The 107204-nt window shown below is 40.5% G+C and overlaps 8 protein-coding genes and 5 pseudogenes across 11 annotated transcripts in view; all 13 read left to right on the top strand.

The window, feature by feature from the left end:
* The window catches only part of peak1 (pseudopodium-enriched atypical kinase 1), a 127998-nt gene extending 117008 nt beyond the window's left edge, over positions 1-10990 (top strand). For all 4 annotated transcript variants that reach the window (XM_028584500.1, XM_028584499.1, XM_028584498.1 and 1 more), the window contains 2 exons: positions 1178-1998; positions 6506-10990. In XM_028584500.1, the coding sequence (XP_028440301.1) occupies positions 1178-1998; positions 6506-7912 (2228 nt within the window). In that variant the 3' untranslated portion in view covers positions 7913-10990. The remainder of the gene's footprint in view (positions 1-1177; positions 1999-6505) is intronic.
* An 18138-nt stretch (positions 10991-29128) lies between these two features.
* syt12 (synaptotagmin XII) lies at positions 29129-38613 on the top strand. The gene is made up of 5 exons (XM_028584857.1): positions 29129-29537; positions 34069-34284; positions 35094-35214; positions 35691-35824; positions 37294-38613. The coding sequence occupies exons 1-5, from the start codon at positions 29244-29246 to the stop codon at positions 37465-37467; spliced, it is 939 nt and encodes a 312-aa protein (XP_028440658.1). The 5' UTR covers positions 29129-29243; the 3' UTR covers positions 37468-38613.
* A 2380-nt stretch (positions 38614-40993) lies between these two features.
* cat (catalase) lies at positions 40994-57303 on the top strand. The gene is made up of 13 exons (XM_028584855.1): positions 40994-41193; positions 42467-42638; positions 44031-44141; positions 45285-45415; positions 45710-45814; positions 46030-46155; positions 46274-46465; positions 46985-47137; positions 49053-49191; positions 50110-50240; positions 54384-54491; positions 55820-55903; positions 56902-57303. The coding sequence occupies exons 1-13, from the start codon at positions 41128-41130 to the stop codon at positions 57076-57078; spliced, it is 1695 nt and encodes a 564-aa protein (XP_028440656.1). The 5' UTR covers positions 40994-41127; the 3' UTR covers positions 57079-57303.
* Positions 57304-59037: 1734 nt separating this feature from the next.
* LOC114559870 (dispanin subfamily A member 2b-like) lies at positions 59038-60298 on the top strand. Its single transcript, XM_028584854.1, has 2 exons — positions 59038-59282; positions 59860-60298. Exons 1-2 carry the CDS (start codon positions 59079-59081, stop codon positions 60043-60045), a joined length of 390 nt encoding a protein of 129 aa, XP_028440655.1. The 5' UTR covers positions 59038-59078; the 3' UTR covers positions 60046-60298.
* Positions 60299-64743: 4445 nt separating this feature from the next.
* Positions 64744-70624, top strand: LOC114560093 (catalase-like; annotated as a pseudogene).
* Positions 70625-72341: 1717 nt separating this feature from the next.
* Positions 72342-73698, top strand: LOC114559866 (dispanin subfamily A member 2b-like). The gene is made up of 2 exons (XM_028584852.1): positions 72342-72604; positions 73186-73698. The coding sequence occupies exons 1-2, from the start codon at positions 72401-72403 to the stop codon at positions 73369-73371; spliced, it is 390 nt and encodes a 129-aa protein (XP_028440653.1). The 5' UTR covers positions 72342-72400; the 3' UTR covers positions 73372-73698.
* Positions 73699-74845: 1147 nt separating this feature from the next.
* Positions 74846-84614, top strand: LOC114559863 (dispanin subfamily A member 2b-like; annotated as a pseudogene).
* Positions 77966-80475, top strand: LOC114560092 (dispanin subfamily A member 2b-like). Its single transcript, XM_028585245.1, is given in 4 exon segments — positions 77966-77995; positions 78093-78115; positions 78117-78174; positions 80230-80475. Coding segments are annotated over 4 exon segments (261 nt in total). The 3' UTR covers positions 80380-80475.
* LOC114559869 (dispanin subfamily A member 2b-like) lies at positions 81337-83238 on the top strand. The gene is made up of 2 exons (XM_028584853.1): positions 81337-81837; positions 82533-83238. Exons 1-2 carry the CDS (start codon positions 81658-81660, stop codon positions 82644-82646), a joined length of 294 nt encoding a protein of 97 aa, XP_028440654.1. The 5' UTR covers positions 81337-81657; the 3' UTR covers positions 82647-83238.
* A 6389-nt stretch (positions 84615-91003) lies between the features above and the next one.
* On the top strand, positions 91004-92277 carry LOC114559868 (dispanin subfamily A member 2b-like; annotated as a pseudogene).
* Positions 92278-92696: 419 nt separating this feature from the next.
* LOC114559864 (dispanin subfamily A member 2b-like) lies at positions 92697-94080 on the top strand. The gene is made up of 2 exons (XM_028584850.1): positions 92697-92986; positions 93549-94080. Exons 1-2 carry the CDS (start codon positions 92774-92776, stop codon positions 93753-93755), a joined length of 420 nt encoding a protein of 139 aa, XP_028440651.1. The 5' UTR covers positions 92697-92773; the 3' UTR covers positions 93756-94080.
* A 9045-nt stretch (positions 94081-103125) lies between these two features.
* On the top strand, positions 103126-104855 carry LOC114559867 (dispanin subfamily A member 2b-like; annotated as a pseudogene).
* Positions 104856-104941: 86 nt separating this feature from the next.
* LOC114559865 (dispanin subfamily A member 2b-like) lies at positions 104942-106513 on the top strand (annotated as a pseudogene).
* Positions 106514-107204: the final 691 nt, after the last annotated feature.

Below are 107204 nucleotides of genomic sequence, written 5' to 3'. Positions count from 1 at the left end.
ACTATCAGGCTGTTTCATTCCCATCATGCAAGCGGTGCGGCTCCTTTGTTCTTTTCATCTTATGAGACACTTGTCTCTGACCCATCTGCCTCTGTGGTCCTTGACTCTAGAGAGCATCGAGGGAGTCCAATCAACCCCTTAACTCTCCAATTTCCTCCCACCACCATGCCAGAAAAATAAGGTCATTTGAAGCCAGTTATAAATGTGCTCTCCATGCGGCCTCTTTAAGCCTCGTTGCAGAACAGAACTGTAGATAGAGTCGGGAAGCTGGATGGTTGGAGGGACGACTTGTGCCCAGCTGTCCTGCTCTCTGGCTTGAATTTTCCTCAGGGCCCCCTGTTCCCTCACATGCCATAGCACAGAACCTCGTGTCGAGCCTCTCGTCTCCATGAGAGGCTCCAAACCAGTGGGCGGCTAAAAACGCCATGTGGGAGGAACGGGAAGCTCTGGGAAAGCTGGTGGCGAAAGACTGTGGAATTGTGTTTTGGGTGTCACTTTTATCCTTTTCAGCTGTGAGGGATTCCGATTTGACTTTTATGAAAGTCACATCGAGTGACACATGGTGATACATTTATCAGACCATTACAACCAGTCTCGACAGGTAAAATCACAAAAAGGACCAATTCTTTTTATACGTTATTTTCAATTTTTCTCACAACAGTCACACAGCAAACTAGACAAGACAAAAAAGCAAGAAACAAAAACCCCCAAAAAAACACACACACCCACACATAGGTGGACGGCTGTCAGAGTGCAAGATCAAAGCATGCTCAGATTAAAGGCGTAGCATAGCAGCAAACACACAAATCAGACATATCGGTCTCATCAAGCAATATCAAAAATGGTTTCCACACCTTCAAAACTTATTTTTGTGAATTATTTTTAATATGAATCTGTTCCATCTTAGCCATAGAAAGCATTTCATTGAGCCACCTCCGGAAGCATGGGGACGGTGGAGACTTCCAATTGAGTAATATTAATTTTCTAGCTGACAAAAAGGACCTTTTAAGACCTGAAACATTTGCCTTTTTTCACCAACATTTTCAAAATCAGTGATTTGAGGAAAATAAATCAATGAATCAAAATTTGAAAGTAAAATCCCAGTAATTCAAGCACTCAGTTTAAATTGTATTCATCGTTGTTCATGCAACACATTGTTATCTTTTTTGTTCTCCAGGTCAATCCAGAGCCAACATGATCCCACTGAAACAGCCACGAAACATCAAAGCATCCAACGATACCTTGGCCTCCATCGACCTGGACGGCGTCGCTGACCAGCCGGCCCCCAAGGCCACACCCCCACCACTACCTAAGAAGGCTGTACCGCGCTCCAGTACCGAACCAAACCTGGGATGCAAAGAGGCAGTCCAGGGAGGCCTGAGACCGCGGGCTGAGGCTAGGCCTGGGGGCACCAACCTGAGTGTGGCCAACCCTATCTACGACTTGGACTCTACCTGGGAAACAGCTAGTCAGAGCTCCTCTCTCAGCTCTGAGCCTCATCGGGTCCACGACCACGAGAGCGGTGACTCCCTGGAGAGGCCATCAGCTGCCACGGCTACCAACAAGGGCCGCCCGACTAACAGCATGTCCTCCCTGGTTCCTCAACCTGCATCTGCTGCACCCAGTGCCACCGCTGGCAGAGAGAGGCGGGTCTACCCGAGTACAGAGTCTCTGGCTGGAAGGGGTCGGACAACCGGTCGAGGTGCTGCTGCTGCTGCCGGAGGCTCCAACCCCCAGAGACCTGCTCTTTACAGGGGGTTAGACAGCTGGGATGAGGTGGTGGGGAAGATCCGGGGGCTCCACACGGACACGCTGCGGAAGCTGGCAGCAAAGTGCGAGGACCGTTTCATGGCTGGTCAGAAGGATCACTTGAGATTCGGCACTGACAGCTGGTCCCACTTCAGGCTGACCACTGGGAAACCCTGCTGTGAGGCGGGGGACGCTGTATACTACACTGCCTCCTACGCCAAGGACCCACAGGTCAACTACGCCATCAAGGTAAGATGTCCGGTTTGGTTTATAGATCAGGTTGTTCTTCCGAATGGCAACCTTCGGATTAACCCATTCCATTTTCATGCACAGTACAACCCAAGTATAATATAAAGGATTAAACATGCTGCCTCTAGCCTCGGGGCCCAGAGAGATGTAATTAAAGTCCACAAGGTTTACTGAAATTGAACTATTCCGTCTCATGCTTGCTTCTCCTGCCAAGTTTTATCTAGTAAACACAACATGATGCACCTTTTGAATTTTTGTGTCTAGAAAATGTGAAACAAGAGGTTTAACATTTTTAATTCAGGTAAAATACATTTGAGGCAAACTTGCTAGACATTATCTTGCTCCAGCTTCTCTAATGTGTGGATTAGATTTTTTTTCTGTTTTATAACAGTGTAAACTGAATGTCTTCAGATTTTTTTTACTATTTCTTTTTACATTTCATTGACAAACCATTATCCATTAATCAAAAAAATATTTAGCAGATTAATCAAAAACAAAAATAATTGTTAGTTGCTGATTCCATGTGAAACCACTACATGTAACTCTAAGAGTCACAGACTGTTCTATGATTGTATTCCTTGAATTGGTATGGAGAGAACCTAATTTGGTTCATTCCGTGCAGTTTGTTAAGTAATACTATTTGAAATCCTTTCTATGACCCTGAAACATACAATAAGTTGAGTTGTCCCACTTTCTAATCAAAGTATTTAACGTGTTCACCCACACACATACGCTTTAGTCTCGCATAAAGCGAGTAGTTTATACTGTATGCTTTTAACAAATATTGCTACGAACAGCTTATTTTCAGCATCTTAAAAGTTAGAATTCATTTGTGTGTGTTTAATTTATTTTTTGAGTCCTTGCTTTGCTTTCTCCCGGCATCGGGATGGATTTGAAGATTCATTTGGAGTCTGGTGGTCGCTGTCCTTGCAGTAGATTTATGAAATCTTGTATTTTGTTTTTGTGTTGAAGAATCTCCTCCCACTGGCTTAGACAAGGCGGAGGAAGGTGTTTGTGCTGGCACTTCATCTTTGAGCCTTTAGGGCCCTACCTGGTGCAATAAAACCAGTGTTCATGTGTTTGTTTTTTCATATAATTGTGTGAGGGTAGCAGTTTTGTCTGCTTTTGGTTGTGTGTGTGTGTGTGTGTGTGTGTGTGTGTGTGTGTGTGTGTGTGTGTGTGTGTGTGTGTGTGTGTGTGTGTGTGTGTGTGTGTGTGTGTGTGTGTGTGTGTGTGTGTGTGTGTGTGTGTGTGTGTGTGTGTCAGAGAGAGGAAAGAGGTAGGCGTCGGAAGCTTACGGAAGAGTACGGAAGCTAAATACAAAGCAGATATAAATGAAGGTTGTATTATTCACGGGGCATGAACTCTCTGCGCTCCACAGCACTTCAAAGCTTTGCCATCATATTAGCAGCAGGCTTTCAAGAGAAAGTCTTGGTTTTTTTTATGCTCATCCATAAATAAGGCAACCAGGAGCAGCAGAACACAAACAGGCCCCAGCTTCCCAATTAAACTTTCCCCAACTCTCCATTTTAATGTGGCCCAGTTGTGTTCCTGCCGTCCTTAACCCCGTAAGTGTAGTTGATCCTCCTGCAAATGAGTTGTTACACGCTGTGATATTTTTAATGTGGTGCTAATTATTCATAATCCACCTTTAGCATGTCTGTGTGAATTTGTGACTCTCAGAGGAATTCAGCGAGTGAGTCGGTGCACTTTGAAGCCTTGAAGTATCTCTGAAATGTCAGCATTAAAAAAACAAGAGGAAACACTAAATAAAACTGATTGCCTGTTAACTCAGAACTTTGTGTTACAACCAGAAATACGGCCTGCAAAATTTGGCATCAAAATACTACCTAAAAATGACCTCAAAGAATGATCCGTAGGCATCTGCAGTCCCAGCCAACATGTTTAAACAAATATCCAGTGAACATTCCTAAAGAGTTACACAGTGTGGTTGAAAGGAAGAGTTCTTCATCCCTCATTACAATCTAATAAACTGTACATAAATTATGCCAAAGAGACCACCAAGGTGCAAGTGACCCTAAATAGAAGTAATAAAGTTAAGTGATTGAGGTGGAAGCAATAAAAGTACACACACAGTTTTATTGCAGCCTTATTACTTAAAGACAGATTTTACTTCTGTTTTACACATGTGAAGAGTTTTGTCTGATATAATACAGAACAGTTGAATGTGGTTCACTACATAAACGTAATCATTTGGTGTCATTTAATTTTATGTAATTTTTCATACATGTTCCATGTCTAGATTGTTATCAAGAGTGGCTGTAGCTCTATTGAAAGAGAGGGTCAGTCAGTAATCATAGGGTTAGTGGTTTGATCCCCCTCTTCTGTCCACATGTCGAAGTGTGCTTGAGCAAATATTATTATCTATAAACTATTGGACATTGTAAAAAAGAAAAATATTCTTTTCATTTTCAACTTCCTGAAAAAGTGCTGTTTAGTATGAAAGAACATTTAGTGATTTATTTAGATTTTTTATTACCAACGAATAAACAATTATTCTACATAAAACTTAACCTCAGGCGCCTGACGAAGGACTAGGACCAAGGACCTTGTTGCATTTTTTAATTTTTTTGCATTTAGTGCTGGCGGGGTGCGGGAATTCTCCACTTTCTTTTGCGTGATTAGTCAAATTAGACAAAGTATGCTATCCTTAACAATACATGAGATCAGAAATCATAACAAGATTTACTTGTTAATATAACACCCACTGTCATGATATTAATTTTGGTTTGTCTCATCACAGATTCTTTCTCTTAATCTTAACAACTAATATTTTAGTTATTGAAATGTTTTGTTGGTGATGATGGCAAATCTGTACATACTGTAGGTTAATGTGTATAATAATAATAATTATGAATAAAACCATTGTTAGTTTGAAGAAAAAGGGAAACCGTTGTTCAACCAAACATGTCTCAGTGATATGTCGTGACTTCGTCCCTTTGCTGGTATTTCAGTGAATGTTGTGATGTCTGTAGAGATCCTATCCTTGACTTAGCTTTTCTTCTCTGCGCTCTGATCAAAGTGTAGAAAGCTGCAGAGGCTGTCACTGTGGTTTAGGAGACAGAGACGAGCTCTAGCTGCAGTCGGTGACAGCCTGAAGTCTGCTTGCTGCTTCTCTTTGCTCTAAATATCATTAACGCAAATGCTCTAGAGAAACAGAGTGGGACGGAGAGTTTTGAAACCGAAAACATCTTTGATCTTGGAGTTCTCCTGATGTTGCAGAAGACTGCTTTGTTAAAAAAAAAGTCTCCCATGGCGGTCAAGAGGCAAATTCTGTTTATTTTATTTAATCAAAATGAATAACAGGCTCTTAATATCAGTGTTTACAATTGCTCAGGTAACATTTAAATGGACAAATGTAGAAACATCCGCTTTCATCATTTAAAAGTTAAGGATAAGGCTGGCGTTATTGCATATTTATCTTTTGGTCCATGAGAAAAACAAAAACAACAATGTCTTAAGGGGGCAGCTAGCTCTCTTTTTTTATCATTCTTTACACAACTATTTCTGTCAGTTTTCATGGAAACAACTGAGTGCAACACTATGAATGTCTTCCAGGAGAGGCATTCAAAATGTGCGTCGATATGGCTAGGGCTGCAACTAAATCATTATTTCCATTGTCAATTAATGTGCCTTTTTTTTTTTCTCGATTAGTTGATCAGTTGTTTGGTCTATAAAATGTCAAAAATTGGTGAATGTCTTGTATTATCCACAACTCAAAGATATTCTGTTTAGTGAAAAAAAATATTCACATTTAGGAATCTGGAATCAGAGAATTTGTATTTAATATCAACATAGTTGGCGATTAATTTAATAGTTGACTTGACAATTAATTGATTCATCTTTGAAGCTCTGGATATTGTGTGTGTGTGTGTGTGTGTGTGTGTGTGTGTGTGTGTGTGTGTGTGTGTGTGTGTGTGTGTGTGTGTGTGTGTGTGTGTGTGTGTGTGTCCTCCCTCCTTCATCTTAAGAACAAATATGTAGTTTAAGAAAAAAAGTTTTTAGTTTGAATAACTTTCTGAAGCAGCTGGGAAATTTTGTTTTTAGCAAACATTGCTCAGAGAGGGGACTATTTTTTTGCTGCAGATTAATGCACATTTGGTGACGATTTTCCGACAGCAGGACGTATATGTATATGGGACTGACTCAAATTAAAGCACCGTTCCCATGGAAAATGACACCCAGTGCAACAGAGTGGCTCATTAGTGCATTTTTTGTAATAGTTATTGGACAACAATGGAGCTCTATGGCACAGAGGAATAAGATACTGTATATAATTTGAATACACCGTCAATATTTGTTAGTAGGGTCTATTCGTGGTCTTTTTATGGGATTTGTGTATAACAAAAAACATACAGAATGTCCTTTTATAGCAAAATCGATAATTGGCAAATTGTTAATTCGCAAATAGCTTTATCTTGAGAGGTTTGAGAGCTCAAATCTTACAGTGATGAAAACATTCTCTTTCTTATCTTTACTTCTCCAGATCTGTCGGAGCAAAGTGAAGGAGACCCAGCAGCAGTTTTTCCACAGCCTTGCAGTGAGACAGAGCCTGGCTGTGCACTTCAACATCCAGCAAGACTGTGGACACTTCCTGGCTGATGTCCCCGCCCGCCTGCTGCCCTGGGAAGAGGAAGAAGCTGAGGAGGAGGAAGATGATGATGATGATGATGAGGAGGAAAATGCAAAGAGGCTGAAGGAGAAAGAAAAAGCGATTAAGACTGAAGCCAAGGCGACGGACTCCAAAGCTCCAAACGGTAAATTAGATGAAACCCCGACAGCAGGTCACATGAACACCGTTGGCCGCCTGAGGAGCCGAGTGGTGGTCATCACACGCGAGGTGCCCTTCCAGACGGTGGCTGACTTTGTCCGAGAAGGCGTGGCACGGCATACTCACAACCCGGAGCTGTACGAGCGTCAGGTCTGTCTCCTGCTGCTGCAGCTGTGCTCCGGCCTGCAGCACATGAAACCTTATCACGTGACCCACTGTGACCTGCGACTGGAAAACCTGCTGCTGGTCCACTGCCAACCTGGCAACCCCTGGAACCCGGACGTTCTTGAGCCCAACAACAACAGCAACAGCAGCAGTAGCGGCGGCTGTTCTGGTGCAACCTCTGCCGGTGCTGCCACTGCTGCCGCCGCCGCCAATGCCACCTGCCCCGCCCGCCTCATCATCAGTAACTTCTCTCAAGCCAAACAGAAAAGCGCTCTCATTGCCTCCGACGCCGGTACGTTACGCGACCAGTCGCGCCTCGCGCCCGAGATTGTCACAGCGACTCAGTACCGCAAGTGTGACGAGTTCCAGACTGGGATCCTCATCTATGAGATGCTGCACCGGCCCAACCCCTTCGAGGAGGCGCCGGAGCTGAAGGAGCGGGAGTACACCTGGGCCGACCTGCCGCCGCTGCCGGTCAGATCGCTCTATTCGCAGGGTCTGCAGCAGCTGGCCAGGTTACTGCTCACCGTCAACCCCTCTGAAAGGATCCGCATGTCCGAGGCCCGCGCCTGCCTGCAGTGCCTGCTCTGGGGCCCCCGGGAGGACTTGTTTCAGGCACTGGGCTGCAGCAGCACGGGTCCCATGTCAGGGGCCACTTCCAGCCAGCGCGAGGCCACCCTCCAGAACTGGCTGGACCTGAAGCGGACTCTGATGATGATCAAGTTTGCAGAGCGCTCGCTGGACGCGGCTTGCGGCGTGAGCCTGGAGGACTGGCTGTGCTGCCAATACCTGGCGTTTGCCACCACGGACACCCTGAGCCGGGTGGTGCACATCCTGCAGCAGCCGCAGCCACACCTCCAGGCCCAGAGCCAGGGCCAGCCAGCGCACGCAGCGCCGGGCCAAGCTCAAACGCATCAAACACACACCCTCCACCTGACTCAGTCCCAGCCACTGTGAGTTCTTCCAGCCAGCTGCTACTATGGCAACAGATCCGAATTCCCCCGTGTGGTCCCTCTGCTGACGCTAATGAGTGACGCAAGCTAATAGTCAGCTTTTGTTGTTGCAGCAGCCACAGGGCTCACCTAAAACTGAACAGCTGGTTGTGCAATGTCTGTGTTTTCTTCACGGACAAGTCACTCCATAGAGTGAGAGGCTGTGTTCCCATCAAACAGGCTAGGCTTCATGATCAGCGTTATTCTTAGCACTCATTAACCACAGCGGGATGGTTAAGAGTCCAGCAAATGAAGTGGCTATCCGCCATTCTTCTCTGAACCAGTCCAAGGCAGACTGAAACATTGCAGTGGCGTTCCAGACATCTCCTCATTATTCACTTTAGCTGGTCACATCTCATGTGTATTAAAACACTCCACCAGTTCCAGATTGAAGATATTTACCAATTGTGTGTGAGGGATTTCTCGATTTCTATGTTGTTGTTTTTTTAAATTGTTCTTTTAGCCAAATTCTGCAAGACTACAGACTTGTCATGGCTACTTGTAAGATATAGTTTGCATGGCAGCTGTCTCCAGGATTTATTTGAGGCACTGTCAAATGGAAAACATTTGAGATTTTACAGTATTCTATAGAAAAGATTCATCAGACATTTAAAGATGCACCAGAGTTAGTTTCCTTCAAAGTACTCCGTTTCTGTAGAGAAAACTTCATCAACAAGCATCAGAAATGGAGATTTAACTCACAGTGTTGTTTTTCAGTTGTTGTTTTAACAGTTCATTATAGAAAAGACGCAGATTTGAAATCTGTAAATATGAAGGGAGGCCATTTGGAATGAAGGGAATATAAAAAAAAAATGTAAGTAAAAATTCTAAACTACTTTTCCTAACCATGAACAGGACAAAGCCTGATGGCTGTCTTCAAAATCAAATCTAATCGGAGTGCAATCTTTTGTTTGAATCTAAACTGATGCAAAAGTGAAATATGTTTGACCACTGAAGCCAAAGATCTGCAACAAATTGTCCACTTAGACAGTTTGGAGATGTTTTTACGGGAGATGTTTATTTCACTTTATTACAGAATGCAGTCAGACATGATTACAGTATCTCGATTTGTTGTCAGTCCCAAAGTTCGCACAGCTCAGAGACTCAGTGAATTGTCACTCTTTATGGTTTAAACATTCAAAATTTACCCCCTTAAATGCTGTTGTTTCATACCATGCTCTACACTTTTGAACGAGGTAGGTGATGAACACTGAGCTAATTTGGGCTTGGCAGTTTTCAGAGAATATGTGCAATTAATATCTTTGTTTATTTCCTTTGGAGGTAACAGCGTATGAACATTTGTATGCAGTCTTTTACTAATCGTCTCTTCCATTAGTTTTGTGGCACATAAACTGATTGTTTTCAGTTAAAATCCTGCAAATAAAAAAAAAAAAAAAAAAAACAGTTCAGTGTAAAGAACTTCTTACAGTGGATGGGAGACAGGGATGTTTCCGGGACTGCAAAAAGCTCTTCTTTGTCCATTTTATTGTTTCTGTCAAGTTGTTTTCGAACGGTTCCGCGTTATGGGTGACATTTGCACATTTGGTCTGAACGTTGGCGCTCCTCGATGGAGACTGAGGACATGATGATGCAGGAGAGACTGAGAAAAGTTCCCCCGTGAATTTTAGGAACTGGATTTGATTTGTTTTGCAGTGTGCGGAATGTAAAGGTTTGCCTGGATTGAAACTGACATTTTTGGACCTGGTCTCATCCACTTCAGAGACACTCAGCCAGCTTCCAACTGAACCACTTAGTTTCACACATAAACTCTTTGGGTAACAAGCAACCACAGCTTTGAAGAGGAACTCAGCCAATGAGTTGAGACTTGCTCCCCCCCCCACCCCACCTTGCCTTGTTACCCTTCCGCTTTGTCGTTATCCGGCCAATAGGACGGCAGGTCCTGCTCACTGCTTGTCACACAACGGAGTCATTCTGCTTTAATGAAATTAGGTCTGTGTTATTGATCAGCACCTTTCAGCATGAAGTCGCTGTAAGTAATACATCCTCCGCTTCCCCATAAAAACGCTAAGAAACTGTTAACATTTTGAGTTGTGTACACATGGGTTTATTTGTGGTTATGTTGATCCAACACCCTGAAGCATCTTTATAGAAACTCCAAATTGAACAGTACTTCTGTGCAGAATGTTCCCTTGATATGCATCTGGGTGGACGATGCTTTCAAACTGACACACTGCAAAAAGGCTCTGCATCCACCGGTTTACTTTTATTTCCTCTGGTTAACTGCAGCAGTTCAGCTTGTCACTGGTGGGAAAATATACTTTTGGGATCGGGATCCTGTGATCCTTTTTACTGCAGTATGTACGTGATGTAATGGTCCAGGGAGCGAAAATGAGACAAAGCAGGTTAGTAAGTGAGTTTGTTGCTGCATTAAAGAGTTTTGTGTACTAAGGAATGTGTGTGGACAGCACTGGTGGCTGTCCTTGTATCTAGAGATTTAAGCCTTTATATATAGTATAAATATATATATATATATATAACCTTTATCTATTTTAATCCACACACTATTTTGTCAAGTACGGAGCACCTCTATTTCTGTCTTTAGAGAGTCTAAATATCATTCATTCATTTTTAAAGCTTTGCTTGACTTTCTTCAGCCTTGCTCGTTTTTTTTTGGGGGGGGGCAGAGAATAAGGTGAGTAGTTATCACTGTCCTAAACAAAGGATACATGAAAAAGAAACTTGTTCTTCAAGCCACATGGTAAGGAGCATTAATATGCAGAACAATGTACAGTATTTTTACCCCTCTTGGAAAGGTATCTGCTTAGGAGATTAACCACTTTGAAAAGAGGCTGAAGGATGTCTTTTGAACGCACCATTAAAAACATTCATCAACTGTACGGCCTGTAGCGAAAGTTGTTTTTCTCTCTTTGCATTGTTAATTGCCACTGAACAGAAAAATACAGAATAGCTCTCTAAGGCTTTCTATTAATATGTGTACAGTTTATCTCCTGGCCTGCCACCATTTATTGTTGATCAAGTTAACCAACAGTAACAGAACAATAAATATATGTTTTTATATACACTTTGTGCCATTGTGTTATTGCTGTTGTGGTACGCTTGGTTTTACCCTCCAGTAGAGAATAATGACTTTATCGGAACTGGACAGGTTGTAAAAGGAAGGAGTTTCAACTAGTGGTTAGGTACTTGAGTAGATAGAAACTGAATTTATGGTGATGGTTTTTATTTTAGTCCTTTTTAAAAGTCTTTTTCACTCCCACTCAAGTATTTTATTAAATTTTTTAAAAGGTTTGTGTAGTGAAACCCTTTTGTTTTAAGTCAATTTGGACCTGGACTGATGCTACAGATTTCATCAGTAAAATAAGAACCATCCTGAACCCCTGGGCTGATAACGAGCCTTTAAATTACAGTGGGGGAAATAAGTATTTGACCCCTTGCTGATTTTGCAGGTTTGCCCACTTACAAAGAATGCAAAAATCTACAATTTTAATCATATGTACATTCTAACAGTGAAAGACAGAATCCCAAAGAAAAATCCAGAAAATCACATCATATGAATTTATTAAAATTGATAACCATCTGATGAGGAAAAACAAGTATTTGACCCCCTGGACAAACAACATGTTAATATTTTGTAGAAAAGCCATTATTGGCCAGCACAGATGTCAAACGGTTTTTATAGTTGGTGACAAAGTTTGTGCACATTTCGGCAGGGATGTTGGCCCCTCCTCCCTGCAGACAGCCTCCAAATCATTCAGGTTCCGAGGTTGTCGCCTGGCAACTCGAATTTTAAGCTCCCTCCAAAGATTTTCAATCAGATTCAGGTCTGGAGACTGGCTAGGCCACTCCAGAACCTTGATGTGCTTCTTCTTCAGCCACTCTTTTGTTGCTTTGGTGGTGTGCTTAGGGTCGTTGTCGTGCTGAAACACCCATCCTCGACCCATCTTCAGCTCTCTCACTGAGGGAAGGAGATGTCAGTCCAGAATTCCACGATACATGGCCCCGTCCATCCTCCCCTCAATACGATGGAGTTGTCCCGTCCCCTTGGCTGAAAAACATCCCCAAAGCATGATGTTGCCACCACCATGCTTGACGGTGGGGATGGTGTTCTTTGGGTTGTACTCGGTGTTCTTTGCCCTCCAAACACGACGAGTTGAGTTGAGGCCAAAAAAGTTCTATTTTGGTCTCATCTGACCACATCACCTTCTTCCAGGCCTCTTCTGAGTCGTCCAGGTGGTGAATGGCGAACTTCATGCGCCTGTACATGTTTCTTCTTGAGCAGGGGGACCTTGCGTGCGCTGCAGGATTTCAATCCATGACGGCGTAGTGTGTTACCAACCGTTTCTTTTGTAACTGTGGTCCCAGCTGCCTTCAGTTGATTCATCAGTTCCCCCCTTGTGGTTTTGGGATGATTCCTCACCGTTCGCATGATCAGGGACACCCCACGAGGCAAGATCTTGTGTGGAGGCCCAGACCGAGGGAGGTTGGCGGTGGTGTGGTGCTTCTTCCATTTCCTGATAACTGCACCGACAGTTGATCTTTTCTCTCCAAGTTGCTTTCCGATTCTCTTGTAGCCCATCCCAGCCTTGTGCAGATCAACAATCTTGTCCCTGATGTCCGTAGAAAGCTCTTTGGTCTTGCCCATGGTAGTGATGTTGGATGCTGGTTGTTTGGGTGTTCACAGGTGTCTTTTATACAGGTAACGAGGTGAGGCAGGTATATTTGATGTAGATAATTGGTTCGGATTGGGACTGTGTCTTAAAGAAAGACTAACTGGCTTGTAGGAGCCAGAATACTTGCTGTTTGTCCAGGGGGTCAAATACTTGTTTTTCCTCATCAGATGGTTATCAATTTTAATAAATTCATATGATGTGATTTTCTGGAATTTTCTTTGGGATTCTGTCTTTCACTGTTAGAATGTACATATGATTAAAATTGTAGATTTTTGCATTCTTTGTAAGTTGGCAAACCTGCAAAATCCGCAAGGGGTCAAATACTTATTTCCCCCACTGTATTTATAGTGTCCATACTAAAACTGGAAACATTTGTCTTCTCAAAGGTTTGGAACATCAACCAATGCCCTGTGAATTTTTTTTTTAATTCAAGAGAAACCTGCAATGAATTGGATTTTTTTTCTTTGAATTTTCAGAAGTTGCATGTCTTATGTTCCTTTGCTGGCATATCTCAAAGTAGCCCATGTATTTTAAAGATTAAGAGCCCAGAGAGTTATTTAGTTTTTCAGAATATTAGATTTAGGATTTAAAGATACTTTCTAATTTAGTTATATTGCCCAACAGCTACCCTTAAGCACCACATTTCTTACCAGCTCACTATTTGCCAGTGAAATTAGGGGACTGTTATTGAGCATCTACAAGATATAAGATACAAGAAATGTCAATAACATTTCTTGTATATTTTTTTAATACAAACTCGAGTGGCTAGAAGTTACTGTTTAAGCCACTTGACGACACTATGAATTTTGCAACCCATGTATGAGTCACTCAGACTCAGTAAAGGGTGTTTTGTACATTGCTTGTATTGGAACATAAGATATTTCTGTGCTAACACCACTACAGTAGCTCCACCACCAGATGGAGACATTCAAAAGGGAAAGAAAAAAGCAGAATGCACGGAGCCTCTTATAAACTATTCCACTGTTTACTTTCACTTTAATTTATGCCACATTTGGCTCAGTATGGATGACACCTGTGAAAACATGCTGTATGAATTTGGCAGGACAAAAAAGCAATAATGTTGACAAGCTTTTACAGCGCCTCAGAAGGACAAAGCTGAACCAAAAAGATGGGAAGATGCTGTCTAGACTGAGATTATACTCTTTATTTTATAAAGTGTGTCTTACTAATTTTCGTCATTGGAAAAAGGGGAAACGAAGAGGATCACAGACGTGTGCTTTACAGAAAATGTGGATTATTAGGATGCTCTATTTCTGTCTTTTCAGATTTAGTGTATTTCACGTAGGCACGTCTGGCAAATTACCGCAAGTAGAGTTCCGGTTCACAGGTGAGAGAGGTTTGTTTGATCAGACAGAACTGCTGTTGGCAAACAAAGTTGATTTTAAATCTCATTATTCCTGTTCGGCATGCTCAGTTAGTTTTTCTGTCTTCATCCGCCATCCAATATCACAACTGCAGTTGAGAGCATGGCCAGAGCACAGTATATCTGCTATAACTGCATCCTGTGCTACATTTGAGATAAGTGTTTACATCATTTACCTGACCCTTGCAGACCCTGACCATGCAGAAGTAGGAAAAAGAATAAGGAATAAAAGGTGTTGTTCACTGCTCCTCACGATGTTTACTAAAACCATGTACGGTGTTGGTGTTGTGCATCTCTACCTGGACCCCCTGGAAATGCCTTAATTTGAAATCAACTTCCTTAAGCTGTGGTGAGTATTTCCTGTTGTTGTTGTTGTTGTTGTCCTCCTATTCATCAGTCTGGTTCCAGAGTGATGCTCCACTAGGTTTATTTCCTGTATCGTGATGCCATTTACTTATAACAATAATCTAGTTGAATGAGGTCAAAGTAGGCCAAACTGGAGGCCAGGGTCCCTGCACGAGGCTGTAGGAGCTTCTCAGCAGGTAACAGTGAAGTAACTATTACCATCTGTTACGTATAAGTAACTTAGTGATATTGTCCCTGGGTAGGAAAGTAAAATATACATCAAAATGTAATTGTTTCAATTTTGATTTCAATGTCTGTGTTTTTAAATGTGTGTTAAAGATGCAATAAATGCTTGTCACACTGGAGATGGAATAGTAACAACAGGTCGAGGATGATAGTAAAGTGGAGTGGAGTAATTCCCTGTGACTTGTACAACTGCTTACCAGTCACAAAAACGTCATCATATCATATTTGATCAACTAATCAAACATTTAACATGCCAAACTGTATTTTTCCAAGCAGCGTAATAAGATGGCAGACAAATAAAAATAGAAATATGTCCTTAAAGTGTAAAACGAAAACGAGTCTCATAAATTACTCAAGTAAGATGAAGAGATTTCCTAATTGGATTATAAAGCCAAATGTAACTACTGGCTTTATCAAAAGCTAATAAATAATGTATAGTGCTTCAAATATCTGTAATAATTAATACACTTTTGTTGGGTGTTTATCCTCCTATAACTAACTTGCTTTGACTACTGAGCTATAAAGCAATACTACATTATTCATTAACATATATAAATGTAACAAACCCTTATTAGAAAGCAGCACCTCCAAATTTGAAAACTAAAACTTGAATTTACTAGCTTTGCACTGCATGGCAGCAGGGCGAGGAGTAGTAGTTTGATTTACTGGGAACTGATGATGAGGTGATGAATAAAGATGAGTGTTTTGCTATCGGGGGTGTCATCACTGCACCCTGCCCACCTCCACACTGAATCATCCCTGACAGCTGAAATGATGAAGAAGAAGAAGAGAGAAGGAGGTTTGTTCTTGGGACCCCAGGAAGGTATTGTGGGAGTCAGTTTGAGGAGGCATGATGAGAAAGAGTATTTGTGGGGGGGGGGGGGCTGAATTACACTTACACACCTCCCATCCCAGCCTCTCCCTAGTGCAACCGTTGCATAACACTTCTGTGTGTGTGTGTGTGTGTGTGTGTGTGTGTGTGTGTGTGTGTGTGTGTGTGTGTGTGTGTGTGTGTGTGTGTGTGTGAGAGAGAGAGAGAGAGAGAGAGTGATGTGAGGAGGAGGAGGCGGTGGTCTTGTTATTGAGCGGCCCGGCGGTGGAAGTTGCGCTGCAGGGGTGGGACTTTCTCTCTGCAGTCGGTCGGTCAGGGGTTAGATGATGTTCATACAGAAAATGCCTCTGGCAGCAGCTTTTTATACTCTAGCGGACAGCAGCACAAACAGACGGACACCTCCGAGTGGAAGATAGAGCCTCCTCCTCTTCTTCATCACCCTTTGGCTCATCTTCCTCCTCCGGTTGGCCGCGTCTGAAAGCTTCTGGATGCGCTGAGACGGGAGGAGTGTGAACGCCGTTTCCCTCCCCTACACCACCACCGGGATACATAGACCGGACCGGCACCGGTGTCATTGGATGGAGAGAGGCGCCTGAAGAAGGGAGAGCGGTGGAGTTGCTCTACCCCCCCCCCTCCTCCTTCTCCTCCTCCTCCTCCTCCTCCTCCTTCTTCCCTACTGCACCAAAAGAAAACTCCGGGTAAGAAATGCGTGCTAACTCAGGCCATTTGGCCCCATCAATCACCTGCCATTTGCCGCTGCGCTCCTGCACTCCTCATGGCAAAAATGTGGGACTTGCAAGCGTCTTTTTTTCCCCCTCTTCACTGCTTCTTTGTTGACAGTAAATGGATTAACGTTCATTTAAAAAGCGTGTGAGGCATTAGCTGCGCGTGTGAATGCATCTCAGCAGACGGGATGGCAGGCATTACTGGCTCGGCGTTTCCGCGACTCCAAATCATTTCTCTCAGTCGAAGCCAATTTTGATTTGCATCGCAAGTCCACCTGAACTAGGAGCAGGTTGTTGGCTGTGGGAATGAACAGCGGCCACAGGGGTTAAAGGGATGATAACAAATGGCAGCCCCGAGCAGCAGGAGCTGTCCATTCAGCACCACGCTGCTGAACTGTAACTGTAGCCTTTTAAAACTTCGTGCAGGTTTGATGAGCAGTTTTAGATCCGTGAAAAGTCAGGTTCCGCCAGTCTTTTGTTTGCAGAATATACTTTAGTCCGCTTTCAGAGCTGCTGTTAATATTAATGCGTTTGGAAACCCATTGTAAGACTGGGTATGCTTTGAGGTTCTATACGGATAGAGAGCGTAGTATGCTGCACAGTGTGATTTTGAGCTCAATAAATAAAATTGACTTGACTGTATGCTTCAATTTCAATTCCTGAGTTACCTAATTTTGCGGAATATGAATACATTTAGCCAAAAACAAGCAGCTGTGTGAGAACTTTGCCCCAATGAACTGCAGTACAAAGTTAAGTCTATGTGTTCAGAGAATAACGAAGATTGAGAATCTACTGTAAGCATTCAGTCAATAGACATCTTTCGTTAAGTGCTTAGAGAGTCCTGAGTCCTGATTGTAAGTACTCTCAAATCAAACAGTGTTTGCTTGTGTGTCACTTGATGTTGTATTCAGGGGTTGACAACGTAGGGGATCACGGCAACCAAAACTATATAATATATACAAATATATTTCAAAGTTTTTTTGCATTATTATTATTATTATTAGGAAGTATGACAGGAAATGAGGGTAGAGAAAGATGCAACTAAGATCCCTGTCCTTGTCAAACTGTTTGGGGTTTGTTGTTGGTGCTTTGACCCTCTAGACCAGCAGGACGTCCCGTATTATGAAATATTGGATAGTTTTATCATTTCAGGCCTCTAAAAACTATTCAAATGAAACTTGCTTGTGACATCATGCAACCTGTGGAACAAGGGTTTGTGAGTGGACTTTTTGTTATAAAGGTTCCCAAACCATAACAGGTTTGGAATCTGTGTCTCAATGAGAGAATAAAGATGCTACACGGGTTTTGAATGTCGCTTTTGACCCATGTTAATCCTATAAAATGGTGCTGATAATGGCACCTGAAAATAACAATGTATACCGGTTGGTGTCATGTCTTTCAGGCTTTCAGAGGTTTTAGATTGTGTGGATTATCTGTGACTTTTGGAGCTAGTCTTATTAGTAAGTCCTATTTACTGGAAATAAAGTTGACTGGTTGTTCCTCCAACAATTTCTTGGCTTTGTAGACGGCCAGTTTCCTCTAAAGCCGCCCGTACTGATTATTTTTTACCTCTTAGCTTCCTTTCTGTGTTCCATCTCAAAAATGAAATGTTTACTGATTACAAGGAAAGCTTTTTTCATCTCCAGCTCTTACAGTGTGTATGCTTTCTAATGATGCTGGAGGTCTGTGTGAAGTGACTTGGCAGTAGAGCTACAATACTGTGTGTGTGTGTGTGTGTGTGTGTGTGTGTGCGCGTGTGCGTGTGTGTGTGTGTGTGCGCGTGCGTGCGTGTGTGTGTGCGCGTGCGTGCATGTCACTGGGACTCTCGCTGGGCTGAAATACGACTTACTCAGAATTCAATTCCTCCACCAGCACTCGCAATCATCTCAGCCATTCGTTTAACACCAACTCTCTTTCTTGCTCTCTGTCATGGGCTTTCCCTGCTTCTATACACACACACACACACACACACACACACACACACACACACCCCTAACACCACCTTCCCCTTCCTGTGTCCCTGTTAAACCCCTCAGAAGAAAAGTGTTATTACATTAAGAAAACTGAGAGCACTTAGATGAACCCTGGAGTAATGTGGCTCTGTGAGTCTACTCTGCCATTATCAAAAGACTGAGTGGTGCTTACACCTAATATATCACCTCTAATATTTCCAGAATAGATCATGTAATAGATTGCCTCACTTTTTGGTGAATGCATGTGGTCAAATGGAGCTACAGCTCACTTCTCCTGGAGATACCTGGAAACGCAGCAGAGAGAGTCTTAAAATGAAGTATCGCAAGTTTGATTCCATTTATGAGATTGAGACTGCTAGAAGTTCAGAATCAGGCAATAAACAGTGCTGTCTATACCAATCTCACATCTGTATTGTAAATATGAAGCTAGATCTGGTTAGCTTAGCTTAAGTAAATGTTTAGGACTTAGTCAGTACAGTAATAATAAATAATTAAATGTTCTCTGGTTTAGATATGAGGATGATTTACTGTAGATATGGGTCGTATTTCCTGCCACCGCTAGGGGCGTTAATTTATGAAATGCTCTTATGGGTCATTTTTAGAGGCTAGGAATAAACAACCTATATCTTCATAAGGTTTAACTTATTCTAATTTTCCAAAACCTGTTTTAGGTTTTTACCTGCTCATCTCATATTGATAAAAATACACTAAAATGAAAGTTGAACTGAAATGAAAATGCATTTGTTTTTTAAGAAATCAGTTTATTTATTCTTGGTGTTAGTTTTGACTTCTAATTAGACAAAATTCATCCAAAAAAAGAAGACATTTAAAATGAGTTTGCAGTGATAGCACACATTCAGTGATACATTAGTGTTGGATTTTTACCAAGTGACATTGTCTGTTCCAGTAATTTGATTGGTGCAATATCTGTGTGGACAGGCATAAAAAAAGTGTTTGTAATAATCACTTCAGTTCCGACGGCCACGTCACAGCAGTTTACAAGCTGGGGCGCTAACATTGTAGCTGATATAAATCCCTTCTGTCCCATCTGTGATTTAAGCATTTCAAAGTAACGTCTAACGTAGGATGCAAAGTGGAAGCATAAAAACTGTCTTACTGTCCAAATACCTTTGGATCTGACTGCAGTTACTTAATAGCGGATCAATAAAACTGTGGCTTGGCTTCAAATCACTGTTCTTCCCTACTTTGGAGAATTTAAGCTTCCACCCACCCTCACATTACCGAGAGTGAATGAACCTTTTTCCAAAACATTAAGTCAGGTCTGACAGATGTTTTAATGGCACTAAGTGCTTTCCCTGTCCTGTGTTAGCCTGATTGTCAGGTTCTTAATCTAATAAGTAGTAGGTATAATGAGTTTGTAGGATGGTCTTGACACCAGGGCTCCAGACTTCAAGATTGCAAAAGTGATGACAAATCAGTGGCATGGGAAATGTCCATCCAGGTGTGGAAATAAATGGGAAACACTCAGCAACTTCTTTAATTACCCTGCTGACTGTGGTTGTATTGGGATGCATCCACATGTGTGAAACCATGATCAAGCTAATTCTGAAAAATAGCATGTGCTCTGTCATTATTTGTCAGGCTAAAATATGTTTAAAAAAAAAAACAACATTATTTTTACATAATTATTCAGCAGTTAATTTAACCAAGCAAGCATTCTCTCTCCATTTGTCTGGTTTGATTGTGTTTGCCCAGTTGTATCCCCTCTGTACATTAGCCTTTTCAACATTCTGATGTTTAATGTGGTTCAGAGTGAAGTCAGCAGGCTTTTTTTCTCATAAGCTCATCACAAACGGCACAGAGAGCTTTTCTCTGTCTCTGGCAAAGAAAAAGAAAAAGAGAAAATATTTCAACGACAGATTTTTGGAGACAAATCAAATTCCAGTGAACAGCTACAGTGTTTAAGTAGCTCTTGACTGAACAATCACAGTAGATAGAGCGCAAACAATTCTCCGCTTCCATTTTTTTTTGAGTTAAACTGATTTGCAAACATCTGTTACAAAGTAGAGTCAGGTATCGCTGTTAAGTTTTATAATGGCTAAAAGATTGATTGAAACTAATCATAAAACTAAAATGAAGACTAATCGAGAACGAATCATTGGTTTTGGAGACATCCTGCATATCAGGTACGGGTTAAAACATAACCTCCTTAGCTCAAGTAAACACTTTATTGTTAGCTACGTTAGTGCTGTGGTTTGAGTGATGGCAGTGTCAAAACCTTTCTACAGACATTCATGATCCCCAGTGGATGAACCCTACTGACTTTGGTTATCCCCATGACTTTTCCTCTAGGCCACCATAAGGTTGACATTTTTTTTTTTGTGTGAAATGTCTTGACCACTGTTGGATGGGTTGCTGTCACACAGGATCGCATGCACAAAAATCCATCTTTTCAGGCTTGAGGTAACGCATTTGTGTCTTAATTACAAGCTAAGCGAACCAATCAGCATCCAGCGAGGAGCTACTAGCAGCTACGGGCGTGGTTTAGGTGTGTGTGACAACCGCAACTGTTCGCTCAAATCAACAACGGCGGACGTAATAGATCGACGGTTAACCCAATCACCTGCCAGGTATTTTTTAAAAGCGTCTGCCCTTTTCCATTCAGTTTCCAATGACGGCTACTTAGATGGTTCTGTGTAACTATCTGGCATGTCAGGTCAACACTTAGCAGCCTTTAGAAGTGAAGTAGCCTTGCCAAAACAAAGGTTTGTTGTTTTAACTCCGAGTGATTGAGCTGACTGGTTCTTCCTGTCTCAGCTGGCACCGCCGCTGACATTTGAAAGCCGGCGTCAGCCGGTGCAGTGCTCCTTTTTTTTAAACCATGAACCAATTGAGCAGTCCAAACCAGAAAGTCAGAGTGTAGGTGGCATGGAAACAGATAAGTGAGGAGGTAGGACGTTTCAGTGCGGCAGTGAGGGAGTTAATTTGATTGTGTGAGATTAAAAGCAAAGTTGATTGATCAGTTGTTGGGAGAGCGAGCTGACAGGCCTGTGGTCCCTTTTGCCTCCTTCTTCTTCTCCTCCCAGCTGCTCTCTGTTTCTCATTTCTTTTTCAACACAGACATTTACCTTGTCTTTATTTTCCCATACCACTCATTTCTATTATTTCATCCTTGTCTCAGGTCTCCCCTTATCTAACCACTCCTTTCTTCTTTATATGTTCTCCTTTTTTATTTATGTGTGTGTGTGTGTGTGTGTGTGTGTGTGTGTGTGTGTGTGTGTGTGTGTGTGTGTGTGTGTGGGTGTGTGTTTAGACATAAATCAGTGTGTCTTTTCTTATTGATTAGACCTATTTTAACATGCAGCTCCAATAGAGGGGATTGCTTGTTTTCTTTCTTCCTGGCTGTTTGCAGCAGACAGTGGCAGCTGTGGCATATTTACACCCAGTGTGCAGAATCTGCTGCTGTCTGAGCAGGCGTGTTGGGTTTGCTGTTTGTGTCTGAGCTGCTGTCGGTTCAGTTGGAGACACAGAGGAGGCTGACTGGTAGTGCCTGTTTGCTCCCTAGTCACAGTGATTTGTGTTGGCGACCCTTGCACCAGAACACAAAGAAACGTTATACACTGAGAACCATGAGTCTAAATTACACACTCAGTCTTAGAACTATGACTATGATTATGATATGATTACTGGACAAAAGGAAAACAAGTGAATGATATGCAAGCATGAGGAAGTACTGCTACTGAAGTTAAAGAACCACTAAGAAATCACCAAATCCAACACTGCATCACCGGTAGACTTCACAAAAAGATGGTCTTGCATCAAGCAAGCTTAGTATTATTCCAGCTGAAAGAGATCTGGACCTGGTGTGTCCTGTCTTCTAAATGGAGCATCTCCCACTCAGCTGCAAAGTACAACAAAAAATAAGTAAATGCAGAGAGGGTTCACATGTTCATATTCTATGTGTATAAATGGTTAAAACACCTTTTGAAACTATATTATTTATGAAAGGTATTCCCATTGAGGTGTTTAAATCAGTTTTGCTATTCCGATTAATGATAAGAATCGCAAAAACAATGTGCTTGATAATTAAGAGGGAGGGATTATTGCTGCAACTGTATCATGCACAGTAATGAAGGAAATTCAGCCATTTGACAAAGAAATATGAAATCAAGGTCCACTTACTACTTTTTCTTGAGTTTTTGGAGCTTTCATTCTGAGTCTTCCTGAACAGATGGAGTTTGCTCAGTTGTCGTAGATGACAAACAAATAAAGTTTCAGTTTAAATGGCAAATGGCTGCATTTTTAAAGCAATTTTATCATTCACCCAATCACACAATCACACACTGATGGCAGTGAGTTACAGCACATGACACTGCATGGCCTTAATCATCGGGAGCAATTTGAGGTTCAGTGTCCTCCCCAAGGACACTTCGACATGTGGACAGTCTTCTTCACTGCCGTTTATTGGTGCATTGCTGCACATCTTGGCACATTACCTCCACCTTAGTCTCGCTTTGCCAGAACTTCCTCCACAGCGCTGGCAAGTCATATTATATAGTCATTGTCACATAGCATTGATGGGATGGGATGGGAGAAAAATGTGCTCTGGTTTATTTGCATTTCTTTAAACCAATCACAATTGTTATGCGCGGCGCTTAAAATAGCCTTGTGAAGGAACTTATTTTGGTGAAACGTGTACATTCAAAAGTTGTTTTAGTCATGCAACAAAAAACTCAGATTGGACATATAGTCTAGCTAGCTGTCTGGGAGCAGTTAAGCATAGTCCTCATAAATCCACCAGAGTTTAAAATTCCAACACAAAGAAAGCGGGAGCAAACGGACATTGGCGAAAATACAAGCATCCGGCGGAATTTCCTGCGTCACCGGAGCAATCACAGAAGTGGAACGTCGTGGATATAGATTACCTCTACCTGTAGATCAGAATGTGTATATCCGACTGTTTCTAAATAGATTATAATGTTCAAATTATTGTTGTGATTATGCTGTATTTTGGACCCCAGGAAGAGCACTTGATGTCAATGCAATAAATAATGGGGATCCAAATAAACAAAAAATTAGAAGTCCAAAGGCAATAAAGTCAGTTCGGAGGAGCAGTATAACTTACTTGTAGCGTGTGTGTTAGTGCCATCCTGCGGTGTTAAGAGGACGAGGCACTGAAGCACAAAACAGTGTTGGAAATGACATTCACATTTCCTTTTTGTTTTAATGTAGCGCATTCATTTAGAACAGTAAACAGTCAGATTCACTGGAACTCCTTTAGTAGGTGGCCAATCAGAATTGAGTATTCACCCAGACCATGGTATAACAAGCAGCAAAGGTCACATACTACATTACGTTCTTCTCTGTTTGAAGGCATCGTGCCGGGGATCTACCTTAAGGCTGGAAACAAGCAATATCTGCTTTTGATGGCCAAATTGTGAGCTACTGTTTTAGCCAATAATTGCACCTGTTTGACTAGTCAAATGACATCCAATTCCTCAAATCCACTGGCACAAATTAACAGACTTTACAAAACTGTGTGCCTCCTTGTTTTCAAATGTATTTCTATTTGAGGAAGTTGTTAGTATTCTGCCACCTTAAAGCCACTGAGGAACCAGGGCACCCACGCTACGTCACAGATTATTCACTTAATCTGTCTGAAACATTATATTGCTTTGCTCTCTCCCTCTCTTGTTCTTTCCCTCCCAATCCTTGATCCTCCCTCCTCTTCTTCCTTCTCTTAAGCTTCCTCTGGACCTCCTCTACACTTATATGTTACCTTTACCTTGTACAAAGCTGATTTTAATGTTATTTTTTGGGGGGGGGGGGGGGGGTCGCACTTCCCTCTCTGCAAGTGATTCTCAATGCTTCGCAAATGGGATATCAGCAGCTGTCAGTGGGCCCTGCACTGCGTCAGCCACTTTAATTGGCCTGCATGGCTGTGGTCTGCAAAGAGCTCATCAGAATTGAGTAGAAAACCCCCACCCCCCCTCCCCAGGCCTTTTCTATATCATTAGTGTAATGCTCCCATTTCTCCCGAGCAACTGACATATGGGGAGATTCCAACAAGCGGGGGAGCAGGAGGGGAGGTTGGGTGGAGGAATGAGTCATACGGCAGCGCCCATCGCTTCTTTTATTTTTGTTTTGCGGAGGAAGAGAGAGGGGGAGCAGGAAAATACTGTTCTCTTTTCTCTCTTGAAAAACAGAACCTGCTGCTATTTTTTTTTAAGAAAGAACCATGAAACCTGGGCCCCAAAATCAGCAGTTTCATCTTTCACAGTCCTTGCAGTTTCAGTCAAATTAATGTATATGCTCACGCAGGAACAATGCTAATGTCTGAAAAACAACGTGTGTCTGGAGCTCAACATACTGTATAATTATTTAAGATATTTACAGATGGGCGCCCGGATAGCTCAGTTGGTCGAGTGGACGCCCATATATGCAGGTTTACTTCTCAATGGCAGCGGGCCTGGGTTCGACTCCGACCTGCGGCCCTCTGCTGCATGTCATTCCCCCTCTCTCTCCCCTTTCATGTCTTCTGCTGTCCTATCAAAATAAAGGCTGAAAATGCCCCCCCCCAAAAAAAAAAGATATTTACAAATGTATTGTATTGCTGTGTAAAATATGCCCTCAATCTTTCCCAAGTCTTGCAACATAAACTAGAGTAAACACGGCCAGACGTGAGTGTGTTCTCATTGGAAAAAACGGCAGCATTAGTAATTTGTCAAAAGTAAGATGATGTCGCCGTACACCCACAAAACCTCGAAGGGAGGAAGTCGAGGTGGGTGATTGAGTGTACAAAGCGTCTGACTTTACATCTCGTCTCTAACCAACAGTCAAGTTGAGACAAAAAGAAACTGGGGGTGTGGAGTTAGAAAAAAAGTGAGCTTTCCAGAACCCTGTAGCCCACTCCTCATTTCTGCTTGAGGCTAGCAGCTCAAGGCTGCTACTAGCCTAACACAACTGAATCTCTGACCAAACTGTCAGCAGTCGAGTTGCATTGTGGTTAGTCTTGCATTGCCAGACCTTCCTCCACAGTGCTGCGGAGGTGGAATGTGAAAGGTCGTGGATATAGGCTACATTGTGGATAATTTAGGCGCCAGGTTTTAACAAGCTAAGTATCCGTGGAATTAAAATGACAATATATCTGCTTCTGCTTTTAAACTGTGAATTGAACTACAGTATGAGTTTTAAACCATGGCCACAATCTTTCCTTAACCTTAACCGAGTAGTTGTAATTGACTAAACCTAACCAAACCTTAACCAGAAAACACTTATTTGTGTAATTATGTTGTATCAACCTGTTCGAGCCCAAAGTTTGCAGTTTTTCATTTGAACTGATCGCCTCGGCAGGTGAGTTCACTGATGGGTTTTCCCTTTTACTTGAAGGAGTGTTTATCAGCTTGTGGAGTCTTTAGTTGGTATGGAAACTAGGGGTGGGAATCACCAGAGGTACCACGATACGATATTATCACGATACTTAGGTCACGATACGATATTATTGCGATTTTAAACATATTGCGATATTCTGCAATATATTGCAATTTATTACCTTTTTTCCAACTTCATTATTATGTCCCCAAAGGAAAACTTTGTCAACATCTGTTTGTTCATCTCACATGAATTTTATTGCTGTAAAATGTGAATGTCAAGCTGACTAACTAACCAGCACTTTAATGAATATGTTATAAATGTTGTATACACCTGGCAAACTGAACTGTTTGCATTTTTAATTAAGGTGGACTAGACTGTAATACCAACAGGTATGCACTGCTGTGCTACTACAGGTATTTTTTACAATTAAAATGAGTACAAAAACGGCGCGACGGAGTCACGTACCTTGGTTCCGGTGTTTTTAGCAAGTGACAAAATCCTTCATTTTCCACAACGTTGTATGGACGCAGGTCTTTGCACATGAAGTAGGCGATGGCTTGAGTTATTTTCTTAGCTCGCTCTGAATTGGGAGGTAGCTTTGTCAAGCTAAGTGTGTCCAGTGTTGGTTGGTTTTTCGGCGGAGCTGGTTTAGCATTAGCTTTACCGTCCTCGGCTAACGCTAACTCTGGATGGTGGCGTGTGAGATGAGCCCTCATGTTTGTGGTATTCCCTGAGTATTTTATTTGCATACGACACTCCTTGCAAATCCCATGTCCATCTCAGTTGTCCCCTCCTTGTTAAAAAATCCGAAAAAAGTCCAAACACTTGATTTAAACGCAGATGGTGCATTTCTGATTTCTTTCTCTGACGCTGCCATGTTTATTTTATCTACATCCTCCTGCACGCTGACAGTCACCCCGCTGACCTCACCAGAAAACAAACAGCGCCATCTGGTGGACTGAATAAGCAATTGATTTTATTATTATACTACCAAAAAGTTAAATTCTGATGTGCAATTTAAATAATAAAAGATCGATACTTGGCGCCTGTGTATCGATACAGTATTGCCACGAGAAATATCGCGATACTATGCTGTATCGATTTTTTCCCCCACCCCTAATGGAAACCAAGTCCTGTGAAGAGGACCCAGAGCAAAAATGTACCAAGATCCCTGACATATCTTGTTATACATGTTATTGTGCAGGTACCCCTACCTGTTCATGTATCTGAAGCAGCAGTAGATGTCAGGAGTCGTTAGGTCCCCACAGTACATTTTTCCCTGTGGCCCAAAAGCAGCTTAATTTAGCCATGTTCACTCTGATTCATGTTGAAGGTAAAATACTGAGATTGAGAGGTTATAAGGATGACTATATTTTCAAAATGTTGTTACTTGCAAAGGTTGAAAACTTAATTTCATTTGGCAAAACGGTATCTATATATTTCAGAGGAAAAATAACCCAATTTTTATTCTGGATCATGAACCAAAATGCCATTTTGAATTAATTCTGTGATTTCTCTTTGTGTAGTTTGTTCTAAGATGAAATCTGGCAACAGTTGTCAGACTTAACTCTGTTATGGCCTCTAACATCAAAAGTCACTTGAACAGATTTTATGTTTGGATGTTGTTGTTTTTTCAGGCTGGCTGCAGCACCATGTCCTCCGCTCAAAGTGGGGATATATCAGGCTACCATCTGAGTGGTGAGTGGACAGTTCCTGCATATTCCTTTACTATTTTTGCATGATAATGCAGAATGCTTTAGTGGATTAATGCTTGTGATTTTATCCAGACTGTTGTTAATGTATGTGAGTGTGTGTATCAGACTATGAGAGACGAGGCTGTTTGTATTTTTATTCTGTGGTCTATTATATGACAGCTTTTGTCACCTTTTTACACAAGATTTAAACTCCTCCGGCCTCGTCTCCAGCTGAAGGCCTTCAATGTTACAGCACATTTTGACCTGACCTATAATTGGCTTATCTCTTGTGTTAAAAAGAGCTGTCAAAATCCTCCCACGGAAGCAATTCATCTTGAGAAAGCCAGCTTGGCACGCTCTCATAATCCCTCTCTGAATGCAACCTGAGATGCTCTGACGTTTAATTTAGCGTGGCAATTTAATTTGTCTGTCATTTTGTCCCAAACTATTATCTGATTTACATAAAACTTTATGCATCCCAAATGCTCCCAAAGTCATCTCAATTTCCAGTGCTACTGTAAATAACAAGGCCCAAAACAGTGGCTGACTGTGCTGAATGATTGTGAGCTTGTCAGACTCATACTGGTCTTAAAATAAAAAGCCTTTCTCTCTGTTTCTCCTAAACTGTGCACTTCCACCAGTGATCAAACTCCCCCATTAAATATAAAATACGGACAGTTATGAGGCCAACTATTATGCTACCATTGCTGAAATGGAAGTAAAGATCGCTTGAAGCACTTGATTTGTGTGTCTGTTTCAGTGGTGCGTAACCCGCCCGGCTGGGAGGTGGGGATCTACCTGGCGGGCTTCTTCGTGCTGCTGGCCGTGGCCGGGCTTAACATCTGGAAGTTGTGGAAATCTGGAACCTTCCCCGCACCGTCTCCGTTCCCCAACTTTGACTATCGATATCTGCAAGAAAAATATGGAACCTCCTTCTCAGAAGTCAGACAAAAGGTACATTTTCAGTGTTGTGCACAAAATCGCATCTTTAAAAGACAGGGAGGTGAGAAGTTTTGTGAGGTTGCAGTAAGGCCTCTTTCACACTGCCTGCGTGGCGTGAGCGTGGCGTGAGCGTGGCGTGAGCGTGGCGTGAGCGTGGCGTGAGCGTGGCGTGAGCTTGGCGTTTCTGTTGCGTGTCAGTTGCACCACTGTGTTTTTCAGCTCTCATCTGTTGCTTTGGTGTGTACAATTTTATTGACAGCAATAATGGTAAAAACTAGAAAAAGTTGATATGAGTTAAGTAAAAGCAACTAATGTAAAAATGATGTGAAAGGTGTTGCTCGTAGTGATGAACCTACAGGGAGTTATCACCTGAATCTGCAGCTCCGCTCACAGAGCTTTATAGTGAGGTTCATTTAATTTTTTTAGATGTCCATATCCGACTCGCAAAGTTACTGTTCTAGTATAAATATTCTGTATGAATACTACATGCTAGAGTAAATAAAAAAAAAAACAACCTTAAAGACTACAAGACACTAGTGAATACATCCATGTGAACTATTTTTGGTTGTATGTTCTAACAACAACAAGTTCTTCCTGTAGTTCCAAACAGTTCACTAGGGCTGAGAATCGAATTCAATACTTGATCAATACTGATGGAATTGCCTGCTTAGTTTCGAGTATAGAAGTCATTCAATACCCAAAATTTCAATACCTAAGAAGTAAATCTCAGCAGCGTCAGTGAGCCAATAAGCATGCAGCATGCTTCTACCAAGATAAATATGCTGGTGATTGGCTGCCTAACATTACACATCTTAAAGGCATGCAGGAAGCTGAAAAAAAAAAAAGAAAAGAAGATTTTGTAGTAATGTTTTAATTTCTTTTGTTAAAATGGATTTCATAAAATTGGTATCGTCCAGGAAACTGTATCAAAGTCACGGTATGACTCAGTATCGATACAGCTATCGAAACTTTTTGAACGATACCCAGCTCACTGTGAGTTTTCTATCTAAGTACCTTTTAAAATGTTCTTCATCCCTTACTTAATTACTCCCTGAAGCGTGTCGCTGCCAACAACCACCGGCGGACCTCCGCCACTTCCAGCCGCAAACCCAGCCTGGCCCTATGCGACACCCCGGACGCTTTCAGGGACCTGGGCCACCTGGAGCTGATGAGCCGGGAGCTGGACCCGACAGGCATGGCCCAGCTCCACCGGTCCATCTCCACCGACTCGCTCAGCTCCATCTCCTCCATCGCCAACAACTTCGGCCACGACTTCACTGTCGGCCAGCTGGAGGTGACGCTCGAGTTTGAGCAGTCCAGGCATCCGGGTCAGGGGACGGGCGTGCTCCACATCGCTCTGCACCAGGGCAAAGACCTGCTGGAGAGGGAGGAGGGAGACTTCCCCAGCTGCTTCATCAGAGTCTCCCTGGGGCCAGAGGAGCTCAATGTGGGAGTCACAAGGGTAAGGAAGCCATTGTCTTTTTGTGCTTATATGAATATATATATTTTTCCATATGAGTATGTGGAGCTATGTGGACTTAAGTGTGAAAGCTTGACATTGAAAATAGTAGTTGTGTCTCTCTGAATATATAAGGAGTTGGAGGTTAGTTATGTTGAGCAGGGAATGAATTAACAGGGTACCCTGTGGAGTTTTTGAATACTAGTAGCGCTATTGAGCAGTGTGTTCAAGAGTGGGTTCCCGAGGACATGTGTATGTGCATGCAGCTGACGCAGTACACATTCCTGCCAATGGTGTTACACTATTCCACTATCCACAGGTGGTGGTTACGCACCAAGAAACACAGCAATGCGCCAGGAAAAAGGCAGTGAAGAGGAATACTGCTAGCAAGTTAACATTGCAGTAAAAAAAGAAAATCAGGTTTCAAATATTCAGCTTTGCAAATGATTAGTTACTGACTGAGTGATTCAAGCACTAATGATTAGTTACTGGTAAACAGAATGGTAGCTAATGATGAATGAATGAGTAATGTAAGTTAGCTAATGATTAGTTACTCATTCATTTATCAGTAGCTACCATTCTGTTTACCAGTAACTAATCATTAGTGCTTGAATCAGTCTATCAGTAACTAATCATTAGCTAACCATTCCTTACTCATTCATTTAACACTTAGCATGGCTAAAAATGGCCATTGCAAGGCCACATTGATTGTTTTGTCCCATCAACAGTCCAAAACTCTAAGGTTGATGATGAAAACAAAATTATACAGCAAATCCTTACTTCAGCACTACAGAGTGTGTTTGTAAGTGTGAATATATGTGCAAACATGGCTATTATGTCAATGTTAAACAAAGACAGTGCTAGTTTTTCTGTGTTTCAAACATTCTTTAACAATTAAAGACTTATTTAATTTCATCGTTAGAGACTTTCAACATAACTGCCACCAGACTACTAATGGGGCTGAGATTCAGGACTGAGGGTGGGTGGGTGGGGGGTGGGGAAGCTTCTCAGATGGTTAATTAGCTGTTAAGCCGTTACGATAAAGGCAGGCAAAGGACTGAGGATAAAAGTGGCTCCTGACGTTGAGGGAAAGCAGTGAGGCTGTCGCGTCTGAAGCTGTCGCGCTCAGGGGGCAGCTTTGGCTCGCTTGAACTGTGTTGAAGATTCTAGCCTTGGCTGAATTTTACTGAGACAGTGATACATCCCACAGGATGAGAGGCGCTTGACAAGCCAATTCCTTTCTGTCTGACGGAAGAGCCCATTTCATTTACTTGAGTGGCGAGCCCCCTGGGAGCTGGACGTAGTCAGGAAAGCCGATTTCACATCCTTTGCCTTCATCAGGAGTAGATGTGATTGACTTTTAGATCCCTCACTGTGAAATGTAACCTGTAACTTTTGTTTACCTGCAATTGAGGTTATAATGATGATGGTATGTATTTTACAATGACATTTATAACAATCCTTACAATGAGGCGTGATTCATTTTCAGTTCACTCAGTTTAAAATGTTAATGATGATGCTGCAAGTGACAATATCATGTAGGTGAGTGGCGATTAGATAAAAAGGTTGTTTGATATGACAATATATAGGCCTACCATGAGTATAAACCATATTATCCTGTTACTGGGTGTAAAAGGCCTTCGGGGACAGCAAATCAATGAGCAAGACAATGTGATGAAGTACAGGTATTTCATTTTCTGGATTAGTCAAAAACAGATATTTCTGTGAGTTTATTTTTTCCATAAACCTTCTCAACTTTTCTCAGTTAATATCCCAGAAATATCATGATTTATAACACAATATAAAATGTTATATTGTGTTAAAGGATGTATGTACTGTATGTATGAACGCCCATTTTTACCAGAAAAAGAGAAAATGATCCAAATAAAAATACTCATGGTAACTCTATTAGTTTTTAGTTTTAGTTTTTTTATTCTGTGCTTTCACTGCATTTGTTCTTTTAATTACAGCCATTGATTTTCTCTCTTTACAATCATAAGTATTTGTTTTTCATTGTATTATAAATCTGCTCGTTTTGTGTCTTTTGTGACGCATTTTGTAACTTAAAATCTTATGAATAAAGTTATTAGTATTACTTACTTACCATAACGTACTACCACCATATTTTGAGTTACTGAGTCAACATTTTTAAGTTAGTATACGTAACTACCTAATAATTGTAACTATTTGTAATTATCTTTTAGTTTAGTCTTAATGTCTCATCATTTTGATTTGCTCGTATTCTTGTTATGCATATTTCTTTATTTTATTTTCCTGGCCGAAATGTGTTTTTCTTTTTCTTTTCTTTTTTGGAATTCTCAACTAAAACAATGAAAGCAAAGCTTGAATCTAACATGAAGTGACCTTTCGGCAGGAAGAGAACAAGGCGACATTCCTCCATCTGCTACACCTGCTACTCGCCTTCTGCTCTTAGCGAAACGTTGCCAGTGAGTCGACGTCATCTTGCCTCGTGTCAATGTGGTCGTGTACAGTTTGTGCCGGCTGACAGAGACGGCACACAGACTCACCAGGGCTCCTCTTAGCTACTTGAGCATGTTGTTTTGTTGTATTAATGTGTTCAGGCTGGGTGTAATAATAATGCAAGCAGCGCCTTTAGTGGTTCCCTCTTTAATGTCGAGGGGTGGTGAAGACCATAGAAATGCTGACAACAGCTTCTCTCGCCCTAATGGTCAAGCCAGCCTCTCTCTCTCTCTCTCTCTCTCTCTCTCTCTCTCTTTCTCTTTCTCTCTCTCTCTCTGCTTTTTCTTCCTCTTTTTGTTCTTGTTGTCACTGATTTTCTGTCACTCCCTCTTTCATACCATTTTCCCCCAATCTCCTTCTTTCCCCATTAATTTGCCGTCTCTGCTCTTTGCTTTTGTTTTGCCTGTAATAATGTGCATGCCACTCTTCTTCCTTTTTTCTGTCTAGTGTAGCTCACACACACATGCCTCCCTCTGAGCTTTTATTGCCTCATTTTCACCGCACACATCGCCATTGTTATCCCCCTAAGCCATAAGCCTAACAGTGCAGACAGACATATTGTGTGGCTGGAGTGCAGGTCTGTGTGCAGGGCTGGCAGAGAGATACTCCCTGCTTTGGATGCTTTCTTTCTTTATGTACAAATTTGCACAGCAGCAGTTGCAGCCACAGCATGGGCCTTTTCTGTATTCTGTAGGTGTTGGATGTATGATTATAATGCTGTTCATCTGTTTGAAATTAGGTAGAATCTAAGGTCGGTCTCACAGGCTGATCTGCAGACCTAGTGCTTTGAATTCCCAATTCTTTTGTACAGTGAGTTGTTGTTTTATCAGAAACAAATCCTGACCACAAATTTCTTTTACTTGTATTAGTTTTTGTATTGTGTTTAGCAGTAATATTCCTCATTGTATTTCACACTTAAACAACAGCCACTGGTGTGAAAAGGAGCTATTATTAAATCCCCTCTCCTCTGCACATGTATTAGTTGCCTGGTAACTTCCGTCCGCTTTGTAAACCTTTGTTTCAGCACGTACTTTAGCATCTGATGGCCTGAAATCAGCATTAGCCACATAGCCAATGCTGGTCACTGTGGCTGTGGCAGCTGAGTCTCTCACTTCAATCTGAAGCAGTTATGGTGTGCTCTACTGGCCAGGCTAAGCTGCCTTAAGTCTTTTTTTAAAGCTGTTTTGGCTGCCAAAAAAATAAATTGAATAGTGACAAGCAATAATATCACTTGGTTATGAGTCTGGATGACAAAAACCCGCAAAAAATGTTGTTTTCAACCCGTGCAAATGGGTTTGCAAGTGTAAAGGAAAGTACCGGCTATGACTTTATGCTCTTAATGTACTGCATGTTCTCAACAATGCAGACACCAAATGTTTATCAGGGAACTTGGAAAAGCAATAAGTTACTTTTTCTCTGCAGTGTCTTCTCCATTATGTCAGACATTCTTCTGATGAACTTACACTGTTGTTCCTGGTTTTGAGCTCAGTTCAGTTTTATGGCTTCTATTTTGACTGTCGCTGCCTCATTTACTCATATAACTTTATTGTATTTGCACACAGTAAGCACGGGTACAACAAAATGCAGTTTGGCATCTAACCAGAAACTGCAAACAGTAGCAAAGTGCATATTGAAACATAGAAAAATAAATAAGGCCTGTACGCAGAACAAGCTAATGTGGAGTATGGCCGTAACTTAAACGTAAAGTGAATAGATTGTGATGCTGATAATATTGAAAAATTGCATTTAAAAAACAGCAGTGTCTTTTCAGAAACAATGTCCCCGTTACTATGGATAGTCCACAGCACAGCCTGCCAGGAGTTTAAGGGTACTATTTCTTTCTTTTTACCACCCAAAAGGTTTACCTCCTTTGTATGCTGTGGGAGTAGAAATCTCAGTCTGTTGTATTTTTTTTTATTTTTGGTGAATTGACCCTTAAACAAAAGTTTAATTCAGTTGATTATCCTCTTGTCCGGTGATGCCTCTCAAATTCACACAAAGAAAAAACAATTATATAAATTCCTACATTTCAACCATCTTCTGCCTCTCGCAGGTCCAGACGAATGCATTTACTGTGATTTTTGATGAGCACTTCTCCATCCCCATGGACTCGTCCTTGTTGGAGGAGTACAGCCTGCGTTGTGCCGCTTTTGGTATTGATGCTGACGAGAGAAACATCAGCGCGGGAGTGGCAGATCTCAAGCTGTCAGACCTGGACCTGACCATCAGACCATTCAACGCCTGGCTCTACCTTCAAGATGTCAATAAGGTGAGTTACAATACACTAATGTGGCATAGGGTACAATTTGACATGATGCAATGCAACACAGAAAAATAATGCTATAATAAAATGTACAGTTTTAGGCAGATTTGGGGCACATTTCCAGTATGACAGGTACTACCTTCTACAGTAAACTAATGTATCCAAATACTGTATTCACTGTAATGTTTAAGAAAGTATGGTGGTGTCTGAGAACCCCTGCTGGACTTTCAGCAAAACTACAAGCTGAGTTTAGTTGAGTGGATTCCTTCCTAAATGTAATGCATAACAGATTATTATAATCCGATAAAAAGACACTAAATGGGTTTTCAACTGTCACAACCATTCTGATGGTTTGTTCTACTTTCCCAGTTAACTCTCACTGGTGAAAATATTCCAACCATGAGAAAAAGTGACCACAAACTACAGTAGCATGAATGATCATTCTATAAAGATTCCATTCTCATCAACCTCATTAACAAAATGACTCCCGTAGTCTTACTCACATTATTTATATCAGCAAGAGTATCCATGACTGTGAAGCCTAGAATGTGCCAATGAAATATTAACCATGTTTAATTATGATCAGTTAATACATGTAGCTATTTGTAAAAGCTGTTACAACTTGATGCATTCAATTCGCGGTTAGATTATGCACAATAAAATAAGCAATACATAATATATAAAGATCATTAAATTAGGCAATTTTAATTAAATTTACATTTCCGTTACATTCACTTATACGTGTGCTTTCTGTCACATCATCACCCAGACTGGCACATGTAATGTTATATTTAATGTCTGCCATGACTCCACAGGCTGTGGATGCAGTTGGGGAGATCCTGTTGTCTCTCAGCTATTTGCCGACAGCAGAGCGCCTCACAGTGGTTGTGGCCAAGTGCAAGAACCTTTTGTGGACCAACAGCAAGAACACTGCAGGTCAGGGATATTTGTTTGTTTTCTGACTCTTTGTATAATTACCTATACATCTGTGTGTCTCTGTCTGCCTTTGAATGTATCCAAACTTTTCAAAATCACTCCTATCCCTTGACTGAACACAATACTTACTGAGTCAGTAATAACAGACTCTTAATGTCAGCTCCCAGAGGATACATTTATTCATATACATATACAGACAGATGGGACTTAAATGACTTGTTCATTACATGAAATGACCAGATAAGTACCACGCTAACATTGTACCAATAAAGGTCACCCACTGAAACACTGTCATTATCATCCACAGAGCTAATAGTGTGTACAGGACTGCGCTTCTAATTGATTGCTCTTTAATGAGGAGTTTATTACATGCTCTACAAGCTGTATGAGTGGGTGTTTATGTTTGTACATGTGTAGCTTGGGTTCTAGAAGCTTTAAATGGGGTCGAAATCTCATTCGGTCATTGTCGTTATCAGATCCGTTTGTCAAAGTTTATCTCCTGCAAGATGGCAGGAAGATCAGCAAGAAGAAGACTTCCACCAAAAGGGACGACACAAACCCCATCTTCAATGAAGCTATGATCTTCTCTGTGCCGTCCATCGTCCTGCAGGTGAGACTTTAGACTGTGGCACCACACTAGGCCTGAATGAAGAAATGATAAGATAAAACTTATTAATCCACATGTGGAATTTAGGTCAAGGGAAAAGATGAGAAAGATACAAACACTAATAGAATAATAAACCAGCATTTCCAATAGTAGCAACACAACAGTATTTAAATAATTACAGCAACAATATGAACGTTGTGTAGTTCAACATGCACATACAGCTGACAGCTAATTTACATGTTCAGTGGACTGTATGGAATTCACAATAATGTTTTCATAATGATTACTGACAATGTGTTTGCAATGAACAGGGTCTTTAAATAGTTAAGTGTTTTTCCTTCATGACTCTCTCTTCATGATTCTTCTGCTTATGTGTTACCTCATAAAAAGAAGAGAGATAATTAGAGAGATCCTGGTTAAATAATGGTTTAAATAAGTTAATATTAATATAGTATAATAATACAATAACACAAAATGAGTATGGATACAGAAGGATCAACAATACTGAGAGTCTATATCCACATTAATGGCTCTGTCAGGCTGTACTGAGGCAAAGTGGTGCCTTGAGCAAAATGCTAATGTCAGCATGCTAACATGCTCACAATGAAAATGCTAACATTCTGTTATTGAGCAGGCAGACTACTTGTTTTTGATGTTCACCATCTAGGTTTAGCGTGTTACTATGCTAATATTTGCTAATTAGCACTAAATACAAAGTAGTCTATAGCTGAGGTCATTAGCTTTGCAGGTATTGGGTCATAAACCAAAGTATTGGACATGTTTGACTTATCCTTAGGCTGGGGGACATGAGTGTACCAAATGTCATTGCAATTTATCCAATAGTTATTAAAACATTTCACTCAAAACCACAAATGTAGACCTCATGGTGACTCTAAAGCAATAGTCAGGGAATCACTAATGACTTTAGGATTCCTCCTCTGACAAGCCAGACCCACCCCCTGGCTGCCAAATAAATTTGCTGCCTCTAGGGGGAGTCTAGATTTCTAGGCTACTGGGGTCCATGAATAACTACAAAATGTCATGGCAATCCATCCAGTAGTTGTTAAATATTTCAGCCTTCAGGACTAAAGTGGTGGACCGACTGACAAACCATTCCCAATAGCCACATGTTTAACCATAAATACTAATAACTATGACAACATCATTAAAATCTTCCTGCAGTATAAATGTGCCTTTTAAATGGATCTGCCTATACATTTTTTAAAGCACAAAGACGCAACTGTTACACTTCTGGTTATTTACAAAATGAGCCAAACAGTAATACAATTAAATGCGAGTAAAAAGTGATGAGGTTAAAATGCCAAAAACAATAAAACACATAGCAAATATTGTTATTACACGTCAGTTTAACTGATTTTTAAATAATTAATATATGGATTAACCACGCTGTAAAGAAGATGCCGAGTCATGCTTGCTCAGCAGGTTGTGTAGTCATGTTATGCCGTCTGCAGGAACTCTCCCTGAGGGTGACAGTGGCAGAAGCCACTGATGACGGCCGGGGCGAGAACCTGGGCCACGTGATCATCGGCCCAGAGGCCAGCGGGATGGGGATCACCCACTGGAACCAGATGCTGGCCACTCTGAGGAAGCCTGTGTCCATGTGGCACCCTCTGCGCAGGATCTAACCCTCTTTGCTCTCACACACACCCGACCTGTTTCAAGTAAAACACTCGATTCTTCAGGTTCCTTTCACCTCTCCCAGTATTTGGTGCCATGTTCAAATCTGTTTGGAGTAAGATAAGAGTTTTTGGCCCACAGATGGATATTGCATGGGGTATGTGTCACTCTGCTGGTGAATAACAAATTGAAGTAAACACCTTATCTTCATGTAAGGGGGAGGAATCTGAAATGCCAGTGTTTGACTCTGAACTGGGTGTTTTTATTGATCCCTGGATCAAATATATGCTTAAATCCTTTCTCTAGTATTTGGCTTCATTCTGGCTCGGGTGCATTATGGGTGAGGGTGGCATTTAGAAAGGAGCAGTGCATATTCCAAACTTCACACTAAAAGTAATTGATGAGTTTTCAAATGGTGTGCATTCTATATCTTTACCTTGTGCTCTTGGCTTGAGAATCTGGCTGAATCACAATTCTCCACCACAATAACAGCAGAGGAGACATGAATATGTGGATACTTTTTCCCTTCTCAAAAGTCTTTTGATGTGAATTTTAATTAACAAAAGGAACCCAGCCTAGGTAGGCGGAACCCCCTCTCTGCATGGTGCCTACTCTGGTTGTAGCCTGTTATAGCTGTCTCGAGAATGACCGACTGGACGGCTGGGTAAAATTGCCTCTTTTTCAGGAAAATACTAATTTGTCTTTTCAAACCAGTCATTGATTGCGCCTTCTTCATTGATTTTTTAGCGGTTTTAGAGCCGAATTGAGTTAACTCTAATGGATTTGCTTGTGTAATTTGTTAACAGTGAGATTGACAAATAATAGAGGTTTTAGTACGTTCAGTATTTATTATGCTTTTGAAGAAAATCCAGGTACTCTTATCCAGGTGAAATAATTGTAATTTGTAGCAGTTGTTACAGGGTGGCCAGATCAGATGTAATCAGCATATTAATGTCAAGTTTTATTGTTCTATTTTTACCATGATTAATGCAATACAAGTTGCATAAGCATATTTAACAGAGTAAATGTTGTTTTCCTCTAACGTCACACCCATGTTTTTCATAGTATTACAACTTAAATAGACATCAGACTCCAAATTAATTTATAGAACACTATATTTAACACCAATACAGTTGCTTATCAATTAATTATAATTAAAACACCTCTGGGAACTTGTGATGTAAAGTATACTAACCCTTTTAAATGGGTTTAAAGGAACACGCCGACTTATTGGGAATTTAGCTTATTCACCGTAACCCCCAGAGTAAGACAAGTCGATACATACCCTTCTCATCTCCGTGCGTGCTGTAACGCTGTCTGACGGCTCCAGCATTAGCTTAGCCTAGCACAGATCCTGCAGGTAACTGGTTCCAACTAGCCTACTGCTCCGAATTGTGACAAAAGTGACAAAAGTGACAAAATAACGCCAACATGTTCCTATTTACATGTTGTGATTTGTATAGTCACAGCGTGTACAAAAAACAATGTAACATGAGACACAGCCATCTTCTAACAGTAAACAAACCGGGAACTATATTCTCAGACAGGCTTGCTGCGAGCATATCACTCCGCCCAAGTACTATATTCTTCCGCTTGAGAATATAGTTCCCGGTTTGTTTACAGTTAGAAGACGGCTGTGTCTCATGTTACTTTGTTTTTTGTACACGCTGTGACTCTATAAATCACAACATGTAAATAGGAACATGTTGGCGTTATTTTGTCACTTATTCGGAGCAGTAGGATTGCTGGAACCATTCACCTGATGTTCTGTGCTGGCCTGATGCCGCTGGAGACCTCAGACAGCATTACAGCATGCACGGAGATGAGAAGGGTATGTATGGACTTGTCTAACTCTGGGGGTCACGGTGAATAAGCAAAATTCCCCATAAGTCGGTGTGTTCTTTTAAAGTTCCTTTTGCTTAGAGGAATCACCTTGATATTCTGAATTAATCTGTAGTTGTTTTTCACCAGGCACTTGTCGCACTCATTTTAGCTTTTCTCATTAATGTAGGATACCTGCAAACTTCTTGTTAGCAGTGAGGGAGTTCCTGGTTGAAACCAATAGGAGCCACTTTTACAGCTTGAATGGTTATATTGCTAAAAAGTTTTACAGTTAAAATAAAGATTATGTGTCATGGGTCTTGTAAAAGTCAGAATGTCAAGGTGGCTTTTTATCTGTCTGAGATATTCTCTACAACATTGTGCAATAGTCCTGTTTTGTTGTAACTTTTGAATGTGAATTATCATGTGAAATAACTGCTATCTCTAAAAGCATCATCAGCCTTATGCATTGTTGTGATTTTTATTTATTCAAGCAGAACCTAGTCTACGTTTTTGGTCAAGTTCTGATTGCATTCCTCGCCTCACTTTGAAAATCAATCCAAAAAGAACACACCTGTGGTCATATAATAGACAATATTTCCTACTGTGCCAAATAATAAAGCAATATTTTCATTTACAATCAGCATTTGCATTCAATTTAACAAAGCTGTAGCCTACATTCAACAATGCATGAAGTTATTTAGCACTTGATGTGAATGTGCCTCAAGAATACAGTGTAATGTGTGAATGCTGTTTGAAATAAAAGCAATTCAACAGTAACAGTCTGACCATGTGTTTATCTTGTTGGAATAACCTTGAATAGGGAAAAATGTCTCACTCTGCCCTTATTTCTGGATACCATGGCAGCACGGATGGAAACTTTGTAGGCCACTGTATGTCTTATGAAAACAGACATTACAGTGAGCTATGGTGTACTCCAGAAGTAAAATATACAATAGAGTGTGGGAATGGCAGATATGTGTTGTTCAGGGGGCCAGGAATTCCAGAGACCCCAAATGGTTTACTAACTAATTTGTTTGGGGACATGTAGCCCTAAAGTACACTGGTGGAAGGAGTATTCAGATCTTTTACTTAAACATAGTACTTCAGTGAAACAATACTTTGTTACAAGTAAAAGTCCTGCGTTTAAGCTTAAAGTAGGCTATCAAAATATACTTGAAAGTACCAAATGTAAAAGTACTCATTATGCAGAATTGCCCGCATCACTTTAATGTTGCAGCTGGTAAAGGTGGACCTAATTTTAATTACTGCTGGGTAGCCCAACCTATAATACCATCATTTATTAGTTGATTTTTATTTTGTGTTAATAATCTAAATCTGCAAAGTAACTATGCGCTATCATTTCCTTTCGAAATGTAGTGGAATAAAAGAAGCATAAAATAATGATACTCAATTAAAGTACACTTACCTTAAAATTGTACACAGGCACAGTACTTGAGTAAATGTAGCCTACTTAGTTACATTCCACCATTGCTAAAGCACAATATCAAGTGATAAGACAAAGGCCTTAAGGTGGGTCCTGATTTATTAACTGATCTTGAAGGGAGTCCCTTTCAAGACTTTTGCACATCGAAACTCTGTTGTGAAAACTGCACCAAAGGATAACATACTGTATTATTAAAAGACAATAGACACCCTCTGGTTTGGTGCTTTCTCCTCTTGTTTCAAAAGTGGGTCAGTTTCCTGCTTTCAGCCAATCAGAAAGGCGCAAGATGGGGAGGAGCCACATCGAGCAAAGTCCAGGAAGAATCTTTCAGACGTCGGGATAAATAGATCACGTTTTGTTCCACAACATCTACCGAACAGTGTGTGGTCTAAACGTCGAGATGGCTGACGATAGAGATAAAGCTACCGATCAAATGAAGACGTGGAAGCAGAACAGAGGTTTTCAGGTCTGTATATAACGTAAACGTTACCCAGCACTTGATCGAGTGTTTTTGCTGCAGCCTGACTTGGGATAAAATGGGTGAGAGGTCGTTTAGGGTTAACCAGCTAACGTTAACAAAACCTAAAGCTAGCTAGCTTTTCGGAGGAGCTCCGAAGCCTGACTTTGCAAACATTTCCAAGGTGTTTAGTATGTTAACCGTTTGTTTTTGGGTCATTTTATAATCGTTGTTATTGTAAATCGTTCATTAGCAAACCTGCCAACAGTCGTTTGCCAACGTTAGCCCCATGTCTAAAAGAAATCGAATAACGTTAACCGTTTCTCAGACCTTTTCAGTCACAGAATAAACACGCAAACAGCTGTCATGTCCTTAGCTAGATATGAAGTAACTGGGTCATTGTGCAGAGGCATGTTTGCGGTTGAACTTCACCCCTGTGGGTTATATAACCAGAGCATATCCGAGTAGCTAAATAAATAACGTTACTTTAACCTTAAATAACCCTTATTGTAGTCCACCTTCCTCCAGCCCATTCACGTTAAGCTAGTTTGTATTTTGCATTTGTCTCAGTATTTTTATAATTTATGCTGGTGAGCAGGTGTGCAGCTGTGGAAGTTTCCTGGGCAGACTGAATGTTGTGATAATACTCAGGCTAATCAGAGTGCTCCTTTTTTAAAAATCAAATAAATTACAGCTGTGTAAATATAACCAGATCCATTTCTGGTGCATCACTGCAAGCATCCGTGGCATGCCAGTTGCAGAAATGTGCATCATTGCTTGCTTCCAAGTTAACAAGTTTTCTGCCAGCCGACTCCTCTGTTATGGAAACTAATTGTCCCAACACGATAGGAAGTAATTCTAAACATTATAGATGGAAACAAATATTTTTAAATGAAGCTGAAATTGTGCATATTAGCTAGTTCTAGCTTCCTAAATTGCTTCTTTTGTATTTTGAATTTAATATCTTTTGGGTTTTGTTTACAACAAAACAATATATTTGAAGATGTCTTCTAATGATGGCTGCCTGACCTTCTGTCAACAATCAATAAAAAATCAAATTATTTATTTACAATAAAATAATTGTCAGTAGCAGTCTTTCTAAACATATAGTATAATTTGTTTGCAACAGGATTTCAAATTTACATTGTAATACACGCTCTTTGTAATTGGCCTTGTTTATGAGTAAATTTCCCCAGTGTGGGATCAATAAAGTCTGTCTTATCTTAAGGTAATGTGGTTTTTTTTATTTATTTTTTATATGAATGCATTCTGTGTGCAACAGCGGCCAGACACACTGACCACAGGGGCTGGCCATCCAGTTGGAGACAAGCTGAACCTGCAGACAGCAGGACCGAGGGGCCCCCTGCTTGTCCAAGATGTGGTCTTCACAGATGAGATGGCCCACTTTGACCGGGAACGAATCCCAGAGAGAGTGGTGCATGCCAAAGGGGCAGGTGAGTCTTGGATCAGTCTCGTTTGTGCCCCCTGTGTGTGGGCTATATCAGGCTGGCTTTACACATTTAGGGCGAAGTTTGTGTCCTAATTGTTTCTTATTTCAAAAAGAATGTTGTAGCTTGTTTTACCTCCTCCTTTATGAACTTCACCAGGATATGCTACTGTATATAATAATGTGGCTGGTCAAACAGGGTCAAAGTTGTGTAATGCTATCAAAAAAGTATCCAGGTTTGATGCCCAGTTCTAGTTGCTTGCTTGTGATGTTAAACTGTTTCTGGGACGTAATGCAACCTTTGTACTGTATACTGATGAGGAGATGTCCTGTAAATTCTTTTCCTGCTATTGCTATCCAGACTCACCCGGGTCGGGTTAATTAAGTCTACTGCTAACTTAGAACACTAATAACATTACCATCGCCAAAATACCCCCTGAAATCAAATCTATACTTCACCATTAATCGTCAACCCACTAAACCTGTATGGAAATTAACACCCCTGCTGAAGTGTTAAATTAGTTAACGATCATACGACACAAGACACCATGTCTCTCTCTCTCTCTCTATCTCTCTCTCTCTCTATCTATCTCTCTATCTATCTATCTATCTATCTATCTATCTATCTATCTATCTATCTATCTATCTATCTATCTATCCATCCATCCATTCATCCTGCTTCTGGTGGTTGATGAACGCGTCCATGAGGCTAATGTCTGATTACTCCACATTGTCATTGTGATATTTTGTGATTACATTCTGAATCCGCCTCGTTCTCTGTCAGGTAAATACAGTAGTACAATGTCTTCTTCTGATGTAGATGTAGCCTACACTGTAATTCAGTTGTAGGCTTACAGTAGAGTTGCATGTTAAGTGGTTTGGGGTCCTTATGTAAGTAATTTTGGGTTACAATTTGGTTTTGAAAAATTCTACAAGCAGCAATACCACAGGCCAAGCAATCGACCATTCCAAACAGGCGCATTTTCAACGGGCTCTGTATTAGTTATCCATAAATTCAATGACACAAATTAAAGACCAGGACTTGTCAGACTGAACAGTTTTTGAGAAACCCCACTTTTGCAAATCTAGCTACATTATCCTGCCAAAGTCAACAGAACTAACTGATAAAAGTAGGCAAAAGGTAAATGAGGGGCATTTTTGTTTGTTTATTAGCTCCAGACAAATGCTAATCTTTGCAAGCTTTTCAGATCAAGGCCAAAGACTTTGGGCAGATATTGAGCAAATCATGTTTGTTGGCATTCTCCAGAGTGAGCTGCTTTTCTTTCCAGTGCATGGTGACCTAACACACAGCTAGTCTCTGAGCAGTCAACTACAAATATGTTTCAGCTGATATTAATATGTGAACCAACAATGACATTATTTTCCCTCCATGATGCAGGAGCGTTTGGCTACTTTGAGGTGACTCATGACATTACTCGCTTCTGCAAGGCTAAGGTGTTTGAGCATGTCGGCAAGACTACACCTATCGCTGTGCGCTTCTCTACTGTGGGTAAGAATAACTAAGAAAAACTGTTTTATGTTTGAGTCAAGCCTTATGATTGTTTACAGATTTTCCCCTGCTATTTCTGTTTACAGATTTTCCCCTGCTATTTCTTTTTTTTAAGGACCGGTACAAAAACATCCATTTTGTATGTCCTCATACATTGTCATGCTGCAACAACAAAAGAATAAGCTCATAGAAACACAAATTAACAGATGATTAACACAAGTCCCTAAATGTATAATGAGACAATAAATTGTGTTATTTTATAGTGTTTTTTGTTTATAACATTTTTATTATTAATTTGACTATTTGTTTCAAACCTATATCATATTTTTCCCTTTTAAAATAAGAGGGTTGGAAAATGCTTTCTGTTATGCTTTGTATCAGTTCTAAATTTTATATACACTATCAGTCAAAAGTTTGTGGTCACTTAGAACCCCAAACTTTTGAAAAAATGTTCAAATGAGTAAGAATAGTCATTAACTGTTTATATATCATAAGCACACTTGTAGTTTAAGTATAGACTACCACTTTAGTGGTTGTTTGTTTAAAACTGGCACCACACTGGTTATCTCTCTTCAACAGGTGGGTTGTGCCCTGAGTATTTTAGTTTGGCACACTCATTGGCTCCAATGTTTAATAAGATTACAGTATAATGAGTGGCATCAGAAGGTGCATGGTGCCTCTCACACTTACAGCTACACGTGCGAGGGTGTTTTGGAAAATTGCACTCATTTTATTCCCCCCCCTCTCCTCTAAGTCAGACTTGGAACGGTTTGCTTTAGATGATCTGACGAATGAGCCCTCAAAATTTACTTCAGAGTTGTGACTAACAATTATTTTCATTATTGATTGCTCTGATTATTGTCTGGAATAATTGTCTGATCTATAAAACATCAGAAAACAGTGGGACATGTCCTTTTGAATGTCCTAGAGTCCAAGTTGATGTCTTCAAATGTCTTGTTTTATCTCAGCAACAGTCAGTTATAGTTACATATTCATTTTGTTTTCATGTACAGTAGCACAAGGAAAAGCAGCAGATCCTTACATTTGAGAAGCTCTTTCCACAAAATGCACTTCTTCTTAAAATAATAATTATTTTACTAATTTATGAACAAATGTTATCTCATATTTGCTTTTTTATTTCAGCTGGCGAATCAGGATCAGCAGACACAGTGCGAGACCCCAGAGGCTTTGCGGTCAAGTTTTACTCTGAGGAGGGCAACTGGGACCTGACGGGCAACAACACCCCTATTTTCTTCATCAGGGACGCCCTGCTGGTGAGTGGGTGTAGGGTAGTGTATTAGCCAGAATTAGCTTTGCATTCGTTTTTATGAGTGGAGGGCCACAACAGTCTGAAGTTTTCTCACAAACCAATAAATATAGGAAGATATTTTAAAAGGAGATCCTTTTTTTTTTTTTTTTTTTTTTTTTTTTTTTGAACATATTTAATGTATTCCAAAAACAAACACACCTGTAAATCATACTGCAACACAAAGATGATCAGATACCAATTTCTTAGTTGCACAACATTTATCAAGTGTAAAACATCGATTTGCCTTTACCCTATGCAGTTCCCGTCCTTCATCCACTCCCAGAAGCGCAATCCCCAAACCCACATGAAAGACCCCGACATGGTGTGGGACTTCTGGAGCCTGAGGCCTGAGAGTCTGCATCAGGTAGCTGCCGTTGTTAAAGGCAGATTCTAGTCGAGTGTACAGAGGAAGATTTCAAACAGGAATATTACTTGGTTGATAGCTTATTGTAGCCATTGTTTGCCTCATTGTATTTATACCTGTAGTAACTGGTTGATAGTTTGCAAAAGTAGTTGGCACAGAAAACTTTGCAGGACGCATCATTCTCTTGTGTCTTCTGTCCCGTATGTCCTGTGCAGGTGTCTTTCTTGTTCAGCGATCGAGGTTTGCCCGATGGTTTCCGTCACATGAATGGCTACGGCTCGCACACCTTCAAACTGGTCAATGCTGATGGTGAACGTTTCTACTGCAAGTTCCACTACAAGGTCTGTTTAAGACCAGATTTATCTCCATTTATCTTTTATAGAGCCACCTCCTAGGATTTTGGCATTGCTTAGTTACAGTATGTCATACATCGTGTTTTTTTTTTTGTTTTTTTTATAGACTGATCAAGGAATAAAGAATCTGTCCGTAGAGGAGGCAGAGCGCCTGGCCGCCACCAACCCAGATTATGCCATCGGAGAGCTGTTCAACGCCATTGCCAATGGCAACTACCCATCCTGGACCTTCTATATCCAGGTCATGACCTATGAGAATGCTGAGAAGTCCCAGTTCAATCCCTTCGACCTTACCAAGGTACCACAGCAGAACAAACTGGGTCATAAGGTTGACTAAGTTTGAGAAGCCCTACAAATTAATTCCAATTTGGAGAAATGTTTAATTCCTATTGCAGCAACCTAGTAAAGAAAACTATTAATTAAAAATAAAAAAAATTAAAGCAGCAACCACATACAGGCATTCAGTGTAGTATGGTTTAGCTCCGTAGTTTATGAATTCATAGAATAGCTGTTAATTGATTAATTGCACATCCTGTAGCAGATGTAAAATGTGCATTAGGAGTATGTGATCCTGGCAAGCTCGTTTTTGTATGATTATGATTTTAACTGTTCAATTAATGAAAGCAGTAAGTATTTACACACATATTTTAGTGGCCAAAATCAGATGTGTAGTTTTGAATAGAAAAATAGAAATATGAAATGAGATGATGTTACGAAAAGCCTTGTGTACATGTCAAATACTACCCTGGGTGTGTTGTTGTGCCCATCCAGTAGTAGTGTACAGTATTTTTCAGCTAATGGAGTTTTTTCCTTTCAGGTTTGGTCACATAAAGAATACCCTTTGATCCCTGTGGGCAAAATGGTACTCAACAGGAACCCAGTCAACTACTTTGCAGAGGTGGAGCAGCTGGCCTTTGACCCCAGCAACATGCCACCAGGCATCGAGCCAAGTCCCGACAAGATGCTGCAGGTAACACAAAAACACGTTTTCTTTTTACGTGTTTTTCAATCCAACTGAATTGGAGAAAAAAAAGTAAATACATTATTAAAATGTGAATGAAAAGGAACATCGCCAGTGAATGCAGGAAATTTAAGTTTTTGACGCTCAAAATTTCCCAGGGGAGCATCACCAGATGTTTCCTCGATTACTTTGTTTGTACTTTTATTTATTTATTTGGTGATACCCACATTTTTATGTTTTTACTCCCTCATAGCAGAACTGAAGCTGGACTAAATGCTGAATAAACTAGTGCTTAACGGCGTAAATCTTTTTCACGCAACATTAACGTTCTTTTTGGCCTAGCAAACTTTGTAGTTTTCACATGCTGTTGCAACAACTAGTAACGTTAGAAAACTACAACACCACACCGGATCTAGCTAGACCGGAAACAACAGGCATGCTTATTTGGGCTTGCAAGCCAGCCAAAGAGTAGTAGGCTAACGTTACGTTTTGAGTGGATGGCGAGCGTGAGACGCCGAAATGGATGCCAATAAGATTCTGAATGGTAAGTTTACTTTTAAAAAGTTGCCAAATGGTTCCATTGACAAGACCAAAGTGATCTGTGTGTTTTGTCGTTGTGAACTGAACTATCATCACAGCACGTCCAGTCTGAAATACCACTTGATGGCCAAGCACACGGCTGATGCGAATTCTCCGCCCCCTTGTCAAAGCTAGGCGACAAAAGCATAAAGCAAGCCGATCCACTTTTCCATGTTGATAAGAGCATTAAAATGAGAAAAAATAATGGGACAAAAAGAAATCAAGGGACATTTTAGAATAGATAAAAATGTGCGATTAATTTTGAGTTAAAGCGTAACTCTCGCCAAAATGCATCCTAGAGTATTTTTGTGAATGTACGTGAGTCAAACTTTAGTTTAAAAGCATATTTAGGACCGAATCGCCACTTTTAAGATTCACCGTATTCTCGTTTTTGGGTCAAATGGCCTTATGAATGGGAGAGCTAGGGGGACTCTCATGCTAGTCTCAAAATAGCTATTTTTGAAATACTAAGAAGGCTCGACACAACATGAAACTATGCTCGAAGTATCACCAGGGGCTCTACACATAAACGAAAGCATTGACAACATTCTTTGTGTACACAGATTTACTAAAAAAGTTTTTGAGCAACTCACCGCAGCTGTTGTTGTTTCCCGCCACTACCACCTCGGCAGTCAAAACAAGTCGATATCCGAATGCGAATGAGTGGACTCCATACGAGGCTCCTTTTTCAACTACAAGGTCAATATTGTTTTTCAGTAACGACAAAACAACGACTTATCCGTGCATTTATATGGAACTAAGTTTTAGGAGATTTCCGTCTTTACTCTCCTCCCTGTTACGTTGCATTCGCAAATCGATTGTTTTTGACTGACAAAATGGCTGCAGCCAGAAACAACAACCGCTGCGGTGAGTTCTTTTTGTAAATCTGTGTAAACAAAGAATGTTGTCAATGCTTTCGTTCATGTGTAGAGCCCCTGGTGATACTTCGAGCATAGTTTCATGTTTTATCGAGCCTTCTTAGTATTTCGAAAATAGCTATTTTGAGACTAGCATAAAAGTGCCACTAGCACTCCCATTCAAAAGGCCATTTGACCCAAAAATGAGAATAAAGTGAATCTTAAAAGTGGCGATTCGGTCCTAAATATGCTTTTAAACTAAAGTTCGACTCACCTACATTCACAAAAATACCCTAGGATGCATTTTAGCGAGAGTTATTCTTTAACTAGGACATTAATGTGGTTAATCACAATTAAATATTTTAATTGTTTGACAGCACTAGAATAAACTGCTCAAAACTTGCTTAGTGTCAACTCTTTCTTTGGCAGTAGAGAGGCCTACAGTGTAACAATGCTCTGTCTCGTGTATCTGCCATGTCTCTGTCTAGGGTCGTCTCTTCTCCTACCCAGACACACACAGACACCGGCTTGGAGCCAACTACCTGCAGATCCCCGTCAACTGCCCCTATAGAGCCCGTGTGAGCAACTACCAGCGTGATGGTCCGATGTGCATGTATGACAATCAAGGTTAGTCATAGTCCAGTCTGTGTCTGTTTTTGTGCCTGTGTTTGTTTGTGCATACAATATCAAGGACAGAGACTCTTAACTGTGCAGAGTTGGGTCACCACGGTGCATACAAAGCACACCTCCACCACCAAATGCAATACCAGGGGTTGCCCAACAGATGTCTCCATTTGGACTGTATCAAATGCCTTGACACAATTTGGATGTATGTGTACGTCCTCATTTTTAAACGAGCTACCCAGGGATGTACAAAGAATTTCAGCCTTTGGCTGACAATAAAGTTGTATTGTATCTTAATACCATATTCAGCACAATTGCTTCATAGTGGTTCAGTAATTCAGAAAGCCTCCCCTATTACTGACACGCAGGTGTGAAAATTATTTATTTCTCTCTAAGCTATAAACTAAACAAAATTAAAACAGACACAGTTTGTAAAAATTCAATCGCATGTTTTAACCATCATTTATACAGTCATATTTTATTTATTTGCTGCTCTGTTCTGGTGTCACCATTTTCAGTCTTGTATCCTGTCCATTTTTACCATTTTTCTTGCAGTTATGCTTCTTGTAGTCTCTAGATATGTGCATTTTTCTGTTAAGAAAAATTCTTCAATGGCTATTAGCCATTGGTCCTTTCCTAATGACTATACAGAGACTAACCACAGTCCTCTACACTATAACGAACAGCTGAAAAACTGTCATAACTTACATACTATACAACATTCACAGCATGCCATATTTAAAGCCATAGCGTTTTAGCATCATGTTGTCTATTTGCTGATCAGATTAACTCCCTATACTCACTATAAGTGACGCTTTTCTTTTTTTATTCCAGTTAGTTCAGTCTTTGAATAATTCAAACCTCAACAGCATTTTTTTCTTCCTACCTGACTCACCAGTGTTTGGTCTGTCCGGCCTCTAGGGGGAGCTCCAAACTACTATCCCAACAGCTTCAGTGCCCCAGAGACACAGCCTCAGTTTGTGGAGTCCAAGTTCAACGTGTCTCCAGATGTGGCACGCTACAACAGTGCAGATGACGATAATGTCACACAGGTAAAAAGCGTCACACTTTTGTATGCCCGTTTTTTGTATGCCCACAAAACACTTAAGTGTTTTGGATTTCTGTAATACATATATTCATTCACACACTTCACAACTGTACTCTGTTGTGCCAGATTATTAAGTTCACCAAAAGGGCCAGTACGCATTATTCCTTCTTGTTTACTTTGTTGCTGACTTACTTGAACAGCCTTCCTATAAATTAAAATACTAAATCATTAAATTGTTAACAACAGCCTTGTCCATTTTCAAACAATATACAGTGTGTGTATGTATACTGTTGTGTTTTTGTTTGGAATTTTTCCCGTCTTTTAGTGTGTTGTATAGTTCTTTGTTTGTGTAATAGATATATAAAGTATAAAAAACACATTTCACTCCAAATGGAGCTCTCTCTCAGACAGACTTTTTTCATAAGTGCTGCCCGTAGGTGCTGCCTGAGCAAGCACAGCCCGCCCAGCGGCTTGTTTGAATTTGGTTGACCCCTCACAACAGAGTGGGCCAGCTGACCAATCCGAGTAGACTGGGCTTTTTGGTAAGGCGGGCTAAGAGTGTTTCAAATGAAGGCACTACAGCAAAAGGCAGTATGAGTAACCGAATGTTTTTTGAATATCAAAACTTGTAAACCTAGGAGATCCCGAGAGTACAAATATGACTCTGAAAAAGGAGTATAATAGTGGCTCTTTAAATATGAGTGATTTTCCTGATCACCATTTAAAACCTTGGGAAAACTATGAAGGCCCATCACTTTGATTTAATCAAAAACCGTCAAACTAATTAAATCCTTCAGTTGTTCAGATTGTGCTTATTTTATATTATTAATGTTTAAAAACACATTTTCAACAGAAATGAGTGCTTTATCCCCAAGCCTGTTATGTAATTTTCAACGAATTATCAAAAGTCAACATAAAGCTAAAACAAAAAACTTTTTTTATTTTTAAAAGGTTTTACGAACTGGAAAATCACCAAGAAGTTGGCATAATGATCCAGTCGTATCCAAAATTGTCTGGACTGTTTAACTTGCTATGAATGTTTTATTGTGAGAAGGGTTGGCGTAAAAAGTCTTTTTTTTTTTTTCATATGAAAGCAGGTATGTCTCTGTTTTCAGTTTGATCACATGACTACTTGTATGTGAGAGGTGTTCCTCATAGTGCCAAACCTACATAATTATCACCAAAGTCCGCTTGTTTTGTTTTTTTGGGCCGCACCTTTACTGTTTTGGTTCCCTCTAATTCCAAACATCAGGGCAGCTCTGTTAAAAACCACTATGCTTCCTGCCCAGTAAAGCAGACTGAAAAAGTTATAGGAAGCTGGTGAACATAGTGGAGCATTTAGCCGCTAAAGAGCCAGATATAATATTCTCAAGAGGCAGAATCGTCGTGTCGCTCTTAGGTCTACTTCCCATTAATAATAGAATTAGAACGAAAAGCAAAATAAAACGTGTTTATTAAACATGATCGTCCTAGGGCGCCCCCTCAGCCACAAGTTTACTTGTCAACCTTTCATTACGTGACATTTCCAGTCTATGGGTCAGACTTAGACACACGAAGCTCTGAAGCAGATCTGTGCGTCGCTTAGTGTTCACTCTCGCTGCGAGCAGCGGCACAGACCACGGAGCTGCTGCAGCGCGCGTTCTGTGGTCTGTGCAGCTTCAGGTTTATGCTCTGCTCTGGTCATGCTGCCGCAGATGTGTCCATATTTCTGCGTAGTTTTGTGTTTCCACATCCGATGTTGAGCAGCGTAGCCTACAGCCACTTCCCTAAACTGTCTCATTCAGAGACCAGCGTCTCAAACGGGGCTCTGTCTGTCAGGAGGTCTGAGATTTACCGTATCAGCAGAGTAATCACGTAATGCACAGCAGATTATGGTGCAAGTAGATTATTTTCTGAAATATAGTGACTTTATTCTTGTAATAGCCAATTGTATTATCACTTTATTTTTCTCAAAATATCACGACTCCTCCAAACCTCAGAGAACACAGATGAGATATAGTTTGAATGTGCACAAAGTTTTGAACTAGAGGTTGACCGATTTTACCGATAGCTAGGTTGGGCCGTATTTGCCGATAACCGATTAATCGACCGATAGTATTTAGAATTGATACACCCACAGCAATGCTACACAAGCACGTGTGTTGTCTAAAACACTTCTACTACATATTTGGAGTCATCCAGTGCAAAAATAAACATAATGAGCATTATAATTCATATAAAGGATAAACTATTTACATTTCTTCAAAAAAGGCCCAAATGTATGCCAAATCTCAAAACAGTGACGCCATTCTTCTCTGTAGAACGGTTTAGAACAGTAACAGACGATCTCTGACCTGGAGGGATCTATCTTTCCCACTTTAAACTTTCTGTTCTCGCTTGGATGCCCATATAAGGCTTAATGTGTGACGGACCTGCCTTCCCATTGGTTGAAAACATAAACAAAGGCATCATGGGAGATTCCCTTGTCGGTAGCACGGAGTTAGCAGCAGAAATGACCGAAAATGTGATGAATTATGGACATCAAGACATCAAGTGGATAAATCTTGGATGTAGCAGTTTGGATTTAATGTTCAACAACCCCGAAAAAAGGCACAAGTTCCAGGCTGGATAGAAAATCACCTGTAAAGGCTAGAAAGACACCAAAGACAGCCCCGTGACGGCTAATTCGTTAGCTTTTAGCTGCAGCAATCAGTAAGTCTCTGCGTTTAACTGTTATTAAATTATCTAAATATAAATCAGAGGTGCCGTTTGGGATCATGGACGATCCATTTGGGTCGGACTTGCGTTTATTTTTGTCAGTTTTTTAACCACTTGAGGTAAGTTAGCCTGCTACTAATGTTTAGCGTAATCTCAGCCTTGAAAGCAAACATACTTTATAATGATATGACAAAATGTACTGTATACATCCCTTTTTGCTGTCGATGCTTTAAACGTGCCTCTGATGTCAGCCTTCTCCGCACAGCATGTGCTCTCCGTGCAGCGCACAGTAACACGTCGAAAATAAACAACACGAGGTATCAGTGATGGTTTTTATTTCGCCTCATGATGCCAGCAGACCCTTCTCAGCTCTCGCGTACTGTGTAATGAATGACAGCGCGCGCTTCTCAGCCGCTCCAGCAACGCACGCAACCAGAAAAAATCAGTATGGATTTTTGCCGATAACGATAGTTCCACCAATCAACTATCGGTGCCGATTAATTGTCAAAACCGATGAATCGTTCAACCTCTATTTTGAACACTGAAATATTACAGTCCAGGAGTTTATTAATTAAAATTAATTAATGTATCATTCAATAATTGTCATATGCACATTTAAGGAGGTTACTTCCTCAACAAAAGAAGCAAAAGAGGGAAGAGTAAATGATGCCTAGGCTACATGTGTGCTGACTCAAATATAATTAGAAAAGTCAATATACAGGAGAATAAATGGATGACAGTAATACAGAATGCCTGAGAGCCTTACTGCAATATATTCCATTAAGTTTTCATATTTGGATTGTATTCTACTGTGTTTCCCTTTACATAAAGATATTTCGAGCATAAATTGATTCAGAAAAAGGTAAAAATTCACCAGAATGAAGGAAATGAAGTATTTAATGCTCAAAATTTTCAGGGGGTGGACCCACAGACCCCCCCCAATCATATGTCACTATGCACACAAATCTGGAAACAAAACACTGGCCTTTGGGTTGCCAGACCAGTTATGATTAGACCAATGTTGGTGTCATCTAACTTACATGGAAGCTAGAAACTAAAATGAACATACATTGCTACTCTATCGCTGACACAGTACTGTGGAGAACTGGCAATGCGAGACTGGGGCAGGGGCGCAAAACTCAATCTCGCCTAGGGCAACCAAAGGGCTAGAACTGGCCCTGAAAATAAATATCTATCAATTACTTTGTCGCAATTAAAATACAGTAATGTAAACAAGCAAATGTATCATTCACTTGTCTGGTAAAGGGGCAGTAAAGATTTCTACTGCTTCTTTTCATTTATTGGCAGTTTACCCTTTGGTTTGTTAAAATAGTCTCCGATTACATAATATCTTTTTAAACCACAACTTCTGTATACAATTCACCTAAATGAATCTCATGTTTTGATTCCCTTGACCAGGTTGTCAACTTTTTGTGTGTTTTTATTGCAGGTGCGTACCTTCTACACACAGGTGCTGAACGAAGAGGAGCGTCAGAGACTTTGCCAGAACATGGCAGGAGCCCTGAAGGGAGCCCAGCTCTTCATCCAGAAACGCATGGTGAGTCCGGACCACCTTATAGTATCCACGCAGTCTGCATCTGTGAAATATTCAGTAGACATTTACTTTTACATCTTTTAAAGGGATAGTTTTCTGTTGGGTTGGTGGCACGGTTGCATTTGTTCAGATATTCTTCACCACAGGATGTAGCCTTTTGAAAACCAAATGTACTAGTGAGTCTGTGCTCAGGAAGCCTGTGGTTATGTCTGTGTAAGACAACAAGGCACATGTATTTGTGTTGCACAATTCATTGGGGCACGACTTAAAGGGAAAGTTTGCCAAATTCCTGGCACCTGGAGCTCCCCCTGCTCACAAGCCGTTCAACTGCATGTACTGCCTACTCTGCAGTGCCACACAGCTGAAAGAAAGAAAAAAAGTTGTCAAAGTTTCCCTTTTTTAAATCATTTGTAATTTGTTCCACATGTATAGTTATTAGTCGGGTCAATGAGTCAGTTTTTCAATGGGATTAAAGAAGTCAGGGGAAACTGATACCATTATGTAAAGTTTGAGTGTCGTGTGTAATTATATTAATTTTTTTAAAGAAGTGAACTAAATGCAAATAAATAGCAACTAAATCTGGACCAGATTAATTGTTTTGGTCCACCATAGTAGCATAAAGAGAAATACTGGAGATGTTTAAACTAATAACTAACATTTACATTGATGTTTGTCTTCAGACATTAAGTTTTCTTTTTTTTTTTTTTTTTTTTTTTATGCCTCCCTCACCCACCCTAACCATCAACAAACCACCGCAACTGAAACCCACTGTTCTCTTAAGAGTTTATGCATCATTTTTCACTGTGGTCATGTCAGTTTTTCACTTTGCAAAAAAGGATCCACCACATGTTAGAAACTGTGTCAACCTATAATAAAATTCAGGCAAGTTTTCTCTACAACCGTAAATAACTAAAAATAAAATTATCAGCTTACAATTAATACCTAAAGATATATATACTTTTTATATTAATTTGTTTTAGTTTAAAACTAACTTTACAACACTTTTACACAAATGTTAATCTGCTTTGTCTGGTCACTGTCAATCAAATCACACCCACACAGTCCAGTTAACCTGACAACTGTTATCAAATTCTGATTGAAATTTTGCAAAATCCTGATTGTTGCACACAAGTGTTCACATCAGCTTTTTTTCTATAGATTCCTGCCCCCTTCAGACCTGCTAAAATAACCCAGAGGAACAAAAAGATACAGACATATGTGAAGTATCAAAAATGCCTGTAATATGGCAGATAATACTTTAGTTATGGTAAGGAGCAAAATAAAAAATGTTTTCAGGGTTTTAAGGTCTCATGGTCTGATTCTTCATGCAGGTCGAGAACTTGAAGGCTGTCGATCCAGATTATGGAAATCGGGTTCAGAGCTTTCTCAACAATCTCAATGCGGAGGCCCAGAAGGTAAACACAGTCCCATTCCAGTTTAATAAAATGTCTCGTCCAGTTTTAAGTGATGGGCCATCTTCCAGGGATGCCATTATGGTCTATCTATCCACCACCTTGATTCAGAGTTGTAAAATAAAAAAAAAACACGCCATCTTGACTTTGACATTTTGCATTTTGAGTGTAATGTCCTCACAACTGTTGGACGCATTGCCGCCAAATTTGGTACCAACAGTCATGTTCCCCGGTGGATGCACCTTCAAAACTAATGTCTTCACCATCGACCTCAGCAGTATTTTGTGTGGAGTGCTAACCTGCTATTCTAAGATTACAAAAATGGTATGCATTAACTGCTAAACATTAGCATTTTAGTATTGTCATTGTGAATGTGTTATGATTTAGCTCAAACATGCTTTAGTACTGGGTTAATGAGCCACAAGCCTGGGTGTAAACTCTTTAGAAACGTAACATACAGAGGTTTGTCGTTGCATCCATTGGATCCAAACATAAATCAAAATACAGGTTTCATCATTATTTTCCAATTTGTAATACATTCCAAATATGTGGTCGGTACTACTCAGTGTTTAATTTTCAAATGGACTAACAAAACCCTTTTACAAGCGTAAACAAAGGTTAAGTGATGCCACTGTGTATTTTTTAAATGGAGCCATTTGAAATACATAAGACACTACTTTGATCACTGGGCAGAAGTTTACAATCATTTATGCATGCAACTAGGACTACAGTTGAAAATTAGCCGACTGGCTAACACTGGCGCATTTACAGAAATGTTGATTAATGTGCATTGTCCTAATCAAAATAAATAAAATCTATAGGATAATGTAAGTATGTAAAGTACCATTACACCAGACACGTTGCTCAGAGGATCAGTTTAAAATTTGTTTGGTTTAAGCATGTCATAATGCCACCAGTTAATTGTTGACTACGCTGTCTAGATTTCAGTATCCTAATACCACATTTTTTTTTTTCTCTTCCTTCAACTTTGTGTTTTTCAGGACACAAGTCTGCACGTTTACAGCCGTCCAGGAGCCATCGCTCGCCCTCCAAGATGTGATGCCTTATTTTCACCCCGGGGGCAGCCTCCGCATTTAGTACTTCCGTTATTACCAACTGCTAATACCAGTGTCATGATTGGACTTAACTCTCCAATTACTTACAGTAACTGTCAGTGACAAGACTGAAATACTAACCTTGTAGTGTCACAATTGGGTTAATTTCTAATACAGCCGATCCAAACCGTTGATTTTCTTCAAAATCCTCAAAGCTAGTTGTGTTCAAGAGATTCTTGATCTCTGATATTCTGTGAGATTAATTTGTGATTGTGATTGAACAGCTATTTTGAAAAAATCACCAGTTTGTTTTTTACAAATTAAAACCGATTTTGTCCGTTGACTGTTTATATCTGGTTATACCAAAAACATGCCTATTTTGAGTGCTTAAGATTAACCACATAAAGGCCTTGAAACTCATTTTGCATTTAGATTTGATTGCATTAAATTAATTACTAGCACTACGTAGAGACACAGATACACCATTGCTCTGTCACACACTGAATTATGCATATGCTCATGGTGTTCAATCGGGGCTGTGGCGAGACTGAGATGGATGCTAGAGAGACAGGAAGTAAAGAATCGGGGGCGAGCCATGGCAGAACTTGTGCGCGTGTGTGTACTGTGGTGATACTATCTAGCCTCGTCCATATGCTCTGTCATATTTCTTGACACTCTCCTGTATCTTTGTGGTTGTTCAGCGTTGTGTAACTGTCATTCAACAGACTGAAATCCGCTACTTTTATCTTAAATTCCTGACCAAAGTGCGCCACACTTTTCAGTTTTTTATTTGTAAAAAAATTTGAAAACCATGTATCATTTTCCTTCCACTTCACAATTATGTGCTGCTTTGTGTCGGCCTATCAATCCTAATGAAATGCATTTACATTTGTGGTTGTAACGTGACAAAATGTAGAAAAGTTCAAGGGGTATGAATACTTCTGCAAGCCTCTGTGTATGCATTTATCAGTTTTGATTAGTTTTCAGACATTTACGAAAAAATATATTTTATTTGAAATGAGTAGAAATGGCAATAAGAAACACACTGTCAGTCTTATCATTGCTGTAGTTGTTTCATGTGGGCGTCTGTACATATTGTCAGATGATGATTCATGAAGAACAAGTTTGGAGATGAGAAATAATTTTTCGCTATACCTAAAACAGTGCCTTTTTGTTTACTAAAACTACCAAATACAGATTAGTCAAACCTTTAAACTGCAAGAATCCGTTATGAATTGCTCTCAGTTCAAGGTTGTAGTTTTCACCTGTAGACTGCTCATCAGTAACCTCATGGTTAAAGATGTAAATTTACATTAACAATTAAAGTGAAATGGTATTAAAATTAATAACTGCCCAAAAATCTTGTAATTTTCTGCTTTTGGTCTTGATTTTCACACTGATTTTAGCTCATTTGTGTTTTAGAATCTTTGATACATTAAAATGCAAAACTCCGAACTAAACAAGAAAATCCGGACAAAACAGAAGTCCGACTAAAATGGGTTTCATGCTTCTTGTGGTCGGGGCAATGTGGACGGCGTGCATGGTCTCCTTTTAATCCTCTGAGCTAGCTTCACTCTAGTCTCACATTGCCAGACCTTCCTCCAAAGTGCTACAGAGGAGGGTCTGGTGAGTCCACACAGCATTCCGGGATGGGAGAAAAACGTGCTCTGGTTTATTGGCATTTCATTAAACTAATCACAATCGTCCTGGGTGGCGCTATGCTCCACACGGAGTAACGGTGCTGCTGCAAAATAGATAAAAATGTGTGATTAATTGCGAGTTAACTATGACATTAATGCAATTAAATATTTTAATTGTTTGACAATGGTGAATTCTTTTAAAGCTGACAGTTGAGGGAAATGTCAATTTTAATTGAATGTGCAAACTCTTTAGGGCATTTTTTTTAAGGACTCAAAAGTCATGTACTGTATGTTCTTTGTCATAACAACAGCCAACAAGTGTGTTTGCATTTACCTCATTGGCTTTTTATTAAAAAAAAGAACAAAACATGCATGTGCCGACCCTCCAAAAAACCTCAGAAGGAAATCAACGCCTACGTTGACAGTTGAGTTGTTCCACAACTTCAGCAGCCTGCACTCCAAACTAGAGTTGAGCTGACAGCCATGAATCCTCCAGGTCACCCAGCTGAGAATGTTCCACTGCAGGGGAGGTATGATGGGCTCCCTGGAGGATCTACAGTGATTCAGTACACCACTGTGAACATGACCCCTGAGCCCCCCAAGGACCACATCATCTGGTCCCTCTGCTGCTTTCTCTACTCAAACCCCTGCTGCCTCGGGCTGGCGGCTCTCATCTTCTCCATCAAGGTGAGTTTCATTCATCCAGAATCTTCTGATTATTGTCTATCAAAGAACTTTTTTTTTTTTTTTTTAGCAATATCTTGCAATCTCAAATAGCAGTTCTTACCAAGGAGAGATATGGTTAGTGGAAAACAAAGAAGTTTTTTTGAGACCAGTAACACAGCCCTCACTTATTGGTGACCATGTCAACAATAATTATCATTCAGAGGACGACAGCTGGCAGACAAGGAATACTCCTCTAAGATTTTAGATATATTAAGGTTAAAAATTACAAATTCACTACTAGATGTTATGAAAAGAAAAAGAAAACATGAATACAAAAGAACAATTACAACCAAGACTTTAAATGTGATACAAACTTTGCTGGACATTGTTGAAGATAAGAATTAATGATGCGATTAATGCAAAAAATATATATATGTTGGGAAAATGAAAAAGCAATCTCATTTGCAGCATGAAAATACAGCAAACATGAATCTAAAGCTTTTGCAGGAGATTATGAGATTGAGCCTAGGCTCAACATTAGCAAGTTCTCTTGAGGTATCAATCCACTTTTAAAATGAATATGCTTTGGTCCTTCCAGGCCAGAGACCGGAAGGTGGCTGGAGATCTGGAGGGTGCCCGACACTACGGCTCCACTGCCCGCTGCCTCAACATCTGGGCCACAGTCCTGGTTTCCATCAGTGTCCTTATTACCATTATTACAACGATTGTTCTGATTGTACAGTTGTTCAGTTACAGCAGTTACCCATACAATTCCAGAGGCTAAATTTGAAATGCAGTAGTATTAAAGTTGCTGCTGCTGTGGCTTGGTGATACTTGTGTTTCACTGCTTTCCGCTCATGGCATAATTTCTAACCTTTTATACCTTTTTACTTACTGTACATCCTGGAGCAAAAGAGATACTATATTTCTATTTGTGTTACAAAGACTAAAATGGAACTCATCCATGTTTCATTAACTGCTGTCTGCAGTCAAGTTTGAATGCCAGACTTTTTTTTATTAAATTGAGATTTCCTGTCTACCTGGTCTTTGTCTCAGCAATTGTTTTAAGTTTCGTTTTTCAATAAACAAAAGTTTCATAGTGTTTCATAACTCTTTGAAATGTGCTTGTGAAATTTTTAGGGTTAAAAAAAAAAAAAAAAAAGGTTGCGGTTGTATACACACTGGCATTAGTTTCCATAACTGTAGTGCAACTGTAGCCAACTGCAGGGAAGGGAAGAGGAACATAAATACTCTGCTGTGTGTATGATCAACAACACAGCAGTTGTTAGATGAGTGAGTTTCCTGCTGCAGGGCTTCATCCCTTCAGTGCTGGAATTTGCCAAGAAGGAGAATGAATGACCGTATAATCTTACAATCTTCTATTTTGAAATCCACTGGCAAGTACTGGCATGCAGGCTTTTGGATCTGCCATCCTTTAATTTTCTAAAGTTCACTGACTGGTATTAGCTTTTGGTCTAGTTTCCACACTTATGTACATCTGTGTATCTTTTATCTTCTATCCTCACACATTATCACCCCAAGAGAAAAATTAGACCTCACTGATTCTTGGGAATTTGGATAAAACCGGTTTTAATTTTGAAAATAAAAAGTTAGTTAAATTACAAAATCTGAAGGTATATCATTATAGACCAAAGTGTTGGCTGTTCAGCAATGTACTGGTGCAACCTCCTCATTTTGTATTTTTATCATAAAATAGACGTTTTTCCAGTTATTACTTTGTTTTTGTCAACACCGTCAGACACAATAAAAAGCATATTATGTATTATTTATTTGGTCTAATATGTATTTAGAGTTTTTAAATCATTATCTGACATTTGTCGTACACAGATATGCTGTAAAATCTTGAATATTCACTTTTGTTCATTTTTTATACTGTTTCACGTGTACTCCTTTAAAAGATCTAACATCATACAACGTTTACTTTAAGCCTAAATAGAAAAAAGTAATGTTTTTTATTTAACAAGTGACTTGTGACTGTATTAAAAGTGACTTTTACTTTAATAACTCAACAGCACTGAAGAAACATATTATAAGCATATTCATTTAAAACAAATAAAACTCCCTCTGACGGTGGTGACTTTAGAACTGATGGTGGTGACTGTAGAATAGAGCCATACTATTTCACTGGTCCACTCATGGCAGGGACTCAGCCACTCTCACCTGATTTCATTCCATTCCCAATCATGGTTCAAACACACCTGATTTCACTCACTACCAATCATGGTCTAGTCTATAAGTAACACCCACTTCCTTTGTTCTGGTTGTCAGCAACATGAGGCAGCGGTGTGGGGCAGCATGTGAGGGCTCTCTGTCCTCACAATTCAGGCACAAATCCTACGGTCGTGCGTAACAAAAGTGAGTTTATTTTTTTCCTCATATGTTGTGTTAGTTTAATTGTTACTTGGTAGTGATGGCGAACTGAAGCCTTCTGAAGCAGTGAAGCTTTCAATCCAATTGTATCGAAAAAAGGTTCACTACTCGAAGCTTCAGAACTCTATGAGGACATCTGGTGGTGAAGTTAGGGATAGCATTGTGTCACAAACTGTTTCACAGTTATTAGCCATGAATGTCTTTAGAGTAAGCCCGAGCCCGTGCACGTTGTGTCCGGAGCCCGGCCTGGCCCGACACATTAATTGTAATTATGAGCCCGATTTCAACCCGACACTCTTTTAATACGTGGGCCGTTACAACTGACGTTCTCATACAATTCAGAGTTGTTTGAACTGCAGAAATCTGTTTAAAATGACTTTAATGAATAATGCAATAAGAGCGAAGCATGTAAACTGCGCTGTTTGTTTATTTAGAATGGAACGGATCGCAAATGGATCTGAATGAATAAACGTAAAAAAAATGTATTTCTCTGTGAGGGCTGGTCTCTCATCACTGTTTTGCTGTTATAGGCGACAGCGTGCCGCACTTAATGCACTCAACAAAGCCGACACATAGCCTATGTTGTCACTGCCCACGACTTGTTTAAAATGGTTCCATACCTCCGACTTTCCTCCAAACTTGCTCAAAGGTAATTCTCCTATTTCTGATTATAACATAGCTTTCTCCCCACCCAATTAGGCTATAGTAAAAAACACAAAAGCTTGATCAAGGGCCCGGCCCGGCTCCTCCCAGGATAGTGGCGGAAAATAACGACCCGGCCTGGCCCGATAGTCGGGGGGCTGGGGCTCTAATCTAAACTCTACTTTAGAGTTGAAGATTAATACATTTTGAGTATGAATTCATGGATAAATAAATAATGACATAAATAACTAAGCCTATGTTGGACCTTGCATAAATATAAATGTAATTGCTGTCTCCGCCAAAAAAATAATCGAACTATAAAGTTAGGATTTTGGTTGTGAACTGTCTTGTGTTTGTAAACAAATACATCGATTTGGGAGGGAAATGAATGAAGAACACATTGCACACATATTTCTGTGATTATATTGAGTCCTTAGCCTAGAGCAACATTGTCTCCTCCGCCAAATAGGTGAGATAGGCAGGGCAGAATGCGCTCTAAACTCTCTTTTATAAACTCTCTACTCATTATAAAATAGGCTACTTGCTATGAACTTTCTACTGGCTATACACTTTCTACTCGCTATATAATAATCTCTATTCACTAACTCTCCTGACTCTGTTGACTCTCCTACTGCAACAACCCCAGCCCCGTGTCGCGCTGCTTTTTGAATTCAACTTTGAAGCAGTCACACTTACAGTCTGACGGTGGTGACAAAAACCTACTCTTTCACATGATATGCATGAGTTGTTCACATTAGCCATCTTGTTTCCCCTCTATTGCTAGCTACTTCAGACCTGTTAAGAAATTTCTAAAAGACGCGTTCTTGATTTCTGGAGGAAGGAGGAGGAGAGGCGGGGGTCGAATTGAAAGTTAACTAAAAGGTTTAATAAAACAACATGAAAACGACAGTTAAAACACAAACATAAAACATGAAACACTGCCAGTAGCAGACTGCAAACATGCTTCCCTTTGTGGGGACACAGATTGCAGCCATGCGACATGACAGACAATACACCAGCGGACTACAGCAGCTTCCCCTTGCGGGGTCACAGCTGAAGTCCTGAGACATTCCCCGGATCACACATTTATTCCCTCCACCTGGGTGGTTCTGCAAATTAAATCTTTCCCTATTGGTCAGATGTCTCTCAAAAGAAAAGGTGTACGTTCCCAATCAGTGTCTTGAGGCTACACCCGGTCACAGGATCTTACCGAGACGGTGTCAATTGTTTCCAAACTACAGCAATACTCGTTCTTTGTCTTAATCACGTCTGGCTCAACAGGGGATGGCTCTGAAAGTTGTTTAAACAATAAGTCTTCTAGCGCTTTTACATTTATGCTAAATAACAGCAATGACCTAATCAATTCTTTAGAAGCTTGAGAAGGTGTGAGCCATGCAAATGCTGATTAAGCTTAATCAGTATTGAAACATTCCTTCACTCAGTTAAACAGTTTACATTTTTGAAGTTACATTTTTTACCTTAAAGTACATTGTTTTCAAAACGTAAGCATAGTTTTAAATGTTTACTTCAACAGACCTCTTCTTAAAAAGTATACATTTATGTCATAATCTAATATTTTTTATACAAAAGAGACTGTGTTGACATGTTATGGTGGCAACAGTAGCAGTGTCCAAAAATATGAACAAGTTTAAGAGAAAATAGCAAATTTAAGGGAGCTTGAGTGATCTTGAAGCATGCAGTAGAGCTGAAGGTTTGAAAATGGGGTCCTCAGGAATGTAGTTGACCTTTTTAGTTGCCTGACTTTATTGCTTTTCATAAATATCTGACGGTGGTGACGAATATGTGGGACACATTTTGAGCAACCACAAAATAATAGTAAATGTTGTTAAAAACTCACTGTTTGTAGTTTTTAAAACAATTACAATGTACTATTTCATGTGGTAAAGATATTATTAAATTTAATTATTACTTGGTTTTTTAATCAAGTTGAAATGATTATCTCCTAGCCGAGGACAACTGATTTTGTAGGCAATGGGCCAGCAAATCATTAAATTAATCAAAATTAAAATATGAAAGAACCTTACATATGTGCAAAGGAGCCCTTGATTATAACCTTGATTCTTTTTATTCATGAAAATGTTATTTCCAACAGAATTGGCACTTTTCTTAGTGGGACATGTTTTTGCCAAGGTTTCAAGAATCACTGACCTAATTTCTATACCCTTTTAAAACTGATCAAACGTGACTTCCTATCCGGCTTCCTATCCTCAGGTCTTTTTTTTTTTTTTTTTCCCCAAAGTCCAAAATGAAATCACGCCTACATTGAGTTGTTACACAACTTCAGCAGCCTGCACTCCAAACTAGAGTTGAGCTGACAGCCATGAATCCTCTAGGTCACCCGGCTGAGAATGTTCCACTGGAGGGGAGGTATGATGGGCTCCCTGGACTCCTTGGAGGATTTACAGCGATTCCGTACACCACTCTGAACATGACCCCCGAGCCCCCCAAGGACCACATCATCTGGTCTCTCTGCTGCTTTCTCTACTCAAACCCCTGCTGCCTCGGGCTGGCGGCTCTCATCTTCTCTATCAAGGTGAGTGTCTATCAAAGAACATATTTGTTTTTTTTTAGCAATATTTTGCAATCTCATATCAGTTCTTACAAAGGAGAAATATAGCCTACGTGGGACAGAACTGACTCAAACGCAAAGGCTCAAAATACGTAATAAGTTTATTGACAAACAAAGGTTAGCAGGGAACTCAGGGGTGGAAACTTGTGGCGCTTTTCCATTACATGGTACCTACTATACTTTTTTGGTTTTCCATTACGAAAAAAAAAGTACCTGTTAACGGGTACTTTTGGTACCTCCTCAATCGAGGTTCCAAGCCAGCAGAAAAGGTGACGTGAAACCCTGCAGGCTACAGATTGGTCGGAAAGAATCGTCACTGATCACTGCATTGCTAGCAACAGACGGCATTTTTAAATCGTTTAGCCAGCGGTGTTTTTTTTTGCTGCCGGAGGCTCCACGCAGAGCTTTCTCCGTAGCATACAAGTGGCCTGATGTTTATACTTGTGCGCTGGTGTGTGTGTGTGTGGAGCTGGCGAGCGAGGGAGAAGTGAGAGAGACGCGATTAGCTCCAAGAGCGAGTAGTGACTCCAGCGTCATATAGTTAGAGAAACAAAGTGTCTCCCCTGTTCTTTCTGACCACGGTGGGAAATCTGGAGCAGGAAAAGTTAACCTGCTTGTTGATTTCATGTTTACGGAGAAGGAGAACCAGGAAATGAGTCGGGGAAATGCAACGCTACCAAGCCACGCCCACGGCAGTCGCTATGACGACCAGCCAAGCTGAGGCGATACTAAAATCTGCAATGGAAAAGGGACGCACAGTGCGTCGAGTAGAGCAGGTACCATGTAATGGAAAACGCGAGAGCGAGGGACTCGAGGGGAAAACCTAGGATGGTGAGGTACTCGTGGCAGAAACTAGGAGGGCGAGGGACATAAGGGGAAATCGAGGACGGCCGGGGGAGCTCTGGGAAACCGGGGCTGAAGACCCGAGGAGGAGACACCGGAGCGGGGAACCGAGGAGCCGAGGAGGGGCTTGCGGGATGGGGAGATGGAGGCAGGATTGAACGAGGAGCCGTGGTAGGAGGATTGGATGGTGAGGCCAGCTGACTGGATACGGGAGACGTGGAGATGGATACTGCGGAAAACAAAACACAAAAAGGGGTAAGAGATTGTACAAGGACAGGTGAAAACAGAGTCGGTTGCGTGATCAAAAATAGCGAGTGTCACCGGTGGAGCTGAGGCAACAATTCAGCGGAGATGATCTGTTGGACCGGGGTTGAAGTACTGTGCTTGATTGTAGATGGCTGGCAGGTGTGTGTGGCGGGAAAAAAGGCACAAGTTCCAGGCTGGATAGAAAATCACCTGTAAAGGCTAGAAAGACACCAAAGACAGCCCCGTGACGGCTAATTCGTTAGCTTTTAGCTGCAGCAATCAGTAAGTCTCTGCGTTTAACTGTTATTAAATTATCTAAATATAAATCAGAGGTGCCGTTTGGGATCATGGACGATCCATTTGGGTCGGACTTGCGTTTATTTTTGTCAGTTTTTTAACCACTTGAGGTAAGTTAGCCTGCTACTAATGTTTAGCGTAATCTCAGCCTTGAAAGCAAACATACTTTATAATGATATGACAAAATGTACTGTATACATCCCTTTTTGCTGTCGATGCTTTAAACGTGCCTCTGATGTCAGCCTTCTCCGCACAGCATGTGCTCTCCGTGCAGCGCACAGTAACACGTCGAAAATAAACAACACGAGGTATCAGTGATGGTTTTTATTTCGCCTCATGATGCCAGCAGACCCTTCTCAGCTCTCGCGTACTGTGTAATGAATGACAGCGCGCGCTTCTCAGCCGCTCCAGCAACGCACGCAACCAGAAAAAATCAGTATGGATTTTTGCCGATAACGATAGTTCCACCAATCAACTATCGGTGCCGATTAATTGTCAAAACCGATGAATCGTTCAACCTCTATTTTGAACACTGAAATATTACAGTCCAGGAGTTTATTAATTAAAATTAATTAATGTATCATTCAATAATTGTCATATGCACATTTAAGGAGGTTACTTCCTCAACAAAAGAAGCAAAAGAGGGAAGAGTAAATGATGCCTAGGCTACATGTGTGCTGACTCAAATATAATTAGAAAAGTCAATATACAGGAGAATAAATGGATGACAGTAATACAGAATGCCTGAGAGCCTTACTGCAATATATTCCATTAAGTTTTCATATTTGGATTGTATTCTACTGTGTTTCCCTTTACATAAAGATATTTCGAGCATAAATTGATTCAGAAAAAGGTAAAAATTCACCAGAATGAAGGAAATGAAGTATTTAATGCTCAAAATTTTCAGGGGTGGACCCACAGACCCCCCCAATCATATGTCACTATGCACACAAATCTGAAACAAAACACTGGCCTTTGGGTTGCCAGACCAGTTATGATTAGACCAATGTTGGTGTCATCTAACTTACATGGAGAAGCTAGAAACTAAAATGAACATACATTGCTACTCTATCGCTGACACAGTACTGTGGAGAACTGGCAATGCGAGACTGGGGCAGGGGCGCAAAACTCAATCTCGCCTAGGGGCAACCAAAGGGCTAGAACTGGCCCTGAAAATAAATATCTATCAATTACTTTGTGCAATTAAAATACAGTAATGTAAACAAGCAAATGTATCATTCACTTGTCTGGTAAAGGGCAGTAAAGATTTCTACTGCTTCTTTTCATTTATTGGCAGTTTACCCTTTGGTTTGTTAAAATAGTCTCCGATTACATAATATCTTTTTAAACCACAACTTCTGTATACAATTCACCTAAATGAATCTCATGTTTTGATTCCCTTGACCAGGTTGTCAACTTTTTGTGTGTTTTTATTGCAGGTGCGTACCTTCTACACACAGGTGCTGAACGAAGAGGAGCGTCAGAGACTTTGCCAGAACATGGCAGGAGCCCTGAAGGAGCCCAGCTCTTCATCCAGAAACGCATGGTGAGTCCGGACCACCTTATAGTATCCACGCAGTCTGCATCTGTGAAATATTCAGTAGACATTTACTTTTACATCTTTTAAAGGGATAGTTTTCTGTTGGGTTGGTGGCACGGTTGCATTTGTTCAGATATTCTTCACCACAGGATGTAGCCTTTTGAAAACCAAATGTACTAGTGAGTCTGTGCTCAGGAAGCCTGTGGTTATGTCTGTGTAAGACAACAAGGCACATGTATTTGTGTTGCACAATTCATTGGGGCACGACTTAAAGGGAAAGTTTGCCAAATTCCTGGCACCTGGAGCTCCCCCTGCTCACAAGCCGTTCAACTGCATGTACTGCCTACTCTGCAGTGCCACACAGCTGAAAGAAAGAAAAAAAGTTGTCAAAGTTTCCCTTTTTTAAATCATTTGTAATTTGTTCCACATGTATAGTTATTAGTCGGGTCAATGAGTCAGTTTTTCAATGGGATTAAAGAAGTCAGGGGAAACTGATACCATTATGTAAAGTTTGAGTGTCGTGTAATTATATTAATTTTTTTTAAAGAAGTGAACTAAATGCAAATAAATAGCAACTAAATCTGGTCCAGATTAATTGTTTTGGTCCACCATAGTAGCATAAAGAGAAATACTGGAGATGTTTAAACTAATAACTAACATTTACATTGATGTTTGTCTTCAGACATTAAGTTTTTCTTTTTTTTTTTTTTTTCCATCTATGCCTCCCTCACCCACCCTAACCATCAACAAACCACCGCAACTGAAACCCACTGTTCTCTTAAGAGTTTATGCATCATTTTTCACTGTGGTCATGTCAGTTTTTCACTTTGCAAAAAAGGATCCACCACATGTTAGAAACTGTGTCAACCTATAATAAAATTCAGGCAAGTTTTCTCTACAACCGTAAATAACTAAAAATAAAATTATCAGCTTACAATTAATACCTAAAGATATATATACTTTTTATATTAATTTGTTTTAGTTTAAAACTAACTTTACAACACTTTTACACAAATGTTAATCTGCTTTGTCTGGTCACTGTCAATCAAATCACACCCACACAGTCCAGTTAACCTGACAACTGTTATCAAATTCTGATTGAAATTTTGCAAAATCCTGATTGTTGCACACAAGTGTTCACATCAGCTTTTTTTCTATAGATTCCTGCCCCCTTCAGACCTGCTAAAATAACCCAGAGGAACAAAAAGATACAGACATATGTGAAGTATCAAAAATGCCTGTAATATGGCAGATAATACTTTAGTTATGGTAAGGAGCAAAATAAAAAATGTTTTCAGGGTTTTAAGGTCTCATGGTCTGATTCTTCATGCAGGTCGAGAACTTGAAGGCTGTCGATCCAGATTATGGAAATCGGGTTCAGAGCTTTCTCAACAATCTCAATGCGGAGGCCCAGAAGGTAAACACAGTCCCATTCCAGTTTAATAAAATGTCTCGTCCAGTTTTAAGTGATGGGCCATCTTCCAGGGATGCCATTATGGTCTATCTATCCACCACCTTGATTCAGAGTTGTAAAATAAAAAAAAAACACGCCATCTTGACTTTGACATTTTGCATTTTGAGTGTAATGTCCTCACAACTGTTGGACGCATTGCCGCCAAATTTGGTACCAACAGTCATGTTCCCGGTGGATGCACCTTCAAAACTAATGTCTTCACCATCGACCTCAGCAGTATTTTGTGTGGAGTGCTAACCTGCTATTCTAAGATTACAAAAATGGTATGCATTAACTGCTAAACATTAGCATTTTAGTATTGTCATTGTGAATGTGTTATGATTTAGCTCAAACATGCTTTAGTACTGGGTTAATGAGCCACAAGCCTGGGTGTAAACTCTTTAGAAACGTAACATACAGAGGTTTGTCGTTGCATCCATTGGATCCAAACATAAATCAAAATACAGGTTTCATCATTATTTTCCAATTTGTAATACATTCCAAATATGTGGTCGGTACTACTCAGTGTTTAATTTTCAAATGGACTAACAAAACCCTTTTACAAGCGTAAACAAAGGTTAAGTGATGCCACTGTGTATTTTTAAATGGAGCCATTTGAAATACATAAGACACTACTTTGATCACTGGGCAGAAGTTTACAATCATTTATGCATGCAACTAGGACTACAGTTGAAAATTAGCCGACTGGCTAACACTGGCGCATTTACAGAAATGTTGATTAATGTGCATTGTCCTAATCAAAATAAATAAAATCTATAGGATAATGTAAGTATGTAAAGTACCATTACACCAGACACGTTGCTCAGAGGATCAGTTTAAAATTTGTTTGGTTTAAGCATGTCATAATGCCACCAGTTAATTGTTGACTACGCTGTCTAGATTTCAGTATCCTAATACCACAATTTTTTTTCTCTTCCTTCAACTTTGTGTTTTTCAGGACACAAGTCTGCACGTTTACAGCCGTCCAGGAGCCATCGCTGCGTCCTCCAAGATGTGATGCCTTATTTTCACCCCGGGGGCAGCCTCCGCATTTAGTACTTCCGTTATTACCAACTGCTAATACCAGTGTCATGATTGGACTTAACTCTCCAATTACTTACAGTAACTGTCAGTGACAAGACTGAAATACTAACCTTGTAGTGTCACAATTGGGTTAATTTCTAATACAGCCGATCCAAACCGTTGATTTTCTTCAAAATCCTCAAAGCTAGTTGTGTTCAAGAGATTCTTGATCTCTGATATTCTGTGAGATTAATTTGTGATTGTGATTGAACAGCTATTTTGAAAAAATCACCAGTTTGTTTTTTACAAATTAAAACCGATTTTGTCCGTTGACTGTTTATATCTGGTTATACCAAAAACATGCCTATTTTGAGTGCTTAAGATTAACCACATAAAGGCCTTGAAACTCATTTTGCATTTAGATTTGATTGCATTAAATTAATTACTAGCACTACGTAGAGACACAGATACACCATTGCTCTGTCACACACTGAATTATGCATATGCTCATGGTGTTCAATCGGGGCTGTGGCGAGACTGAGATGGATGCTAGAGAGACAGGAAGTAAAGAATCGGGGGCGAGCCATGGCAGAACTTGTGCGCGTGTGTGTACTGTGGTGATACTATCTAGCCTCGTCCATATGCTCTGTCATATTTCTTGACACTCTCCTGTATCTTTGTGGTTGTTCAGCGTTGTGTAACTGTCATTCAACAGACTGAAATCCGCTACTTTTATCTTAAATTCCTGACCAAAGTGCGCCACACTTTTCAGTTTTTTATTTGTAAAAAAAAAATTTGAAAACCATGTATCATTTTCCTTCCACTTCACAATTATGTGCTGCTTTGTGTCGGCCTATCAATCCTAATGAAATGCATTTACATTTGTGGTTGTAACGTGACAAAATGTAGAAAAGTTCAAGGGGTATGAATACTTCTGCAAGCCTCTGTGTATGCATTTATCAGTTTTGATTAGTTTTCAGACATTTACGAAAAAATATATTTTATTTGAAATGAGTAGAAATGGCAATAAGAAACACACTGTCAGTCTTATCATTGCTGTAGTTGTTTCATGTGGGCGTCTGTACATATTGTCAGATGATGATTCATGAAGAACAAGTTTGGAGATGAGAAATAATTTTCGCTATACCTAAAACAGTGCCTTTTTGTTTACTAAAACTACCAAATACAGATTAGTCAAACCTTTAAACTGCAAGAATCCGTTATGAATTGCTCTCAGTTCAAGGTTGTAGTTTTCACCTGTAGACTGCTCATCAGTAACCTCATGGTTAAAGATGTAAATTTACATTAACGAATTAAAGTGAAATGGTATTAAAATTAATAACTGCCCAAAAATCTTGTAATTTTCTGCTTTTGGTCTTGATTTTCACACTGATTTTAGCTCATTTGTGTTTTAGAATCTTTGATACATTAAAATGCAAAACTCCGAACTAAACAAGAAAATCCGGACAAAACAGAAGTCCGACTAAAATGGGTTTCATGCTTCTTGTGGTCGGGGCAATGTGGACGGCGTGCATGGTCTCCTTTTAATCCTCTGAGCTAGCTTCACTCTAGTCTCACATTGCCAGACCTTCCTCCAAAGTGCTACAGAGGAGGGTCTGGTGAGTCCACACAGCATTCCGGGATGGGAGAAAAACGTGCTCTGGTTTATTGGCATTTCATTAAACTAATCACAATCGTCCTGGGTGGCGCTATGCTCCACACGGAGTAACGGTGCTGCTGCAAAATAGATAAAAATGTGTGATTAATTGCGAGTTAACTATGACATTAATGCAATTAAATATTTTAATTGTTTGACAATGGTGAATTCTTTTAAAGCTGACAGTTGAGGGAAATGTCAATTTTAATTGAATGTGCAAACTCTTTAGGGCATTTTTTAAGGACTCAAAAGTCATGTACTGTATGTTCTTTGTCATAACAACAGCCAACAAGTGTGTTTGCATTTACCTCATTGGCTTTTTATTAAAAAAAAGAACAAAACATGCATGTGCCGACCCTCCAAAAAACCTCAGAAGGAAATCAACGCCTACGTTGACAGTTGAGTTGTTACACAACTTCAGCAGCCTGCACTCCAAACTAGAGTTGAGCTGACAGCCATGAATCCTCCAGGTCACCCAGCTGAGAATGTTCCACTGGAGGGGAGGTATGATGGGCTCCCTGGAGGATCTACAGTGATTCAGTACACCACTGTGAACATGACCCCTGAGCCCCCCAAGGACCACATCATCTGGTCCCTCTGCTGCTTTCTCTACTCAAACCCCTGCTGCCTCGGGCTGGCGGCTCTCATCTTCTCCATCAAGGTGAGTTTCATTCATCCAGAATCTTCTGATTATTGTCTATCAAAGAACTTTTTTTTTTTTTTTTTTTTAGCAATATCTTGCAATCTCAAATAGCAGTTCTTACCAAGGAGAGATATGGTTAGTGGAAAACAAAGAAGTTTTTTTGAGACCAGTAACACAGCCCTCACTTATTGGTGACCATGTCAACAATAATTATCATTCAGAGGACGACAGCTGGCAGACAAGGAATACTCCTCTAAGATTTTAGATATATTAAGGTTAAAAATTACAAATTCACTACTAGATGTTATGAAAAAGAAAAAGAAAACATGAATACAAAAGAACAATTACAACCAAGACTTTAAATGTGATACAAACTTTGCTGGACATTGTTGAAGATAAGAATTAATGATGCGATTAATGCAAAAAATATATATATGTTGGGAAAATGAAAAAGCAATCTCATTTGCAGCATGAAAATACAGCAAACATGAATCTAAAGCTTTTGCAGGAGATTATGAGATTGAGCCTAGGCTCAACATTAGCAAGTTCTCTTGAGGTATCAATCCACTTTTAAAATGAATATGCTTTGGTCCTTCCAGGCCAGAGACCGGAAGGTGGCTGGAGATCTGGAGGGTGCCCGACACTACGGCTCCACTGCCCTCTGCCTCAACATCTGGGCCACAGTCCTGGTTTCCATCAGTGTCCTTATTACCATTATTACAACGATTGTTCTGATTGTACAGTTGTTCAGTTACAGCAGTTACCCATACAATTCCAGAGGCTAAATTTGAAATGCAGTAGTATTAAAGTTGCTGCTGCTGTGGCTTGGTGATACTTGTGTTTCACTGCTTTCCGCTCATGGCATAATTTCTAACCTTTTATACCTTTTTACTTACTGTACATCCTGGAGCAAAAGAGATACTATATTTCTATTTGTGTTACAAAGACTAAAATGGAACTCATCCATGTTTCATTAACTGCTGTCTGCAGTCAAGTTTGAATGCCAGACTTTTTTTTTATTAAATTGAGATTTCCTGTCTGCCTGGTCTTCGTCTCAGCAATTGTTTTAAGTTTCGTTTTTCAATAAACAAAAGTTTCATAGTGTTTCATAACTCTTTGAAATGTGCTTGTGAAATTTTTAGTTAAAAAAAAAAAAAAAAGGTTGCGGTTGTATACACACTGGCATTAGTTTCCATAACTGTAGTGCAACTGTAGCCAACTGCAGGGAAGGGAAGAGGAACATAAATACTCTGCTGTGTGTATGATCAACAACACAGCAGTTGTTAGATGAGTGAGTTTCCTGCTGCAGGGCTTCATCCCTTCAGTGCTGGAATTTGCCAAGAAGGAGAATGAATGACCGTATAATCTTACAATCTTCTATTTTGAAATCCACTGGCAAGTACTGGCATGCAGGCTTTTGGATCTGCCATCCTTTAATTTTCTAAAGTTCACTGACTGGTATTAGCTTTTGGTCTAGTTTCCACACTTATGTACATCTGTGTATCTTTTATCTTCTATCCCTCACACATTATCACCCCAAGAGAAAAATTAGACCTCACTGATTCTTGGGAATTTGGATAAAACCGGTTTTAATTTTGAAAATAAAAAGTTAGTTAAATTACAAAATCTGAAGGTATATCATTATAGACCAAAGTGTTGGCTGTTCAGCAATGTACTGGTGCAACCTCCTCATTTTGTATTTTTATCATAAAATAGACGTTTTTCCAGTTATTACTTTGTTTTTGTCAACACCGTCAGACACAATAAAAAGCATATTATGTATTATTTATTTGGTCTAATATGTATTTAGAGTTTTTAAATCATTATCTGACATTTGTCGTACACAGATATGCTGTAAAATCTTGAATATTCACTTTTGTTCATTTTTTATACTGTTTCACGTGTACTCCTTTAAAAGATCTAACATCATACAACGTTTACTTTAAGCCTAAATAGAAAAAAAAAGTAATGTTTTTATTTAACAAGTGACTTGTGACTGTATTAAAAGTGACTTTTACTTTAATAACTCAACAGCACTGAAGAAACATATTATAAGCATATTCATTTAAAACAAATAAAACTCCCTCTGACGGTGGTGACTTTAGAACTGATGGTGGTGACTGTAGAATAGAGCCATACTATTTCACTGGTCCACTCATGGCAGGGACTCAGCCACTCTCACCTGATTTCATTCCATTCCCAATCATGGTTCAAACACACCTGATTTCACTCACTACCAATCATGGTCTAGTCTATAAGTAACACCCACTTCCTTTGTTCTGGTTGTCAGCAACATGAGGCAGCGGTGTGGGGCAGCATGTGAGGGCTCTCTGTCCTCACAATTCAGGCACAAATCCTACGGTCGTGCGTAACAAAAGTGAGTTTATTTCTTTCCTCATATGTTGTGTTAGTTTAATTGTTACTTGGTAGTGATGGCGAACTGAAGCCTTCTGAAGCAGTGAAGCTTTCAATCCAATTGTATCGAAAAAAGGTTCACTACTCGAAGCTTCAGAACTCTATGAGGACATCTGGTGGTGAAGTTAGGGATAGCATTGTGTCACAAACTGTTTCACAGTTATTAGCCATGAATGTCTTTAGAGTAAGCCCGAGCCCGTGCACGTTGTGTCCGAGCCCGGCCTGGCCCGACACATTAATTGTAATTATGAGCCCGATTTCAACCCGACACTCTTTTAATACGTGGGCCGTTACAACTGACGTTCTCATACAATTCAGAGTTGTTTGAACTGCAGAAATCTGTTTAAAATGACTTTAATGAATAATGCAATAAGAGCGAAGCATGTAAACTGCGCTGTTTGTTTATTTAGAATGGAACGGATCGCAAATGGATCTGAATGAATAAACGTAAAAAAAAAATGTATTTCTCTGTGAGGGCTGGTCTCTCATCACTGTTTTGCTGTTATAGGCGACAGCGTGCCGCACTTAATGCACTCAACAAAGCCGACACATAGCCTATGTTGTCACTGCCCACGACTTGTTTAAAATGGTTCCATACCTCCGACTTTCCTCCAAACTTGCTCAAAGGTAATTCTCCTATTTCTGATTATAACATAGCTTTCTCCCCACCCAATTAGGCTATAGTAAAAAACACAAAAGCTTGATCAAGGGCCCGGCCCGGCTCCTCCCAGGATAGTGGCGGAAAATAACGACCCGGCCTGGCCCGATAGTCGGGGGGGGGGCTCGGGCTCTAATCTAAACTCTACTTTAGAGTTGAAGATTAATACATTTTGAGTATGAATTCATGGATAAATAAATAATGACATAAATAACTAAGCCTATGTTGGACCTTGCATAAATATAAATGTAATTGCTGTCTCCGCCAAAAAAATAATCGAACTATAAAGTTAGGATTTTGGTTGTGAACTGTCTTGTGTTTGTAAACAAATACATCGATTTGGGAGGGAAATGAATGAAGAACACATTGCACACATATTTCTGTGATTATATTGAGTCCGTAGCCTAGAGCAACATTGTCTCCTCCGCCAAATAGGTGAGATAGGCAGGGCAGAATGCGCTCTAAACTCTCTTTTATAAACTCTCTACTCATTATAAAATAGGCTACTTGCTATGAACTTTCTACTGGCTATACACTTTCTACTCGCTATAATAATCTCTCTATTCACTAACTCTCCTGACTCTGTTGACTCTCCTACTGCAACAACCCCAGCCCCGTGTCGCGCTGCTTTTGAATTCAACTTTGAAGCAGTCACACTTACAGTCTGACGGTGGTGACAAAAACCTACTCTTTCACATGATATGCATGAGTTGTTCACATTAGCCATCTTGTTTCCCCTCTATTGCTAGCTACTTCAGACCTGTTAAGAAATTTCTAAAAGACGCGTTCTTCGATTTCTGGAGGAAGGAGGAGGAGAGGCGGGGGTCGAATTGAAAGTTAACTAAAAGGTTTAATAAAACAACATGAAAACGACAGTTAAAACACAAACATAAAACATGAAACACTGCCAGTAGCAGACTGCAAACATGCTTCCCTTTGTGGGGACACAGATTGCAGCCATGCGACATGACAGACAATACACCAGCGGACTACAGCAGCTTCCCCTTGCGGGGTCACAGCTGAAGTCCTGAGACATTCCCCGGATCACACATTTATTCCCTCCACCTGGGTGGTTCTGCAAATTAAATCTTTCCCTATTGGTCAGATGTCTCTCAAAAGAAAAGGTGTACGTTCCCAATCAGTGTCTTGAGGCTACACCCGGTCACAGGATCTTACCGAGACGGTGTCAATTGTTTCCAAACTACAGCAATACTCGTTCTTTGTCTTAATCACGTCTGGCTCAACAGGGGATGGCTCTGAAAGTTGTTTAAACAATAAGTCTTCTAGCGCTTTTACATTTATGCTAAATAACAGCAATGACCTAATCAATTCTTTAGAAGCTTGAGAAGGTGTGAGCCATGCAAATGCTGATTAAGCTTAATCAGTATTGAAACATTCCTTCACTCAGTTAAACAGTTTACATTTTTGAAGTTACATTTTTTACCTTAAAGTACATTGTTTTCAAAACGTAAGCATAGTTTTAAATGTTTACTTCAACAGACCTCTTCTTAAAAAGTATACATTTATGTCATAATCTAATATTTTTTATACAAAAGAGACTGTGTTGACATGTTATGGTGGCAACAGTAGCAGTGTCCAAAAATATGAACAAGTTTAAGAGAAAATAGCAAATTTAAGGGAGCTTGAGTGATCTTGAAGCATGCAGTAGAGCTGAAGGTTTGAAAATGGGGTCCTCAGGAATGTAGTTGACCTTTTTAGTTGCCTGACTTTATTGCTTTTCATAAATATCTGACGGTGGTGACGAATATGTGGGACACATTTTGAGCAACCACAAAATAATAGTAAATGTTGTTAAAAACTCACTGTTTGTAGTTTTTAAAACAATTACAATGTACTATTTCATGTGGTAAAGATATTATTAAATTTAATTATTACTTGGTTTTTTTAATCAAGTTGAAATGATTATCTCCTAGCCGAGGACAACTGATTTTGTAGGCAATGGGCCAGCAAATCATTAAATTAATCAAAATTAAAATATGAAAGAACCTTACATATGTGCAAAGGAGCCCTTGATTATAACCTTGATTCTTTTTATTCATGAAAATGTTATTTCCAACAGAATTGGCACTTTTCTTAGTGGGACATGTTTTTGCCAAGGTTTCAAGAATCACTGACCTAATTTCTATACCCTTTTAAAACTGATCAAACGTGACTTCCTATCCGCTTCCTATCCTCAGGTCTTTTTTTTTTTTTTTCCCCCAAAGTCCAAAATGAAATCACGCCTACATTGAGTTGTTACACAACTTCAGCAGCCTGCACTCCAAACTAGAGTTGAGCTGACAGCCATGAATCCTCTAGGTCACCCGGCTGAGAATGTTCCACTGGAGGGGAGGTATGATGGGCTCCCTGGACTCCTTGGAGGATTTACAGCGATTCCAGACACCACTCTGAACATGACCCCGAGCCCCCAAGGACAACATCATCTGGTCTCTGCTGCTTTTTCTACTCAAACCCCTGCTGCCTCGGGCTGGCGGCTCTCATCTTCTCTATCAAGGTGAGTGTCTATCAAAGAACATATTTTTTTTTTTTAGCAATATTTTGCAATCTCATATCAGTTCTTACAAAGGAGAAATATAGCCTACGTGGGACAGAACTGACTCAAACGCAAAGGCTCAAAATACGTAATAAGTTTATTGACAAACAAAGGTTAGCAGGGAACTCAGGGGTGGAAACTTGTGGCGCTTTTCCATTACATGGTACCTACTATACTTTTTTGGTTTTCCATTACGAAAAAAAAAGTACCTGTTAACGGGTACTTTTGGTACCTCCTCAATCGAGGTTCCAAGCCAGCAGAAAAGGTGACGTGAAACCCTGCAGGCTACAGATTGGTCGGAAAGAATCGTCACTGATCACTGCATTGCTAGCAACAGACGGCATTTTTAAATCGTTTAGCCAGCGGTGTTTTTTTTTGCTGCCGGAGGCTCCACGCAGAGCTTTCTCCGTAGCATACAAGTGGCCTGATGTTTATACTTGTGCGCTGGTGTGTGTGTGTGTGGAGCTGGCGAGCGAGGGAGAAGTGAGAGAGACGCGATTAGCTCCGCAGCGAGTAGTGACTCCAGCGTCATATAGTTAGAGAAACAAAGTGTCTCCCCTGTTCTTTCTGACCACGGTGGGAAATCTGGAGCAGGAAAAGTTAACCTGCTTGTTGATTTCATGTTTACGGAGAAGGAGAACCAGGAAATGAGTCGGGGGAAATGCAACGCTACCAAGCCACGCCCACGGCAGTCGCTATGACGACCAGCCAAGCTGAGGCGATACTAAAATCTGCAATGGAAAAGGGACGCACAGTGCGTCGAGTAGAGCAGGTACCATGTAATGGAAAAACGCGAGAGCGAGGGACTCGAGGGGAAAACCTAGGATGGTGAGGTACTCGTGGCAGAAACTAGGAGGGCGAGGGACATAAGGGGGAAATCGTAGGACGGCCGGGGAGCTCGGGGAAACCGGGGCTGAAGACCCGAGGAGGAGACACCGGAGCGGGGGAACCGAGGAGCCGAGGAGGGGCTTGCGGGATGGGGAGATGGAGGCAGGATTGAACGAGGAGCCGTGGTAGGAGGATTGGATGGTGAGGCCAGCTGACTGGATACGGGAGACGTGGAGATGGATACTGCGGAAAACAAAACACAAAAAGGGGTAAGAGATTGTACAAGGACAGGTGAAAACAGAGTCGGTTGCGTGATCAAAAATAGCGAGTGTCACCGGTGGAGCTGAGGCAACAATTCAGCGGAGATGATCTGTTGGACCGGGGTTGAAGTACTGTGCTTGATTGTAGATGGCTGGCAGGTGTGTGTGGCGGGAGAGCAGTGATTGTTGATTGGCAACAGGTGTGTGTAGTCAGCTGGCAGGCAGTAGGCAGGAGGAGGGAAAGCGAAAAGAGACACAGGGAGAGAAACAGAGCAAACAGAAAAAAAAACCAACAACAGAGGAAAATAAACACTCACAGCCAGCCGACCCCAACCATCACAACATATGGTTAAATAATACTGTCAAAAAAATTAATTATAACTATATCGTGGCCTCACGATACTATCTTGTGGCCACAAGAGTTATAATTAATTTTTTTGACAAAGTGGGACCAGGGGGGCTCCATAAGATAAAGGTTTTACTAAGTTGTTTTGAGACCAGTAACACAGCCCTCACTTACTGGTGACCATATCAAGAATAATCATCATTCAGAGGACGACAGCTGGCAGACAAGGAATACTCATCTAAGATTTAAAATTGGGCTTAAAAATTACAATTTCACTACTAGATGTTATGAAAAAGAAAAAAAAACATGAATAAAAAAAGAACAATTACAACAAAAGACTTTAAATGTGATACAAACTTTGCTGGACATTGTTGAAGATAAGGATTAATGATGAGATTTATGCAAAAAATATATATATGTTGGGGAAAGGGAAAAATCGATCTCATTTGCAGCATGAAAATACAGCAAACATGAATCTAAAGCTTTTGCAGGAGATTATGAGATTGAGCCTAGGCTCAACATTAGCAAGTTCTCTTGAGGTATCAATCCACTTTTAAAATGAATATGCTTTGGTCCTTCCAGGCCAGAGACCGGAAGGTGGCTGGAGATCTGGAGGGTGCCCGACACTACGGCTCCACTGCCCGCTGCCTCAACATCTGGGCCACAGTCCTGGTTTCCATCATTGTCCTTATTACCATTATTACGATTGTCGTGATTCTACAGTTGTCCTGAAGTTACAGCCGCTACCACCCATAAAATTACAATAACAATTACAATTCCAGAGGCAAAATTTGAAATGCAGTAGTATTAAAGTTGCTGCTGCTGTGGCTTGGTGATACTTGTGTTTCACTGCTTTACTTGTGTTTCACTTTTTTTACTGTACATCATGGCACTAATTTTCAAAGGGTAAATTGGAACTCATCCATGTTTTTAACTGCTGTCTACATCAAGTTTGAATGCAGAATTAAATTAGATTTATGTTTGCCTGGTATTTGTCTTACAAAAGGTTTTTCAATAAACAAAAGTTTCATGTTTCATAACTCTTTGAAATGTACTTGTGAAATTTTGAGCATTAAAAAAAAAGGTTACGGTTACACACTGGCATTAGTTTCCACAACTATAGTGCAACTGTAGCCAACTGCAGGGAAGGGAAGAGGAACACAAAAACTCTGCTGTGTGTATGATCAACAACACAGCAGTTGTTAGATGAGTGAGTTTCCTGCTGCAGGGCTTCATCCCTTCTGTGCTGGAATTTGCCAAGAAGGAGAATGAATGACTTTATAATCTTACAATCTTCTATTTTGAAATCCACTGGCAAGTACTGGCATGCAGGCTTTTGGATCTGCCATCCTTTAATTTTCTGAAGTTCACTGACAGGTATTAGCTTTTGGTCTAGTTTCCACACTTATGTACATTAGTGATGGTCAAATGAAGCTTCGCGAACCAGTGTCTTTACTTTCTGAGCTCACTAGATGGTGCTCTCTGTTCAAAATAGGGTTTGAAAACCCATTGAATTGCCATTAATTTAACCTTTTCCTTTAACAGATCGCGCCATCTAGTGAGCTCAGAAAGTAAAGACACTGGTTCGCGAAGCTTCATTTGACCATCACTAATGTACATCTGTGTTTTAGACTTGTATCTCTTTTAAACGTATCTTTTATCTTCTACCCCCCCCCCCCCCCCCACACACACACATTATCACCCCAAGAGAAAAATTAGACCTAATTTCTACATACCCTTTTAAAACAGATCAAATGTGACTTCCTATCCGGCTTCCTATCTTCTTTTTCAGGTCATTTTTTTTTTTTTTAAAGGTGGTTAAAGCAAAAGGTAATGTACTGTAATGTGTTATGCTTTTGCCTCATAGGTTTTTGGTTAGCATGTTAGCACATGCCTGTTTTATTTATTTTTTAATCCAAAGTCCAAAATGAAATCAACGCCTACATTGACAGTTGAGTTGTTACACAACTTCAGCAGCCTGCACTCCAAACTAGAGTTGAGCTGACAGCCATGAATCCTCCAGGTCACCTGGCTGAGAATGTTCCACTGGAGGGGAGGTATGATGGGCTCCCTGGAGGATCTACAGCGATTCAGTACACCACAATGAACATGACCCCTGAGCCCCCCAAGGACCACATCATCTGGTCCCTCTGCTGCTTCGGGCTGGCGGCTCTCATCTTCTCTATCAAGGTGAGTGTCTATCAAAGAACATACTTTTTTTTTTTTTTTTTTTTAGCAATATCTTGCAATCTCAAATATCAGTTCTTACAAAGGAGAAATATGGTTAAAAATACGGAGCACCCCTGGTCCCACTTTGTCAAAAAAAAAAAAAATTATAACTATCTTGTGGTTTCAAGATACTATCTCGTGGCCACAAGATAGTTATAATTAATTTTTTTGACAAAGTGGGACCAGGGGGGCTCCATAAGATAAATAAGGTTTTACTAAGTTGTTTTGAGACCAGTAACACAGCCCTCACTTACTGGTGACCACGTCAAGAATAATCATCATTCAGAGGACGACAGCTGGCAGACAAGGAATACTCATCTAAGATTTTAGATATATTGGGCTTAAAAATTACAATTTCACTACTAGATGTTATGAAAAAAAAAAAAACATGAATAAAAAAGAATAATTACAAGAGACTTTAAATGTGACACAAACTTTGCTGGACATTGATGAAGATAAGGATTAATGATGAGATTTATGCAAAAAATATATTTTGGGGAAAGGGAAAAAGCGATCTCATTTGCAGCATGAAAATACAGCAAACCTGAATCTAAAGCTTTTGCAGGAGATTATGAGATTGATCCTAGGCTCAACATTAGCAAGTTCTCTTGAGGTATCAATCCACTTTTAAAATGAATATGCTTTGGTCCTTCCAGGCCAGAGACCGGAAGGTGGCTGGAGATCTGGAGGGTGCCCGACACTACGGCTCCACTGCCCGCTGCCTCAACATCTGGGCCACATCATTGTCCTTATTTACATTATCGCAATGATTGTTGTGCTTGTAGTGACCAGACGTTAGAGCAGATACCACCTATACGATTTCAATTACAGAAGCTAAATTTGAAATGCAGTAGTATTAAAGTTGCTGCTGCTGTGGCTTGGTGATACTTGTTTCACTGCTTTCCGCTCATGGCACAATTTCTAACCTTTTATACCTTTTTACTTACTGTACATCCTGGAGCAAAAGAGATACTATATTTCTATTTGTGTTACAAAGACTAAAATGGAACTCATCCATGTTTCATTAACTGCTGTCTGCAGTCAAGTTTGAATGCCAGACTTTTTTTTTTATTAAATTGAGAGTTCCTGTCTACCTGGTTTTTGTCTCAGCAATTGTTTTAAGTTTCGTTTTTCAATAAACGAAAGTTTTATAGTGTTTCATAACTCACTTAAAACAACAGTTGTTAGATGAGTGAGTTTCCTGCTGCAGGGCTTCATCCCTTCAGTGCTGGAATTTGCCAAGAAGGAGAATGAATGACTTTATAATCTTACAATCTTCTATTTTGAAATCCACTGGCAAGTACTGGCATGCAGGCTTTCGGATCTGCCATCCTTTAATACTACAAAAATGAAATCAACGCCTACATTGACAGTTGAGTTGTTACACAACTTCAGCAGCCTGCACTCCAAACTAGAGTTGAGCTGACAGCCATGAATCCTCCAGGTCACCCAGCTGAGAATGTTCCACTGAGGGGAGGTATGATGGGCTCCCTGGGCTCCCTGGAGGATCTACAGCGATTCAGTACACCACAATGAACATGACCCCTGAGCCCCCCAAGGACCACATCATCTGGTCCCTCTGCTGCTTTCTCTACTCAAACCCCTGCTGCCTCGGGCTGGCGGCTCTCATCTTCTCCATCAAGGTGAGTTTCATTCATCCAGAATCTTCTGTTAATGTCAATCAAAGAATTTTGGAAAAAAAAAGACTTTAAGCAATATCTTGCCATCTTTAATAGTAGTTCTTACAAATGAGAGATGCGGTTAGTGGAAAACAAAGAAGATTTACTAAGTTTTTGCAGACAAGTAACACACAGCCCTCAGTTGGACCATGTCAAGAATCATTCAGAGGATGGGATGTTGAGGAAGGAGCAATATCCATCTAAGATTTTGGATATTCTTAGGCCTAAAAATTACAATTGATCAATTTGAAATAACAAAATGTAAAGATGTTATGAAAAAAAACATGAAAAAAAGTTGGAGATGAAGATGTATGATGAGATTTATGCAAAGAAAACTATATATGAGAAAAGGGAAAATGGATGGAAAAGGTAGAAAGCAATCTCATTTGCAGCATGAAAATACAGCAAACACGAATCTAAAGCTTTTGCAGGATGTTATCAGATTGAGCCTAGGCTCAATGTTGGCAATTCAATTTCTCCTGAGGTATCAATCCACTTTTAAAATGAATATGCTTTGGTCCTTCCAGGCCAGAGACCGGAAGGTGGCTGGAGATCTGGAGGGTGCCCGACACTACGGCTCCACTGCCCGCTGCCTCAATATCTGGGCCACAGTCCTGTTTTTCATCAGTGTCCTTATTACCATTATTATAACTATCATTGTGCTCATACAGGCAAATAAGGTGATCAGAGATCACAGCGGATACAGCCCTATAGATTTCAATTACAGAGGCTAAATTTCAAATAAAGTCGTATTAGAGTTGCCTTTTTTCTATGGCTTGGTCATACTTGTGTTTCTCTGCTTTACGCCCAAGGCACAATTTGTAACTTTTTATACCTCTTTAGTTATATCCTCAAGCAAAACAGATACACATTTTTATTTGTGTTTCAAAAGTCTTAGATGGAACTCATCCATGTCTCCATAATGACAATCTGTAGTGGTTTACATTTATGCCAGATGTCTGTTATTAAATTCAGATTTCCTGTCGGCAAGGCCTGTGTCTTAGCAAACAAAAAATTGTGGAGAAATAGAGAACAGTTTCATCCCTCAATAAAAGTGTCTGTTTCATAACTCAGAAATGTGCTTGTGAAATTATTGTGGAATTATGGTGTTTCAACATGTTCACTGAGTTAATCACAGGGGTAGGCCTAATTTCAAGCCAAAGAACATCTCCGCCCAAAACATACTGACTAAACATATTGACTCAGTGCAACAGTGGTGATGCAAAGAGAGCGGTAAGACAATATAACGAACGGAAAATGACAGTGGGAAAGTAGTCCACAGCATTTCTTTTTAGTTAGTGGTTTAGGTGGGAACTCCTGTGGTACCCGGGATTGTTGTATACAGTACAGCACGTGTCAAACTCAAGGTAAATCTGGCCTGTTGCAGATTTAGATTCGGCCCGTATATCAATTTGGGTTCACAATACATTTTGGCCCACCTAGTTGTGCGCCAAACCATAAACACAGGAAAGTGTTTTTTAAACTGCAATTACCTGACATTCAAAGCAGAATATGGCAGATTTGCCAACTCTGAGACTCAGAAATTCCCCCAGAAGCAGAGAGAGTTTTTATATTCAGGCTGTGAAACAAGTTGTTGTTAAAGCAACACTATGTAACTTTTAGCGCGAGCTGTAGTTTCAATGAAACAACCTGTAGGGGGACCGAAGGGGAAAAGTTACACAGTGTTGCTTTAAAAAAAAAAAAAAATACTTGTTTTGCTTGATTTGCTGGCTTCATGTCAACAAAAATGTGACAAAAAGCGTACAAAAATGTCGGAGAAAGCAACAAATTTACAAAATGGTGAAAAAAAAATCATAACAAAAACAACAAAAATGGTTTTAAAACGTGACATGAAGTAACAAAAGCAAATCAATAAACTCTACATGTCTGGCCCTTGGTGTGATTCTCTTTTTCCAGTGTGGCCCTGAGTTTGACACCCCTGGTGTACAGGAGCAATAAGTCTGCTGCATTTGTAAAAAGGAAACTTGTGTTGATACAGAACATGTGTCTGTGTATGTGTTGTTTTAAATGCTTCTTGATTATTCAAGGTATGAATCTGGTGATTTTTAATGAAATTCTGTAACATCACTGCACAATACAATAAATGTGCCAACAATGAGGTACACCTTTCTTAAAGCACACCAATGTGCTAACTCTAGATATAAACCATTATAAAATACAAACTTTATTAAATACAACAGAAAGATGTAGTACTATGGAGGGATTAAAAGGTTAAACGATTTTGAAGATATCTAAGGTGTGAGTAATACGATACGCTTTAGTCAATAACAGGAACTATTGTTAACAATTATCAAAACAATGTTTTACAAATGAGTCAGCTGCGGATGTTTTTTGTTGCTTTCTTATCATGAAAGAAATCTAAAAGCTGTGCTAGCTCCTATTTTCTTTATGGAATACAAATCTAAAAAGGTAAAAAAAAAAAAAAAAAAAAACTGCTTTGCATATGTTACAACATGTTTGTTTCCAGACTTTGGAATGCCCTTTCTGGTCAAAGTGGTGCTTCATTTTAAATCACTTCTCTCTTATAAAGTGGCTTTTGAATCTGATGCTTTTTATGTTTGTTTATTTTGGCATTTACTTTTTTGTGTTTTGATTGATTCTATTGATTTTCATTCATATTTGTAATTTGCTCTTTTTCATGTATGCGCAGCACTTTGTAACTCTGTTTTTTAAAAATTACACATAAATATACATAAATTATTATTATTGTTATTAAGTTCTGCAGTCTTCAGACGGAGGGTCTCTGATTTCCTCCTATTGTCAGGAACGTCTGTCTGTCTGGGTGTTAAGCGCATATCTCTCGTTATGGATTTCACCCTTCACAGGTATCTTGCTACGGGCACGAGTACAGTGCCCAGTTTGACGTTGTTTGGATAAGAAATGCAAAAGATATCGTCGGTATTGCCGCTGCTGGCCACTCCCCCTCTGCTCACAGAGCTTTGGCAGCTAAAATGTGTTTCGCAACTCAGACCCACAAAAATGTGCAAAGTAGCACTACTTTAACCAAATGACACGAGACAACGTCCCTCCCCCCCCCTCTCTCTCTCTCTCTCTCTCTCTCTCTCTCTCTCTCTCTCTCTCTGCGTGTGCACAAAAATGTGCAAAGTAGCACTGCTTTAACCAAACGACACAAGACAACGTCTCTCTCACTCTCCCTCTCTCTCTCTGCGTGCACACACACACACACACACACACACACACACACACACACACACACACACACACACTCAAACGGTCCGGTTCTGGTGGTGGTTGTGCTGATTAGCTCTCATAACAGGCCAGGTGGGTAACGTACTGCCATGAGTCCATGACGCTAATGTCTGATTACTCCACATTGTCATATTTTGTGATTAGGCTACATTTTTAAATCTGCAGCGTTCTCGTTGTCTTGTAAATACAGTAGTACAATGTCTTCCTCTGATGTAGACGTAGCCTACACTGTAAGTCAGCTATACAGTGGAGTTGCAGTGGTTTGGGGTCCTTCTGTAAGTAATTTTGGGATACAATTTAGTTTTGAAGAATAGCGATACCACAGGCCAAGCAATCAGCCCGTTCCAAACAGGCACATTTTCAACGGGCTCTGTACTAGTATAACAAATGACATCACCAACATAAACAACAACAGATGTTTACACTGAACTGAATTTCTACATGCACTCTCACTACATTCTCGTTCTTTCTTTGGAAGTAGCAGCAAAGTAGCACATCCTGCAGATCACTTTTCATTTATTCAGTGAGTACCTTTCTGTTTATCATTATATGGTGCTAGATTTAGTGTAATTTAAACTTTAAATTACTTCACAACAGCATACTTGGTGCTGCACTGAATACAGGCTGTAATACAATTCTAATTTGCATTTGGGAAATTAAATTTAGCTGCAGCACATCTGTCTATATTGCAATGAAAATCTCATCAGTTTTTCTGAAGTGTTACAACAAACTATGAACTACCAGAGACACATAATTTGTAATGAGTAGTCATTCTTTGGTGGTCATTATTTGCCAAAGACTGAGTTCTGAAATGACCACCTTTGATTTCATGTGACTGACTTTGAATCAATGGTTGTAAACTATGATAAAACAATATTCCTGATGTAGCCTGAAAAAGGGCAAATTCTAATACTGTAGATTTCAAAGGACTTAAAGAGATTTAGATTTCTGAATGTTTGATCCCAGTGACAAACAGGTTATCAGTAATGTTTAAGTAAAGTTTACCTCTCTGTTACAGAAAATCTCACTTGCTCTAGTGATCTAATTTACTGAAACAATAAAAAATTATAGCTCCAATAACTGTTATGATGCTCTGCATTCTGAAGATGAGGATGTTTCTCCTGTTCTGCGTCCTCTGCCTGATGTCTTCTACTGGCTACAGTCAGCTTCCAGGACCTCCTGGGCCAGCTGGGCCAATCGGGCCAGCTGGGCCAATCGGGCGACCTGGGCTACCTGGGCCATCTGGGGCACGTGGGGCCCGTGGTGGGTAATATTGACTTCCACAATCATGCTCAGGAACACTCGTTCTGACCAGACTCTAGTCATTATTTGTCTGAATTCTGGCACCTCTCTGTTGGATCGGCAGATCAGTTTGTTTTTAACAACTACAAGCTCTCTCCAATCTCCCAAGAGCTTTCTGAGGTCACTTATACATTTCCTTCATTTGACTCGCTGTGTCAGCTGCAACAAGTCCTCCAAACCATACAAAAACATAGGTTGTTTATTCCTACCCTCTAATCGACCCTCACGAGCATTTTCTGTCCTCATATCTAAACCAAAAACAAAACTGTCAGGGTTTTAAACACATTGTTAACGTGAAACGCTCAGTTTAGTTAGGTTCATGCACAAAAATGAACTTACTTGGTTATGTCTAGGTAACAAAACTACTTAGTTAAGTTTAGAAAAAGATTGTGGTTTGAGTTACAAATTCATTCATTCATAGAACAAATTCACCAGTTACTTTAATTTTCAAATAGGACATGAACCCCAGTCTCCTAGGTGAAAAGCCTGTTTGTTTGACCAATCCACACCCCAACTTGTCTCCTCATGTAGTACTTGGCACTCTTACATTAACTACTACAGCTGCTAGTTAATCACACCGCAAGCGGGTATGTGCCACACACGGCGGAGAAGTTGAGAGAAAGGAAAAAGAGACTGTGTCTCTGTCCGTGTGTGTGCGTGCGTCCTTGAGACTGTAACTCCTATAACTTATGTTGTCAGTTAATTGAAGCACAGCTACCAGAAGACTTACAACCTTCAGACACGTTGCTCACATCACATCTACGTCGTCTCTCTCAGTTGGAGGCTGCGCAGTAAAGCTAGCAATCACCGGAAAAGTGCTTCTAATAGCCTTCACTGGTCTCCTTCCAGAGCAACAGGATCTGTTGGTCATCTTATATACTGTCTATGGTTTGAATGGGCTCTTCGCCAGACTGACTTGCAGAGCAAATCTCAAATTTGCGGATGTTCGTCAGGGTTTACCCAGGCTCATGAAGAAATGACAATGATGGGCCCAATGTATGTTAGCTTTAATGCTCAGCAGGTAATGAACCTTTTGACTCAGACTTCTATGAATACTGTAGCAAAACTCTGTCTCTGAATGTTCTATCCATACAACATTTTGTTTTTCAAATATACATCAAACATAACAGCCTCAAGGGGCTTTGATTTTTAATCATCTTCTATGTCTCTTTCCCTGATGCAAAAGGAAAGTCTGGACCGCCTGGATCTGCTGTATTCTGTGGAAGAGGTTATATATTTTCTAGATTTTAAAGAACATATTTATTTTATGAAATTACTTTCACTAGCTGAGTAACTGCTGTTTATCATTTAGGCCTAGTCCACACGGACACGGGTATTTTAAAACGGAGTTTTTCTCCTCCGTTAAAAAAAAAAAAAAAAAAAAAAAAACGTCCCACATGCTCGGTTTAACCCTTGTGTTGTCCTTGGTCACGGGACCCAAGGACAACACAAGGGTTATGTACTCCGTTTATTTTGTTGAGAATTGCTCTCTAAACCCTGTCTCTTGTAAAGTAAGTAAGAAAGTTTGTTTCTAGAGCACATTTAAACACAGTTTAAGCTGGCCAAAATGTTGTACAAAAAAAGCACTAAGGTGCTGTATTAACCCTTGTTTTGTCCTTTGGGTCACAAGGACCCGAAGGACCCACAAAGGTTAAAATAAATCTCCGTCCACATGAAAAAACAAAAACACGCTGTCAAGCCATTGCAAAGAATCATCAACAAAGCAGTTAGCGGCGCACAATATGACGTCAAACACAGCGGATAACTGCTTTCCGCTCATGGCATAATTTCTAACCTTTTATTCCTTTTTACTTACTGTACATCCTGGAGCAAAAGAGATACTATATTTCTATTTGTGTTACAAAGACTAAAATGGAACTCATCCATGTTTCATTAACTGCTGTCTGCAGTCAAGTTTGAATGCCAGACTTTTTTTTATTAAATTGAGATTTCCTGTCTACCTGGTCTTCGTCTCAGCAATTGTTTTAAGTTTCGTTTTTCAATAAACAAAAGTTTCATAGTGTTTCATAACTCTTTGAAATGTACTTGTGAAATTTTGAGCATTAAAAAAAAAGGTTACGGTTACACACTGGCATTAGTTTCCACAACTATAGTGCAACTGTAGCCAACTGCAGGGAAGGGAAGAGGAACACAAAAACTCTGCTGTGTGTATGATCAACAACACAGCAGTTGTTAGATGAGTGAGTTTCCTGCTGCAGGGCTTCATCCCTTCTGTGCTGGAATTTGCCAAGAAGGAGAATGAATGACTTTATAATCTTACAATCTTCTATTTTGAAATCCACTGGCAAGTACTGGCATGCAGGCTTTTGGATCTGCCATCCTTTAATTTTCTGAAGTTCACTGACAGGTATTAGCTTTTGGTCTAGTTTCCACACTTATGTACATTAGTGATGGTCAAATGAAGCCAGCGAACCAGTGTCTTTACTTTCTGAGCTCACTAGATGGTGCTCTCTGTTCAAAATAGGGTTTGAAAACCCATTGAATTGCCATTAATTTAACCTTTTCCTTTAACAGATCGCGCCATCTAGTGAGCTCAGAAAGTAAAGACACTGGTTCGCGAAGCTTCATTTGACCATCACTAATGTACATCTGTGTTTTAGACTTGTATCTCTTTTAAACGTATCTTTTATCTTCTACCCCCCCGCCCCCACCCCACACACACACACATTATCACCCCAAGAGAAAAATTAGACCTAATTTCTACATACCCTTTTAAAACAGATCAAATGTGACTTCCTATCCGGCTTCCTATCTTCTTTTTCAGGTCATTTTTTTTTTTTTTTTTTTTTAAAGGTGGTTAAAGCAAAAGGTAATGTACTGTAATGTGTTATGCTTTTTGCCTCATAGGTTTTTTGGTTAGCATGTTAGCACATGCCTGTTTTATTTATTTTTAATCCAAAGTCCAAAATGAAATCAACGCCTACATTGACAGTTGAGTTGTTACACAACTTCAGCAGCCTGCACTCCAAACTAGAGTTGAGCTGACAGCCATGAATCCTCCAGGTCACCTGGCTGAGAATGTTCCACTGGAGGGGAGGTATGATGGGCTCCCTGGAGGATCTACAGCGATTCAGTACACCACAATGAACATGACCCCTGAGCCCCCAAGGACCACATCATCTGGTCCCTCTGCTGCTTTTCTACTCAAACCCCTGCTGCCTCGGGCTGGCGGCTCTCCTCTTCTCTATCAAGGTGAGTGTCTATCAAAGAACATACTTTTTTTTTTTTTTTTTTTTTTTTTTTAGCAATATCTTGCAATCTCAAATATCAGTTCTTACAAAGGAGAAATATGGTTAAATAATACGGACACCCTGGTCCCACTTTGTCAAAAAAATTATTATAACTATCTTGTGGTTTCAAGATACTATCTCGTGGCCACAAGATAGTTATAATTAATTTTTTGACAAAGTGGGACCAGGGGGGCTCCATAAGATAAATAAGGTTTTACTAAGTTGTTTTGAGACCAGTAACACAGCCCTCACTTACTGGTGACCACGTCAAGAATAATCATCATTCAGAGGACGATAGCTGGCAGACAAGGAATACTCATCTAAGATTTTAGATATATTGGGCTTAAAATTACAATTTCACTACTAGATGTTATGAAAAGAAAAAACATGAATGAAAAAAAAGAATAATTACAAGAGACTTTAAATGTGACACAAACTTTGCTGGACATTGATGAAGATAAGGATTAATGATGAGATTTATGCAAAAAATATATTTTGGGGAAAGGGAAAAAAAGCGATCTCATTTGCAGCATGAAAATACAGCAAACCTGAATCTAAAGCTTTTGCAGGAGATTATGAGATTGATCCTAGGCTCAACATTAGCAAGTTCTCTTGAGGTATCAATCCACTTTTAAAATGAATATGCTTTGGTCCTTCCAGGCCAGAGACCGGAAGGTGGCTGGAGATCTGGAGGGTGCCCGACACTACGGCTCCACTGCCCGCTGCCTCAACATCTGGGCCACATCATTGTCCTTATTTACATTATCGCAATGATTGTTGTGCTTGTAGTGACCAGACGTTAGAGCAGATACCACCTATACGATTTCAATTACAGAAGCTAAATTTGAAATGCAGTAGTATTAAAGTTGCTGCTGCTGTGGCTTGGTGATACTTGTTTCACTGCTTTCCGCTCATGGCACAATTTCTAACCTTTTATACCTTTTTACTTACTATACATCCTGGAGCAAAAGAGATACTATATTTCTATTTGTGTTACAAAGACTAAAATGGAACTCATCCATGTTTCATTAACTGCTGTCTGCAGTCAAGTTTGAATGCCAGACTTTTTTTTTATTAAATTGAGAGTTCCTGTCTACCTGGTTTTTGTCTCAGCAATTGTTTTAAGTTTCGTTTTTCAATAAACGAAAGTTTTATAGTGTTTCATAACTCACTTAAAACAACAGTTGTTAGATGAGTGAGTTTCCTGCTGCAGGGCTTCATCCCTTCAGTGCTGGAATTTGCCAAGAAGGAGAATGAATGACTTTATAATCTTACAATCTTCTATTTTGAAATCCACTGGCAAGTACTGGCATGCAGGCTTTCGGATCTGCCATCCTTTAATACTACAAAAATGAAATCAACGCCTACATTGACAGTTGAGTTGTTACACAACTTCAGCAGCCTGCACTCCAAACTAGAGTTGAGCTGACAGCCATGAATCCTCCAGGTCACCCAGCTGAGAATGTTCCACTGGAGGGGAGGTATGATGGGCTCCCTGGGCTCCCTGGAGGATCTACAGCGATTCAGTACACCACAATGAACATGACCCCTGAGCCCCCCAAGGACCACATCATCTGGTCCCTCTGCTGCTTTCTCTACTCAAACCCCTGCTGCCTCGGGCTGGCGGCTCTCATCTTCTCCATCAAGGTGAGTTTCATTCATCCAGAATCTTCTGTTAATGTCAATCAAAGAATTTTGGAAAAAAAAAGACTTTAAGCAATATCTTGCCATCTTTAATAGTAGTTCTTACAAATGAGAGATGCGGTTAGTGGAAAACAAAGAAGATTTACTAAGTTTTTGCAGACAAGTAACACACAGCCCTCAGTTGGACCATGTCAAGAATCATTCAGAGGATGGGATGTTGAGGAAGGAGCAATATCCATCTAAGATTTTGGATATTCTTAGGCCTAAAAATTACAATTGATCAATTTGAAATAACAAAATGTAAAGATGTTATGAAAAAAAACATGAAAAAAGTTGGAGATGAAGATGTATGATGAGATTTATGCAAAGAAAACTATATATGAGAAAAGGGAAAATGGATGGAAAAGGTAGAAAGCAATCTCATTTGCAGCATGAAAATACAGCAAACACGAATCTAAAGCTTTTGCAGGATGTTATCAGATTGAGCCTAGGCTCAATGTTGGCAATTCAATTTCTCCTGAGGTATCAATCCACTTTTAAAATGAATATGCTTTGGTCCTTCCAGGCCAGAGACCGGAAGGTGGCTGGAGATCTGGAGGGTGCCCGACACTACGGCTCCACTGCCCGCTGCCTCAATATCTGGGCCACAGTCCTGTTTTTCATCAGTGTCCTTATTACCATTATTATAACTATCATTGTGCTCATACAGGCAAATAAGGTGATCAGAGATCACAGCGGATACAGCCCTATAGATTTCAATTACAGAGGCTAAATTTCAAATAAAGTCGTATTAGAGTTGCCTTTTTTCTATGGCTTGGTCATACTTGTGTTTCTCTGCTTTACGCCCAAGGCACAATTTGTAACTTTTTATACCTCTTTAGTTATATCCTCAAGCAAAACAGATACACATTTTTATTTGTGTTTCAAAAGTCTTAGATGGAACTCATCCATGTCTCCATAATGACAATCTGTAGTGGTTTACATTTATGCCAGATGTCTGTTATTAAATTCAGATTTCCTGTCGGCAAGGCCTGTGTCTTAGCAAACAAAAAATTGTGGAGAAATAGAGAACAGTTTCATCCCTCAATAAAAGTGTCTGTTTCATAACTCAGAAATGTGCTTGTGAAATTATTGTGGAATTATGGTGTTTCAACATGTTCACTGAGTTAATCACAGGGGTAGGCCTAATTTCAAGCCAAAGAACATCTCCGCCCAAAACATACTGACTAAACATATTGACTCAGTGCAACAGTGGTGATGCAAAGAGAGCGGTAAGACAATATAACGTAACGGAAAATGACAGTGGGAAAGTAGTCCACAGCATTTCTTTTTAGTTAGTGGTTTAGGTGGGAACTCCTGTGGTACCCGGGATTGTTGTATACAGTACAGCACGTGTCAAACTCAAGGTAAATCTGGCCTGTTGCAGATTTAGATTCGGCCCGTATATCAATTTGGGTTCACAATACATTTTGGCCCACCTAGTTGTGCGCCAAACCATAAACACAGGAAAGTGTTTTTTAAACTGCAATTACCTGACATTCAAAGCAGAATATGGCAGATTTGCCAACTCTGAGACTCAGAAATTCCCCCAGAAGCAGAGAGAGTTTTTATATTCAGGCTGTGAAACAAGTTGTTGTTAAAGCAACACTATGTAACTTTTAGCGCGAGCTGTAGTTTCAATGAAACAACCTGTAGGGGGACCGAAGGGGAAAAGTTACACAGTGTTGCTTTAAAAAAAAAAAAGGTATACTTGTTTTGCTTGATTTGCTGGCTTCATGTCAACAAAAATGTGACAAAAAGCGTACAAAAATGTCGGAGAAAGCAACAAATTTACAAAATGGTGAAACAAAAAAATCATAACAAAAACAACAAAAATGGTTTTAAAACGTGACATGAAGTAACAAAAGCAAATCAATAAACTCTACATGTCTGGCCCTTGGTGTGATTCTCTTTTTCCAGTGTGGCCCTGAGTTTGACACCCCTGGTGTACAGGAGCAATAAGTCTGCTGCATTTGTAAAAAGGAAACTTGTGTTGATACAGAACATGTGTCTGTGTATGTGTTGTTTTAAATGCTTCTTGATTATTCAAGGTATGAATCTGGTGATTTTTAATGAAATTCTGTAACATCACTGCACAATACAATAAATGTGCCAACAATGAGGTACACCTTTCTTAAAGCACACCAATGTGCTAACTCTAGATATAAACCATTATAAAATACAAACTTTATTAAATACAACAGAAAGATGTAGTACTATGGAGGGATTAAAAAGGTTAAACGATTTTGAAGATATCTAAGGTGTGAGTAATACGATACGCTTTAGTCAATAACAGGAACTATTGTTAACAATTATCAAAACAATGTTTTACAAATGAGTCAGCTGCGGATGTTTTTTGTTGCTTTCTTATCATGAAAGAAATCTAAAAGCTGTGCTAGCTCCTATTTTCTTTATGGAATACAAATCTAAAAAGGTAAAAAAAAAAAAAAAAACTGCTTTGCATATGTTACAACATGTTTGTTTCCAGACTTTGGAATGCCCTTTCTGGTCAAAGTGGTGCTTCATTTTAAATCACTTCTCTCTTATAAAGTGGCTTTTGAATCTGATGCTTTTTATGTTTGTTTATTTTGGCATTTACTTTTTTGTGTTTTCCATCCATCCATCCATCCATCTTCGTCCGCTTATCCGGTGTCGGGTCGCGGGGGGAGCAGCTCCAGCAGGGGACCCCAAACTTCCCTTTCCCGAGCAACATTAACCAGCTCCGACTGGGGATCGAGGCGTTCCCAGGCCAGGTTGGAGATATAATCCCTCCACCTAGTCCTGGGTCTTCCCGAGGCCTCCTCCCAGCTGGGCGTGCCTGGAACACCTCCCTAGGGGAGGCGCCCAGGGGCATCCTTACCAGATGCCCGAACCACCTCAACTGGCTCCTTCGGACGCAAAGGAGCAGCGGCTCTACTCCGAGCTCCTCACGGATGACTGAGCTTCTCACCCTATCTCTAAGGGAGACGCCAGCCACCCTCCTGAGGAAACCCATTTCGCCGCTTGTACCCTGGATCTCGTTCTTTCGGTCATGACCCAGCCTTCATGACCATAGGTGAGGTAGGAACGAAAACTGACCCGGTAGATCGAGAGCTTTGCCTTCTGGCTCAGCTCTCTTTTTCGTCACAGCGGTGCGATAGATTGAATGCAATACCGCACCCGCTGCGCCGATTCTCCGACCAATCTCCCGCTCCATTGTCCCCTCACTCGCGAACAAAACCCCAAGGTACTTGAACTCCTTCACTTGGGGTAAGGACTCATTCCCTACCTGGAGAAGGCATTCCATCGGTTTCCTGCTGAGAACCATGGCCTCCGATTTAGAGGTGCTGATCCTCATCCCAACCGCTTCACACTCGGTTGCGAACCGATCCAGTGAGTGCTGAAGGTCGCAGGCCGATGATGCCATCAGGACCACATCATCTGCAAAGAGCAGCGATGAGATCCCCAGCCCACCAAACTGCAACCCCTCCCCACCCCGACTACGCCTCGATATCCTGTCCATAAATATTACAAACAGGATTGGTGACAAAGCGCAGCCCTGGCGGAGGCCAACCCTCACCTGAAACGAGTCCGACTTACTACCGAGAACCCGGACACAGCTCTCACTTTGGTCATACAGAGATTGGATGGCCCTGGTAGAGACCCCTCACCCCATACTCCCGCAGCACCTCCCACAGTATCTCCCGGGGACCCGGTCATACGCCTTCTCCAAATCCACAAAACACATGTAGACCGGTTGGGCATACTCCCAGGCTCCCTCCAGGATCCTTGCGAGAGTGAAGAGCTGGTCCGTTGTTCCACGACCAGGACGGAATCCGCATTGTTCCTCCTCAACCCGAGGTTCGACTATCGGCCGAACCCTCCTTTCCAGCACCTTGGAGTAGACTTTACCAGGGAGGCTGAGAAGTGTGATACCCCTATAATTGGCACACACCCTCTGGTCCCCCCTTTTAAAAAGAGGAACCACCACCCCAGTCTGCCACTCCTTTGGCACCGTCCCAGACTTCCACGCAATGTTGAAGAGGCGTGTCAACCAGGACAGCCCCTCCACACCCAGAGCCTTGAGCATTTCTGGACGGATCTCATCAATCCCCGGGCTTTGCCACTGTGTAGTTGTTTGACTACATCAGTGACTTCCGCCTGGGAAATCGACGACAATCCCCGTTATCCTCCAGCTCTGCCTCTAACATAGAGGGCGTATTAGTCGGATTCAGGAGTTCCTCAAAGTGCTCCCTCCACCGCCCTATTACCTCCTCAGTGGAGGTCAACAGTGTCCCATCCTTACTGTACACAGCTTGGATGGTTCCCCTTCCCCCTCCTGAGGTGGCGAACAGTTTTCCAGAAACACTTTGGTGCCGACCGAAAGTCCTTCTCCATGTCTTCTCCAAACTTCTCCCACACCCGCTGCTTTGCCTCTTTCACGGCAGAGGCTGCAGCCCTTCGGCCCGCCGGTACCCTGCAACTGCCTCCGAGTCCTCCGAGATAACATATCCCGGAAGGACTCCTTCTTCAGTCGGACGGCTTCCCTGACCACTGGTGTCCACCACGGTGTTCGTGGGTTACCGCCCCTTGAGGCACCTAAGATCCTAAGACCACAGCTCCTCGCCGCAGCTTCAGCAATGGAAACTTTGAACATTGTCCACTCGGGTTCAATGCCCCCAGCCTCCACAGGGATGCACTAAAAGCTCCGCCCGGAGGTGTGAGTTGAAAGTCTGTCGGACAGGGGCCTCCTCCAGACGTTCCCAATTTACCCACTACTACACGTTTGGGCTTACCAGGTCTGTCCAGAGTCTTCCCCACCCCTGACCCAACTCACCACCAGATGGTGATCGGTTGACAGCTCTGCCCCTCTCTTCACCCGAGTGTCCAAAACATACGGCCTCAGATCAGATGAAACGATTATGAAATCGATCATTGACCTTGGCCTAGGGTGCTCTGGTACCAGGTACACTTATGAGCATCCCTATGTTCGAACATGGTGTTCGTTATAGACAATCCATGACTAGCACAGAAGTCCAACAACAAACAACCAATCTGGTTTAGATCAGGGAGGCCGTTCCTCCCAATCACGCCTCTCCAGGTGTCTCCATCATTGCCCACGTGTGCGTTGAAGTCCCCCAGCAGAACAATGGAGTCCCCCACTGGAGCCCCATGCAGGACTCCAGTCAAGGTCTCCAAGAAGGCCGAATACTCCGAACTCCTGTTTGGTGCATATGCACAAACAACAGTCAGAGTTTTTCCCCCACAACCCGCAGGCGCGAGGGAGGCGACCCTCTCGTCCACCGGGTAAACTCCAACACAGCGGCGCTCAGCCGGGGGCTTGTGAGTATCCCCACACCCGCCCGGCGCCTCACACCCTGGGCAACTCCGGAGAAGAAAAGAGTCCAACCCCTATCCAGGAGTATGGTTCCAGAACCGAGACTGTGCGTAGAGGTAAGCCCCACCAGATCTAACCGGTAGCGCTCCACCTCCCGCACCAGTTCCGGCTCCTTCCCCCACAGAGAGGTGACGTTCCACGTCCCCAGAGCCAGCGTCTGCCGCCCGGGTCTGGTCCGTCGAGGCCCCTGACCTTCACTGCCACCCATGTGTTTGTGTTTTGATTGATTCTATTGATTTTTATTCATATTTGTAATTTGCTCTTTTTCATGTATGCGCAGCACTTTGTAACTCTGTTTTTTAAAAATTACACATAAATATACATAAATTATTATTATTGTTATTAAGTTCTGCAGTCTTCAGACGGAGGGTCTCTGATTTCCTCCTATTGTCAGGAACGTCTGTCTGTCTGGGTGTTAAGCGCATATCTCTCGTTATGGATTTCACCCTTCACAGGTATCTTGCTACGGGCACGAGTACAGTGCCCAGTTTGACGTTGTTTGGATAAGAAATGCAAAAGATATCGTCGGTATTGCCGCTGCTGGCCACTCCCCCTCTGCTCACAGAGCTTTGGCAGCTAAAATGTGTTTCGCAACTCAGACCCACAAAAATGTGCAAAGTAGCACTACTTTAACCAAATGACACGACACAACGTCCCTCCCCCCCCCCCCCCTCTCTCTCTCTCTCTCTCTCTCTCTGCGTGTGCACAAAAATGTGCAAAGTAGCACTGCTTTAACCAAACGACACAAGACAACGTCTCTCTCACTCTCCCTCTCTCTCTGCGTGCACACACACACACACACACACACACACACACACACACACACACACACACACACACACTCAAAGCGGTCCGGTTCTGGTGGTGGTTGTGCTGATTAGCTCTCATAACAGGCCAGGTGGGTAACGTACTGCCATGAGTCCATGACGCTAATGTCTGATTACTCCACATTGTCATATTTTGTGATTAGGCTACATTTTTAAATCTGCAGCGTTCTCGTTGTCTTGTAAATACAGTAGTACAATGTCTTCCTCTGATGTAGACGTAGCCTACACTGTAAGTCAGCTATACAGTGGAGTTGCAGTGGTTTGGGGTCCTTCTGTAAGTAATTTTGGGATACAATTTAGTTTTGAAGAATAGCGATACCACAGGCCAAGCAATCAGCCCGTTCCAAACAGGCACATTTTCAACGGGCTCTGTACTAGTATAACAAATGACATCACCAACATAAACAACAACAGATGTTTACACTGAACTGAATTTCTACATGCACTCTCACTACATTCTCGTTCTTTTCTTTGGAAGTAGCAAAGAAGTAGCACATCCTGCAGATCACTTTTCATTTATTCAGTGAGTACCTTTCTGTTTATCATTATATGGTGCTAGATTTAGTGTAATTTAAACTTTAAATTACTTCACAACAGCATACTTGGTGCTGCACTGAATACAGGCTGTAATACAATTCTAATTTGCATTTGGGAAATTAAATTTAGCTGCAGCACATCTGTCTATATTGCAATGAAAATCTCATCAGTTTTTCTGAAGTGTTACAACAAACTATGAACTACCAGAGACACATAATTTGTAATGAGTAGTCATTCTTTGGTGGTCATTATTTGCCAAAGACTGAGTTCTGAAATGACCACCTTTGATTTCATGTGACTGACTTTGAATCAATGGTTGTAAACTATGATAAAACAATATTCCTGATGTAGCCTGAAAAGGGCAAATTCTAATACTGTAGATTTCAAAGGACTTAAAGAGATTTAGATTTCTGAATGTTTGATCCCAGTGACAAACAGGTTATCAGTAATGTTTAAGTAAAGTTTACCTCTCTGTTACAGAAAATCTCACTTGCTCTAGTGATCAAATTTACAATAAAAATGATATCTCCAATAACTGTTATGATGCTCTGCATTCTGAAGATGAGGATGTTTCTCCTGTTCTGCGTCCTCTGCCTGATGTCTTCTACTGGCTACAGTCAGCTTCCAGGACCTCCTGGGCCAGCTGGGCCAATCGGGCCAGCTGGGCCAATCGGGCGACCTGGGCTACCTGGGCCATCTGGGGCACGTGGGGCCCGTGGTGGGTAATATTGACTTCCACAATCACACTCTAGGAACACTCGTTCTGACCAGACTCTAGTCATTATTTGTCTGAATTCTAGCACCCCTCTGTTGGTCAGGCAGATCAATTTGTTTTTAACCACAAGCTCTCTCCAATCTCCCAAGAGCTTTCTGAGGTCACCTTCCTTTAACAGTTTCATCATTTGACTCGCTGTGTCAGCTGCAACAAGTCCTCCAAACCATACAAAAACATAGGTTGTTTATTCCTACCCTCTAATACGACCCTCACGAGCATTTTCTGTCCTCATATCTAAACCAAAAAACAAAACTGTCAGGGTTTTAAACACATTGTTAACGTGAAACGCTCAGTTTAGTTAGGTTCATGCACAAAAATGAACTTACTTGGTTATGTCTAGGTAACAAAACTACTTAGTTAAGTTTAGAAAAAGATTGTGGTTTGAGTTACAAATTCATTCATTCATAGAACAAATTCACCAGTTACTTTAATTTTCAAATAGGACATGAACCCCAGTCTCCTAGGTGAAAAGCCTGTTTGTTTGACCAATCCACACCCCAACTTGTCTCCTCATGTAGTACTTGGCACTCTTACATTAACTACTACAGCTGCTAGTTAATCACACCGCAAGCGGGTATGTGCCACACACGGCGGAGAAGTTGAGAGAAAGGAAAAAGAGACTGTGTCTCTGTCCGTGTGTGTGCGTGCGTCCTTGAGAACTGTAACTCCTATAACTTATGTTGTCAGTTAATTGAAGCACAGCTACCAGAAGACTTACAACCTTCAGACACGTTGCTCACATCACATCTACGTCGTCTCTCTCAGTTGGAGGCTGCGCAGTAAAGCTAGCAATCACCGGAAAAGTGCTTCTAATAGCCTTCACTGGTCTCCTTCCAGAGCAACAGGATCTGTTGGTCATCTTATATACTGTCTATGGTTTGAATGGGCTCTTCGCCAGACTGACTTGCAGAGCAAATCTCAAATTTGCCGGATGTTCGTCAGGGTTTACCCAGGCTCATGAAGAAATGACAATGATGGGCCCAATGTATGTTAGCTTTAATGCTCAGCAGGTAATGAACCTTTTGACTCAGACTTCTATGAATACTGTAGCAAAACTCTGTCTCTGAATGTTCTATCCATACAACATTTTGTTTTTCAAATATACATCAAACATAACAGCCTCAAGGGGCTTTGGATTTTTAATCATCTTCTATGTCTCTTTCCCTGATGCAAAAGGAAAGTCTGGACCGCCTGGATCTGCTGTATTCTGTGGAAGAGGTTATATATTTTCTAGATTTTAAAGAACATATTTATTTTATGAAATTACTTTCACTAGCTGAGTAACTGCTGTTTATCATTTAGGCCTAGTCCACACGGACACGGGTATTTTAAAACGGAGTTTTTTCTCCTCCGTTTAAAAAAAAAAAAAAACGTCCACACATGCTCGGTTTAACCCTTGTGTTGTCCTTCGGGTCACCGGGACCCAAGGACAACACAAGGGTTATGTACTTCCGTTTATTTTGTTGAGAATTGCTCTCTAAACCCTGTCTCTTGTAAAGTAAGTAAGAAAGTTTGTTTCTAGAGCACATTTAAACACAGTTTAAGCTGGCCAAAATGTTGTACAAAAAAGCACTAAGGTGCTGTATTAACCCTTGTTTTGTCCTTTGGGTCACAAGGACCCGAAGGACCACACAAAGGTTAAAATAAATCTCCGTCCACATGAAAACGCAAAAACACGCTGTCAAGCCATTGCAAAGAATCATCAACAAAGCAGTTAGCGGCGCACAATATGACGTCAAACACAGCGGATAACTGCTTTCCGCTCATGGCATAATTTCTAACCTTTTATTCCTTTTTACTTACTGTACATCCTGGAGCAAAAGAGATACTATATTTCTATTTGTGTTACAAAGACTAAAATGGAACTCATCCATGTTTCATTAACTGCTGTCTGCAGTCAAGTTTGAATGCCAGACTTTTTTTTTTATTAAATTGAGATTTCCTGTCTACCTGGTCTTCGTCTCAGCAATTGTTTTAAGTTTCGTTTTTCAATAAACAAAAGTTTCATAGTGTTTCATAACTCTTTGAAATGTACTTGTGAAATTTTGAGCATTAAAAAAAAAAGGTTACGGTTACACACTGGCATTAGTTTCCACAACTATAGTGCAACTGTAGCCAACTGCAGGGAAGGGAAGAGGAACACAAAAACTCTGCTGTGTGTATGATCAACAACACAGCAGTTGTTAGATGAGTGAGTTTCCTGCTGCAGGGCTTCATCCCTTCTGTGCTGGAATTTGCCAAGAAGGAGAATGAATGACTTTATAATCTTACAATCTTCTATTTTGAAATCCACTGGCAAGTACTGGCATGCAGGCTTTTGGATCTGCCATCCTTTAATTTTCTGAAGTTCACTGACAGGTATTAGCTTTTGGTCTAGTTTCCACACTTATGTACATTAGTGATGGTCAAATGAAGCTTCGCGAACCAGTGTCTTTACTTTCTGAGCTCACTAGATGGTGCTCTCTGTTCAAAATAGGGTTTGAAAACCCATTGAATTGCCATTAATTTAACCTTTTCCTTTAACAGATCGCGCCATCTAGTGAGCTCAGAAAGTAAAGACACTGGTTCGCGAAGCTTCATTTGACCATCACTAATGTACATCTGTGTTTTAGACTTGTATCTCTTTTAAACGTATCTTTTATCTTCTACCCCCCCGCCCCCACCCCACACACACACACATTATCACCCCAAGAGAAAAATTAGACCTAATTTCTACATACCCTTTTAAAACAGATCAAATGTGACTTCCTATCCGGCTTCCTATCTTCTTTTTCAGGTCATTTTTTTTTTTTTTAAAGGTGGTTAAAGCAAAAGGTAATGTACTGTAATGTGTTATGCTTTTGCCTCATAGGTTTTTGGTTAGCATGTTAGCACATGCCTGTTTTATTTATTTTTTAATCCAAAGTCCAAAATGAAATCAACGCCTACATTGACAGTTGAGTTGTTACACAACTTCAGCAGCCTGCACTCCAAACTAGAGTTGAGCTGACAGCCATGAATCCTCCAGGTCACCTGGCTGAGAATGTTCCACTGGAGGGGAGGTATGATGGGCTCCCTGGAGGATCTACAGCGATTCAGTACACCACAATGAACATGACCCCTGAGCCCCCCAAGGACCACATCATCTGGTCCCTCTGCTGCTTTCTCTACTCAAACCCCTGCTGCCTCGGGCTGGCGGCTCTCCTCTTCTCTATCAAGGTGAGTGTCTATCAAAGAACATACTTTTTTTTTTTTTTTTTTTAGCAATATCTTGCAATCTCAAATATCAGTTCTTACAAAGGAGAAATATGGTTAAATAATACGGAGCACCCCTGGTCCCACTTTGTCAAAAAAAATTATTATAACTATCTTGTGGTTTCAAGATACTATCTCGTGGCCACAAGATAGTTATAATTAATTTTTTTGACAAAGTGGGACCAGGGGGGCTCCATAAGATAAATAAGGTTTTACTAAGTTGTTTTGAGACCAGTAACACAGCCCTCACTTACTGGTGACCACGTCAAGAATAATCATCATTCAGAGGACGATAGCTGGCAGACAAGGAATACTCATCTAAGATTTTAGATATATTGGGCTTAAAAATTACAATTTCACTACTAGATGTTATGAAAAGAAAAAAAACATGAATAAAAAAGAATAATTACAAGAGACTTTAAATGTGACACAAACTTTGCTGGACATTGATGAAGATAAGGATTAATGATGAGATTTATGCAAAAAATATATTTTGGGGAAAGGGAAAAAGCGATCTCATTTGCAGCATGAAAATACAGCAAACCTGAATCTAAAGCTTTTGCAGGAGATTATGAGATTGATCCTAGGCTCAACATTAGCAAGTTCTCTTGAGGTATCAATCCACTTTTAAAATGAATATGCTTTGGTCCTTCCAGGCCAGAGACCGGAAGGTGGCTGGAGATCTGGAGGGTGCCCGACACTACGGCTCCACTGCCCGCTGCCTCAACATCTGGGCCACATCATTGTCCTTATTTACATTATCGCAATGATTGTTGTGCTTGTAGTGACCAGACGTTAGAGCAGATACCACCTATACGATTTCAATTACAGAAGCTAAATTTGAAATGCAGTAGTATTAAAGTTGCTGCTGCTGTGGCTTGGTGATACTTGTTTCACTGCTTTCCGCTCATGGCACAATTTCTAACCTTTTATACCTTTTTACTTACTGTACATCCTGGAGCAAAAGAGATACTATATTTCTATTTGTGTTACAAAGACTAAAATGGAACTCATCCATGTTTCATTAACTGCTGTCTGCAGTCAAGTTTGAATGCCAGACTTTTTTTTTTATTAAATTGAGAGTTCCTGTCTACCTGGTTTTTGTCTCAGCAATTGTTTTAAGTTTCGTTTTCAATAAACGAAAGTTTTATAGTGTTTCATAACTCACTTAAAACAACAGTTGTTAGATGAGTGAGTTTCCTGCTGCAGGGCTTCATCCCTTCAGTGCTGGAATTTGCCAAGAAGGAGAATGAATGACTTTATAATCTTACAATCTTCTATTTTGAAATCCACTGGCAAGTACTGGCATGCAGGCTTTCGGATCTGCCATCCTTTAATACTACAAAAATGAAATCAACGCCTACATTGACAGTTGAGTTGTTACACAACTTCAGCAGCCTGCACTCCAAACTAGAGTTGAGCTGACAGCCATGAATCCTCCAGGTCACCCAGCTGAGAATGTTCCACTGGAGGGAGGTATGATGGGCTCCCTGGGCTCCCTGGAGGATCTACAGCGATTCAGTACACCACAATGAACATGACCCCTGAGCCCCCCAAGGACCACATCATCTGGTCCCTCTGCTGCTTTCTCTACTCAAACCCCTGCTGCCTCGGGCTGGCGGCTCTCATCTTCTCCATCAAGGTGAGTTTCATTCATCCAGAATCTTCTGTTAATGTCAATCAAAGAATTTTGGAAAAAAAAAAAAAGACTTTAAGCAATATCTTGCCATCTTTAATAGTAGTTCTTACAAATGAGAGATGCGGTTAGTGGAAAACAAAGAAGATTTACTAAGTTTTTGCAGACAAGTAACACACAGCCCTCAGTTGGACCATGTCAAGAATCATTCAGAGGATGGGATGTTGAGGAAGGAGCAATATCCATCTAAGATTTTGGATATTCTTAGGCCTAAAAATTACAATTGATCAATTTGAAATAACAAAATGTAAAGATGTTATGAAAAAAAACATGAAAAAAAGTTGGAGATGAAGATGTATGATGAGATTTATGCAAAGAAAACTATATATGAGAAAAGGGAAAATGGATGGAAAAGGTAGAAAGCAATCTCATTTGCAGCATGAAAATACAGCAAACACGAATCTAAAGCTTTTGCAGGATGTTATCAGATTGAGCCTAGGCTCAATGTTGGCAATTCAATTTCTCCTGAGGTATCAATCCACTTTTAAAATGAATATGCTTTGGTCCTTCCAGGCCAGAGACCGGAAGGTGGCTGGAGATCTGGAGGGTGCCCGACACTACGGCTCCACTGCCCGCTGCCTCAATATCTGGGCCACAGTCCTGTTTTTCATCAGTGTCCTTATTACCATTATTATAACTATCATTGTGCTCATACAGGCAAATAAGGTGATCAGAGATCACAGCGGATACAGCCCTATAGATTTCAATTACAGAGGCTAAATTTCAAATAAAGTCGTATTAGAGTTGCCTTTTTTCTATGGCTTGGTCATACTTGTGTTTCTCTGCTTTACGCCCAAGGCACAATTTGTAACTTTTTATACCTCTTTAGTTATATCCTCAAGCAAAACAGATACACATTTTTATTTGTGTTTCAAAAGTCTTAGATGGAACTCATCCATGTCTCCATAATGACAATCTGTAGTGGTTTACATTTATGCCAGATGTCTGTTATTAAATTCAGATTTCCTGTCGGCAAGGCCTGTGTCTTAGCAAACAAAAAATTGTGGAGAAATAGAGAACAGTTTCATCCCTCAATAAAAGTGTCTGTTTCATAACTCAGAAATGTGCTTGTGAAATTATTGTGGAATTATGGTGTTTCAACATGTTCACTGAGTTAATCACAGGGGTAGGCCTAATTTCAAGCCAAAGAACATCTCCGCCCAAAACATACTGACTAAACATATTGACTCAGTGCAACAGTGGTGATGCAAAGAGAGCGGTAAGACAATATAACGTAACGGAAAATGACAGTGGGAAAGTAGTCCACAGCATTTCTTTTTAGTTAGTGGTTTAGGTGGGAACTCCTGTGGTACCCGGGATTGTTGTATACAGTACAGCACGTGTCAAACTCAAGGTAAATCTGGCCTGTTGCAGATTTAGATTCGGCCCGTATATCAATTTGGGTTCACAATACATTTTGGCCCACCTAGTTGTGCGCCAAACCATAAACACAGGAAAGTGTTTTTTAAACTGCAATTACCTGACATTCAAAGCAGAATATGGCAGATTTGCCAACTCTGAGACTCAGAAATTCCCCCAGAAGCAGAGAGAGTTTTTATATTCAGGCTGTGAAACAAGTTGTTGTTAAAGCAACACTATGTAACTTTTAGCGCGAGCTGTAGTTTCAATGAAACAACCTGTAGGGGGACCGAAGCGGGAAAAGTTACACAGTGTTGCTTTAAAAAAAAAAAAGGTATACTTGTTTTGCTTGATTTGCTGGCTTCATGTCAACAAAA

Source organism: Perca flavescens, chromosome 8 (genome assembly GCF_004354835.1).
Source record: "Perca flavescens isolate YP-PL-M2 chromosome 8, PFLA_1.0, whole genome shotgun sequence".
NCBI classification, from domain to species: domain Eukaryota; kingdom Metazoa; phylum Chordata; class Actinopteri; order Perciformes; family Percidae; genus Perca; species Perca flavescens.
This window is presented reverse-complemented; position numbering and strand designations above follow the sequence as displayed.

Coding starts and splice junctions, on each gene's coding strand:
- syt12 (XM_028584857.1), top strand. CDS start 29,244: ATGAGCCGGGAGCTGGACCCGACAGGCATGGCCCAGCTCCACCGGTCC. Junction 34,285..35,093: donor ACCTTCAAGATGTCAATAAG/GTGAGTTACAAT, acceptor ATGACTCCACAG/GCTGTGGATGCAGTTGGGGA. Junction 35,215..35,690: donor CAACAGCAAGAACACTGCAG/GTCAGGGATATT, acceptor TGTCGTTATCAG/ATCCGTTTGTCAAAGTTTAT.
- cat (XM_028584855.1), top strand. CDS start 41,128: ATGGCTGACGATAGAGATAAAGCTACCGATCAAATGAAGACGTGGAAG. Junction 47,138..49,052: donor GTCCCGACAAGATGCTGCAG/GTAACACAAAAA, acceptor GTCTCTGTCTAG/GGTCGTCTCTTCTCCTACCC. Junction 54,492..55,819: donor TCTTCATCCAGAAACGCATG/GTGAGTCCGGAC, acceptor TTCTTCATGCAG/GTCGAGAACTTGAAGGCTGT.
- LOC114559870 (XM_028584854.1), top strand. CDS start 59,079: ATGAATCCTCCAGGTCACCCAGCTGAGAATGTTCCACTGCAGGGGAGG. Junction 59,283..59,859: donor CTCTCATCTTCTCCATCAAG/GTGAGTTTCATT, acceptor TGGTCCTTCCAG/GCCAGAGACCGGAAGGTGGC.
- LOC114559866 (XM_028584852.1), top strand. CDS start 72,401: ATGAATCCTCCAGGTCACCCAGCTGAGAATGTTCCACTGGAGGGGAGG. Junction 72,605..73,185: donor CTCTCATCTTCTCCATCAAG/GTGAGTTTCATT, acceptor TGGTCCTTCCAG/GCCAGAGACCGGAAGGTGGC.
- LOC114559869 (XM_028584853.1), top strand. CDS start 81,658: ATGAATCCTCCAGGTCACCTGGCTGAGAATGTTCCACTGGAGGGGAGG. Junction 81,838..82,532: donor CTCTCATCTTCTCTATCAAG/GTGAGTGTCTAT, acceptor TGGTCCTTCCAG/GCCAGAGACCGGAAGGTGGC.
- LOC114559864 (XM_028584850.1), top strand. CDS start 92,774: ATGAATCCTCCAGGTCACCCAGCTGAGAATGTTCCACTGGAGGGGAGG. Junction 92,987..93,548: donor CTCTCATCTTCTCCATCAAG/GTGAGTTTCATT, acceptor TGGTCCTTCCAG/GCCAGAGACCGGAAGGTGGC.